The following is a 112,500-nucleotide window of genomic DNA, read 5'->3' as shown; positions in this document are numbered from 1 at the left end:
TTCATGCTCCCAACTTTGTGAGCCGGGCGGCACGGTGGTGCAGTGGTTAGCACTGTCGCCTCACAGTGAGAAGGTCCTGGGTTCGATTCCCACCAAAGGTCCTTTCTGTGTTGAGTTTGCATGTTCTCCCCGTGTCTGCGTGGGGACACGGTTAGATGCAGGTGAATTGGAGAAGCTGAATTGCCCCTAGGTGTGACTGTGTGTGTGAATGTCAGTGTTTGTCTGTCTGCCCTGCAATGGACTGGCGACCTGTCCAGGGTGTTTCCTTGCCTTCGCCCTATGAGCGCTGGGATAGGCTCCAGCACCCCGCGACCCTAGTGAGGATAAGCGGTTTAGAAGATGAATGAACTTTGTGGGGACAGTTTGGAGCGGGCCCCTTCCTGTTCCAACATGACTGTGTCCCAGTGCACAAAGCAAGGTCCATAAAGACATGGAGGAGCGAGTTTGGTGTGAAAGAACTTGACCGGCCTGCAGAGTCCTGACCTCAACCCGACAGAACACCTTTGGGATGAATTAGAGACTGCGAGCCAGGCCTTCTCATCCAACATCAGTGTCTGTCCTCACAAATGCACTTCTGGAAGAATGGTCACAAATTCCCAGAAACACTCTCCTAAACCGTGTGGAAAACCTTCCTAGAAGAGTTGAAGCTGTTGCAGCTGCAAAGGATGGGCCGACATCATATTCAATTAAATGCTATGGTTTAAGAATGGGATGTCACTCACGTTCATATGCATGTGAAGGCAGACGAGCGAATACTTTTGGCAATATAGTGCATAGACATGACATATTTGATTTGGTACCGATGGATTCTTTAGTTTATCTACTTTCAGAGGATGCCAGTATCTTCCTTCTACCTTAAGAACTGAGCCTGTTACAGCCGCTGAAAGATGCAAAGATTTTAAGAATATTTTTGGGGGTGGCCACTCAAATTCATGTGACCTCTGTCCACCCACCAGTGCTGTATGTGTGTTTGTGTGTGTTAATGGTGTTTCTTCTGTGTGTGTGTGTGTGTGTGTGTGTCTGCAGGGCATCAGCGTGGTGGAGCAGGAGCAGCTGGACAACTTGATGATCGAGATGGACGGCACAGAAAACAAATGTGAGTCACGGCGGTGACTCAGCCGCCCGCCGCCCGATACGCCCGGGTTCACCAGCTGGCTCAAACAAAAAAAACAAAAACAACAACAACAACAACAACAAAAAACGGTCACGGTGTCGAGTTAGCTGAAGCCAAACGCCTTTACAGAAGCGGAGCAGCGAGGGTCGTAAATACAGAGACGAGAACGAGAGAGAGAGCGAATAAATCACAGGTTAAAGTGGGTTCTGCCGAGGCCAGAGCCGGCTCCTGTTCTTAATAACTCAATAAATAAAAGTACTGTTTGTTTATTTGAATCTGTCACCCTGCAGACAAATCACCTCCATGGGCCATAAAATACAAGTAAATGACAGTAATGGTGTCAGGAGAAATTCAATCTAAAAAGTCTTGGCCCGGCTCAGAAAAGCCTGCATGAGGCTGAAGTCAGTCGAATATGATCAAGACGTCACATTTGATTTATTTTATTATTATTATTATTATTGTTGCATGTGATACGCTGCAAGAAAAGGCAAATTAAACTACCTGACGTCCTTTTCTGCCAAGCTCCTGTCCAGATTTACTCAAATTTGTAGAGTATAAATAACATTTTTAAGTCGTGGAAAATTCCTTCACATCTTATTTTTTCGGTACGGTCACCTCAAGTGTCATGTACAGTAAATAACAGAAGAAATAACAGGAGAAAGAAATAAAGAAATGAAGAAATGAAGAATTAAGTTGCACAAAAACCAGTTCAAAAACCAGTTAGAAAAGTTTTAGAAGATGAAACCAAAGCTGAATTAAAACTTGTCTAATAGTATCATAGATATATCATTAAATAAATAAATCCTTCAGGTCTCAAAAGCATTTTTAAAAAAGTATTAAAAAGCTATTTTAAGATATAGCTACTATTTTAGCCATTTTAAAAAATTTGATACATTTTCACATTTTTGGATTTATTATTTGTGCCACACAATTTTTGTCATGTATGCACAAAACACTCATTATGTCTTTGAAAAATCCCACTGCTGCCAAAAATACTCAGATTACAATGAAACTAAATAATAACTGAATGTAAAATACCAAACAACACTAAAAATGAACTAAAATTAAATATTAAAAAAGTCAAATAAAATAAATAACTCTCTGCCTCGGGGGAAGAAATCTCACTGAATATTTTTTGTTTATTTTTGAATTTTTTATGATGACTCTGACGGCGGTGCGCCCCCCTCTGGCCCCTGCAGCTCAGTTCGGGGCCAACGCCATCCTGGGAGTGTCTCTGGCCGCCTGCAAGGCCGGCGCGGCGGAGAAAGACGTCCCCCTGTACCGCCACATCGCCGACCTGGCCGGAAACACAGAGCTGGTGCTGCCGGTTCCTGTAAGACTCACACACACACACACCTGACAACACATACTCTAACTACTACACTAAACGTCTGTATTTAACGGTGCACTGGCTCCATGGTTCTCAGACTGAGGTTCTACAGGTGAAATGAAGGAACCTCAGCCTCAACGTTCAGCTAACAGCAGTAAACAAATAAATAACACAAATAAATAACATAGAGGAAGCCATAGACACAACCAGGCATAAACACACCCCGAAAAACAGAGGTGCTAACTGAAGAACCATTTTTGGTTCCACAAAGACCCTTTAAGAAAGAGGTTATAATGGATATGGTGGATATTCCTTGTTTCTTTTGGTTTCTTGCTAATTTTTGTTTTTTTGTCCACCTTTTCCCCCACATGTCTGACAGAAATCAAGTGACTCTGCTCCGGTCTCAGAGGGTGAAATGCTTGTGAAAGGTGTCTAGTAAAAAAAAAAAAGAAAAAAAAAAAAGGTGCAGTAAAGATGAGGTGACAGTTCAATAATCATTCAGCAGTGAGAGCTGAGGATCCCAGGGCTCCACTGTGGCTACTGCTGTTTGTTTCCCATGTCCACACACACACACACACACACACACACACACACACACACACACACACACACACACACTTACATAACTCCTGAATCATCAGCAGAGATGTTTCCCCGCCGCCCGGCCGAGGCTCCCTGTGCCTCCGTCGCCCTGCAGCAGAGCCACAACCAGCCTCAGTCCTCCTCAGTTTGTCTTCCCTTCACAGCAGCCGAAGCAGCGGCAGAGGAAACAAATCAGGATTTTTAATGAAAATATACTGTTGGGGATAATCTGATAATCTTTTTTTTTTCTGCCTGGAAAGAAAAAGAAAGTTTCTGTTGTGAGGAAACTACAGTTAAACTCTGCTTCTCCTCTCAGTATATTCTGGATTACTCTATATGTGAACACACACTGTAATCCATGGTAATCTGTCAGTCCATGATTATTAACTGATAATCTACTTAATCTATAAAATAAAGCTGAAAGCTCAAAGTTCTCCTCCTTTAAAATGAGCGGTAATAATTCTCCCCTCCTCCTCCTCCTCTTCCTCCTCTGCTCTTCCTTTTCTCTTCCTCCTCCTCTTCCTCCTCCTCCTCCTCCTCCTCCTCCTCCTCCTCCTCCTCCTCCTCTCCTCCTCCTCAGGCCTTCAATGTGATAAATGGAGGCTCCCATGCAGGAAACAAACTGGCCATGCAGGAGTTCATGGTTCTCCCTGTTGGAGCCGAGTCTTTCAAGTAAGACATTTGAAATGTTTATTATATTCATTATGGAAAAACATATATATACACTTCTTGAAGATTTTCTTTGAATATCTACAATAAAGCAATAGTCTGTAAAATTAGCCTAATGCCAACTGAGAACAAGTTTATTTGCTGCAATTCTTTAATTTTTAAAAAACACTATTATTATTATCATTATTATATTTTTAAAAAAATGTTTTATTTTTTTTTATATATTTTATGTATTTATTTATTATCACATATATTATATATTTTTTATTTTTTTATTTATTTATTTTTTTGTTGTTATTATTTTATTTTTCCTATCCATCAAGCTATTAAAATATTTTGGACCAATAGTCTTCATTCCCAGTCGGCTGTACCATTCAGACAATAGACTTTATTGTTGTTTTGCCGATTGATTTACTGATTAAAACATCAATTGATTAGTTGACAAGTGAAACTGTTGGTTTCCTTCTGTCTTATCTACCCTCTCTTTCACCTTCCTCTCCTCCCTCCCTCTCCTCCCTCCCTCCCCTCTCCCACCCGGCAGGGAGGCGTTGAGGATAGGATCGGAGCTGTACCACACGCTGAAGGGAGTGATCCAGGAGAAATACGGCCAGGACGCCACCAACGTGGGAGACGAGGGAGGCTTCGCCCCCAACATCCTGGAGAACAGCGAGGGTGAGGAGGAGGAGAAGGAGGAAGAGGAGGAGGAGGACTCATCATTCAGTCTGACACTGAATGTTTCCATATTGCTTTAACAATATAATTAGCCAACAAAACACAGAAACGCTGATTACATGTTGTGGACATTAATGACATGAATTCATTTCCTTCACTGTGATCATGTGACGTGACGGCAACATAAATTAGTCACATAATTTTCCTTTGTTTGTTGAAGTTTTTAAAGCTAATTAGTCAAATTTAAAGGCAGAATTAGTGGCATTTGTCTCCCCCCTGGCTAAGCTAACCACCAGCAGCAAATTTTCTTATCCCAGGATGGTGCAGGATGAATGCCGTCGCCATCCTAGGAAAATGGCATTTCAGCTGTGAAACGAGCTCTGTCCACTTGGCATTTCCTATATTTCCTTTTTTCCATGTCCACGATTTTTGTAGCTTCCTGTTGGATGTGCCGCTGTCAATCTGGCACGGTGCTGTGCTGTGATTGGCTGGGAGCTACACACCCGCTGCCCAAAGGCCGACACCCAGAAAAGTCAGGGGCAGGGTCTCTGCAGACACACACACGCCAACACACACTTCTAGTGGCTCACAAGTCAAGATGGAGAGGGATTCTTTTTATATGAGTCTATTTTTGTTTTTTCATTTTCGTTGTTTCGTTGTTTACTTTTGTTGTTTACCTCGCTCCTTCTCCCGCCTCAGCTCTGGATCTGCTGCAGACGGCCATAGAGAAGGCCGGCTTCACGGAGAAGGTGGTGGTCGGGATGGACGTGGCCGCCTCCGAGTTCCACCGCGATGGAAAGTACGACCTGGACTTCAAATCCCCACCGGATCCGGAGCGGCACATCACCGGAGAGGAGCTGGCCGAGATCTACCAGGGCTTCGTCAACAACTACCCAGGTACGAAGACAAATTCTAGAAACCTAACCTTAACATCACTAGGGGAGACTGGGGTAAGTTGAGCCAAAGGATAAGTTGAGCCACCCCCTGTTGCTAGGAAATGGTAAAAAACATTGATCATTTGACCAAATATTTAGGAGGAAGGCATCATTTCATGGAGTCTGTGAAGGTAAGAACCACATGGGTAAAGTGGTTAGACATTTATTTCCAAAAAAAAACATTTTTTACTCTTTACTTTACGGCTCAACTTAACCCGTTCCTATGCTCAACTTACCCCATAAACGTAACATAAATTTTTTTGGACATGCTATATTATGGAAACAGTTATGTTTACACTCATTCTGTTTGTTTGAAGAGATGCACAACATCCTGAAATATATGCAGATATAGTAGTTAGTGACAAAACTATGATTGCCTTGATGTAGTGATGCTAAATATGAAAAATGGCTCAACTTACCCCACTCTCCCCTACTGCAGTTATGACTAATTACCTTTAAGCTTTAGTGCTACAAGCTGTTATTTTCTCATTTTTTTCTGTAATTCTGGTGAGAAAATGCACAGTTGGCATGGTTTTATTTATGGTAGGCATGTGTGTGATTGTGAATTATTACTGATTTGTACAACTGAATTTTGCTTTGGACATGTTTTGCAAAAGGAAAAATTATTGCTTGATAATGCAGTCAGTCTGTATAGTGTATGTTATTTTAACTTGGATGACTTTAGTGTCTATGTTCTCATCACTAAGTGGGTAAAATGATCCATTTGCCAAATCTGGGTGTATTTCCTGACCAGGTGCAATCACACGTGCCCAACAATAAATGAAAACCTGCACAGATTATGCTCTTGGGTCATGGTGGCACGTGTCTAAGAATGTTTGTATTGAGATGGATGTGTAATGTCTTTTAAAAATGAAGTGTTTATCCGTCCTTCCCAGTGGTGTCCATCGAGGACCCGTTCGACCAGGACGACTGGGAGGCCTGGTCCCGCCTGACGGCCCAGGTGGGGATCCAGGTTGTCGGGGACGACCTGACGGTGACGAACCCCAAGAGGATAGAGAAGGCCGCGGAGGAGCGAGCCTGCAACTGCCTGCTGCTCAAAGTCAACCAGATCGGCTCCGTCACCGAGGCCATCCAGGCGTAAGAGCCGACCCCCCGCTCACTCCGTCCTCTGTTGTGTCAGATTAGGTTGAAAAACTGCCATGACTGTTTCCAGCAGGGTCCCTTGACCTCTGACCTCCAGATGTGTGAATGAAAATGGGCTCTCTGGGCAGCCACGGCTCTCCCCTTTGCAGACACGCCCACCTTCTGCTAATCCCATGCAGTTTGGGCCCCAAAGCCTGCAGTCCACATGTGTTCTTGTGGCCTGTTGTAAAATGGTGTGTGTGTGCAGACTGGGGCCTAAACAGTCTTGGAGCTGCATCAGTTGGCTTTGACTGGAAAGCTGAGACTCTTGTGGATTCAATGAGCCACATTTGATTCCTGTGTGATGATGTTGGCCCCCATAGCAGCCATTTCACTGCAGGCAGAGACTTTTGTCAAACTGGACGTCGCTGGAGAAAATGACCTCTAGTGACCTCTAGGAGAACCACAGCCTCATCAAACTTTACAGACAAACTAGAGGAGGATTCAATGAACAAAATTGCAATAAATCGTAATATCAAATCTTAATACTTGTAGAATCACAGTACAAGCATCATAGATAAACATATCATCCCAGCCCAAGTGGATAAAAGTGCAAAACTTGACTTTCCATTTATTATATGGCCGTACCTAATCAGTGCTTTCATTGTCTATCAGTCAAGTCTGCTTGGAAGTGATCAAGTGATCAGCAGCCAAAAAAACCCCAAAACACAAAGTATTTTACTATTTTTATGATGATCTGCAAAAACTCAAAATCTTACCAAGATTGTCTTATTTCAAGTCAAAATGTCTTATTTCTAGTCAAAAGATCTCATTACACTTAAAATAAGACATGATCACCTCAGAAGTAACTTGTTTTTGAAACAAGTGAAAATTTGCTTGTTTCATTGGCAAAATTTGTTTCTTGTTTCTTGCTAATTTTCACTTTCAAGTGAATTTTCACTTTTTCCACTGGCAAATTTTGCCAATGAAACAAGCAAATTTTAACTTGTTTCAAGCAAATTTTCACTTGAAACAAGAGACAATTGTCTAAAAACAAGTTACTTCTGAGGTGATCATGTCTTATTTTAAGTGTAATGAGATATTTTGACTAGGAATAAGACATTTTTGACTTGAAATAAGTCAAATAATCTTGGTAAGATTTTGCGTTTTTGCAGTGATGAGCAAACACAAGCAGGCAAAAAATGAGCATCTTGAAGCTGTGACTGATTGAATGAAACGACTGATTGAAATCATAATTATTTAATCACTATGTGGCTCACAAGGTGAATGGAGTGACATGTTTCCTGTCACCATCCCGTCTGAAGGAGGAGGAAAATAAAATGTCCGCCCCGGGCCGGCCGGTGACCTTGGCTCGGTCAGCAAGGTCGCCCGTCCCGGCTGAGACGACACAGAGGCCCTATAGGGGGGAGGAGCGGGACAGCTGCCCTCCCGTCAGTCACACAAGTAACTGTGTGTGACAGACATTTAGAAACACACACACACACACAAACACACACACGCTGGCAAGCACCGTCTTGTCAGTCAAATCAGAGGCCACCTGTCAATCATCCCCCCGCCTGCTGGCCGTGTTGACCTTGCGTGTTGGAAACAGGCCGTTATAAAAGAATGAATGAATGAACAGGCGGAAACAAGGCGACGCGGTTTTGAGATGCAGACGAGCTGTCAATCAAACGAATCGACGCCGCCAGCTGGGACTGTCACGCACACCATCTCACGTCTTCATAAATAATCAGTCTTTGCAAACATAAGCGCAGCCTCTCTCTGTGCAAAGACCCGTCCCATCTTGACTCTTCGTGTGTGTGTGTGTGTGTGTGTGTGTGTGTTCATCAATCTTAGACTTAACCGTACGTCACTCAGGTTTCTGCAGCCATCAGTCATGATGCTGTAGGTGGATTAGGGCTCCGGGAGGGAGGCGGTAAGGAAGATTAAACGATGGAAACTGAGCCGATGACAGTAAAAATGATGTATTGTGTCTGTCAACAAAAACCCGACCGGGGCTTATTCATGTCCTAAATCCCCGAATTTGTCCCGAGGCAACGTTATGTGCTTTCACACCAGGCTAATTTTGTCAGATTAGCTACGCTTACAAATAAATCTGAATCAGCTTAATCATCAGGCGCAACAGGAACGCGCTCGGCGGCGCTCCGGAGACGCAGCTTGCAGATCCGTCCGCGAGCGTTTGACTTGCTCAACAACGTCATACCGTAGACACTGAATGGGTAGAAGTGGCGTGGGCCAATCAGAGCGCTTCCAGGTGGCTCACGTTGCCATGGCGACAGCTGTAAACGTCAGCATCAGTTGAATGTAAAGGAAACGATGTGGATTGTGTCATTTGCCGTGTGGATCTGAACACTCAATCATTTCTTTCTATTCCCTCCTCTCTCCCTGTGTGTGTGTGTGTGTGTGTGTGTGTGTGTGTGTGTGTGCAGGTGTAAACTGGCTCAGGCCAACGGCTGGGGTGTGATGGTCAGCCATCGCTCAGGAGAGACGGAGGACACTTTCATCGCCGACCTGGTGGTGGGACTCTGCACTGGACAGGTACACACTCACACACACACACACACACACACACACACACACACACACACACACACACACACACACACACACAGCAGCAGCAGCTCGTATACACACGTACACATGCGTAGGCATTTTATTTGGGGCAAACAGGACGGGTCATTTGCACACACTGTCACAGGCAGTAATGCAGCGCCTGCAGTATCACCCAGTTTTTATGTGTTTATTCCAGACAGGCCTTTTTTTTTTTTTTTTTTTTTTTTTTTTTTTTAATAAATTTCCCAGGATGCACTCTGGCTCAGTTATGTAAAGTCACAAGGGGAAACAAAGGCACCGTGACCACAGGAGGAAACCTGGTTGTATTTTTAGAAACTCCTTGGAGAAACTTGTCAAATTGTTCCCTCTTGCCCTCGCTCTCTGCTCTTTGTTTTACTCTCTCTCTCCCTCCCTCTCTCTCTCTCTCTCTCTCACTCTTTGCCTTCCAGATTAAGACCGGCGCCCCCTGTAGATCTGAGCGGCTGGCCAAGTACAACCAGCTCATGCGGTAAGTGCTGGAGTTATAATCTCTATCTGTCTGCCTTCTCCCTCCCAGTGTCGACTCAAAGGAAGAAAAAACAAAAACGCAGCAAGAAAAAAAGAGTTTATACTACTTTTTTTAAAAAAAATGTTGTCTAAAGAAATCAGTGCAGCAGGAACATGCACAAAAGTAATGTGAACTGAAAAGGTTCTAGTGGAGTGCAAGGCATTTCTTTCTTTTGGACAGTTTTTCTTTTTCTTTTTTTTTTTTACTGGTTTTGATGCAACAAACAATATATATATTTTTTTGTACACACTCATAAACATGATCCTTATTTGCCTTTTCTTGCATTCCTTCAGAGCAAGAGCTTATTAGTACCAACTAGGATCCAAATTCACTAAATCCATGTTCTTCTCCATGTGAGACATTTTCTGTTTCTGCCTCCAAACGTGGCGGCGGCCCCCGGCGCGGCTCCCCCGGCGTCCGCCTCGTCTCGGCGCTCAGGATCAGCGAGCCGACTGACGCGACACATGATCGCACCGCCAATGTCACCCCATGTTTACTGGCCAGTCAGCAGGCCGAGCTCAGCGGCCTAATCCCACAGGGAGCGGGCGCTGGAGGCTGGAGCTGGACAGACTTACCAGGGCTTTAGCCACTGATAAATACTAATCAGCACACACACACACACACACACACACACACACACTGAGGCATGCAGGCACACCAGAAACAAATGACTTATCTGGCTTTTATATTTGAATAGTTAAGTTAGGGCAACACTTACTTTAAAGTACTTAATTTTGAATTTTGTTTTTTTTATTCTGTGTATTCAAAATGACATAAGTAGACAGATAATCCAACAGGAAAGGCAACATTAAAGCAGTAATCTCTGTGTTCCTTTTTTTTTTTTTTCATTCATTCAGAACAAAAAACTCCCGCTCGCATCATTTGCAAAAGGAGAACTTTAATAACAACGTTTCGGTACGTAGACCTTCATCAGGTGATCTTACAAATCAGGTTCCACCATAATCTGACATCATCAGAGCTACATTTAAAGCACCTGGACGGATACAGGCGGCCAATGTCCCAAAAAAATATATAAATAAATAATAATAATAATAATAATAATAATTATAATATTAATAATAATGATAAAGTCTATTTTTAAAAATATTTAAAATAAATAAATTAATTAAAAAATCAAAAAATAAATAAACGAAAAAACAAATAAATAATAATAATAATAATGATAATGATAATGATAATGATAATAATAATAATAATAATGATAGGAATAATAAATGAAGAATTCAGACAGTAAGCTCTGATGATGTCAGATTATGGTGGAACCTGATTTATGGGTGTGGGTTTACCTGCCTATTCAGGATTGTCTCTCTCATTGTTTGGTAAGATAACCTGATGAAGGTCTACGTACCGAAACGTTGTTATTAAAGTTCTCCTTTTGCAAATGATGCGAGCAGCGTGCGGGAGTTTTTTTGTTCTGAATATTGCCGGCCTCCGGTTTTCTCCCACAGGTGTGCAAGAGGCTCACTTAGTGATTTTTTTCATTCATTTAAATTGTTGCCAGGCGCTCATCTCCGTGGTGTTTCCGCACTGCACCTCCCGGACCTCACCTGTCAATCAAACAGTGTGGGCGGGGCTTGGATTACCTGTCGATGGAGTTTAAGTTGCTCTTTTCTTTGTCTCGCTGAGTCATGGTGGCTGTCGATGCTCCTGCTAAACCACCCTGTTCTTCTTCTTCTGTTTATTCTCTGTTATTGTCTGTGGGAGGTGCAGCGTTAAAACATCCAAAATATGCATCAAGAATAAACCAACGTGGATTTCACAGAAAACCTTTTTAAAGCTGCAGCGGGCGACTCTGACAGGTGAACATACAGACCATAATGATGCTGTAAAATCCAGTTTTCTGCACACAGCTCGTTCACGTCCACCCAACGAAACAGACGAGAGTGAGGAGATCTTAAGGCGGCGATTTCTGATTCCTCAGGTCAGAACGTCTCCGCTGGGCGTGAGACGGGCTGTAATTGGATCTTCAGTCTCATTTTGTCAGTTCCTGCCGGCGGAGAGGCGATCATGCTTGAAACCGGATATTATGCGCCGATGCAGCAAATCTTCATCGTCTCCGTAAGTGGAGATGGGACACGCTTCTCTGACAGCACCGCTTAAAGGAATATTCAAACAATTTCGGCAACATTTTCCCAGATCGAGACAAGACGTTCGATACCGTTCTCACCTCTGGACGTCCGGTGGCTCACTTCCTATTGTTAGCATTTTGTGATAGCTTAGCATAAACACTTGAAGTCTATGGGAGTCGTTAGCCTGGCTCCATCAAAATGAAAAAAATAAACCTTACAGAAACTCCAAAGCCTTATTCTTTTTTTTTTAAAGCTCTTTTTTTCAGTTACTGCACAATCAAATCAAAATATCAAGCCAATTGAAAGTGTATGGTGACACTCCTTTTAAAGTGTGAATACACTAAATACTCCAAACCTGGTTAAGTGAGCATGCAGTATGTTTGTGAGGCAGGGCTTTTTAAATATCGCACAACAAGGGTTTGTACTGTAAATGTGTTTTGAAGCAGAAACTGCACTGAACGTGTTTATTAGGCCTCAAGGACACACACACGCTGTGCTTCGGAGAGACATTTTGAGCGTAACACAGCCGTGTGTTTACAAGGACGGCTACTTTTCATCCTGTAGGTCGATAAACTCTCTCTCTCTTTCTCTCTCTCTCTGTTTCTCTGCAGGATCGAGGAGGAGCTGGGCGACCAAGCTCGCTTCGCAGGCCATAACTTCAGAAACCCCAGCGCCCTGTGAGACAGACCGACGGACCCACTCACAGACAGACAGACAGACAGACAGACAGACAGATGAGCGACTAAAACACACACACACGCACACACACACACACACACACAAAGACCGACGGGACAAACGGACCGGCTCAGACGGAGCGATGTACAAAGACGAGACGCCACACAAGCGAAACACACGAGCAAAAAAGACAAAAATAAATTATGCACTGGACTTATAGGTAGGGAGATGATGCTGTATGCACACACATGCACACACTCGCACACTCACACACACACACACACACACACGTATGCAGGTGCAATGCACGCACAAATAGGGGAACAAAATAGCCAATTCAAAAAGATAAAAATACAAGCCAGACATGCACTGTTACTGTAGTTTTAAAGGAGTAGATCATGTACAGCCAGATAGACGGAAAGACTCGCAGAAAAAAAGATTATTATTATAATTACTATTAAAACAAAGAGATATGTAGAGATATTATAGTGTCATGTAGAGTGAAACTGGAAGAGCTTCAAATAAGTAAGTTATGTAGATTTAAAAAAAAAAAAAAAAAAAGAGAAAACAACAAAATACACAAATGTAAAGAGAGAGGAGGTCGCAGCTGGGAAATGAAAAAAAAAAAAGAGAAACCAAACCAACTGTTCAACTTCAGGGACTGACTGACACAGGATCGACGCCGACCGGAAACACACACACACACACACACACACACACACACACACACACGTTGTGTTGCACAGTCTTGCGCTCACTCGCCCCGGACACACAGAAATAACTGCACTCTCTCTCCCCGCCTTCATCCTCCTCTTTTTGTCTCCCGTTTCCTCCTCATCGTGGTTTCTCAGTTTCGAACCCTCCTCCTCCTCCTCTTTCTCCTCCTCCTCCTCGTCTCCTTCCTCCCCGATGTGACTCTGACGATGGTTGCAGATTTTTTGTCCCTGTCCTTCATGCTTGAAGTCCCACCCCTTCCTCTTTGAACCCTGAACCCTGAACCCTGAACCCTGAACCCGACGCCCCTTTGGTTCCTACTGAATGTCCATAGAATAGCTGTGATGAAAAAGAAAAGAAAAAAAAAACAAGAAAAAAAAAAACAGAACGCTTGTCATTGAAAATAATGTGAAAATATGTGAAATAAAAAAGATGGTAATTTACAGTTTCAATCACAACTGAACCGTTTTTGTCATTTCTCTCTCTCTCTGTTTGTGTGTGTGTGTGTGTGTGTGTGTGTTCATTTAGAAAACTGTTATAATCCAACAGGACACAGTCAATAGTAAGTCTGCAGGAATCTCTTAAGTCTACCAAGGGCTTTCGAAGGCTGCCACTGATTCTATTTTCACTCTGAAGCTGCCAACGGCTCGTCTTCCTTGTGCCAATATTTCATTTTTTATGCCAAAAACACAAATATTCAGCGTCTCGTCCTCACGATTTTATTCAGGATCTGGAAGAAACTGCATTGACGCCGTCACAGGGCGGCACGACTCTCCACTGACACACAGAAGGAAGCTGCCGTCTAAGTGTGATTTCACTTCATTGGGTTTTTTTTTTTTTTTTCGGCAGAGCAGCTGACTGACGGCTGAATCTCTCATTAATTAACACCTTCGGCCACACAGGACGAGCTGATCGGGGAAATCAGATGTGCCGTCTGGCTGCAGCAAAACTCTCCCATCCAGTTTTTACAGGATGGAGAGAAACCCTGGGGGTTTCTGGGAGAGAGAGTGAAGGTGAAAAGCCAAAAAATGAGAATCACAAAAATACTTTATTGATCCAGGAGGGGAAATCAGGTCAGCTGCAGCTGCTAAAACTCTCGAGAGAAAGAAAAAAACAACAACATACACTACTCACAAAAAGTTAGGGATATTCGGCTTTCGGGTGAAATTTCAGGATGAACCTAAAATGCATTATAACCTTTACAGGTGAACTTAATGTGACCTTCTGTAAACTTTTGAATGCACATGTCCAACTGTTCAATGTTTCAGTACTTTTTGCACTAGTTGCTGTTCTCTAACAAGGAGTTTAACGGCAAAATTCACATCAGGTGTTTGATGCTCCAGCTCATCGAGGTCGTATCATTAGGGAACGGCTGCTGGAGACTGGGGTACCTCAGATGGAGTGGCCTGCACTTTCTCCAGACCTGAATCCCATAGAAAACCTATGGGATCAGCTGAGTCGCCGTGTAGAGGCTCGGAGCTCTGTACCCCAGAACCTCAATGTCCTGAGGGCCGCCCTTCAAGAAGAGTGGGATGCCATGCCTCAGCAGACAATAAGTCGACTTGTGAACAGCATGAGACGTCGTTGTCAAGCTGTAATTGATGCTCAAGGGCACATGACAAGTTATTGACACTGACATTTTTTGTTGTGGTATATCCACCACTGTTGTTGGCTTTTGTTTCAAGAAATTGTTTGAGATGAGGAAATCACCAGTGTATGCTTCTACTTAAATGGCCTACTGTCATGATATAATATCACTGTAGCGTGAACATTTTACATTTTCCATAAATTTCACCCAAAAGCCAAATATCCCTAACTTTTTGTGAGTAGTGTATATACACCATAAGTGAAATTATACAAAATAGAAAAAGAAATAAGAAATATAAAATATGTGCATTAGGAATTTGTAAAAAGCATATGCGTTGTGTAAAAATGTGCATTAATCTTACTTTGTGCATTAATCCTAATTTGTAAAAAAAAAAAAAAAAAAAAAAAAAAAGTATGTCCATGGTTATGTAAAAATAAAAATGTGCGTTATTCCTACAGTAATGTTACAACAATATATGCAGAAACAAGAAATTGAAAATATGTAAAAACTACACCTACATACACCTCATATACACAGGCGGTTTGCACGGTTTGCTGTCTCTCAATGTCAAGGTAAACTTTATTATTCGCTTGAGAGGAAATTCATGTGGTCAAGTGCATACATAAAACACAACAGAGACAAACATTAAAACAGGATGTGATGATGCCGGACATTCAATAACACTGTTATTAACTAACTAACTAACATGTAGCCGGACAGATAAGTTGTATAAAGGAAAAAAATAAATCAAATTGCATGTCAGTCTATGAGGCACCATTGCAGTCTCTTCTCATAAGTATTGCACTGTCCTTTATTGCGCTCCTCCTCCTGCTAAATATCCCACTATCCCTTCAAATCTCAGTAAAATATAAATAAGTGACCTTGAACTTTGATGTTTTCATCTTTTGCTGTAGTATTCTGCAGCTCGGGCGTCCACTCAGCTCACATTTTGAGAGGAGAGGCTGCTTGCTGAGGATTTGTCCAGCTGCTGTTTGGAGAACCAGATCTCTCTTAACTAACCAATTAGTGCCAATTACTCCACCAGGCGTTTTAATAAAGTGCTGCAACTTGGCCTGAACCCTGGAAGTGCAAAGACTAAATCAATGTCTCGAGCTGTCCACCTGAAATTGAGCAGGAAAGTGCAACTTGTTCATCATCCGGATAATTTGCCTCAACTCTCTTCAGTAATGGGATTGCATATTTCCTACCACTCGCTTTTTGCTTTCCCTCTTTCTAATATTCTGCACGGTGTGTGGAAGTGCAAGTGGAAACCCCAAAAATTCCCTCCATCCGGTTAAAACAGAAGTCCAAAGAAATGGGGGAGCTCTGTTGAAGCTTGCACCAACGAAAAGCTGCCATTACAGCTTCGCTTCTGCTAATTTTTTTTTTTTTTTTCTCATCCTGTAATCCCGGCAAGACCCAGAAATCCCTATCTGCTCCGTACCTCAACCTCAAAAACATTATTCCCTTGTCTAACCATAGCCATGTCAAACCTAGGTGGGAAAAAAAACATTGTGTTTCAGCTAAACTTACCTATAAATGTTGCCATAGTGTACATTTCGTTCTGTGCAGCATTCATGTGCCGTCTGGAAGTGAGGGTCTTGAGCAGGCCAGGAGATAACACAGCAGCAAAGGAGGGCACTGGAGCTGAAGGAGGTACAGTGAAAGGTAGAGGTGATGAGACGTTCCCAAACAGTGTCTCAGTGGAAAGAGGGGAAAACACTGATACGAGCAAAATCAGCTGGAAAGATCTGGGGAGGAAAGGAGGATCAGCTTCCTTGTGAGAGCGTCTGTGATGTCCTCTCGACTCCTGCTGGACTCGAGGCTGCAGGCTGGCCGTCGACCGTGACAAGAGGCTAATATTCCCTTTTTTACAGTTATTTCCAAACTCACACTGCTCTGAGAAGCTGCTCTTGGCGAAGTGTTTGAGCTCCAATACACACAGCTGGCCACAGATGCCAGACAACATGGGTGTAGATTTTCCCAGTTGAGATTGGCTGTGGAGGATTTGCCCCGCGCTACAAAGACTGGGAGTCCGAGGTAAAACCCACCTACGAGCCGTAAAAAAAAACCCTGAGTACCATCTCCAGGATCGTCTTCGAGTATCGACCTGTTTGCCAAAAGGACAGAAACATCCCATCCTGTGTGTTTGAATTATCAAAGTGCACTCAGAATCCACTTTATCAGCTCCACCTGTCCAGTCTAAGGCAGTTCAGGTCAGCAGCTCTGCCATAAATTCTACCTTTTATAATGTTCAGTTTGTGTTGACATTGTGGAGAATGTGTCACTTTAATTCTGTGTTTATTACTGAGGTTGTAGTTTGCAGAGGTCTTGTGCTGCACTACATTATACTGAGAGGTGTTTCCAATATTTTGTCCTCCATATTTATATACAATCAGGGGGACAGAATAGTGGAAACAGCTGTCAATAAAGTGCAGTCCAGTCCAACAGCAGCACTAACTATGAGCTCAATGCCAAACACAGAAGTGAATGAACACCTCTGTTACTGTGACAACAAGAAACCTGAGCATTATAGGCAGCAGGAGAGGAAACTTTATGGCACAACAGCTGGATTGGATTAGATTAGATTATACAGGCGGAGCTGTTAAAGTGGACACTGAGTTTATGTCTCTACATGACCGGCTGGTTTTCCAGAAAACGCAGCAGGAGAGCTCAAGGTTCCTCCACAAAGACAAAGATTTAATTTGAAGGTGAGCAGTGTCAGACAGAAGTTTTGTGATATTTTGTCCTTCAGATGTCCCTTCCAGCTGGACCTGAGCCCCGCTGCCTGCCAGACGAATCCCCTCTGATCGGCCCGCACGCTCCTCTACTCTACATGCAGTTCTCTGTGTGAGCCACAGGGGGGCAGAGTCCCAACAACTAGGGCTGATTTGAAATTGACACACTGAAATGTCACAGCTTTTGCTTTAGACCAGCTTTCTGGAACAAACAGTGATGTTAGACTCTTTGTAGCGGTAAAAATACAGAATATAAGTTATTTTATTTCCTTCAGCTGAGCCTTTTTATCATCTCTTAGTCCCCAAAAGTGTTAACAATCTGTGGCTTTCACTCACTGAATTATTAGTATTATTCAATATTACATTATGCATATTTTGGCTGAGAGTGGAAATGTGAGCGTGGACATTTACAGGACAGATTTACTCACACACACACTTTCTTGGTCTAAAATGAAATCTTCGGTATCCACAAAATGACGACAGACTCGCTGCTTCTTCAACACAGACTAGCATTTTATTGAAGTGATCCTCAACCTCACAAGGTTCCCTGAACAGCCATTCGCTACCACACCTGACTGACAGCCGGTTCAACCAATGGGAGAAAAGAGAGGGGTGTTTGGTCTTCGCCTGAAATTTTACAAACCACAACAGCAGCTTTAATGTGGGAAAAAAAAAAAAAACTTTTCGTGGCTCAATATATAGGATAACTGGAACACATTTTAAAAAATAGATGTGTATAATTTTAAATAATCTGAAACAGTGAAATTAGGATTAGACTGATATACCGGTTTGCCAGGACATTTAGCTGATATTGGCTTTTTTATTAAATATCAGCCAGTCATGCTGTCAGAATAAATAATAATTCACATTTAATTTGTTTATTCAACTGTTTTTTAATAGTTTTCTTTTTTTATCTGCTGATAAATAATTATTCTGGGTTTCAAAGGAGAGTTTTAACGCCTCATGATGGCCTCAGGCTTTTCGTCTCTGACAGGAATAAATTTCTGGGGTAAAAAACACAGAATTCCTGGAATTCCTGGCATGAAATCGGCCAAATTTAAACATACCGAAGACAGTTTGATTATTCTGGCATCAGGCGAGGCCGTATCAGTCGAACCCTAACTGTGTAGTGTTGCATTTACATTCATGAGCGAGTTTCAAGTCTCGGTGAACTCAGAGGAGATCTCATCGTCCGCTGGTCGACACACAGGAGCTACAAGTGCAGTTTTTAATCATTACAGCAAACACTGTTCTTCTTTTTCTTGGTGTTCATAAAGTGTTAGTGAACATCAAGGACTTTTCACAGTAAAAGTCCCCCAAACCTCAAAGCCAACCGAGTAACAACAGCTGGAATATTTCAGCGGACCAGGACTTTTATTGTGAAGGACCCTGGGAATAAGAGTTAGTGCAGGAAGTGAGACAGATTGCATCGGGAATACAACATAACAACACAAGCTGCTGTCAAACACACAACAGCAACAACAACCCGGGCTGACTGATCCCATACTGGGGGGAAAAAAAACACAATAAAAAAAATAAAAAGACAAATATATTAATTATTAGAAATGTCTTTTACCAGTTTTTGGTTTTTTAAAATGGTTTGCGGGGCATTTCTTTGCCACAGTGAGGAAAAAACAAGGGGTGAACATGTGAAAAGTCAGAAATATCTTAAAAGGAAATTGGTCTGCAACCTGTTTCTGTCAAAACCCAATTGCTTTCCTTCCTAAAAATGGCATTAATTAGATAAAATATTATAAACTACTGCACAAAATCCACCATACTGATAGTTTTCAGTGAAGCCTTTTTTAAGGCTTCTAATCAATATTGACAGCAAAATAATAAGGTATTAATAATAACAAGGTCACAGGTTTGAATCCACTGAATCCAAACCAGTATAATTCTACCGTGTCATGTGAAAGATTAATGTGCTAATTTTCTAGAACAACAACACAGAAACAAGTTAGGAGTTGTATTTTCCGCCTCCGCCGTCCCGTCTGGGGAATAAAACCTCCCGCTCGCCGTGGATCAGTCCGCCCGGTTTGTCGCCCTGAGCAGCTGCGTCCTGATTGGTCCAGGCACGGAGCCGCCGGGCGTCTACGCGCGTGCGTTGATGATGTCGACGAACTCGGGCTTCAGGGAGGCTCCGCCCACCAGGAAGCCGTCCACGTCGCCCTGCGCGGCCAGCTCTTTACAGTTGGCTGCTGTGACCGAGCCTGCAGGACGGAGGGGCGGAAATTCATCTGTTATTGATCATTTTATTAATTAACTGATTCATCATTTAGGGAATAAAGTGAAAAAATAACGACAAATGCAATGGCCAATATTCTCAAATTGCTTCGTTAGACATACAAGTAACCAAAAAACCTCAAACAAAACTCAAAATATTGATTTTATTATGATATGAACGGAGAAAAGACAGACAATCTTAGCATTTTAGTGAAGCTGCAATCAGCAAATGATCTGCATTTTTACTTGAGAAATGAGAGAAACAATCAGTTATGATAAGTTCAATCAATTAATTTTCTCTTGATTGACTAATTGCATTACGGTTGCCAGTGACTGACACAAATAATAAATAATGATGTGTCTTTTTCTGCTCAACAAAGGAAACTAGGAGTAAAGTTGCAGTTTGTGTTGTATTTTTTAAAGATCAAACACCAGATTTTACTTTAAAAAAACATTAAGTGCAACTAAAAATTACATACTTTTGAAGGTTTTTTGTCAGGACAGGGGATAATGGAAACATTTTCCTTAGTTTCCAACAATTAAACTTCTTTGGCGTTTGCTGATTACTTGGTCATATTTATTGATCAAGGATCCTATCAACCCCCTGCTGATACAGGATGTCATGGTCATTTTGTGCTGTAGGCAAGTAAAAACTGTACGTACTGCCCCTTTAAAGGTCAAAATCAGGGGTTTTAATGTCGTTTCTCTCTGCTTCACTGCTAACTGAGTTTCTGCTCGGTGACTCTGCACAGTGCGTTTCACCTTCCTGTGCTCAGAGGAACCTGAGGACCCAATCTATTTCCTGCTTTGCTCTGCAGCGAGGAAAAAAAACGCTGAGCGCTGCAACGTCCCCGTTACCTCGAAAGCAACACAGCGATTACGTAACGAGTTTGTCCCTCACTGACCTCCGTAGATGATGCGCAGAGAGTCGGCCACGTCGCCCGAGACGTTGGCTCGCAGCCACGCCCGTAGCTTCTCATGGACCTCCTGCGCCTGCACACACACACACACACACACACACACACACACACACACACACACACGTCCATTTAGAGAAACTGAATAGAGAAGCTGATATTTATTGTTACAGAAATTCAAAGGCAGAATGAGTCGGATTCAACAATAACGAGTCAACAATAATCCTCTCCATCACGACTTGTGAGCCACTAGCAGTGTGTGTGTGTGTGTGTGTGTGTGTGTGTGTCTTCAGAGACCCTGCCCTCTGCCTAGGACTCTTCTGGGCGTCGGCCTTTGGGCAGCGGGTGTGTCGCTCCCAGCCAATCACAGCGCAGCATGATGCTAGATCAATAGCACAACATCAATAGCAGGGAGCTATGAAAATCATAGACGATGACCGCAGGAAAAAAAAAAGGAGGCGAAGTGAAACGGCGAGCGGACAAAGTGAATCTGGGGTTGAGCTTTCACCCGCTGGCGAGCGCTGAGGGAGAGGCGGAGGAGGAGGAGGAGGAAGAGGAGGAGGAGGAGGAGCCTTTACATCCTTTAAAATGTTATTTGGTCATTTTAACAGATTCTTTCACAACCTGCAGGGATTATTAGTACAACCAGAGATTTGGGAAATGTGTGTCATAAGCTGGGTTTCCATCCACCTATTTTTATTCGCATTTTCAGAAATTGTGAAAAATAACTTGGATGGAAACGCCAGAAATTTGAAAAACGGCCGAAAATTCGCAAAAAAGTTTTTACGCTTGGAGGGGGTGGATTTCTCAGCGTATCGATAAAAGAAAATGCGATTTTTTTGCTTCACACTCGCTACACTCACTGCTTCACACTCGCTACATTTTATTATTAGATATTATTAATATTTTTATTAGTCTCTTATTCCTTATTTAGGATGGTTCGGTATGAAGTTAGCGCTGCCAAAATAGTAAGCAGACTTCTCCCAAGAGCCGACAAGTTCAGCAGGAATCTGTCCCTGATCAGCTGTTGAGTGTCAGCTGAGTGTTTGTTGTTGTTCAGTCGACACACAGACGCTATCTGATGACATCATCTCACGGTGCACTCTTCTCCAAACAAAACTAATGGAAACAGGCATAAATTTGCATTTTCTTTTGTGCATTTTGACAAAATTCGCTCAAAAATTTCGATATATTTGGATGGAAACCCACCTATAGTTTGACTACAGTCGCTTTCCAAAAAATTACACAGAAATGCCAAAAAGTAATCTTTAAAATATATCCTTTAATTCTGTGAATCCCATTGGTCTTTCTTGGTAGCCATTTCAAGTTGGTCTTGTTAATTTTTTTTTTTTTTTTTTTTTTTTTTTTTTTTTTTTTTCTTGAGGAAAATGAAACACGTGTTGGGTTCTGGTACAGAAGGGAGGAAATACTACTCAACAGGCCCACAAGTGGCCATGAGGGGGTACTGCATGCAGTGGAAAACCAAAAAAAAAAGTACAGTGGTTTTGCATTTAGTTTTGCATTTTCATTAGTTTTACTTTTATTTCATATTGCCGTTTCATTTTCAGTTTCATCTTAATTTTAATTCGTTTTGAAAGCGGCTTCGCAAGTTTAGTTTAGTTGTCATGTTTTGAAAATGGTTAGTTTTAGTTTAATTTTATTAGTTTTAGTGTTAGTTTTAGTCTGTTTTGAGATTAAAAAAAGTCAGAAAAAGTATTGTGTAACAAAAACTCAACAACAAACAAGTAAACTGACAGATAAAAACTAAATACATTTTGTCGATAATTTTAGTTTATTTGGGTTAGTTTTGTCAACACACATCACAGTTTCAGTTACTGTTTTTTTGTGTAAAGCCTCATTTTTATTTTTATTTCTGTCAACAAAAATGTTTTTTTCACACCTAGATTTTGTTATTTTGTTTATTCTCGTTAACGATAATGACCTTTGTCTGGGTGGTGTCATGCTTCTTTAATTGCAGGTGTCTCACTTCTGAGTGACATTTCAAATTTTATGAGAGACAATAAGGACACAAAACACACACACACACACACACACACACACACACACAGCCAGTGGAGTCAACAACACGCCTGCACAGCGTTCATCAACATCACACACTCCTAATAAAAATTTTTTAAAAAGGGCAGCTGTGTTGGTGCTTACATGACCCAGATTCACTCGACCTCATCTCGTCAGAAACCGGCCGGCGACCCAGTTTGGGCTCTGAGCCACGGGTTGAGAAACCGCTGTGTGTCACTGCTCTCACAGCGAGCGGCGAGCTGGTTTTTAATCAACACGGAAGCAGTAAGCACGGCTGCTGAATCTATTTTCTGCTGGATTTGCGGCCCGCGGCTCTCAGCTTGTTGTGGGCTGCGGTGCAGAAAATACAGCCGACGTCTGACTGGACAAACTGGATCTGCCAGCGGAGCGACTGAAGCCCCAGTTTAACCACCAGCAGAGTCCTGGACTGCAATCCGACAGAATAAAACGGCATAAAATCCAGATGTAAATGCATCTTCAGCACCCAAGCTGCCCGTGGAGGCGGTCAGGAGCCATTCACAGCAAAATGGAAACACATTTTTTCATTTCCAATCTGCATAAAGCGCTCACAAATACTCAAGCTTTGTTTGTTATATTGGCATTTCTATAATGCTGTAACATGATATGGTAACATGAGATTTTCAGGAGCTGAAAATCATAATAAAGCCTTTTGCACCTCCCTCATTTTCACCATTTTCTTTGTATCTTTGGCTGCTTTACTTCCCCTAAGTCATTAGCCTTCTTATGAAGCTACATCTAAAGAGAAAAAAAAAATTGGCTTGTGCTTTTTTTTCATTCAAAACTGATGGACCTGGAAAGCTTTACGTCACACTCGATGTGCCGAAGCAAACACAGCCCAATCAATCCCAAAACACATCATGTTGGCACCAGGAACGGCAAAAATTTGGGATTTCACAGGTTCCCAAAGAAATCTGATCAGAAATCAAAGAATCTAAAAAATCTCCAGGAATATTTTGATGGATTTCTCTTTACAGATACTAAAGTGACTAGTTTGGTCTCTGCCTGTAAATGTAGTTTAAGAAAGGGAGTGTCAAGTGAGTTCAGTTAATCTACAAGAGGCATTTTCCCAACAGGTTCAGAGTAACATGGAAATATGAGGTTCAGCGTTTTGTACCATCAGAAATATTAAATTTCATGCAGAAGAGCTTGACTCAGTTTTACAAAGAGAAATTAAAAGACGGATAAATGAAATTTGATCAAATGTTTATATGGAAATGGGCGTCCGTAAGACCTCGGCTCGTCATTCCTGCAAGAGGAGCCAAGTACTACACGTATAAATGAACATGCTTTTCAGAAAGTCGACATTTTGTATTATAAATCCTTTTTTTGATTTGTTTTATGTAATATTCTAAGATTGAGATACTGAATTTTCAAAATTTAAAAAAAAAAAGGCTTGAAATATTTCACTTTATGTGTAATGAATCTAAAATATATGAACGATCCACTTTTTGAATTAAATTATGGAAAAAAAATATGAACTTTTCCGTGATATTCTAATTTTTTCAAATCAAGAAAGTAAGGGTCCGTTTCAGGGGGTCTTTCAGGACGTGCGGACACTGTGTGTGAAGCATGACGTCGCCCCGCGGGACGGCCAGGTGAGCGTCCTACCTGCTCAGGTGTGGCGGTCTTGCCCGTGCCGATGGCCCACACGGGTTCATAAGCCAGAACCACTTTGCTCCAGTCCTTCACGTTCTCTGTAACACACAACACACACTCCATCACACACTGTTTTCCCAAAAATATGTGTGTGTGTGGGGTGTGTGAAGGCTTCTGCACTTGGACCAGGTGGTACTGAAACTTCATTAACATTTTTACAAGTAAGAGCTGAGTTACAGACATTGTCCAGTCGGCTCATTAGTTCAGTTTGTATTTAAAGGCAGGCCGTTTCGTGGTACAAGGTGATGAATGTGAATTAATATACATGCCTCGTGACTTCAGCACCGCTCTTTTAGCCCTTTACAACCCAAACTACTGCCATGGTTCTCTTGTTTTTGGACTTGTTTGGTTTTCTGCGCGCTCTGTCCCAGTCTTCTTTGTCCTGCCCAGATTTGCTCACCGGCTCTCGGTTTGTGTTCTGTGTTTTCTCCAGGCCCTTCCCCAGGTGGGTCTTGTTTCCTCGTTAGTTTCTGGTGTATTTAAGGCTGCTTTTCAGGTCACTTCTCTGTCTTGCTGTGTTTATTATCCCACTGCTCCTTAGTTTCTTGCATTGGTTGTTAAATAAATTTTCTCCTGCTCCTGCATTTGAGTCCAAACTCCAACCTCCATGTCATAAATAAGGCCATTTTGCTCATTTTTTATGTTTTTTTTTATTATTATTATTATTATTTTTTTGTTCTATGTAATAGAAAAACATTGGACTAAAGCGAGTTAGAGGGAGAGTTAAGCTGGGCTCTGAATTTTAAAATCCTGTTTCTAATTTTTTGTCCTCCCTGTTTATACACAATGAGTGGGACAGAATAGTGGAAACAGCTGTCAGTAAAATACAGTCCAGTCCAACAGCAGCACTAACTATGAACTCAATGCCAAACATAAAAGTGAATGTGACAACAAGAAACCTATTAGTATTATAGGCAGCAGGAGAGGGAACTTTATGCTACAACAGTTGGATTGGATTAGATTAGATTATACAGGTGGAGCTGATAAAGTGGCCTCTGAGTGTGTATTCTTCATTGCAACCTGCCTTCACCTCCTGCATTTGTCTCTACCAGCTCTGCCTCAGAGTTTCCACACGACACATGCCTAGCAGCGTGTCTCCCTTTTTAGTTGTTCCACCTCCTTCCCGTTTTAGCAGGAGAAAATCAAATTACAGCGCAGAACAATGCGGCTCTGTTTGGTTCAGACCCGGTGAGAAACATCCTGAGGGATGAAAGCCCCGCAGGCCTCATTCATGTGGGGCTTTTTAAATGCACCAGTTGTTCTACCGGCCTCACATGTTCACACGGCTCCTGAGTCCAATTTCTTTTCGGAGCTTTTAATAGCTGTTTGGTGTGACTGCAGAGATAACTGACCCATTTGCAACCAAAACGCCTTCGTGCATGTTCCTGAGATCGACTTCGAGAGGAGAGGTGTGTTCGGTGGCTCGGGAAGGAAAAACGAATCAACAAAATCCAAACTCGCTGTGATACTTAACTGCAAACTTAAGTGGATAATGTAAAGTTCAGAATAAAAACCAAATTGAATTTAGCCGGTCACCGGTTCACATGCAGGACTCAAACAGGCTGTGTTTTGTAAGAGAAACATAAAATTACGAGGACAAACCAAAGCAGGAGTGTTCACATCGTTTTTGAATATTTTCTGCACTCAATCTTTTTTTTCCCCCCTCATGTTACTGTATACTGTGTTTTGCATGGTTGTTGTTGTTTGTTGTTTACCTGCGATGACCTGAGTCTGAGCGTACACCACTTCTTCGGTGGTGCCGGCCTCCCTCTCCTCCAGCTTCTCTCCGATGCAGGCGATGACGCCGAGGTCGCTTTCCAGAGCGTGAGCCACCTGGGATCACACACACAACACACACACACACACACACACACACAAGCTGGGCTCACACACATGCACGACTGGAAACAGGCAGCTGTATCTGCACACCTGGGTCTGTTTCACGAAGGGTGAATTAAATAAGCCAGGATATAAGCCAAATCTAGGTTTCGTGAAATAGGCCCCTGATGTGTTAGCGGGTGGGGACGAAAATTAAACACATAATCCAACTCTGCAGGAAATCACTCTTATATTAATGTTAATGTCATATACATGATGTGCCACATGGGCTTATAGAGAAACAGTTTTGAAACAGTGAGCTCTGATTATAAAGCTCAAGTTAAATGTTTTATCCAGCATCAGAATGCATAAATTGGTCGCAATAATGTCATGCTTCAAAAATTCTGTTTTCCTCTTTGTCTTTGAGTTTAGGAGAAATTGTCTTTTGAGAAATTTAAATAGTCTAAATCATGCATCACGTCAGCCGTGTTGTAGTGGGCACTGAGGCTGGAACTCCACTTGGTTTTTAAACTTAAAAAACAGCCCAATCGTAAAATCGAGATTCTTGCTACGTATGTGAGAAAGTTAAAAGTTAGTTGGGGAAAACTCAAAAATTCATATTCGCTCAGGCCTAACTGTGATGCTCTCACTGTAGTTTTGGGGAATAGACTCGGTAATTATTTTCTCCAGCCACCGTCATCAGCTGACCGTTACTGTCTTGTTGCAAACATCTGATTTTCATGGACTGATATCTGGCATCGCAGTTTTTTTCTGAGTGCTTCAACACCAACAGTGATTCTTGCAGCTCTCTCGCTGACACCATCACAGTTTCATCTGATTACTTTGAAGCTATCGGCTACTTTTGCAAAACTCTACACACTGACCTCAAAACCTTACACCAAACCAAAAAAAAAACAAAAAAAAACAAACATTATTTCGCTCTTACAAAAGCAAACAGTTCTTTCAAAACTCTTCAAACTCTTTAAACTTTTTAAACACTTTTTTTTTTTTTTTTTGCAAAACTGTACACACTGGTCTCTACATTGCTACACTGTTTTCCCAATCGCCTTTCCACATTTACATGTTTTTTTTTTTAGTTTTTAAGTAAATAATGAGTTCACTTACAAATCAGAACTTGAGCTTTGGTCAACAAGTGAGGCCAATATTAGATGGAAAACACTGTGAGAGGAGTGAGAGCTAGAGGAGGAGCAAGAGGAGGAGGAGGAGGAGAAGGTTTTTTCTTTTATACTGTCACTGTGCAGTTGGTGCTTATTAAAATGAAGGTATGTTTGTGCTGCATTTGCATTTGATGAATTTTGCAGGAATTGTTTGCTTTTGCAACAGATGCATAACATTTTGCTTGTTTGCTGTGAGGTTTTGCAAAAAAAAAAAAAAAAAAAAAAAAAAAAAAGAAGCCTCTAGCTTCAAAGATAGGGCCTAAGCAATCAGAAAAAAACGGTAATTTCGTGTATTTGCAAAATGAGTCTGTGACGCAGCATCAGCACGAGGAGGCGGCCGCTCACCTTCTGGCCAATGAGCTCGTCACTTTCCCCGAAAACGTGGCGGCGCTCCGAATGTCCCAGGATCACCCAGTCCACCCCGCAGTCCTTTATCATGGCCGGACTGCAGGAAGAAAGCACTTTTTTTTCTTTTTCTGTAACTGAAATTCACTCTGACGTCGTCAGCATCACCTGGATGAGTTCTTATGGTCCAGTTTCAGGATCATGTTCATAATAATAATGTGCAGGTGTGTTCAGTCGGCGGGACGTACCTGATCTCCCCGGTGAAGGCGCCCTTGGCCACCTTGTAGCAGTTCTGGGCCGCGACGCCGATCCTGGGGTCCAGGCTGGAGCGGGCGAAGCCCAGGTAGATGGAGGGAGCACCACACACCACCTCTGACACACACACACACACACACACACACACAGACACACACACAGAGCGACAGAAACATCCTGATGTGCATTTGAAAGTTTCTACAATTTTAATATTAGCCTAATAGCCTAGTAAAGAAAAGTTAAAGTTCTGCTTCAATAATATAATCGTGACACTCAGGGATATAAAAACATGAAATATTAAATTAAATAAAAACAATAATATTAAATCTGTGATTGCATGTTTTCCATCAACAGCAGCCCCACTAATAGCCAGACTCATTTAAAATAAAAAAAAAAAAATTAAAAGCCTCTCTACAAGTCCCAGTATTGATATTACAGGATTACCACAAGATATTAAAAAAACACACACTTCTGAGTGTCTCTCTCTCACACACAAAAATTGGATTACATTATATTCTATACAAGAATATTATAGGAATACTATATCTATTATTGTATTTTTTCAATAGGGAGTGTCACAAACAACTGAATTTACTTAAACATTTTTATTTTATTTTATTTTACTTTTTTTCTCTTTAAAACTCTACTACAGTAAAGGGTTAGGGTTATCATAGGAATATTATATCTCCTGTAATTCTTTTTTTTTTTTTTTTCATTTTTTAAACTTTTTTTTTTTTCCTCTTTAGACTCCAGCAGCACAATTTCACAATACAACAGGATATTAAATACACATAATATTATATAAATATACCAAGCCAATGAACAAAATAATCTTGAAAGGAATACCATAGGAACATTTTATCTCATGTATTTTTTTTAATCATTATTATTATTATTATTATTATTTTTTGCTACGGACAGTTTCTCAAATGGCTAAATGGGTGGTCTATTTATTTATTTATTTATTTATTTATTTTATCAGGGTTCTTTTTTTTTTTACATGTTTTTTTTTTTTTTTTTTTGCTTTTGCTTTTTTTTTTTCTCTTTACACTCTACACCATTACAGTGATACTACAGGATATTAAATAAACACCATAAAGTCACTGATCGGCCTCCTCTGAGTGTCACACACATACAGTTTAAGGTGTCCGGTTGGATACTGTGGATGACATCATATATGACACAGAGGCGCTCCACAGAGACTACACTGTCATGTTTGGCTTGGGACGGTCCCAGAAATGGCCACATTAAACTGTAACTGTATAATAAATGGGCACCGGGAGATGGCTGCTCACATGCAGATTTAATGAGGAGCCGGTCCCGTCATGAGGAGCGTCCTGCGGCCTGAGCGCGGAGCAGGCGGCCTGGAGATCCGCAGGACGCTCCTCATGACTCCGCCAATGTCACCGTGTCACCTGACCTGCCGCATCCAGCTCCGCCTCACGGCCTTACGTTTATTTTATTGATCTATATGATGAATTAAAAAAAAAAAAAAAAAAAAAAAAAAAAAAAAAAACATGGTTATAAGCTGGTGCCGCGGCTTCACCGGGACGGGAGGAGGAAATCGGGTTACCGGTCTGGTCGTGCAGGCTGGCCGTGTTCAGGGTGCTGATCAGCTCGCCCAGACTCTCTTTATTCCCGTTCATCTTCCAGTTTCCTCCCACGAAGAACTTCCTGGACGCCATGGCGGAGTGCTGGTGGAGGAGACGGCGAGGAAGGAGCGGCAGAGGCCCGGCAGGTGATGGAGCGGCTGGAAGGAGCGGCGGACGGACGATCCGCAGCAGGAGTCCCGTCTTTCTGCCGGAGAGTTCAAGTGCTGTGGGAAATCTGGACACTCCGGGGGGGCCGGTCGAAGATGACACCCAGGAAAAGGGGATGGACATCTTATTCAAATGACTGCTATTTTGTCGGGTCTGTTTTCTTTCTTTTTTTTTCTTATCATTTCTTACTTTTTATTTATCATACAATAGTGCATGTTAGGCCAAAAAATCTATGTTGTCATTTATGGTGAATAAAAGAAATCAGGAGCAAAATACGGTTTAATTTTGAGTGTTTGTGCTGATTCAAGCTGCACACCACTGATCATACCCAAACACAGCCTCTGGAACAAAAATAACTTCATTAAAGCATTAATTGCAGACATGATGTGTTTTAATTGGGTTGCTAATTAATTTGCACATTAAAATAGCAGCCACCAAAAAGGAAGTCTCATTTTTTTGGTTATTATTTCTGACCAAAAGGCACTTGTATGCTGCGTGAATGGTGTTTACGACGTGAGTTGTCAGATTTCGCAGCTTGCGCCGAGCTCTTGAAGGCATCATTTTGTTACGACAGCCATAGTAAGTGGAGGACTTCCGGTCGGCTCCTATTATCGTTCATTCAAATCCACAGCAGTGGAATAATGACTACAAAAACTTTATTTAACACACACACACACACACACACACACACACACACACACACACACACATAAAAAAAAACCCTGACATTAATTCTGATAACCATAGAATGCATCACAGTAAATATCATCAAAATGAGACATGCTGTAAGAATAAACCATATAAATGCTACCTGTGTATTTTTCCTTGTTTGTTTGTTTGGGTTTTTATGCTTTAAGGAGTCCCAAAAAATCGTAGTGAGTTGCAGGCGACTCAGTGAAATTAGATACACATAAAGTCAGACTTCAGTACCTCTTAAATGCATTTAATGTTGAAAAAAAAAAAGGATCAAAAAAGCACTTACACAAGCACAAGTGATTTTTTAATATACTTTTATACTCTAATATAGGCCTACTTATATACATTTATTCTTTTTATATTATTATACATTGTATTATTTTGTATTATCATGTTTATCTCTATATAAATATGTTTATGCAGCTTTATCATGATAACTGTCTGGAAGTCAGTTTAGCCCAGGCTCTGCATCACTGCCACCAAACTAATGCACAGTTTTGTTGTGTTATGTTATATTTCCATATTTCTGTCTTTCTGTCTTGGACTCGGGCGGCAGATTGTTTTGAGTTTTGCAGCTGAATCATTTCAGCTTTCAAAATGTCCCTTTGTGACTTCTCCTGCAGTCTAAACTATTCACCAGAGTGGTATGGATAATCTAATCCCTTTTTTTTTTTTTTATCGTTAATGACCCAGTTTTTCAAAATCTGGACTGGGACCTCATAAGAACTGATTTGATGGAGAGAAATCATTAATGATCTACTTTTTTAAGAGAGGAGTTACTTTTATTCTTCACAGACTAAATACAATTTAATCTTTGGACACAACAGCAACATGTGCACTTATGTATTTCCATAACAAACCATTTTAATGATCATTTGTTAATAAAGGGTCGCTCCAGCATTTCTCCTGGTCCGTCCAGGCTGTTGTGATGGCTATGGCAGTGCTGCTGCTTTTCACAGTGAATTCTGAAAATCTTGAGTGTTTTAAATTCATTTCAGTGAGCAGAGACTCAGTAATCCTGTGTTTCTTAAGGGCTCAAACTTTAAATCGTTTGTCAGTCCGCTCTGAATCAGTTCTTCTCGCTTTATCAAAGTTAGTTAATTTTTTGGTATGAAATTTATCCAGATTTTTCTTTTTGAAAAACCCAAACACAGCATTTAATCCTGCTTCAAGGTTGGATTAGATTACAAAATCCACTCCCAGATCTTCAGGATCAGAAACTTTGTTTTGAAAAACCCTCAATTTTCAGATTTGATCACTTTTGAAAACCTGGCAACCCGGATTTTTAGATTCAAGGACTGGAAACCGGCGTGTTTTAGGCAATAACAAGAAATCATCGAGGCCTTTGCTTTAACTCCACCACAGTGTTTCCCTCACACACACACACACACACACACACACACACACACACACACACACACACACACACAGACTCCGCCATGTTGTTAATGCAGAATTCTATTTATTAGAAACATTTTCAAACATTTCATCTTTTTTACAGAGGTACTGCAGAAGTGTAAAAGTACTACAAAATGCAGTTGAAATCTGGGGAGTACGTACAATAAAGTTTGCAGTGTGTTTGTCAGCCTGCTGCCTTTTTTTAATTTTATCCGTTCCCTGAAGACAAGGAGCCAAAGCGGCCGCACCACACAGTCGGTTTAGACGGCGGCGGCCCGACCCCAACGCTTGTCAGGGGGAAACCACTGGATCTGCACAGTGAAACAGGAAGCGCGGCAGCCATTTTGGATCAACGTCTGGTTAGCAGTGACCCAACATTAGCAGCTGTAGACATGATCTGGAAATGCGTGCCCTCCCGCCTCCAAAAAAAAAAAAAGAAAAAGAAAAAGAAAAAGAAAATAAACGGCACTGTACATCAACTCTGCATTACTAACGTGTTATAACTATAAAATACAAATAAATTTACATATCATCTTCCATCTAAGTAAGTGTGGGGTCTTATACAGGTCAAAGTACAATAAAAATAAATTTGTAACTCTACGTATCGGATCATGTTCAGTAGTAATCTGCATTTTCAATATTCACGTTTTCTTCCTTTTATTGTCCAAAATCTAAATGTGTTTCATTGACATTTTTCTCACCTTAGATACAATACGAGCTTACTCTCTCCTCAGTATTCACTTGCAATAATGTGCTATTTTTTTTATTTTATTTTATTTTTTATTTATTTTTTGATGTTAAGTCATTGTAAAAACTCTCATGTACATACAGCGGGATGCATTGTGCACTGTTTCCGTGATGCCATTTTTACAGTACAGTGCGTCCTATGAAGTCCCATTCACAGCCGCTCGTGTTTTTGCATAAAACAAAGGACAGAGAGAGAGAGAGAGAGAGAGGAAGACCCCAGAACCCTCTAACTCCTAACTTCTTTTCTCTCCTCATCTCCTCTCCTATCTCCCTATATCCCCTCCTCCTCCTCTTCCTCTCCTCCTTCTCCTCCTCCTCCTCCTCTTCCTCTCCCTCTCTCAGTGTTTTGGTCCGGCTCAGTTCCACAGCTTCAGGAAACTGTCCCAGGATCCTGTGCAGATGCCCATGCCGTCGCCGGGAACGCCAGTGCAGCTCACCCTGTTGTCATGACCGGACAGCACACCTGAGGAGGAGAGGAGAGGAGGAAAGAAAAGAGGAGAGGAGAGGAGGAGGAGAGGAAGAGGAGAGAGCAAATTAATGAAATAATAAGGTGTGGTGAGACTGGAGAGGATGGGACAGAAGAAAAGATAAAAAGTGTTGGTGTCCGCGATGGTCTCACTGCAGGTGTGGCATTTTTTGATAACAGACAAAGTAATTTTTTTTTTTCAGTATCTCTGTTATGGCCTCCACTCTTTTCATGCAGTTGCTAAAATAGATTGTAAAAAATTAAATGTTTTTCATGCCTGTGACACATTCAACAGATATAGATCATGAAACCCAGTAGGAAGGTTGGTCACTGGTTAAAGCAGCACTGACCAGCTGTCTGTGCTGAATGGCCAAAAGGGGGCGTGTCCTGGGACATAAAAGTTGCCTAAAGGGGCGGGACTTAGCACAAACAGGGCCTCGGCCTCCAATCGCATCATGAAACCTGGTGGGACGCTTGGGGTGGGCCTCTGCCTTGTGTCTTCTCGTTTGCAGTGCTTCTGCTGTCCATGTTGCGTGTTTTAAATACTGCCGTGTTACTCACCGACTTTCTCTCCCTTCAGCGAATCCCAGATGTGGCAGTTGAAGTCGTCATAGCCGGCGAAAATGAGGCGGCCCGACAGGGAAAGAGCCAATGACGTGACGCCAGAGTTCAGGCTGGAGTCCTGGTAGGTGATCACCTCCTGGTCGGAGCGCAGGTCGTACATCTTGCAGGAGCAGTCGTCAGAGCCTGTGATGATCGCATTTCCAGAGTGGAAGAACTGAGGGGGAAAGAGAAGGGAACAGCTGATGTTCCTGTGCCGTTCAGGTGGGATCTGACCCCACCAGCCACCGCCTGCCGAATATCTTCAAAACTCTTTTTCTTGGTGGATAAATCAATGAGGTCACCCATCACCCAGTGACTTGTTAAGACAGTCACTTTAAAACACCTTGGTCATAAGCAACCTTTGCCTGTTGATGAATTTTGTCCCTGCTATCTCACCATACACAGCATCTGTGAGCCAATCAAATCAAATCAAAACTGTAAAACTACTTTTTTCAGTCAGTAATTTCTTTTCAATTGTAAGTTTGTGGCATAAATGGTGAACATCAATTTCAGCTGCTACTTCACGAGATGTCAGAAATTTGACCTCAGACAAATAGAAATGCAACTGAGGCATTATTATTTTCAGCACTGAGATTTGATGATGTTATGTCAAATCACCATGGTGAGTTGGACCGTAAACTTTTGACATGTTTATAAGCTTCAAAATACACTTTAGTTAGACTCTCAGCATCACATGACCTTGAATTCACCAGTTATCTGAGTGGTAAATAGTTAAACGTAAAGTTGTGAACCCCCACAGCCTCTTTGAAACTGCAAGTGTGTGGTCTTTAATTTTTTTGTAATATTTTTTCTCCACTACCTTTGCAGAATAATTATTTACACTCGACTTGGTGTGTTTTATGTGTTGCTTTTCTCATGCATTATGGAAATGAAATCTGGATTATTATTGCAAATGTGCACTGAGATTTTTGACTCCATGTCTATATTTGCCAAGTGAAAATCCACTGGGTGCACATTTGCAAAATACCCTGTGCATATTTGTAATACTGAAGGCCTGATTTTATTTCCACGGTGCTTTAGCCATGTTTTTTTTTTTTTGTTTTTTTTTTTGAGGTTGTATCAGTGTGTGGCCTGTGTGTGTGTGTGTGTGTGTGTGTGTGTGTGTGTGTACACCAGACTGGTCACATAGATCAAACTGATCTTAGTATGATTTGTTTTTGCCAACTTGGGGCATCAGATAGGCGGAGTTTTGTAAATCAGCCTCATACTGGCAAATTCTAATTGTTAATGGTGAGTTAGACTACAAGAGAAGCAACTTTGGCCTTTTTGTGTTTATGATTTAAAAAACAGATTAGCTCTTGTTTGCCAAAAAAAATGGAAAGATCATAACTTTTCCTGCATTTTAGAAGCCAGCCACTAAAAAGGCAGTTTCTTCTGCATATAATGCAATACAAGGGACATTTTCTCTATGCATACCCATGTAAATACGTGTGTGTGTGTGTGTACTCCTCACAGAGATGGCGTTGATGTCGCTGGTGTGTCCTGAGAAGGTCTGCTTGCAGGTTCCCTCTCTCATGTCCCACAGCTTGGCCAGCGAGTCGCAGGCTCCAGAGATGAACATGTTCATGTCAGGGGACAGAGCCAGAGTCATGCAGTCTCCAATGTGGTTGGTGAAGATGACCTTCTGCTTGCCAGTCTCCAGGTCCCACAGACAGCTGAGCAGGGAGGGAGATGATGAGGAGGAGGAGGAGGATGAAGGAGAGGCAGAGAAAGGAAAACAGAGAGAAATGGAGGAGGAGAGGGAAATGGAGACAAGTGAGATAAGCAAGAGGAAGTGGAAGATTGAGGAATGTTAAGTGCCTTGTCATCTGCATAGCTGTTGAGCGAAGGCGAAAACTCGTCTTGTTTGGCTCCTCTACATTGATTTTTCTTCACCTTCAGACCATCAGAGGATTGGAACCAGCAACTTAGCATCAAGAGATAAGCCTCCTGCACTTCAGGACAGTTTTTAGGTGCTCTCTCAGGGCTGGCTACCGAACTTAGATACTTTTCTGGCACCGACCAAACTGCTTCAATACAATCGAGCATCAAAAAATGGACACTCAGTACCAAATCTCAATACCTAACGAGTAAATTTCATCAGTATCAGAGAGCCAATAAGCATGCAGCATACTTGTACCAAGGAAAACCTCATACAAACAATTTTATAACAAGCCTTTTGTGAAATTGGTATCAAAAAACTATTGCTCAGGACCCAGTATCAAAATCATGTGTTGGTACCAAAATTGAAATCGAAATTAAAATTGAAATCAAAATCAAAATCAAAATCAAAATCAAAAATTCCCATCTCTCACTTTACTTGAGTATTTCCATTTGGGGAGACTCTACTGTTCCTGCACTACATTTCAGATGGAAATCTTGTACTTTTTTTGCACTACATATATCTGTTGGCTGAAGCAACTTTGCAGCAGAAGCTTTTCCATGCAAAACATCAAATGTGCTCCATCGTTAGAATGTAAACCAGCCAACAGGACGCAGATCATTAAAATACTTCTTGCAGGTTAATGCATCAATAGTGAAAGGAATCAATTTCCACAACTAACTTCTTATGTTTTTCAGACTATGCTGCATTTTATCGCTAAAAACGCTTTTAGTGGAATATTTTTCCATTAAATCTTTGCTGTTTTTGTTGCGTTTATCAACAGACTCACCAGGTGGTGTCACCGGAGGCAGTGAGGATCTCAGTGTCACTAAGGAAACGGCAGCAAGACAGGTAACCTAGACAGGAGAGAAAACAGAGAGAGACATGCATTGTCAACCATGTGTGATTTTGCATATCCCACCCTTTTTTTTTGGTCTTTTTAGGGAGGCAGAGTGGCGCCGGTGACTGTCCGCCGTACCAGTGTGTGCGTCCAGCTCCCTGACCGTCTTAGGGCTGGCAGCCTTGATGTTGTAGACTGTACACATGTTGTCCAGACCGCCGCTGGCCACCATGTTGCCAGAGGGGGCGTAAGCACAGCTCATCACCCAGGAAGACTTAAGTGGGACGGCAGCCACCTGAAAGTGGAAAATTCACTTTAGACAATTTTTGGACTGAACATGCCAATAGACAGTATTTCCCACTGGTATTGAAAATGTCTTGAAATTTGACCATTTTAAGCCAAAACAACAAGCATTTAGAGACCATCAAGGGCCACTAAAGTGAGAGTAATAAAATTATTTTAGTTTCATTTAAGTGGCCTGCCACATCTCTGGGATACATCACTGCCTCTGAATGAAGAAATAATTTGCAAAACATTATTAAACAATTAGATAAGAAGTTCAGAATAAATAAATTAATTAATTAATTAATTAATTAATATGACTTTGGTTTAGCTTAATTTAAATAAAGTAAAATAAAATAAAAATACAATAAAAAAAAAAAAAATAAAATAAAATAAAATAAAAGGTATTAGAAATAGTGCTGCAGCTACATTATATTGAAGGCTGAACTGGTTAATATCCAGCATTTCATTTTTACAAAAGATCATCATTTACATTAGAGAGAACACCATTAATCCAAATGCCCAGGTCATTGAAAGGAAAAAACAAAATTGGGTTTTTGATCATAAAGTTTGTTACTAATATGGCTCTTAATCTGCTTTGGCACAGTGGGAACAATGTTGCCAGACACTTTAAATATGGATAAAGTCAATAATGATAATAGTACTACTGTCACTACTAATAATAATGGTGATAAATGACTTTCAGGCACTCAGCTTCAATATTATGTCCGTAGTAATTAGTGAACAACAAATAAAAAAATCTGTGATGCCAATTTGAAAGACTTAAATTCTCCTTGTGCCTCTTGTCAGCTCGTCTTATTCCTGAGTCATAATAACGTGTCTGCAGCGTTTTGTGAGCATTTCTGTCGAGGCGGTGGGAACACGATGTTACCTTGTTCCCTGTGAAGGTGTCCCAGATGAGCAGCTTGCCGTCCTGTGATGCGCTGACCATTTGCCTGAGAAAAGGGACAGCAGGAGAAGAATTCTGTCATGTGAAGTCTTCAGCATATTTTAGTTTAACTTTGATGTAACCGCATTGACCTTTTGACATTAAATGACAACTGAGAGTGCAGCATTAAGACAAAAAAATCATAACTTGTCATGTTCCCTAAGCTCATTCTCAATAGCCTAAACTCAGTTACGAAGGAGAGATCTAATCAAGCTAAAAATCTTCCCAAAAAATTAAAATCTATGGTTTTACTAACTCGTTAATGCGAGAAAATAAGTGTAATATCTTGTTTTGCTGTTCCACTTATTAACCCAACCCCTAACCTCGCTGAATACAGGGCTGCTGAGGAAACAGAGGACTTCGTTTAGACGTGAATTAAATTACAGGAAGTGAGGGAATGCTGTAGTAAGAGCTGCAATCATATAACAACATATTTTACCAGGAAATAGATTAACTGATTATTATGGTCACTTTCTGTTGCATGTTGCAGGGAATGTCGCTTATTTGCATCTCCCAAAGAATTCATCTGAGGTAACAGCAGCTGTAGAAATCACAAAAAAACACAAAATAACCACTGCTTGATTTATGAATCAGCGTTCCCACCCCGAATGCTAACATCACAGTCAAATACAGACTTTGGAAATGTAACTGTAATCCTCATACAGTTTTGTTCTCTTATTGAAACTGTGAGATGGGAAGCCTGTGAAAATTAAACTTCAAATGTGGCCCAAATTTGTAGAGTGAAATGCTCTCAAACGTCCAGCTATTAAGTTTTACAGCAACGCCGTGCTCCATATTCACACAGTTTCAGATCCAGTGAAACCACACAACATGACTGTCGGAGTTGTTATTCAGTTTTAGGTGTGCAAACATTTCTTGGAGACAGAAATAATCTCATTGGTTGAGTTAAACCTTAGTGGGTGGAATCAAGAAGCTCTTTTGGTTCAGTGACATTCAACTGACGCTCAGTGGAAAAGACAAGACATAAGAGAGGAGGACACTAACTGAAAAAGATGTAAGAGAGGAGGAAACTAACTGAAAAAACAACAAACAAACAAAACAATAAAGATACCAATTTGTAAGTTAGCCGACTTTTAAATTCAAACTAGCCAGACTAGCCTGACTTTCCAACACCACGGCGATGAACGATGGAATAAAATAATACGTTCATCAGCTAGCTAACCTGTGCTTCTTTGGCTCCGCCCACTGAGATTCAGTTCGACCAATGAGATCATTCCTGGTCTGTAAATGTCAGCGCTGCCGTCCGGCTCACCTGGAGTCAGTTGCCCAGTGCATGGCGTAGATTTTGGCCAGGTGACCCTTGAGTGTCTTTCTATTCTTCAGCTGGACCCGGCCCACCGAGGCCACGCCCCCTGCGGCCCCTGACATGGTGGTGTCAGCCACAGCCTTGCGGGCCGTCTGGTGGTGGTGGGAGGTATTGCATGTCGGACAGAGGCGAGACGAGAGGGACCCAGTTAGCAGGTTAAGGCACAGAAAAGTTTTTATTAGACCGCTGTACGCTGTGGGTGTATCCTCTGCCAGGTTTAACTGAAGCATCTGCAGTGTTGCTTTTAATTACTTTGCTGTACTCTCTTGTCCAGTTCACTCCAAATATCACTGCACAAAAAATGTCGGAGTGAATATTAGAAACATTCATTTATTTTAACACAAAAATTTATGAATATTCATCTTTTTTTTGCTCATTTTAATGTAATTTTCTTCTCTCATCATTATTATTATTATTATTATTATTATCAGTAGTAGTAGTACTACTACTAGTAGTAAATATTTATTAATGTTGCAGTTATTTATTTTATATATTTATTCATTTATTTTGACCAATTTGCAATATCATCCAATATCATCTCCATTACCTCCATGTGTCTGAGAGAAAGTCAAGTGAATTTGCTTTGGTTAAAAGGGTTAAATAATCAAACACAAACCAAACATATTTTTCACATCAGGGTCCTTATAGGGAAAAATCACTTCAAATGGGGGTTTGTAACTTAATCACAGCCAACCCAGGGGTCCAGAATATGAAAAAGTTAAAAAAAAAAAAAAAACAGTTAGGTCGGTGTAAAACTCCACACAGTCTCAGCTCTGGTTTCCTCTGATCTCGTGCTCGCTGACTGAACGTGGAAAATGTCAAAAACTCGGATCTCTTTATTTAAACCTGTGGATTTAATCAGTCTGGAGGAAAGCAGAGCGGGCTGCCTGTGGTGGACTCAGTAGATCCTGATCAGCTGTCTTTTTTCCTGCTTGTGTGATGAATATGTGATGAGGTTTGTTGTTTGTTTGTTTACTTTAAATAAGGATTTTTTTTTTGTAGAGGGAATGGAAACTCAGATTTCAGTTTGCATGTGCACTGAGTGTCTGTGTTATTAGGTACTGATAGTGATGGTGTTAGTGATAGTAGTAACAGTAGTAGTAGCAGTAGTAGTATTGGTAGTATTAGTGGCAATAGTAACAGTAGTAGCAGTAGTAGTAGTAGCAGTAGTATTAGTGGCAGTAGTGGTAATAGCAGTAGTAGTACTATCAGTTGTATTAGTGGCAATAGTAGTAGTAGTAGTAGTATTGGTATTAGCAGCAGAATACGTAATGCTACTTGTTTCTTGTTCGATGGGTTCATTTCACTTGGACTCTTGAGATGCTTCAGATGCAGAATTCAATGGTTTTCAATGGGAAGTCCTTTTTGTATTTTTTTTTGTTTTTGTTTTTTTCAATGCAGGTGCTGCAAAATGCTCACCTCGATTTGTGCTCGGAGGCCGTCGCACTCCTTTTTCAGTTTATCCATTTCAGCTTTCTCAGCTGCCATGGTAACAGTTGCTAGGGGATGTTACTGACAGAAAACAAAACTGTCACTCTGAAAAAACAAAAAGCGAGACAGAAAGAGAGAGAGAGAGAGAGAGAAACAAAGAGGGAAATTTTTTTGATTAGTGATGCTGCAGACAACACAGTCGAAAGCTGAATAATTCATGATGCAAATGTTTCTCGTGTACCACACAGGCTGTCAGGATGGACCACGTGAACCGTCGCCGAGTCAGATTCCCGCACTGGTGTTATCTCTCTAAGTGTCTCTGGTTCTGAAATAAACCCAGTCCCAGTAAAATCCTCTGCTGACCCCTCGGTGCAGCCCGCCTGCCACCGTACAGGCTGTACACGACGCTCATTATCCCAGTGACCCTGATACCTCAAACTGGGCCGCTCTGGCCGTCTGGACAAAAGGCAAACACATACCTGTCGGGTCTTAATCCCTCCCAGCCTCGTAAGACAGTTAGTTCAGTCAGTTACTGGTCTAATTAGTTATGATGTAAGGGGGGAAAAGAAGAGGAGAGATTTAAAAGGGGTAAAAGTGGGATGGAAAGAAGGGAAGATGAGATGTACGAGTTAGGAGAGAAGGAAGGAAGGAAGGGAGAGATTTAAAGAAGGAATTAAGGAACAAACACTACAAGGGAAGCAGAGTATCCTGTGCTACTTATACATCACAGAAAATTACGCAGTTGTAAAACTATTTCTGAACCGCACTCAGGGTCTGTTCAGCTTTAACAATCAACATATAAGGGAAAAGTGAATCAGAATAAAAACAAATTCCCCATTTCAGTTATTGTGAGAATAGAGTTTAGATCCTTGAAGTCAAGGTGTTGCACTGGAGTTTTTCCCCAGGGATAATAACTCACTATGTGGCACTTAGGATGAGATAAATTGTCGTCCATTGTCAGTGTCGTCCATTTTGACATGAACATACTGTGTTGTTTTAGGATTGCTTTCAGATTTTTGAATATATTTAACGATTCCCTCTGATTAATCTTGTGGATCGCCATAAATGAAACTGGCTCTCTGCTCCACTTTTAAAAGCACATTTTGCACATTTGTTTTATATTTTCAGCCAGAAGCAGTGGCTTCAGCAGCAGGATGAGCTCAAGTCCCTCAGTCACCAGCATCTCAGTCAAACCACAGCAACAAGTGACCGGTGAAAGCCACCTGACAAACAAACTCTAAAAATATCTCATGTCCCTTTATAAAATAAGTGCATAATAACCACGTGTTAGTGCTTTTCCTCAGTCTGAAACAAAAACAACTGTCTGATGCCTGTTTTTTTTAAAGACATAACTTTAATTTCCCGAAAAGCCGTGCGTGCAGTAGTGCAGCGTACGTGCCTAATACTCTGTAATAGGATCCTGACGTCTGCCTCATTTAACGCCAATTACCATCATGCACGACTTTTGTCTCCAGCCAGGAGACGGTCTCTGAACCAGGAGATCAGCTTGGCTGCCAGGATGAGCCAGATATGATGCAGAGTGAGCAGGATATCACAATGCTAATGTGAAGCTAATGCTAATGGGAGCAATAAGTTGAGAGAGTTTCATTCCAAAATAAAAAAAAACTCCCCATGTGGAAAAAGGTCACCCTTAATCTTAAAATTAAGTCACACTGTGGCACTTGTTTTTTTTTTTTTTTGGAAAAAGTAAGTAACATGTATGTGCATGATTAGCAAAATGATAACACTTTTTTGTATTTTTGAACAAACGAACAAAGAACCCTCTTTCCCTCGAACAAAGAGTCTTCAATTAGCAGTGGTTATAAAGGTTACAATAATAATACAAGCACATAAATGACATGTCTTAAATATTTTGAATGAGAGCATTTTCTTTTGCCAAGTGTGAAGTAAAACAGTCGGCAGAGAGGCAGAGGTGAGTGCTGAGGCCTTCATACGGGACAGGTAGGAGCTTTGACCTGTGGTGTCGGAGGAGGGTTGGAGGGAGGGAGGGGGGTGCTGCAGGGCTTTAAATCCTAGCAGGAGATCTTAAGGGAAGCTTTACCGGTCAAATCTCCTGTCATCCGATTACCGACTGCTCTTTACCTCGGGATCAGCGGGAGAGGGAGGGAGGGCGAGCGAGGGGATGTGGACGGGTTGTAGTGGCCCATGTTTGGCTGCATGTCGACTCTCTCTCTCTAGTTTCCTGGTCCTCCTTTTCCCATTAGTGTCCGTTAAGTGGTTTCTTGCCCATTTGTGCACAAGTACACATCTGCATGTAGTGCCTCCCTTATAGAAAGCCAATTCCAGAGCTAAAAACACATAAATCACCTGAGAATATGGTTTAAAAAAAAAAGTATTTGCATTGAGAGGAAACAAAAGTTTCTCTTGGATTTGAACGTCAGGTGCTCCAAAATCTGCAGCTGGAACGCTGGCAGCACCTGAGCGGGATGAGGTCGGGCCTTGTATGACAGATCAGGGTGCAGCTTACTGCTGCCACACCTCAGGCACTGACCCGGCAATCCTCTTTCACAGCCTCCCTGCAATCCAGAGATCACCCTCAGAGGGTTTAGGGAATTATTATATTGGATGTAAAGTAACACGGAGCTTCTAAATTATCCTTTTGCATGCAAGATGTGGATGCACAAAGTTGCCTTTCCAACTTCTAAAATAGTTTTCCCACAACTGAAAACTTTAAAACAACTGAGCAGACTGAAACTTGAGGTTGTGCTTCCCCAAAGTACAAAACTTGCACAAACTCTGTGGCTCTGGTTACAGGCCTATTTCATGGTGTGAAGTGGAGGCCATCTGCAGAAAATCGCCATTAACCTATAAGATGTCTGGCTCCTTGGGGTGCACGGGCTCCTTGGGCAAAGTGAAGCAAAAATCCACTTTTCCTTCTGTTAAAAAAAAGTCTCAAGGCGAGTCGGTGCTGTGATTGCGGCGCAGCAGGAACTCTGCAGCTCCTCGTCTCTGGAGCTCAGGCTGAAGGGTCCAAAGGGTCTCCTGCAGAGGAGGAAGCACCTTGGGGAGATTGGAAGTACAGAAGCATGGAAAAAAAAATACTCACCTTTCCACAAGCCTGTGCAGTTCCTCTCCCGGACCCTGCCGCTCTGTATCCCCCTTTCAGGCTGAGGTTTTAGATCCCACAATCCCAAGGTGCAGCGTGCTCGCTGGTTCCTCAGACGCTCTCCCCGGCAGACTGCTAGGAGCTTACTTGTGAAAAACTCTCTCTTTCTCTCTCCCTTCCTTCACAGTGAAGAACAGATGAGGATTGGAGGGGATGAAGGAGATAAGGGATGAAGGGATAAAGCTCAAAGATGGAAATAGAGGAAGGAGAGAGAGAGAAGGGCGAGGGAGACAGAGCGAGAGAGCACGGTGAGAGGAGATGGGTAAACCGATTGGAGGGAGAAAATCAGGTTATGAGGTCAAAAGACAAGAGCGGGTGAAGAAATGAAAGAACAAGATGGGAAGGGAAAGGGAGAGGGGGACAGGTGGAGATGAAATGTGAGAATATGAGTGGACCAAAAAAGATTTTTCGAGCGTTGCAAAGCAGCTACACCTGTTGCACAACTCAGGGAACCTGCCTACTCTGCACAGAGGAGATTAAAAACAAAGAATATATGCACACTCTTTGTTGCAGTAAAATCAATTTTATCTATATTTCGGATACAGTGATGCTCATTCCAACAATCTTTGATCCTATTGAAGAAAAGTTTGTCATCTCTTATTCACAAATAGAACCGATCATTCATTTTTATTAATTGTTTGGCGTTCGGGAAATGCTACAGGTGGAAAGAGGAAAGAGCCCCGGTGTGTAAAGAATATGGATATAATCTGGTAAAGAAGTTTTTTTTTGTTAGAGTGCAGGAGCAGGGAGAGTCTGTGCTGGAGGTTGACATGGGGTGAATTGGTTTGTCAGAGCTAATGAGTTGAGCCCGGTTAATCAGGGTCTAATGGGATATCCGGGGACTCGCAATCTCGTTAAGGAATTAGAGCAGGTCGTGCTGAACGTGCGTCACACCTGACACACAGTGGAGGCTCGTAGGAAAGTGGATCAAGAGTCAAACCAAGAGTTTTGCCACCAAATGAAATGTCATCTGAGAAACATGAGCCCCTACCTGTACAGAATAATTCGTAGCGGAAAATAATAAAGTCCTTCTTTGACAAAATGTTAATACTTTGAAGACTGTTTCAGTGAGATTGAGTGATGCACATCAGTTTGGCAATATCTTTTTTTTTGTAAATAGATATGCAGCAAATTGGAATCAAATTCTCGTTCTCGTTCTCCAAACGCAGAAGGATGGCAGAAGGATGGCAGAAGGAGCAGGAGGAAAGATATGCGAGTGTTTAGATGCTGATAGACGGACCATGCAGGTCCGAGGCGGGGGGGGTGTGGGTTGGGTTGAGCTGAGACAGGAAGCAGAGCAGGTATTGGTGTTTGAGAGGAGATGATCGCCTTTGCGCTGCCCCCTTGATGTAATCTGACTTGTGGCTCTAAGGGAGATTTCTCAGGTCTTTCCTGCTGGGCGGGGTCAAAGATGGAGGCGGGTGGATTTGGAGCGCGGCGTGGCTCTGCATGAGTAATAGTGTGGGGTAATGTGATACTTAATCTCCGTAGGTGAATTTTCTTTTTTTTTTTTTCTTGGCCCAGTCTTCCTCAAGCAGTTCAGAGATCAGCTACAGGAGAAAATAGGAGTTAGCTGTCTTGCTCAAGGACACTTCACCGAGGTGGAGGCTTGCCGAGACCGAGATTTGAACCTGGCAGCTCCAACTGAGGAGAAATCTCCCCGCTCATAATTTTTTTTTTTATATTTTCCATTCTTGGTTTTGATGGTAGGACTTTCTGGAGGCTGACTGATCCAGAGAACAGTTTACATTCTAGCCGTGTTATCGGTTCAGATGGTACTTTTGATCTGCAACCCTGCTGTGAGATGTTACCAGTCGCCAAAGCAAATAAAAATTGTGGCGCACACCTTAGTGGTTCGTCATGAAATGAGATGCACTCAGACATTTTGGATAAAAGCACCAACTAGCTCGTTGTGCAGGCAGTGATGAGGAGTTAAGTCAAGGTTTGTTGCTAGGTTGGTTTGCCAGGGGATTAGTAAAGGTGCCCAGCAAGGATTTTCACTGACAGCAAAGGGCAGGAGGCCAAATTCAATGTCAGCCCAAATCAACACACAATATAATATCATGACAGGCTAACAAATCACATTAAAACAGCTTTGAAAACAGTGGTAAGCTGATATCAAAGCTATTTAAGTTCCAGTTTTGTGAAACGGCACAGGCAGCAGCTGAGGATGATGGCAGATGAAAACTCAGCTTTCATTTGAGCGCTAAAGTCTATTTATCATGGAGCAGTCTCATCAACACCTGTTACATTCAAGATGTTTTCTAGCAGATTATGTAAGGCAGTTGAAACATCCATGTTGACCATGGTTTCACACTGACAAAAAAAAAAAAAAAACATGACCACATTAGACATGTTGGTCACACATCTGCAAAAACTCAAATTTTGCGGGAACACAAAAAACAACTGGTTTTCATTATAAGCATGTGTGTTTTTGCAGTAACATCTGAATATTTAACAGTGTTCAAGACCTCAAATTTATTCAAACAGAACACTGGAAACTTTCAATTCAAGCAATACAAATGAAGACACCAAAGCTGCAGCCGTGTGTTTGTGTCCCCAACGCAGCAACATGTGCATCTCAGGACACCGAAACCAAAAAGGTCAGCAGCCGACATGCCAGCTCTCAAAAAGGGAAATTCAAAGCAGCGGATCAGCTTAATTGTTGCTTGTGGACAGGGCGCCGGTTGGCTGCTTGGCCTGCTTAAGACTTTAAAACACTTGGGGAATTGTTTACCTCTCCACCTGTGCTCAGGTAATGTAGCCAAGTCACTACACTGCCGTGCCAAGTCCAAATCTGTTCCTCATTGGTTCAATATCTCGATAATCCACCAATCGCTCGCATGCATCACGGGTAAACACTGAGATCATCAGTGATGTTTAATGGCCTCTCCCAGCAGGGGGATAAGCCTTATTCCTCCTTTTTGGCAAGTGATGTAACAGGCTTGGTGACATCAGACGATGGCATTGTTGCACGTATTTATCCACCATGGAGGCCTGATAGTTCAGCCAAAAGCCAAACAGACGCAGGCTTGATCCCATGCAACAACTTAGAGGGATCCACCGTCGGCCATGTGCTGTGTTGCAGTGTCATTAATCAAGGAACTGAACCTGATCTTCAGGTTTGATGTTCAGTCTGTGTGTCTTGAAGCTCATCCTGCCTAAAAATGTGCAACCCCATTTTCAGCTGTTGTTGTTCTCTGTATGCACAACTGCTGAGAAATGATGCATCAGTGCCATTTGGTTGTTGGGAATTCAATGTCCAGTCCACTCCTACATGGAATTAATGCCAAAATTTTAAAGTTGATTGAAACTGTTCAGCATAACATGACATATTGTTTTGACTTTGACTTTTTTCTGTGCAAAGACAGTTGAAGTATGAAGCTTTCAACTTGTTTAAGCCTCTAATGGACAAAGTCTTAATGTTTAGGTCATAGCAAATCTGCCAGAGTAAACACTTCTTTGCCTTCTAGAAAGAGGTTGAAGAGCATCCAAACCAAGTCCAGTGTAGGCTGCTCAACAGGTTCTTCCCCTAGTTACACAATCACATGGGACACTTTATTGGAAAATTTTAGCATCAGTCATCACCACAACTGCAAAACTGTCTGTAAGTTATCTGCACTTGACACTTTCAATAACTGGACTGACTATGTGCTGCTTTTAAACCTATTACCACCTTTTCAAAAATCTAATACTACTTTTAAAATTCAATAATGGTGCTCTAGTGTTCTATCAACCTAATTATATGTTGCTCTGGGTTAGAGTGCCTTCTTTTTGTCTAAATTGTAAAGTGTGAATCCTGTCTGCTCCCCCACTGGAGTCCCACAAGGCTCTGTCCTGGGGCCACTTTGGTTTAGCCAATAATTTGCTGTCTTTGTGCCCTGAAGTAGATCTGTATACTGATTACAAGAGGGCAATGAGAGGGGATGAGGGAGGAGTGGCACTGTCTGTGGTGCCGAATTAGCAGACGGATTTGTGATTGTCCCGCCCTGCCGCCAGCTACATGTTGAATCTATAATATTCTCTAACCTTTAAATACCTATAAATACTCAATTCTATACTATATTGGGACCTATGCACTCTACAGAGTATTGTCACCTCCATGAAGTTACAAGTAGCAATGTGTAGTTCCTATAATATTCCTTTAATATCTCCATGATCATCCAGTCATGTCTGTGTTGCACCCCAGACCAAGCAGCCTCGACAACAAAATGTTTTAGGGGAGACATGACCACTGATATAGTTTTTACTGCAGATGTTTGGTGTCATCTGGGAGTGGAGCAGATCATGGTACTGAGGAAATTAACCTGCACTGACCTCACCACGCTCATCCGCTACAGTTACATAACTCAGGGTAAAGTTTAAATCATCAAAACGAGAGAGCTTTTTGAAAAATAAGCATCATTAGAATGCTTAATGCCCACATCCAGTAAAAGAATAGGCAAACTATACAAATTATGCATTGTATTTAGCCTAACAGCAGTTCCGTTAAATCAAAATTATAATCCCAAGAATCAAAAGGATCAAGAATTAGACAGATATAAAAAGACAGCTGTAGTAGGGAGAGAGGGAAGATAACTGGGTAAAACGGAGTTGTAGAATTAGAAATGTCACAGTCATGGTTAAGGCGTCCTGCAACAACATCCTTTGGGAGGTGTGCATGGGTGTGTGTGTGTGTGTTGTTTGGTGGTGTAAGAGGAGAGGGTTGCTCCCATTTGGTCATCCCCCCTGTTATAAAAAATAACAAATCACCTACTGCTGATGGCACATAAATGTATGTGCAGGGTAATAAAAAAAAAAAAAAAACTGCCTCCAAGCCACTCCTTGGGCACCGCCAAAACATAATTCTGTGCTTGTTATGCCATAATAAAATGACAGAAGATACTGTTTCTGTTTCTATTTCTGTTTTTGTTGGATCTCTGCTCTAACTGGCAAGGTCACCTGCTGTAATGATACTGTAATATTTCTCTAAGCTTTTTGCTGTTGCTGTTCTCAGTCAGTAAAGTCATAAATGACTCAATGCCTATTTAAATCTGATTAACACAAATATGACATTTGATAACTGAAAAGAGATTGTTCGGTGGCTAAATCTTCCCATACTTATGGAAAAACTGCAAACTTCCTTTAAACCATTAATTGTGTGCAGTAAAGACGGTCATAATCCAATTGACAATTGACATAAATGTTACCTTGTGTTAATATAACTTTTTTACTTGTCTGTAAATAATTATGGCAGTATTTGGTTTTATTAGCATTGCTTGGCAGTTTTTTTCCCCCAGTGTAAGCCATTTACAAACTGGTACCCATTTCTGATTTACTGCCATTGTTATAAAAATAAACCAATAATAGTGAATGCATGTGTTTTGAGTTTTGACTGTTATTAGATTAAATGATTAGCCTTTAGTTTTCTTTTTTTTTAAAACTGAAAATAGTAATAGTTTAACGTTGCATTACATTGCAATGGGAAGTTAGTGTACTGAGAGTTGCTTTTTCCCTCTCTCTCTCTCTCTGTGTGTGTGTCTCTGTGTGTAAGTCCTGGCCTGTAATCCTGCCTAATGAACTGTGACAGAAAAGGGCTAGCTGACTTCCTGATAACTCCCCGCGGTAACGAGCTCAGCGGGGCCTCCGGGAACCAGCAGCACACAAACCCCTGCCACCTTTGACTTCTTCATTCAGGGCCATTCTTAGCCCATTTAGAGAGGGGAGGGGTCACCTGACAGGAAGAGGACGATATGATTGGCTGAGTGTAAGTCTAGTGTCCCAGATCAGGAAATGAGAAATGTGCTGGGTGAAAACTTGAAAAGCAACACCTGATTTTGGGGTAAAAATTGGTCATTTTAAAAAGTGCGGAGAATACAGACACCAAACTTTTCCACGTGTCCCCGGTAGATCATGACCTTTTTGGACAAGCTCTGAATCAGAGGAATGATCTTGACATGCTAATGCAAACCATCACTCAACATAGTGATTTCTCAAGCATTAGCACAGATCTTATTATAACTCAGAAAATGAAAAAGTGCTAACAAGGAGCTTAGTATCATTCACATAGTGTTTATTGAAGTGTTAACATGGAGCCTGCCATTCAATATTCTGTCGGCTGTGTCCCAAATGTAATAAATAAATAAATACACAAACAAATAAAATGAACTAGTATCCTATACATCATATCTTGTCAGGGTCCAGAAATTTGGGTAAAATCACTTTCCATCGCAGGAGTTTCCTCATGATGTTAAGTTTTGACCCTGGGATGGAGCATATTCATAATTTTGGGTGCTGCTTTAAGTTGGTTAAGAGAACTAATGAAACAAATGATGATAATATATGTATTATTACAGTTTTATGATGAGTCTTAATAGAGCGGTCATTTTTGACCAGGAACACAAAGATGTTGAACATGAAATTTTCACAACATGAGGGTTAAAAGTAAATAAATGAATAAATAAAAAACCTATCCATTCATTTTCAAAAACAAAAAACAAAACAGATAAACAAACAAAAACTTTAGGGCCTGTTTGCACTTATATAAAATCTACAGATTTTTTTATATCACTTTTTTTTTTTTTTTATCCCATCACCAAAAATGTATGTTTCTCAAGTAAACCTACAGCAATTAAGGGCTCATGTAGAGTAAATAAAAAACCTACATTAACTGCTTTTGTTGTAACTAGTCACTGCAGACACTCAGCATGTCCTGCAGGCCCTCTGGACGCTTGTCTTTATCGCCATCTGCTGGTCAAAGCTTTAACGAGGCCAAGGCAGGAGGGTTATGCCAGAGCCGATTACCCATGAGACCACAGGGTCAGCCCTGATTATCACCTGGACCCTGGCGGTCCACACCGAGACGTGCCACTTTGTCCTACATGCTCACTGGCTGTACTCCTGCAGCAAATTATCTTAGGACAATAGGCTTAATTAGCAAATGTCCGGTCTGACAAACGCTCATTACTCGAATCCACAAACGCATGAAGCAACTCCAGTCATGTTTGTGCTCATCTTAGAGAGGTTTTCACACACACACACACACACACACACACACACACACACACACACACACACACACACTGGCAAAACAGACATGGGAGCAGTTAAACAGAAGAAACATGAGGAAAGCAGCAGCAACATATAGAAAATTATAGAACAATAATATAAGCAGCTGATTGCATTGATGCAAATGCAAGAGGGTAACAGGATTTTACTAAAACTGATGATTAGAATTATTTTCATTCATCTTGAGCAGAAATCGGCCATAATTTACCTAACCTATATAAAAAAAAGTCTTCATCCTTTATTCAGACAAGAAGGAAAGGAGAGTTGGAGAGCTCCAATGCAATTCATGCCGGGAAACATGCTAATACATTTTCATTAATATGATGAGCTCAGTGAATTTTTGTTTTTTTCAATTCTTCAAGTTTTTTTCAGTTCTTTTAATCTGAAGAAGATGCTAAAGAAGCAAAAAAACTTGGTTTCCTGTCAAGTTCTTGGTTTTGTCTCTTGCACAATGCACTCTTTTAGCTGCCAAAGGCTTAATCTGGCTTAGATAATAATAATAATGAATCTTATTTTTGCTTTGTTGCTATGCATTAATGAGACAACAAGAAATAAACAAGGCTCAGCCGCAGGATTGTTAGGAGTAAACAAAATACAAATACAAAATAATAAAAAAAAAAAATGCTTTGCTTTGTCGAGTGGGATCACATCAAGACAGGACACGTTCACTTACAGAAATTATCTTTATTTTTTTATTCTCTTATTTACAAAACTCACAGAACACATTTCTGTATAATTTCACATCTTTGATTCATGTGTGGACAATAAAGACTCAATCAACCAAACAAACAAACAGCAAACAAAGACAGCCTGATGAACACCTTAAATCACTGATATGTATAAGTGCATTATAGGAAATACAAAGCATCTGTTTTTCTGCAGTGGTTTCTTCACTAAAACATTAAATCATATTATACATATTCATACATCCATCGAATGAATGCAGTGACTTTCATTTGATGCGCAGTGGAAAGAGACCGGACGGCGTGCAGCGAGCTAAAGAGAGCTGCAAAAGTGACATCGTCCCTGTTTGATGAGAAGTTTAATTTTAATTTCACGTGTTAAGAAAAAATGAATGAAACTGATCCCTGATGCACAAGATGTGGCTTAAAGCACAGAGACACTGCAGCAAAGCCATAACACACCTTTCGTCTGTGTGAGCACCATCATCCTCGACCAAGGCTTTCACAGAGGAGAAATAAAAGTCACCTGACTGTAGGAATGATAAGGCATCTTGTGATTGTTCTGGACAATAATAATAATAATAAAAAAAAGCTCCTCTCATGTGTGGAGAGGAGCAGGAGTGCGGCAGCTGGTTGATCAGTTCAGCAGGTCGGACTGAAGCTGCAGAGACGCTGGGTCGAGCGCTCTCGCAGCGTGCAGGCGGTGAAATCTGCTTTTCATTTGGAGCACGCCGACCTCTCTGACTCTCGGTTTTTACGAGCAAAGTGAGAAAAGCAGCAGCTCCCCTGCCGGCGTGTTAACAGCTGACAAACTTCCCACCGCCTCACCGTCCTTCCTCCTGGTGTTACTGAGCTGCTGCTGCGGCGGTGGCGGTGGTGTTGGCGGCGGCGGTTCCTATCTCCTTCTCGCAGATGAAGGGCCAGTACATGGTGCAGGGGGCGTCGTACCAGCTCTTCACCGCCACGCGCTCCAGTTTGCGGGTTTTGACGATGTAGCCGCAGTCCTCGTCGATGTGGTTGTTGGGCTCGCCCTCCTCCCAGAAACTACAGAGAGAGAGAGAGAGAGAGAGGAAACATGTCTGATGACGACTTCTCAGGGTCACACTTAACTTTAAAGGATGACAACAGGAGCAAAGCATCTGAATTAATTGGGAGTGAATAAGAACTTGTTCAGACTGCCAGCTCATATCCAGATTGTATTGATTTTAGAAAGTCTGGACTGCAAAAAAAACAAAAAAACAAAAAAAAAAAAAAACATTTTGAAAATTTCAAATGCGATTCCATTTGGATTTCTACAGAACAAATAAACTGGTATGGAGGGCTTCTGGACATTTCTCCTGCTTCTGTGTTTGAGAGCCGCATCATCAGCGTATATGTAGTTGCTGACGCCTGTGTCGTTACCATGACAACACATGCAGATAGATTGGTGATGTCTGGGCACAAAAATCTGATCTGATCACTTGTAAATATCTTAAAGATCTGATTTGAGAAAAAAAAAATCCGGCTTGCCTGCAGTCTGAACAAAACCAAAATGCAAAAATAGCCAAAAGGTGTTAAAGGTGTCTTTAAGTGAATAAGATGCTGAATGATGATGTATCCTTCCAATGTCATCATCACCATCATCATCATCATCATCATCATCATCATCATCACAGAGCAACTGGTCATGTGGTCAAGTCTTGTTAAATGATCACATTTCTTCTAATTGAATAAAAAAAAAGTATCCACCTCATGGAGCAAGGGCCAAAATACGGCCCATGCATGATTTTTTTTTTTTTTTTTTCTGTTTCCATCAAGCATTTTTTATTTGATTAGGCTAAATGTGCATAAAAAGAGGTTGATGAAAACATTAGTGTTCTGTTATTATTTTTTCTTTCACCTCTTTAGAGTCTAAATCCATCAGGTGTCAGTCACAAGCTCTCGTTGTTTTCAAAAATACATTAAAATCAGCTCACAACCTGCTGCCTTGACCAATATTATACATCATTTTAACATCGTTATTGAACATTTAGATATTTATGATGCTCTAAACAGTGGGCTGTGTTTTAGTCCAGTAATTTTAGGCCAAAATTGGGGTCAACCTAGGACAAATTGCAAGAGAAGCAAACTCAACTGGTTTTGTATCCTCAGTTTGTCCTGAGTGAGGGAAAAAAAGTCCCAAGGAATCCCATTGGTGGAAAGTTTTGAAAATCACCTATTTATGACCACACATTACCAAAAAACATAACACACAAAACAAACAATTAACACACAGGGGAAAGGGTTCAAAATTTATTTTCAGATATCACTATAAAAATTCACAAGTTGATTACACACACAAAGACAAGAAAAAAAGTCAATTACAAGTTCTTTGAATTATTCTGTTTACACATGCATATCACACATTATCTGATTTGATATGCGCTAATAAGGAATATAAAGAATAAATGCCAGAAGAGACATTTAAACAATGAATTAAAAGGTTGCTATATATATAGTAACCTTGAATTAAAAGGTTACTATGTAACAGTGAATTAAAAGGTTACTATATATATATAGTAACCTTTTAATTCACTGTTTAAATATCTGTTCTGGCATTTATTCCTGATATTCCTTATTAGCGCATATCAAATCAGATAATGTGTGATATGCATGTGTAAACAGAATAATTCAAAGAACTTGTAATTGACTTTTTTTCTTGTCTTTGTGTGTGTAATCAACTTATGAATTTTTATAGTGATATCTGAAAATAAAATTTTGAACCCTTTCCCCTGTGTGATAAAAACAGTGTTTTTTGGTAATATATGGTCATAAATAGGTGATTTTCAAAACTTTCCACCAATGGGATTCCTTGGGACTTTTTTTTCCCCTCACTCAGGACAAACTGAGGATACAAAACCAGTTGAGTTTGCTTCTCTTGCAATTTGTCCTAGGGTTTTTCATAAAATGACTGGACTATTTGTAAGTCTGTCTTTTTTGCAAATCAGCGTCACTTTATTACTCCACAAGTCCAAAAAATACGCGACCGGGACACCAGGAGCTCACGTGCACGGCAGCAGGACGGCAGACTGACGTGCACGCTGACGCACAAAAAGACAGATTGTGCAGTTTTGTGCTGCCAGGCGACACAAATACGTTGCTCTCTCTCTCTCTTTCTCTCTCTCTCTCTCTCTTTCTCTCTCCCTCCCTCTCTCCAGTTTCTAATTACCAAAGACAGAAGTGAGTGCAGCTTTCATCTTCCACCGCCAAGACCTCTCGGCTGAAAGCAGCACCTCATTAGAGACGCATTCGCTCTGCTCACTTGCACACAGCAGACTGCAGAAACACTACAGAGCAGAGTGCAGCGGTGCAGAGGAGCAATACAGCACGAGAAGGTGTTACTGAGTACGATGACGATGATGCATGGAGGAAGATCTGGCCCTCAGGGAACAGTGACACACAGAAACACTGAAAAACTCTGGATCAGTTTGTGGCGTTAAATCTTGGTCAGATACAACAGTGGCTTTTTGTCAACAATGAACTGCCTTTGAAATATTGATTCAGCCAAATTCCCCCTGACCAATGCAAAAATATATAAATATAGGGGGAGAAAAATCCTGTATATAAAGTTAGAACCCAGCTCCATCAGTGTGTGAAACAACAACCTGATACTGAGATTTTGTTGTTTCAGTTTTCGCTTCTTTCTCTCTCTTTCTCATCTCATGTTCCCCTAGAGGTCCGTCCATTTGATAGCCACTGAGATACAAAAGATATGACTATTGTGTTAAAATATCTTTATTTAACGATGCAGCGCCCATGAGATTAAACATCACTCATTTCAGAACAGGCCTGCCCAGGAAAGCTGCATCAACACGAGCAGAACAACCCGCAGACAGGAAACACAGGTATTTCGGATGAGGCCAGATATCAGCCTGAAGGAAACCCTGCGTCTGAGCGCCACTGCAGCTTCAGCGCAGAAATAGGACTGTCTTGATGTCCAAACACAGAAAAAAACTAAAAAAAAAAAAAAAAAAAAAGTCAACAGGAAAAGAAGAGTGGAAAGAACGGGGAGGAAAAGGGGAAAAACCGAGGCCAAAGAAAACAAACCGCAGGTTGGTCATCGACACAAATATTTTGAAAAAAGGGGAAGAGAAACCTTATGATTATTAGAAATTCTGTTGAGTTGGCACAAACAGAGAAGTATAACAAAAACAAAAAAAAAAAAAAAAAAAAGAGAACACGACAGAGTTCTGTGTCCTGAGTTAAAAACTGCAGCGATTCAGCAAATCCAATTCCTGGAGCAGCAGGAACCGAGCAGAGCTGCGGGCGCAGACGATCAGGAACACAGAAACCACTTCACTGTCCATGTTCCACGGCGCTGGTACACACACACACACACACACACACACACACACACACACACACACACACATCAGAGGTCAGAGGTCGGGGTCAGCAGCCCTGCAGCAGATGAACTGCAGTCAAACACTTTCACTCAGATGTTTTTTTTTTTTCTGCTCCGAGGCTGAATATCTGTTTCACTCTCTGAACCCTGAAGGAAACGTTTGGTTATGAGTGTAAACCTGCTCGGTGTGAGTGAACATGCTGGCCAGCTGCAAAACCTCTGGCAAATAAAGTAAAAAAAAAAAAAAAATCAACAAACTGAACTACCACCACACAGTTGCTGTGGTGACGTCACATCCTCAAAAATGGATTAAACCCAAAGGAAATGTGGCAAACAATATGCAAGAATCTGAATCCATCCATTGATTGTCTATGCTGCCTTATTCTAATCAGGGTCATGAGGGTGTTATATCCCAGCATGCAATGGGGATGATTTAGATTCTCCTGAAACCACTCTTGATTGTTTTCTAAATGCCAAGATGTGTATTTCAAGTACACTGTGTAAATCAGACAGCTCCAGAGTGGCTGTGAGGTTTATTTTTTCGCTGTGACGGAGCCAGGCTAACGACTCTCATAGACTTCAAGTCTTTATGCTAAGCTAACATGAAGCGCTAACCGAACCACTGGACGCACAGAGGTAAAAATGGTGTCCAACATCTTGTCCCAGTCTGTGAAAGTCAATCAAAGAGCATCACCTCGACTCCTGCTCGGCTGAAAACACTTGCTCCCATTTTCTCTGCGCTGACTACCAGGGCAAGTCAAAACCCGCCGTGGTGTTTTTCCGGTGAGGTCAGTCAGTTCAGAGACAGGATATTATATGGATTATTTAAACTACATACAAAAGCAGAGGAGAAGATCATGGTTTAGAAAAGAAGACATACAGACTGTGTCAGAGTGTGTGTGAGAAAAAGAGATGGAAGGTGTGTATTAGTGAGAGACATTCACAGAGAGAGAGAGAGAGAGACAGGCAGAGAGTGATAAAACAGAAAAGAGAGAGAGAGAGATGCAGCCTGAAATCCAGCTGATGTGGTTCAACATAAAAAAAAAAAAAAAAAAAAAAAACATCAAAATCACTTTTCTCCCTGGATTATAGTTTTAAAAATAAAAAAAATGATTGCTGTAACGTCTCTGGGTGTGGTGTTTTTCCTGCGTGCCTCTACAACATGTAGCTTTAAGACAGCCAATCACCAGCAGTGTTAGATCTTATTGGATATAGAAGTACGCTGCAAGCTCATTGGCACTTGGTATTGACTCATTAGGTCATTTGGTACCATGGCATCTTTTGATACTCAGTAATATCAAAGCCTTGTACTTGCACTTGTTGCAACATGAGCAGGAGAATCAGCTAAATCCCTGGATCTAAAAATCCATTCAACAATTCATTCAAAGGGGAAAAAAAACAACAAAAAAACAGAAGCTGGCCAAACTGGAAGGGAACGCCCGCTACCACACCCTCTATATCCAACAACTCTGCAAAATATCCATTTAGTGGTGAGTTTTAAATCCTATTTTTGTCAAAACAGGTGAAATCTGACACCAGTTTGATGTTATAATACACACACCAGAGGAGGAATCTGTCTAATTCTGTCTTCTTTAAATAAACTGACACTTGGTTACTGAAAGTTCCTGGAAAACAAGTGGCTTTATCTCACCCTGCTGACAAGAGAAATGCTTTTTAACGCTGAATTTTGGTCTAAATAACTTTTTAAGGTGAACGTTTTTCATGCATTTTGTCTGAACTGTGTTAGAAAACCAGGCCTGAAGCGACTGAGGGGAACCTACCCTCCGACCAGCGGCGTGCCGTCCACCCACTTCCACTCGTCCTCCGTGTGCTCGTCACTGATCCCAAACCAGTAGGCGTTCCAGTGGCCTCTGGGGAGCAGCTCCCACAGAAACGTCTGACAGGAAACACACACACACACATACACACGAGGCACAGTCAAGTTCATGTCGTGATATGGATATGATGACCAAGCACTAACAATAATAATAATAATAGTATCCTAAATAATAAAACAGCTGCAACAGTCTGATAAGTTCAAGAATTTGCATCCAAAATCCCAGATGATACTGGGTCTTATATCAGGATATTGATATTTTATTTTATCAATCGCCCAGCCCTACAGGAACACTGGCCGGGGTCCTTGGGCTAATTAAGAAGCTTATTATGCAACAACATCAGCCTCCCGGACTTTATTACCAAACCTGTGTGTTGAATTTATCTCTCACTTCAGTTTGCATTAATAAATTGTTTCACTAATATGATTAAAAAAAGACTCTTTTTTTCTGCCTGCTGGTGTTACAAAGTGAAGAAATCCTCTCCAGTTTACATTGTGATCACAGACGAGAGCCAAAACACGACAAATGTTTAGATTTGGTCCACACAAATATGCGGCGCGGCTGGGAAGCTCTTGTGTAATGTGTCCCCCCCCCTCCTTCCACCTCGTAATAACGTGCAGATAAATTCTGTTTATTTCCGAGACACAGATCTTTCTCACAGCAGCTGCGTCTTGCCGGAGTGTAGGCACTTCTCAAAATGTTTTCATGCAGCTGACACCGTGATCCATTTCTCAGCTCAGTGATTCGTATTGTCACATTTGCGCACTGCAATATATTGAATTTCGATAGATCATGATCCCAAATAGCCGTGCTCCAGCTGAAAGGGAAGTTCATTTTGTATTTTGGTCTGTATTTTGACTTTTCATCCAGAGTGTGCTGTCACTATTCTCTCTGGTTTGTGGTTTATTTGTTGTGTATATTTGCTCCTGCACTGCCCAGCTTCTCTAAATCTTTTTTTAAAGATTATTTTTGGGGAATTTCTGCCTCTAAATCTGTGAACTATTATCATTCTTTAACTTCACTGCATTTTGATGCTTGGCCAAAATGCATCACAGATGTTCCAGTAAAAAAAAAAAAAAAAAAAAAATCCTTTCATTTTTCATTATGCAACAAATCGTTCAGTTCTTTGTTTTTTAGAGTTTACTTTACGGCTGTCATGGTCAATATTAACATTTCATCATCATCATCATCATCTTCTTTATTTACACAGGGAAGGTCAGTTGAGAGCATATGCCTTAAATGTGCAAAGAATCTAAAAGCAGGAAAAACAACAAAAACAATGGAATACATGATCAAAAAGAGAAATATAAGCAATATGAAGTCATAAAAAAATAAATACACACTAAAACAAAGACACTGAATAAAAACCAAACTATAAACCATGAAAAACTGAACAAACCGAGCTCGAATGCAAACCTGCCAATTTAACGTGAAAGACACGAGAGTTTGCTTTTAGTGTTTTCATGATTTTTTTTCCCTCCGACTTTAAGAAGCTGTTATGTTTTATGTTTGGAAGATACTGGGATAAAGACTGACGCAGTGATTTATCTTGTCTCAGAGCAGCCGGCCCAAATCTTTCAGGAAACTTTCAGGAAAAAGAACATCCTACCTGCTCCTCGGCGCTGTGGATGATGGCCAGGTGGCCTCCTTTGCTCTGGCAGAAGGTCTGGCTCTCCATCCAGTCTCTGGAGACTCTGGAGATGAAATAGCAGCTGCTGTTGAAGAGGTGCCAGTCGTCTGGGCAGACGATAGGTGGCGCTGTCGTTGTTGTTGTCGTTGTTGTCGCTGCTGTTCGTGGCTTGATCACCTCAGGAGCTGATGAGAGAGAGATGAAGTATATTGTAACTAAAATAGGACTAAACTAAAATAATTCATTAGTGTCTTTTATGGTGTTATGAAAAAATTATAATGGAGTTATCATGAAATGTTTAATGACAAAAATCAAATCCCTCCCAAAAGGAGATCAGAAAAAACAAGGGCACATTATTTGAAAATTACAGTTCATCACATGTCATTTTTCCATGTTGGTCATGAACATCAATTTGTTTATTAACATGATTAGCAGATCTTGTTAGTACCACTATTGTACCAGCACTGGTTGGTTGGCTGATTAAAGTTAGTTAAAAGTTTGTTATGGCGTTGATTGGGGAACAGCTGTAGAGCATAAATGGAAGTCGATTAGTTTGTTCCGCCGCCATCCTAGGAAAGGAAAACACGTGTCCTCGCAATTCTCTAGTTAATTAAATTGAATTAATTGCACATCTACCAATTCTAAAATGACATAAAAGCAGAACATTTTTCCATTCCCTATTGCTGTATATTCACCGTGCATTTTAAGAGAATGTGTCTTGCTTTAGTGTCATATTGCAACGCCCACTAACTATCTTTAAACAAACAAACAAACAAACAAACAAACAAACAAACAAACAAAACCTCAGCTGCTACTTCTGACTCATGAATTATGCTCACATCAACCTCCAACTCATAATTACAACTAATGTCTCGACTATCAGGATATTCATTTTGGCCGTATTTTGGCCCACACACTCATACAGTAACAGTATGGTATGTCCATGTGCTCCACACTCACACTCACACACACACACACACACACACACTCACACACACACACTCAGACAGGCCTGTACCTGTGGTGGCGGGCTTGGCGTTGAGTTTGGCGAGCAGCTCGTCTCTCTCCCGCTGCAGCTCGACCTTCTCCTGCTGCAGTTTGCTGAGCGCGGCGGTCAGCGCCGTGATGTTCGCCACGTCCTGCCTCTGCCTCTGGACCTGAGGGTCCGTCCCCGCCGAGCTCTGCTCGCCGCCTCCCGCTGCCGTCTTCTTATCTGGACACACACAGGGGGGACTCAGTAACTGTGTGTAAACTTTATTATCCACCACAGACAAACTGTGTGGGCGAGGACACAGGAAATGTGGCGTCACACAATTAGGACGAGGGCTGTCACAACACCAGAATTTTGGTGGGAAAAATCCTCGATTCTCGATACCTCAGAGAAAACCATTTGCCACGTCCTTCAGTATAAATTTGTGTAATATAATAGTCACAAACAATGATCAGGTTGGATGTGTTTCCACCCTTTGTCTCCATTTGCTCACTGGCTTTCCGTCGTCTGTGTCCCTGTCTCCATCTTCCTCCATACTTCCATACTTTAGTTAGTTTACAGGTCAGGAGGAGCAGGAGGAGAATGGTCTTGCCATCTTTGTTGTTTGTGTGTGTTGCTGCGCTGTGTGTGTGCAGTTACCAAGTCGGTACTACAGATGCTGTATAAAAACTAGTGCTGCTCGGTTTCTTGAAATTTGGCATCGACGTGGTACCGGGGGTATCGGTTCTTGTGGCATTCCTAATCAGGGCAAAACGGCTGATTGACTTTTGTTTTTAAATGGATGTTCATTATTTCACCACTAATGACAATAGCTAGCTTTGGTTAGCTAATTAAGCATAGCCTCATGCTATGTTCATATCAGGGCTTTCTAGAGTTGACTCAGTGTCAGCATTTTAATATGATGACCTGCTGCCTTATTGGCTCCCTTATTGGTAAGGTTAGGGTTAGGCATAAGTTTGTTATGGTCAATTAGTTTGTTCCATCGCCATCCTAAGAAAGGAAAACTAGTGTTCTCGCAAGTCTCTGGTTAATTAATCCAATTAATTAATTAATCACGTTCCCATTCATTCACTCTTCTTCTATTCCCTTTCTTACTTTGTATTTATTTGGACTTATTGTATATTGTTGTATATTGTACACAGGTTGTATATTGTATATAGGAGTGTTATATATACTTTCTATTTTATTTTTATTTTATTTTTATCTATTTTATTCTTATCTATTTTTTACTTGCACAGTGCTGGAGTTGTTGCAGTTGCATTTCACTGCTGCTGTACCCGTACATCATGCATGTGACGAATAAAAATCTTGAATCTTGAATCTACCAGTTCTAAAAGGCATAATATCCCCACTGCATTTTTAAGAGAACATGTCTTATGTTATTGTCAAATTGCAATGCCAAGTTAACGTCTTGAAAAAACAAGACTTGGATGATTTGACTTGTTGACTTTCAGGGGGCAGCTCTAGCTCGTATCGTCTGGTATTTATAACAAGTGCCATCTTCTGACTAATAAACTGTTTTCACATCAACATCCAACTCAAAATGACAAGGAAAGTCAAATCTTTCTGAAAGAGGAAAGATATGAAAATGACATGCGGAGACAAATCTGCCTCGTCAAGCTATTCACTTTCACTGAGAAAGTTACTCTTTCCTGTTATTCTGCACGCTACAATCACAAAATACAAAAATTCTGCATCCCTGCTTCGTGCATTAAGTCACTTTATATATTCAGAGCATCAAAGTGTTGTGCCATCGTCACGGCTCTGGAGAGTGTTTTTATCCAGCTCCACAATTTTTTTGCGTTTACACCTGTAACATCACCCGCTGAGCTGCACATCAGCTTGCATTAGCGGAGCGCTCAGTCAGATGTGTGTGTGTGTGTGTGTGTGTGTGTGTGTGTGTGTGTGTGTGAACGCCGCTGCACGACGCCGTGTGAGAACAAAAAAGTACAAGCTGTACTATTGTCAGAGAGCTCTGCTGCCAGCAGGCTGAGGAAAAGCAGAACCTGTTTGTCAGCCTCCTGAGACCTCCCGAGTGTGTGGCTGATTCAACGTATGGAGCCAACACACACACACACACACACACACACACACACACACATGCTGACAGCACACACACACGTGCTGTACAGATTTCTAAACCAAAGTACAGATTTACACATATCCCTTTTTTTTTTAGCTGGGGCTTGTATGGGGGGCTTTGCACTAGCACATACACACACACACACACACACACACACACACACACACACACAGACACACACAAACACACACACTTTCTTTGCTCAACACATCTGTCCCCTGTTGATTCAGAGTGTGTTGCAACACTCAAATCAGTGGATCCTCTTTTTCCAGCAGGCTGAGATTCTTCATCAGGCAATTAGAGACTCGATCCACATCCCTTTTCCCTTTTCGTGCACTGACGAAGAAACTCGTGTCTTAATTTAGCTCATAGTTTCCTCGGCTTCAGCCTCCCGGCACGCTCAAATGTCAAAAAGGCAATCATCGCAATCCAATCCCAATCAAAACACTGGAGGGAATTTGCTTGGAGAGTGAGCATGAGATATTTTAATACGCTGTTTAAGGACGGGAAGTGGCACGCCTCAGCAGGGACTAGTTTCTGGAGAGGAGGTGGTTACCAAGTGGCAAACTACGCACGTACATTGTTTAATTGTCACTGACTCCAGTTTGGAAAGAGCTTGAGAAAAGCCTGAAGTGCACCTTTGATTTAAAAGAACCTCTGAATTTAGAAAAAGAAAAAAAAAATCTTGGGTTTTGATTTACTCGGAAAAAATGAACCCGTCTGATTTGTATTTCTTTAACTTATTAAGGTGTGACGGCCATGAAACAGGTGACAAAGTTATGGAAACAGCCAAAATTCACAAAAAAACAAAATTCATGGCTACCAACAAGAGAACAAACTGTTAAAATTAGCAAAAACATAAAAAAAAAAAATAGAATAAGATTTACGGCAAAGACAGACTCGACAGAACGTTGTTTGTCATGTTTGTTTTGTTTTGTTGGATCTGTGTTGTGTGTGTGTATGTACATACATGTGTGTACATGTGTATGTGGGTATGTATGTATGTATATGTATATATTTTTATATATATATATATATATTGTTCTGTATGAATTTAACCTGCATAAAAAGTATAAAACTGCTCTGAAATATGCAGTTGTATGGAAGATGATGAAAGAAACATTTCAACAAAGTAATGATAAAAAATGGCAAAAATGAATTGATTGAATTGTTCCATCAGCAGTGAAAGAAATACTGCAGCTGGAGCACTGATAGGAGTTTTAATTTGATTTGGATTTTAATTTTATTGGTTTGAAAAAGTCAAAAAAAGATGAAAGAGTAAAGGAAACGTGCAGGAGAGGCTGGAACACCGAGCCGCCTTCCAGAACAGAACAGAATAGACATTAAAATAGAACAGACAACAGAACAGATGTGGGACAGATGTGTCACTCACTGTGTGCGGCGACGGCGATGATGGAGATGAGCAGGACGGCGCAGAGCGCGGCCAGGCAGATGGTGGCCAGGCGGTAGAGGCCCGGGCCGCTCGGCCGCACCGACAGCTTGACCTGGAGACGCTGCGCGGGACGAGAGGACACACACACACACACCGATCAGAACCCCGCCGTGCAGAAAACACACCTGCACCTGTTCCTGGGACAAGCACGACGTCCGTACACACACCGCTCCCAGTGGGGGCTCGGTACTGGTTCTTACTGGTTCAGTCTCTGGATCCAGTATCTGAGTTTTGAGCATCAGCTGATGCAGAGCACTGATCTGATACCAGAGCTCTTTTTTTCCTGATTATTATTATTCGTATTATTGCTGATGTTTCTATTACATGAGGCTGCAGTAAACCACACAAAACTTTTTATTAAAACAGCAAAAATACACAAAAATGCATTCAATTTAGATTCATTTGAAGTGTAGGAGTGCAACTTGCCATGGCAAACTTGAGCAAATCAAGTGCACAGCAAAACAATGACTATAAATAAGTTTTTTTTTTTACATGGATGTATTTATCATTTACTGTTTACAGTGTCAAAAACAACGACAAAGTCTCTTCAAATGTCTTCCTGAGTCTGACCAGCAGCCACAAAAACTCAAAGTATTAATTTCATAAAGATACAAATGGAGAAAAGACAGACAATCCTCGCACCTCAGTGATGTTTGGGATTCTAAAGCAACTAAACTAAACTAATTCATTGATGATTGGAATTATAATCTATTAACTTTCTGGCAACCAGCTAACTAAGTGACCCGCAGCTTCAGGGCCTCTCAGCTGCTGCACCAACACAGGAAACACGCAGTTCCTGCTGAATAATGGGATTAATATTCCTCTTTTACACGCTGTGTGAGTGTGAGTCACTTATCTGTTTCAGGTTTTGTTCCCACTGACATCTGGAAGAGTTTACAGGCACAAGCTGCTTAAAGGTCACAAAACAAAGCGAGGGGTGCAGAAAAAAAATCTCTCTCTCTATCTGTCTATCTGTACATAAAAACTTCACAGCAACTCTGAGGATGTGTATTCCAAATCTACATGACCCACTGTGGAAATAAAACAGAGTTGCTGTGAGGTTTATTGTGTCACTTTGACAGAGCCAGGCTAACCATTCCCATAGATTTCAAGTCTTTATGCTAAGCTAACATGAAATGCTACCCATGGGAATCAAACCACTTGACGTACAGAGGTATCCGACATCTTGTCCCAGTCTGGGAAAGTCGGGAAAAGGGTTTTGTGCCCAAAAATGTTGGAGTGATGAAATAATATAATATCTAACGGCCTGTGCCTGCCACATGCTAACACCTTTTGAGGATTGACTCCGAGTGTTTACTTCAACAAAACATGTTTGTGTCTGTTAAAATGGATGGATGTTGGCCTCGACTTGCCCTGAGATGTCCCTGTTAAATGCTGTTGTATTCACAGGCTGTAATTAGTTTGAACACGCAAGACCAGACGAGCAAATCAGACGAGTCGGAGCGGCATTTTGTGTTCATGGCTACACGCTGCAATCATCCAACACAGCCCGGATGGCAGCGCGGAGCCGCTTTTACGTGCGATCGTGGTTTTACACAGCAGCAAAGCAGGCTGGGAAAGTCACATTTCCCTTTTTGCAGGCGTTCACTGATTCCACTGATTGTAGTTATTAGCTCCCAGCGGGGCGGGTGTGTTTTCACGCCCGTTACCTGTCAGCGGGAGCTCTCCAAAGGTTAGAGACAGGCTTCCATGTAATTTGGTGAGCACGCTGGCTTTGGGCAAAGGAATAAGTGACTGTTACTCTGGTGGCAATCTGTCTCTGGGATTTCCACCATTAAATCAGACAATTATCACGTTTACGGCATAACTTGGAAATTAATGAAGACAGATGGCTGGCTCTAAACCCCAAAGGTGTGTTAGGTGCAGAGTTAAAAAAATAAATTTAACAGGCTGAAGTTTTGGTTTGGAAAGGCAGGAATAACCTCGCTGGTCGAGTTAAAGGTGTAGTCCGCAAAAAAACTGCCTGGCACTGATTTAAGTGAGGGCTGTTTGGACTCAACAGACAAGAGAGAGCATGTAATTTATCAGTGAGTGTGGCATGATGGAAACCATACAATCACATGCTTAGTCCATGTTTTTGGTTGATATCCTCATTTCAATCCATGCAACACTGTCTCCTAAAAAAAACACATTTCCATCCAATTAAACTGCATTCTCAATGACGTTTGAGAGAAATGTGTTTTGCTGCGGATTATGTTTGTTTGTAAAGTGTCACAAATACGTTTCTAGTCATCATATCTTGTAAATCATGTGAGGCGGCATGAGTCAGGATGGAGAGTGGGTCTTAAGCTCATGTTAACGTAACGTTTGTTTGCATTTGTAATACGTCTGAGCTTTACAGAAGGTCAGTCAGTTGTCAGATAGCTGTGATTTTCATAATCTGCATAAATTACTCAACAGCCTCGTGTTAACAAATGTGGTCTTTACTAAGCTGAATCCAAACTGTGGTTGTTTACTTTTGGAAAAATCACTGCAGGCCTAATTGAGCTTATTAATCACTGCATAACCCACTGTACAGGAACCCTGCTCAAATGGAAGTTACAGAAATATAACAAGGCTAAAGGGTCCCAATAAGGATACTAGGCAAATAAACCCCAGTGGGCGGAGCCACAGAACCACAGCTTGTGTTGGTAATATTGTGCTGCGTTCCACTGGAAAGCTGCGAGTCAGTTTCTCTGAGCTGTGATGTAAATCCGTTGAAGCGTTGAGAAAAAAATCAGTAAAATGTTGCAACACTGTCAAATGTCATAAGAATACAAAAAACTACAGAGTCGGACTAGGTCAACCTTTTGATTCTGCGTCAGAGTTTTGAGATCACTGGCCGCTCTGTTGCACTTTCCCACCCCCTTGGAGGTTGTTTTTCCTGACGTCTGAGTGCCATGAAATGCATCACGAGGCTGAAGCTCAGGGAACAGACGAGGGAAGAGATGTCGAGGCTAAAATTATGACGCCAAACACGATGTGACTGCTGACCTTCCAGCATCATAAATGCCACGCACACTCAGAAAATAAAGCACATAATTGTACCTTTCAGGGTACAACAGCTTGTCAGTGGAGCTGTTGTAACCCTGATCCTGGGTATTTATTTGTCCCACTGTGGTTTTTAGGTGGTTTCTTATAGTGACCAGCCTTGTTACTATATTACACCTACAACCTTGACTGGATAAGTGTATTTCCTATTTTTCATATCCACAAAATCTACAAAACTTACTTCATGCCAAGGCTACTAAACCACAGCCTACAAGTTAAGATCTACCTTTAGATTAATTCATATTTCACCTGATTTATTGATTTATTTAGGTAATTATTAACAGATTTATTTATTCATTTGTTTATTAATTCATTTTATCTGGCCTAACAAATGTTGTCTCCGCTGAAAAAATATCATATGTAGGTTCATATTATTAGCTTTGGGGACAAAAAGGACAAAAAGGACTCGTCCTGTATTTCTGACAGTAAAAGCAGCATTGGGCTGAGACTCAGTAGAAAAAGATGAGGTACAAGATGTTGAAGTTAAGATTTTTTTTTTTTTTTTAACACAGCTACTCTTCCTGCCATTCAGGTTTCGTCATTTGCTAACCAATTTTGTTTCTTTGGCTCCGCCCACTTAGGCTCACCTCCACCAATGAGCAGCTCTTCCTCTAGTTTGTAAGAACTAAAACCACAGTTTGTTTCTGAACTGTGCAGAAAAATAAACATTAAACCTGCACTGCTGCTGCTGCTGCTGTGTGGTTCACCTGCAGTTTGACCTGAACCTGTGAAAAATAATAATAATAAAAAAATTCTCTCTAAGAAATCAGTAAAGCATCATTTAAAGTCTGAATTCCCTCACAGGACCCTGAGTTCAGTAGGAAAACTGTGAGCCCCAGTCACTGCAGCTGTCAGTAGAAACTTCCTCTAAACTGTATTTGCACACATATAACAGCCAGATAATGCATAATAAAATAACCCATAAGGCTGTGTGTTAATTTAACGAGCATCACAGAGGCTCAGTCAGCTGTTGGATAGCTGTCACTTTAATAATCTGCATAAACTGCCAAACAGCCTAGGTTTATAACCAGGGGTGGAATTAATTAATTACATACACTCATATTACTCTAGTTAAGTGGCTTTTTGTGTACTTTGTGTATGAAATACTTTATTGATCCCTGAGGGGAAACTGGGTCAGTTGCAGTTGCTTGAATTCCCCAAAAAATAATTAAATTACAAAAAAAGTATGTGTGTTATGTGTAAAGTTGTATCAAAAGTATGAGCATTATGTGCAAAATATTACAATAATAAACACAGAAATAAGAAATTGAGCATATGTAAAATCATCAGTCTCCCATTGAATGCTCTCCTGTTTCACAATAAAAGTTCAGTTAGCAAAGACTGAGTGTGTGTGTGTGTGTGTGTGTGTGTGTGTGTGTGTGTGTGTGTGTGTGTGTGTGTGTGTGTGAGTGAGTGTGGGTGGGGTAAAGGGTCTAGTTTGAACGTTGCACTCTTGTCCTTTTAGAATTACAAAAAGATCTTAGTTGCTTCTAAAAAGTAACTTTTACTCTGAAAAGCTGCATTTCATATAAATTACTTTTTACTTTTACTTGAGCGTATTTTTTACAGGAGTACTTTTAATTCTACTTCAGCAGAATATCATCTAACACAACACTTCTTCTACTTGACTACTGATCTTTCCACCACTTTTTTTCCCCCATAACAAATATTTCCCTCACTCACCTGAACCCACCTGTTTACCAACCTCGTGCTATTTAGGAAAAATCACTGCAGGCCTAATTGAGCTAATGAACCTGTGCATGCTGTACAGGAATGTTATTAAAATGGACATTGTAGAAATAAAACAACAAAGTTAAAGGGTCCCAGTGAGGATATTAGGCTGCAGAGATAATGATGCCAATAGAGATAAACATAAGCCAGACTGTTTGAGTGCATAAATGAACATTAATTGTTATTTCTCGTCGGGACGGCTAGAATAAACTCATTATCTGGTGTGTTTTTAATTGGCCGTCCAGGTGCTGCAGCTGCATTACAGTCAGTGATGTTTCTTACCGCTGTGTCCCACATCTGCTCTGCGGCTCAGCTCGTCGAAATAAACCTCGTCGTCTATCAGTTTGGAGTAAGAGCCCTCGCAGTCCGCACCGCCCGACATTTTAGTTTTAAAAAATTAAATGAAAAAGTAAAAAAAATAACTTTGTCTTTCAGCTGCGGCACGGTGAGTTCAGTCTGCACGCCGCCCCGTCCCATCCCCACGTTTTTATACCCCTCCCGTGTCTGTGGCCCGGGGCAGCCCGACACGGTGGCAGTGCGACTTCCGCTCACCGCTTTCAAAATAAAAGACACACCAATGAACGCGTTCCATCGTTTTTCATCATGGAGTTAAATTCCACTTTTCCATGATTTACACATGAAAATTTCAATACCGCACCACTGCAACTCTAACAGATTGTATGACACTGGAAATTTGTTTTGTTTGACATCCATAATAACAACAACAATAACAATAACAATAACAACAACAACAACAATAATAATAATAATAATAATAAACTTGTTGCTAACCAGTTGAATAGAAGATTTATTTCCCCCCGAATTACTGCCGTACAAATTATTTGTTTTCAAGTTTACAAAACTTGTGATTTTAGCATCATTACTTAAAATTGCAACCCAGCATCATTTCTGGTTATGAATAATCAGGTCATGCACATAAAGTAAATAGCATACATGACTATACTTTTTGAATAAAATCAACACTTCTGAATACCAAAGAAGTACACATGTAGGCTACAGAATAATGCTGTATTCATGTAAAAGGTAGCAAAGTTAGTTACTTCAACAATTAACACAACCCCAATTTTCACTTAAGTGTCTATAATGATGTATATGTGAGAGAAACTGCTAATAAATAGGTTATATAATTGCTCAGTGGGACCAAACACATACAAACATGCACATCTCACCGGTCTATCCTACCCATTCCAAAATAACTAAGGAAAGAAAGAAAAAAAGAAAAACCCACAGTCCTCCCTTCCTCCTGTGTACTGGTTTTCAACTTAAAATAAACTTAAATGTTGTTTCTTTCATCGGGAAATACAATGAACAATAAGAAAGTGCCTTTCTAGAAACATATTTAGGATACAGCTATACATGATCATATTTTAGTTGTGTGAATAAGTGACAGAAATGCATCTTGTTCCAAATATGTGTGTCTTGAGTGATAATCTTGGTTCAGTCCCATATTTCTACATTATGTGTCAAAGTGAAGTTCTTATGCCAGCAATGCTTTAATTTTAATAATTTTAATAAATTGATTGTAGAGGAGCGTTGTATTTTGAACCATATATTTAGACTATTTGCACATTATGGTGTCAAAAGAGGCTGATGAAGTAGCCTAAAGAGTTCGTTTTGGTAACTGTCATGCTCTTATTTTGAAGGCAGAGCTGCGGGGTTTCCGGTATGGTCCTGATTGACTGTCGTTAATTGACGCGCCGCGGTGACTCATCCGATGTCAGTATGAACCCAAAGACTCGTTTCGGTAAAAAGTGGCGACGTCCCGGATCCCTGACCACTTTACGGTAACAGGGATGAAAAACAGCTTCCCGTTTGTGTGTGTGTGTGTCTGTGTGTGTGTATAAGTCACTTTATCAATCTATCTCTAATCAAAGCTGAGATTAAAAAGAAAAGTTCACTTCCAGTTTGATTCCACTGATGACTTTATTTGAATCATGCCTGTATTATCTTTTATTTTATTGTATTTGTCTGTGCTTCACAGTGTGGGGTTAGTTGAGGGGCTGCAGGAAATTTGATTACCTGATCAGAAAAAAATGATCTGTTCAAAATATAATGAACTTTAATTTTTTACCGAGGTCTCTCTCAGCCGCCCTGGAGGACCAAACATCACTGGTGTGAACTTTGTAGAGTGTGTTGTGTAGGCTACTGAACAGTTCATTTTTTTTTTTTTTCTAAACTACGAATAATAATGTCATTGTTCAAAAATAGCCTACTACAATAAATGAAAACACTAATCATATGTGGTCGTGGTAACACTCATCTAGATGGTTAAAGTGGCTTCTGGCTTTTAAAATGTGTGCAGCAGACTAAACAGTGTTTGGTGTCACGTGGTGATGCTCGGCTCCTCTGGGACCGACAGCAGCCAAACATCAGTGTAATGCCCCTTTAATAAGACACATGTGCAGCAGCTGCCTGGTGTTAGACTGCAGATGCACATCGTTATTCGCATTAATATGAATCCCAGTTCATGCGGTTCTGGGCGAGGCCACACCCACAAGGGCTGCGACTGGCTGGAAATTAATTGCATCTATCTATCTATCTATCTATCTATCTATCTATCTGTCTATCTGTCTGTCTGTCTGTCTGTCTGTCTGTCAACTAGAACTGATACAATTAACCGATTAGTCGACTATTATTATGATAATGTATAATCGTTCTCGTCATTAATTCAGAAAAAAATACCAAACATTCTCCGGTTAAAGCTCACAAATGTTGACATTAATTTGCTTTTCTTGGTTTCTTATCATTATAAATAACACTTTCACGTTTTTACGGCTGCTGATCAGACTAAAGAAGGTATTTTAAAACATTAGAGAAACTTGCAATGGGGTTTTCTCCTAATTTTTGACAAAATAAACAATCGGCTAATCGAACAAGTAATCATTAATCGTTGCTGAAAATAATCACCAGCTGCAGCCCTCAACACAAAAGTGATTCAGACTGTGGTCATTTGATGAGGGTTTTTGTTTGTTTGTTTGTTTGTTTGTTTGTTTTTTACATTTTGCTGTTGCCAAAATCTCCTCTTATATGTGTGCATATGGGCAAAAGAGGCGAATAAATATAAAAAGTTGAATAAACATCAGTCAAATGTCTGCATTATTACAGCATGTCGCACCACAGGTCACACTAAACAACAGTCATGCCTGTTTACCATCAGTTCTTACAGAGTGATTCTTCTTCCTCTTATTATAATTATTGTTAGTATTGTTTTAGTTGTTTTTATAATCATAATTATTCTTGTTGTTTTTATTATAGGTATTATATTTGCGGATTAATACTTTAATGCTTTTTTAAGTCCCTGAATTATTTTAAAATTTCTCTCACGGTGTATTCTTCCTATTATCCACTAGGTGTCAGCAGTGTTTCGTTTTTGTTTTTTTGTTTTTTGTTTTGTAATTAATAAGCGGATTCGGTGGTCTTTAATAGGTTGTTATGGAGACATCTCTGCATTTTTTTTTTTTTTTTTTTTTGTTATCACACTCTCTGTCCAAATTGTATTTCCATGAATTATTTATGCGCAGGCCTTTGTATTGGTGGAAATGAGAACCTTGACACAGTTCACCCTGTATTTATCATGCTCATGTTAATCTGCGACGTACAAAATTTGTGAATGATGGATATGGAGAATGTTGTTTCAGACTGACCTCTGACCTCCGGCCGGAATGTGAGTCACACACTAACAACTGAGCTGCAGCCGTTGTTGCCGTGGGTGTTTGTATGAGTGTGTGTTTGTTTGCATGCATGCACAGTGATGTGTGTGTGTGTGTGTGTGTGTGTGTGTGTGTGTGTGTGTGTGTGTGTGTGTGTGTGTGCGTGCGTGCGTGCGTGCGTGCGTGTGTGTGTGCATGAGGTAGTACAGGAGGAAGACGGGTGTATGCTGGGGAGGAAATGTATGCTTGTGTAAGAGACCGTGCGTGTGTATGAGTGTGTAAGAGAGAGACAGAGAGAGAGAGAGAGAGAGAGAGAGAGAGAGAGAGAGAGAGGTGTGTGTGTGTGTGTGTGTGTGTGTGTGTGTGTGTGTGTGTGTGTGTGTGTGTGTGTGTGTGTGTGTGTGTGTGTGTGCGCTCACCTTGCCTGCCTGGGTGTGTCTTGCTAAAAGCAGGTAGTGGCGCATTTCTCTCTCTGTCGCCACACTGGAAGACTTGAACCGTCCGGGATGGATCAACTAAACATGAAGTGTCTTCTAATTCTCCTCTCCATTATCGGTAAAATCCAATATTTAATTACTTTTTGCTTTCATTTTGTTTCACAGCTTGAACATGGATATTGTGCAAAGTTTTGGGGGCGTTTTTGCTCCGTTTCATCACTTATTCACGGAAAATGACTCCTCTGGGTTTTCTGATGGGCGTTTATCTAACGTGAAAATGTAAAAGTTCAAGTGTCAAATTAAATGTATATTCTATGGGAAATATAACATCGTCTATAATATAACATCGGGCTTCAAGTGTGGTAGGCTATTTTGTTTTTTGTATTTTTTTTTTTTTTTTTAAATATATATATTCTATAATATTCGTACAGTTCTGCAGAATGGTTTATGATAGGATCACTGTAGTTTTTGTCGGAGCAGTCTCCTCTGCGCTCTCTCACCAGGTGTGAGGCGAGATGAAAACCAGTTTCTGCCAAGAGTGCATTTGACTTTTCCACTCGTACTTGACCGCGGCAGATGAACTTAACGCGGTGATTGTTGCTTTCAGGATGCGGTGTGGCGCAGGACATCTTGCCAGCGGGTCCTCTGGACGCAGTTTTGGGGAAAAATGTAACTTTCAACACCCTGGCGAAGCCCACTGACCAGTACTCGACCGTTACCTGGGCTGTCAGCGACGGGACAAACCTGCATAACATCGTAAGTTTTAGCAAAGATGTTGTGAATGTGGTGGATGCTTACAAAGGAAGAGTGACGGTGAACCAGACCACCGGCTCCTTGACTCTGGGACCCCTTCTGGCCACCGACAGCGGGGATTATTCCATCACTTGGATGACTCCTGCCGTCAAATCCAGGCTTGGGGAGATCAAGCTCCGGGTTCTGGGTGAGTACTTTTTGTTTTTGTCATTACAGCAGAGAGATATAAAAGTTACCATGCTCCGTTCAAAGAATGTAGCCTAAATTACTTGCCACTGCTAGTTAATTTAACGCATTCCTGGTGGAAAATTGTCACAAAAAACTGGGATTTTATTGAAGTAAGGGCTGTTTGTGTAGTTTATATGTATGCCGAATTGAAGAGTGGCTGAAAAGCAATCGGGGAATATATTTTTCACTTCCATAACTGTTACGATACGCAACACAACATTAAATTGCTGTATTTTTGAACGGAGTTTGGTCAGGGGAGGTTGAGGTTGCGGACATAGGCACACCTGTTTATCGATATCAATGCGCCCACTGTAAATCAGAGCCCACAGCGCTGCGGTGTGTCACCTAGCAACCGCTGTGTTTGGCGGAAGAATATGAGTTAAAGATACTATATAATATTTACATGTTTTGTGATATAGGCTGTGTTATTCCTCCACCTTTTAGCCTTTAAAATCACATTTTGAGACTTGCTTGATTTACATGATGGAGATGACCTTTTAAAATTTGGGTTCAACATTTCAGTTAAAGTGTTTCATCGATTATAGTGCAAGGAAGGAAGTTTATATCTGTCTAACTGGATTAAAGCAGAACTGCTGAAGTTTAGGAGCTGGGGGGAAGGCAGAAAGTCACCTTTACCTACAATTGATAGTTCACTAGTATGCTAAAGTTATAGAAATCAGTTTTAGATGGGCAAAATTCAAAACTTGAACTCTTGCGTAATGCTCTTTAGGGTGTGGCTCTTCTGCTGTAGGCTGCTTGTACAGTGCTAGTGCTGTGTGTGTGTGTATGTGTGTGTGCAAAAGCTGCAGGAGTCAGCTAGTGCTCTATGCAATGTGGTGATGTCACTGGCTTAAAAGAGTGCCAGGTTTTTCTGCAGCTCTTACAGTGCTGTTAGTTTTTGTGCGACCTTAGGGCAGCTTTACAAAAACATAAAACTTCATTTCAGCTTCACATGAGCCTGCAGTACAGTAAATATTACTGTTGGCAAGCAGTGCCAGACACCACTGGTGCCAAAATAATGCCGAAAAGCTGGTGTACATGGGTATATCCAAGGGTTAAACTCACACACACGCACATACACACCTGCACTCAACTCAGTGAAGTAAGTGACACGTCTCACACTTTTAATTAAAAAATGCACGCCCGGTTGCATGCCTTGAGTCTTGATTTTTTTGGGACATTAATAAGATGTAGGCAATATGAAGTGCAATGTTATTTTAAAGAAAACATCATCCAAATGAAGCATGTACTGCTGCTGCCAGAGGAGGAATGCCATGATAATCACATGATTCCCTGTTGGCGTGCGAGTGGCAGCCTGTTGTGGCAGCTCCAGTGTCTCTTCATGGTGTTTAACTGCTTTTCATTTTAAGTTTTGATACTTTTTAATACTTTTTCACCTTCCTCGGACATCAAACGGTGGATACAAGTCAGTGGTAGAAAGGTTGTATTTATTTTTGTTCGTTGTTGGAACACTTCTACCGGCTCGAGGCGGTGTGTGCACCGGTAGAAAACAAAACAAAACAAAAAAAAAAAACAGCCTGAAAGGGAGAGGAAATATGAACCTGCAAGCCAGATGAGCTATTGGTGTTGATGAGCAGTCAGTTTGGGGAATGCAGCATCGTGTTTTTCACTGAGACGCGTCCACAGACTCAAGCGTGACTGTCAATGGGCTTCCAAACCCTTTTCACAGTCTTAAAGGTTCAGTTCACCCAAAAGAGAAAACAAGAGATATTTTCCCATGTAGTCCTTGTGTAATAATATCCATCCAGACAGCTTCTGTGTGATTTGTTGAGGTTTCCAAGCTGTTTCCTTCAACCTCAATTCATTGTTTTGTGGCGTTGAAACCATCAACAATGTAGAAATTAAAAAAAAAAAAAAAAAAAAAAACAATGACACAGACACCCTACATAATAATCTACGGCCCGCAGAAGCAAAGCCTTTCATTGGGAAATATTTCATGTAGAAGAACACCAGACAAGTGTATTTATTTGCCTTTAATTTGCACTAGTTGGGGGAAACGTCACCAAATCACCAAATCACACAGACATTATCTGGATGGATTGCACTTCAAGTCATTTTTTTTCTTTTTAAGTATTTGGGGTGAACTGCTCCTTTAACATAAAAAACACAAAGGAAGAGCATTGCATTTTTTTTTTTTTTTTTTTGGACATCATGTAGATCTAAGTCACCAAGACCAGTAATATTAGCCTTTGTTGGTTCACAGCACTGCGTCATGTAGATATATTTACATAGACAGACAGTGACGCCATTGATGCGATTTGAAAACTCGGATGCTTCCTGGATCTCAGTGTTGAGAGCCGGCTCGTTGCACGCCGCACCGCATCACCACCAAGATCCTTTAACCGCCGCAGCACATCCGACCTCAGATTAGATAAACCACAGACCGACTGCTGGTTAGCTCTGCGTGATGTCACCGCCTCAGATAAGATGTGGTCAGATGCTGATATCGTGTGATGTCTTCTTTAACCTTCATTTATGTGGTGAAGGTCGTCTGAGAGTCTTTTTCCGGAAAAACTCCCCCGAGTCTCATGCATGCTGTTAGATTCATTTCCATAGAGGCGGCGCCCGGGAATACCTCACCTGAGGCAGTTACTCTGAGCCTAAAACTGTCTTTGTCGCTTTTATTTATTTGTGGCGCTCACTGCACCTCAGCGTCTCTCCTCATTCCTCCATCCGCCTCTGAAGCGACCGTTTGTTCTTTCATTCACTCTCTCACCCATTCATCTCGCCCTCCTCTCTCTCTCTCTCTCTCGCTCCTGGCCTCAGTTTGACACTTTTTACACCACAAAGCAAATAAGCTCACTGTCCTCCTCTGCTTCTTTGCTTCTCGCTCTGCTGGTTTCCACTCCTGCATTGTTCCCACACACCTGACGTTGCTTCATCTTCAAATAAACAACACCTACATTGAGAGATGGAGCTGAGGGATTATGGGAACTCGTCCAGCAGGTCTGGTCGCCTGTAATTTCTCCGCTGGCTCCATTCATCTCATTCAAATGTTGGACTGAGACGGCAGTTACGAGCCGGTGAAGAGAAACCAGCCTCAGGCCAGAAGATCATACAAATGTGTGCGTTTAGTCATGCCTCCGTTCACTGTACACCGCCTCGATTGCTGCTGCAGGATTTGATCAATAAAATTTAAAGGGCATTTAACATCACATTTCATTAAGACTTTAATCTTAAAGGAGAACTCCACCCTAAAACTATTTTGCATATTGCATGTATAGCAACCCACGACATATCTTGTTTCTCTGTATATTTGAATGTGGAGTTCGATAACAGGATGTTTCGGCCGTTTAAAACAATCGACGATAAATGCCAAAGAGCAAGGGCTTCTTTCTAGAGCCGCCGTTTTGCAGCGCGGCAACAAGACAGGCTGGGTTTTGAGTCGGCGACGACTTCTGGGAAATTACTAATTCAAGTAGAAGTCAGGTTGACGGAAAGTGGATAGAGCAACAACAATAATTTACAACACTTCATCACAAAATATTGCTGGAATTGATTGAACATCCCAGACTGATGATTTAAGGCTGGGCCATATTGATATTATCATAATCATCATATCATAATATTTAGACTGAATACCTCGATATTGATAATGTGATAATATTAAAAGAGGCAATACGTTTTTGAAACTTAGTAATGATCACTCAAGGTGGAACTGGTGAGCAGGTAAAGGCAAAATCTGTTCGTTTTACTAATCCACAGGCAATAAGGCAATAAGATTAGAAAATTGTGTCGCTTTTGCCATTATCCAGCCTTTAAGACCAGGAAAAAGTCACATTTAAATTATTTCACAATATAACAACAACCAAAATCCCAGATGATATCTAATCCCCTATAGTGACACTGACAGTGCACAGTGCATCTCCCAGAGTTATAACACTGCAGAGGATCTGACGCTGGGGTGTTATTGCGATTGCTCTGGACTGTAAAAAAGCCGCTTGACGTACGATGCTAATGGCCTCCTCTTCACCCTCTGCAGAGCCGGTGTCCGATGTGGTGATTGCGTCTGACATGCCTGAGGCGGTGGAGCACAACAGCACCGTTAAGCTGACCTGCTCGGCCAAGGGCTCCTTCCTCAAGTTCACCTGGACCAACGACACCACGCCCATCACGGGCGACGGCAAGCGGATAACCCTGGCCTCGGTGGGTTTTTACTTAAACTGGATTGGATTACTGCTGAAATACTCGGTCAATTTGTCATTTAATTGGTCAACAGACAATTATAGTATATATGTTTAATTTTGATAAGTTGTTATAGTTTAATAGTTTATAGTTTAAAGTGATAGTCATTTATGAAGACCAAAAAATGTCCAAAATTCAGAAAAGAAAATGTCAGTCTGTCTGATTTCTGCCTCATTAAGATCATTAACGTTGTCTTCCTTTTCTCTCTTAAGTTAATTGGAAAAAATAATTGATTAATTTATTGAGGATGAAAATGATAATAATAATAATATTTGGAGCCATAGATTGGACTGGACTGGATTTAATGTGATTAGAGTGGGTTGTTGTTCAATCAATCAATCAATGTCTGTTTTCATTCATTGGTTCTTTTTTTTAAACGCTTCACTCATTCATTCATTCATTCAGTTATTCTGTAATTCATCTCTTCGCTCATTCGTTTTCTGAATTCATTTGTTCATTATTCGTGTCATATATTCGTTCAACTAAACTGCAGGAGGACAATTTGAGCACTCTGACCATCGCCAATGTGTTGAGGTCAGAGCTGGACGGTCCCATCTACTGCACCGCCGCCAACAAACTGGAGACCGAGAAGAGCGCCCCCTTCAACCTCACTGTCTACTGTGAGTACTGCACCTCGACTGCCGTACACGATCTAAAGTGAAAATCTGCGACTTGTTAGCATGAGCAGCAACAGTCAAAGAGCGCCACCTACAGACGCTCACTCTCCATCAATAGAAAGTCCAAGTCCAGCTTGCACCTGTTAAACAATATGTTACTGGAATGACTCTCGTATGTTTTGTTTTTTGAATCCTCTTCTAGTTTGTTTGTGTAAAGTTTGATCAGGCTGTGATTCTCCTAGAGGTCACTAGAGGTCATTTTCTCCAGCGACGTCCAGTTGGACAAAAGTCTCTGCCTGCAGTGAAATGGCTGCTATGGGGGCCAACATCATCACACAGGAATCAAATGTGGCTCATTGAATCCACAAGAGTCTCAGCTTTCCAGTCAAAGCCAACTGATGCAGCTCCAAGACTGTTTAGGCCCCAGTCTGCACACACACACCATTTTACAACAGGCCACAAGAACACATGTGGACTGCAGGCTTTGGGGCCCAAACTGCATGGGATTAGCAGGAGGTGGGCGTGTCTGCAAAGGGGAGAGCCGTGGCTGCCCAGAGAACCCATTTTCATTCACACATCTGGAGGTCAGAGGTCAATGGATCCTGCAGATTTTCCCTCGCCAACATTTTGCCAAACCCACCCCTGCTTTCTATCTTACTGTCCATCTACCTGTAACCTAACCTGCTTTGAGTTATTGTCTGCTGAGGAACATTTTTAATTAATCCATCATGTGGATGGTTAGGCAGTCACTTGTTCATTCAGTAGCAGCCAGTCGAACCACTAAGAGTTGCATTGTTGAAGTCGCACGTCACTTTATGAGCTCCACACCTGCTGGAGAACAAACGGAGCTCAAACTGAACGAGCGACAAATGCATTTTTTATTTTATTTTTTGTCAAGCCTCCATGTAACTGCAGTAGCAACGTTTTTCTTAGTTCAAGTTGCACGGCCGTTTATGTTCCTTAAAAAAAAAAAAAAAAAAAAAAAGCCCGGATGTACAAACAGTTTTCATTCCTGGAGAGCTTTTTTTTTTTTGGTTTGTCATGTGGATCATGGCAGCGACTGCAGGTTCGACTGCAGGCTTTGTGCTCGGCGAGCCGCTCCCTCCCAGTTTCTCCGCTCCTGCCTGCGCGGCGGTGTGTACACAGCGGCCTGCGGCTCCACTCCTTTGTATGACTAACCCAACAGGTAGCGAAACCGCCAGCTCACCTCGGCTTCACCTCACACAGTTTTGTTGTTATTAATCATCAACTTGAACTCTCCGGTTCACACTGGAGAGCTCGAATCCCTCAGACTGTATAAAGTCAGGATGAGATAAGCTTTTTTTTTTTTGCTCTCTTTGCGCCACATTACGCAACATTTACATTTGACACACACACGGTTGCTTATATCCAGTCGTGTCGTGTACAATGAGAGGAACAGGAGAATGTGCTCAAAGTCACAGTGGAACAGCTTTTGCACCACATTTCGCTCCTGTAAGTCTGAAGAACTGGTTGCAACAGGATGTTGAGTCAGGACGCATCATTCAAACATTTAAAACCAGTGAGAGGACAGTTAGGCTGAGACAGACAGGTTTATTGGATGGGAGGAGCAGAGGGGCGGGATTATACCAAAACAAAACAAAAAAAAAAATCAATGATGTTGGACCGGTAAAGCATGAGGTAATCACAAAAATATATGGCATTTTGATATAAAATACAAGAAAATAAAACACATTGTGCATGTTTTGGGGTTTTATTGTTAAATAGGTGAATATTATAACAGAGGAAATAAGCCAACAAGCCGGAAAAATCATTTTTATTTGATTGCAGTTGCCGAAATTTCAGGGAAGTGTAACCTGCAGTCTGTATTTACTTTGAAATTAAGTGATTTGATGGAGAGACTCAGTATACAGAGTCATAATGTGAGGGTTTCTCAGTCTTGAAAAATTTGAGTTAGGGCTAATATCACATCATTAATACCATCATAAAAAAAAAAAATAAAAAAAAATTGACGCTCACTGCATTGAGTTGTGTGGTAAAATAAAGTGTGCTAAATGGAGTTTCAAATAATATTACTCACTTTCTGTATCTCATTTTGTGAGATTTGCTGTCGGTATTTACAGTTGTACATTACAGTTGCTCAGCAGCATACAATACATGACAGTATCGATCAGCCCTGTTTAGATATAGACCAAATCGGTATGTTTAAGAAGTTTTGGTAACTTTTATATTTTACATTTTTGTTTGCAGCTGCTCATTTCATGTATCAGTAATGCGACTGTTTCACATATTTTTTTATATTTGCTGCCTCTGAGTGGTCGTCCTGCCCATATTTTCATTTTTTCTCCCTCCAATCTCAGTGGGTATTTTATCAGCAATCATTGTGGAATTTACAAAAATGTAAAATGTGCAGTTGAGGCTGGTTGGAGGCCAGCTGGCATGAAAACGCAGGAGTGATTAGATTTTTATCTCAGTGCCACCCAGCTTGACGGAAGCGGCTGGGCGCGGCTCGGCTCGGGGTGAAGTTTGCCTCCGAGAGATTTCAGGTTCTCTCAGGGAAAGAGGTTAAGGTTAGAGTCAGGATTAGAGACGGGCTTTCTGTCAAAAACACACGGCCACATGTGAAATCCAACATGTGAATTCAAAACACATGCAAATGAATTGAATTGTGCACTGCATCATGCTAGAAAATTATTAAAAGTATTTTAAAAGTAAATTAAAAGTATTTGCTGTTTTTCCCAGATTTTGACTCTTGCCTGGGTGGAAAAGCGTCTGAAACAGCATTTAGAGCTGGCAGCCTCATTTCTGGCGGTAAATTGTCATGGAAATTATGATGCAAAAATTTGCAAAAGGCCCTAAAACTGGACTCTCTGCCACCATAAAGATTATTTAAAAGCCTTATTTCTAATCTTGTTTTATTTCACTGCAACTGCTTTTGCTCTTACTGTAGTTTAAAATGTCATTACCATTGTATTGATTCATTTTCATTTTTCGATTGAATCTATTTTTATCTCATTGTGCCTTTAAATGAACTGACTAACAAACATTACTGAACCCTCTAATGCATGAACAAAATCAACAACAACCACAGACCTTACAACACTCAGACTCTGTCACTACCTTTAAATCCCGCCTTAAAACTCACCTCTTCAGACAAGCCTATGCACTTTAATCTTGGGACTGGAATGACATTACTGTTGCACCCTACTGTTGTTTTATGTATTGCACTTTGTTTTTCATTGATTATTATGTTTTATTGATTGTTTTTATTGTCCTTTTGTACGGTGACCTTGAGTGTCCTGAAAGGCGCCTTTAAATAAAATGTATTATTATTATTATTATCATACAAGTAAAGCAGTATTTCTGTCAGATGAGTCTTGAAGGCTGATGAATGACGTCAGTGATGATTTATATGGTTTATTTGGTGGTGATCCCACGCTGAATCTCCCTGTGCTGCTGATCCACAGACGGTCCAGAAAACGTTGAGGCCGTTCGCGTGGCTCAGGTGCTCAGGAGCGGCTCCAACATCACCCTGTCCTGCTCGGCCGTGTCCAGCCCGGCCGCCACCTTCATGTGGTACCACAACGGGGCGATTACGGAGCACACCAAGCCGCAGCTCACGATGACCGACCTCAAACAAGACCAGGGCGGGAACTACTCCTGCCAGGCCCACAACAGCAAGACGCTGCGCACCGTCTCCTCCAACGTCATCAGCTTCTCCGTGCAGGGTGAGCAGCCGGGCCGAGTTTTTTTATCGTGACCTCAGTCGGGGGTGTAACCATGTGCCACTTTCACAGCTCAGTGTGTACTTCAGTTTTAAGGCCATGGTTTGGTTTGAGGTTCTGTCTTTGTAATTTATACGTAAACCCTCAGTTCAACACAAACTGCTACATGGGGCTTTCATGTTACTGAGAAAACTGCAACAGAAAACCAGCAGCTATCGCCCAGCGGATGAAGGATAACCCACGTTTTGATGAATATAACATAACAATACAAATAAGAAATGGAGGGGCAGTCAGTGCATCGTGAGTACATTTATTTTAACACTGCGGTCGTAACGTTTCAGGAAGTCAGTGGTTTCAGTTTTTTCTGTTGAGCTGCTTCTTCTGCGTGGTTTTAAAAAAAATTCATTCAAAATTTTCAAGCATATTCTCTAAGTATAGGTCTGTATCACATTTGAAATCATGTTATTATTATCTAAAACTACATATTTTAATTCTATCTTAATATCAGAATCAGAAATATTTTATTGATTGAGCCTATTATTAATTAAACTCGAATGAAACTCGTTTTTTTTTTTTTTTTTTTTTCATTTTACTAGCTCAACTAATAATCTAAAATAATCCAGTTATGTAACAATGGTTCACAATTGGCCTGAAACCCATAATTCACAGGCACAAAAAAAAAAAAAAATCATACTGAGATCAGGTTCCTCGTCGACATGCCCTACAGGTGTGAGACCGCCGAATGGACACACACGCTAGTCATATTCCCTCATGACACACACACACACACACACACACACACACACACACAGATGTAACTGATCATAAACCCTATGCTGACCCACAGCGAACGTGTTTATTACAGTTTTTGTGCATTCCTGTCCTCTTGGTGTTTAAACATTGCGCAAGGCGGCAAAAACAGCTCTGCAAAACGTGTGCTATTACTGCCGGGGAATTTTGGGGCTGGGGTGTGTGTGTGTGTGTGTGTGTGTGTGTGTGTGGGTGGGTGGGTGGGTGTTTTGTTGTTTTCAAGGCTGCCATTTCGTGTGAATCCAAAACCTGCTGGGCTGGAGGATGGTCTTTCAATTTGCCCTCAAGTCCCAGGAAACTTTTTTCTCTCTCTGTACGATAGGGGAGAAATAAACAGAAAGCGAGGGGGGGAGGGGAGTGTGAGGCCGAGATGGGATTTTACACACACACACCCACACCCACACACACACACATGTATATACAGCAATATCTACTCAGGTATAAATGAATCACGTGAAAATAATGTTTGTCGTCAGCGTAGACCGAAGAGAGTTTGATGTAAATTACCGTTAACATCATCGCTGTAACCTATAACTGCACGGCTGGGCCATATGGACAAAATCAAATATCACACTGTTTTCGACCAAATACCTCCATATTGATATTGTGAGAATGGCTATTGCTGCTTTTACAAAATATTTACATAATCAGATTTTTCGATAAATACTTACATGATGAGACTTTTGCCAAATAGGCATTTTGATAAATGCTCATGTGATAACTAAGTTGGTGAAGGCAATTAATAAGAGTCAGGAAAGCTCATAAAATCACTTTACTTTACTGTAACTGCCATAAGATATTATGATATTCAAAATCTCATATCATGATATCGATATATTGTTATGTTTCCCAGCTGTAGCCGACTGAAAACGCAGAAGCTGTTGGTATAAAGAGACGTCATTACATCAAATTCACACTTTTGTCAAACCTTTACAACGCTGAAGTCATGAATTTTCAGTTTTTGACAGCTGGCTAGATAGATAGATAGATCTTTATTGTCATTGCACAATCATATATGGTATAATAATGCAATGAAATTAGGCTAGATAGATAGATAGATCTTTATTGTCATTGCACAATCATATATGGTATAATAATGCAATGAAATTAGGGCTCGCTAATTGAACCAGCCAACTCCTGTACTTCCTTTTAGCCCGATACTAGCCGGAAAAATAAATAAAATAAAATAAAATCAAAAAGCGTGTTGGTTTTGGAGATTACCGTTAACGCTGAACCACATTTGCAGCCTTTGTTTGCGACAAAGCTGTTTTTGAGCGGAGGGAACCCGTGGCTGAAATAACTTCCACGTCAAAGAATGTGGAATGAGAACCACGTAGACTGAACCGTTCAATTTTGCCCTCATTCCTCTCGTTTGTCGGCTGAGTCTAAACAGTCCTCGCTGTAATCGTCCCCCGGCAATTTGGATTATCGAAGCTGTAAACTGAAGCCGATTTTGATGATATCCTGTAATCTTTTCAAATTTATTTTTTAGAAATCTGACTTGATATGTGTTTTATATCTTTTATTTAAACTGCAAATTACATTTCACGATATCAATTTTAAAGGAATATACTAATGTTGTGGGGAAAATGCCCTTTTTCCAACTTCCCCAGACCGAGACCAGATGTTGGACACCATTCTCACCTCTGTACGTCCAGTGGTTAATGGGTAGCATTTTGTGTTAGCTTAGCATAAAGACTTGAAGTCTATAGGAGTCGTTAGCCTCGCTCTGTCAAATTGGAAAAAATAAACCTTACAGCAACTCTGAAGCCGTCTGATTTACACAGTGGATCATGTGCAGCAGATTGATTTTCAAATCCACATGATATATATTGTTTTTTTCCACTGGACACTACTAGGACACTACTAGGCTAATGACTCCTATAGATTTCAAGTCTTTATGCTAAGCTAACAGGAAATGCTCCCCATAGGAACTGAACCACTGGACGCACAGAAGTGGAAATGGTGCCAAACATCTGGTCTCAGTCTGGGAAAGTGGGAAAAAGGGGATCTCGCCCAAAAGTTGGACTGTTCCTTCAAGTCCGCGGTAAAAAAGACAGTAAACGACAGAATCCCAGCTCCGCTCTGAGCGTGTAAACACACTCACTGACTCATGCTGACTGCCTGGAAAACCAAATAACCGGCCCGGCTGCTCGTCTTCCCCCTTATGAACCCGCGAGCCAGACGCCGCTGCGCCGCCTCCGAGTGGAAAGTGGTTTCTCGCCGGGTTAGGGTTTGCCTCTGGGTTTTGTGACAGCGCTCGCAGGAACACACAGCTTCTGTTGTCTTCCTCATGTTGTTTTTTTTTTTTTTTTTTTTTCCTCGCCCTTTCAGTGAGCTGTTTTGTCAGCCCTCACCTGCACCGACTTGCACTTATCCTCTGTTTTTTTGTCCATGTGATTATTAAAGAATGTGAAGGTTGCACATACTGAGGCTGAAATCTCATGCTCACTGCAACCAGGAAACACTGCACAAGTCATTTTGCATTTTTTTTTTTTTTTTACTTTTCTTTCCTTTAGCTCTAATTTGCTGAATTAAAAAGGCCAGTTTGGAGCAGTGGGTGTTTCTCTTTTTCTTTTCTAACCTCTAAGAATGGAGTTCCTGATTAAATATTGTGCTTTTTTCTGCCATTTACCGCTGCTGATGTCAGACATCGCCGTGCTGACTGTTCATTAAACCTGTGTCGGACCATCTGTTTGCTCTCTGCCTCTTCAAACAAGTTTCACCTCTCTCTCTCTCTCTCTCTCTCTCTCTCTCTCTGTCTCTTTACATTCCTCCCTCACTCTCTCATCACATTTTCCATTTATCTCTGCCCTCTCTCTCTCTCTCCTTCACTTTATGATCCTCCCTCTCTCTCATCAGCATTTTTTTTTTTAAAAAATCTCTCGTTCTTTCTTCTCTTTTTGGATTCTGTTAGCATTTTTATTGTCCAAGTTTATGAATAACAATGTAAAAAAAAAAGTCCAATATGATTAAAATAAACAATTTTCCCCCCTCCTGCGTGATGTTTACAGAGGCCGTCTCGGGCGTGGAGATCACTGGTCCCACCGCGGACCTCATCGCCGGCAACCACACGGCCAACCTCAGTTGCCAGGCAACGGCGGGCACGGTGACGAGCCGGGTCTGGCTGAAGGACGGCAAGCCCCTGTCTCCCAGCAACCGGGTGGTGATCTCCGAGGACAAGAGCTCCGTGATGATCAAGACGGTGGAGAAGGAGGACAGCGGGGAGTACAAGTGTGAGCTCGGCAACGCCGTCAACACCGACTCCGCCTCCTACAAGATGGTGGTCAACTGTGAGTGCACGAGCTGGATTTGATTGGCTGTAGGCTTCGGCAGGTGATCGCGAGGCGGCGGTGGTCGAGTGAAGCCGAGATGCCGTTGTTTTATGGCTGCAGAATCACATCAGATAGAAAAGACCTGCATGTCTTGTGCGTCATTTTAGACACATTTCCCTGGAGTTCAGCAGCTCATGTTTGGGATCTTTGGAAACCTCAGGATCTCTGCTAGAATTAAAAAAAAATGTGCTGTCAGTTTAAACAAAGCAGTGTGCAAGTGTAATGACAAACCCTCTGATGGGACCAGCAGGATCAAAGAGTGTTTTAATATCATCAAGCTCTTTATACTCCTTTTGACACTACTGTACATCCAAAAGTGCATAAAATTGACCTTAAATTCATACAAACAGGACATTTGAGCCCTATCAATAAAATTCAATAAAAAAAAAAAAATATATATATATATATCTCTATATCTATCTCTATATCTATATATATCTCTATATCTATCTCCCTCTCTCTCTCTCTCTCTCTCTCTCTATATATATATATATATATACATAGATATATAGATATATAGATATAGATAGATATAGAGATAGATATAGAGATATAGATATAGATATATAGATATATAGATATATAGATATATATATATATATCAATTTTACCTAAATGCCGGACTGCAAATACAGTTCCTCAGTGTCAAATAGCAGTGATGGTAAGAGGAATTACATCCCTGTAGTAGCTATAATGAATTCTCCATTTAAGCATGCACATATTAGTATGTGTGTGCATGTATGTGTACAGCACATTTATTGTACAAGAGTAGACACAACCACAACAACCTAAACCAGACACCTGGCCAGTGTAAGCAGTAATGGCATGAGAGAGAGGAACAGCGATGTATGAAATAAAGTAGTGAGTGAAAATTAAGCAAAAAATACATTTGTGAATATAAATGTATTATATAATATTGTTTATTGATCATTTTCTGTGTTTGTCCAGACGGTCCTGAAAAAGCAACGCTGACGGGTGCTGATGAGCTGGAGGTGAAGGACCAAATATCGCTCAAATGCAGCGTCGACTCCATGCCCGCCCCCACCTACGTCTGGAAGCTGAACGGCACCGCGATCCCAGGCTCGTCGTCCGAGCTCACCATCGAGCACGCCACCTACAAGATGTCGGGGACGTACACCTGCGAGACCCGCAACGCCATCACCGGCAAGACCGCCACGGCCACCCACAGCCTGTCAGTCAAAGGTCAGAGCCAAGTCCAGAATCCCCTTTTTCCGACCTCCCCAGACGTTAGATCCCATTTTCACTTCTGTACGTCCACAGGTTCGGTTCCTGTGTGTAACATTTCAGGTTAATTTAGACATAAAGACTTGAACTCTGTGGGAGTCAAGCAGAATCAGTCTGTGTTTGCAGGCATTTTACATAAGAAGAAGTGAAAAAAATAAGTTACTTGTTTAGAAAAGGCGACAGTTTTCTGTAAATTTTCAAAAACTGCGAAATATACTTCCCTACTGAGTTATTTAAAAAAGTCCTGTCGGCTCCACAAACAGCCTGTCAGTTGGTCTCGGTCCAGTCTCTGATGCTTGTATGAATGACGGACACAATCTGCATTCAGCGGTGCAATTTGTAAATGTAGCTCAGTGGGTTCCTGTCGGATCTAAAAAAAAAGAAAAAAGGAGAACAAATTGCACAAAAAAGGTCCTTGATTACTGTCATTGGAGTAATCCTCCATCCTTCCTGCTGTGACATGTTGCCTCTCACTGAACTCGTTTTTAAGCCCTGACCAAACCCGGCTGATCGTGGGCGTTCACGGGGTGGACGCCGAGGCTCGTGCACGTGCGGTTTTATAAATTGAATATTTTTTGGATTTTTTTTTTCTGTTTTGTGCTTAAATAATACTTTAGTGTGGATTCCACGCACAGTTTTATTAACTTTAATTACGGTTACGCAGAGTCACACCTTGAAGCCGCTGCACAACTGCAGTCCTCTGCTGCTGCCGATGGGGCAACACCTCTGTGGCAATGTGCGGTTAGGGAGCTTACAACTGCTGTGTGTGTGTGTGTGTGTGTGTGTGTGTGTGTGTGTGTGTGTGTGTGTGTGTGTGTGTGTAGGGCTTATTTCCCCAAAACTTTCATTCACAAACCTCATTCTTTCACCTGCCATCGCCACAAACGCACTCAAATCTGTAATCACCTTTGACCCAGTATATGATTTTTCATGAATTAAAATGTACAATAAGAGTCAGATTTCGCTTTCCTGTGTTAATCTGAGCCATTTTTTCTTTGGGTTAATCTGGCTCCCATTTTCACATGTCATCTTGGAGTGGCGTTCGCGTGTCGCTGAGGCTTTTTTCCCAGAGCGGCTTCCAGCAGTTAAATGAGGTTAAGTTCCTGCATCAACCACAAGTCATTTCTGCGAAGGGCAGAGTCGCACAGATGAAATCAAACTCCTTTGTTTGTCGCGTCGAAGTAACTCGACTGGTTTGGGATTTAGCAGCCGTCACGCCAGCTGCTGTTTGTCAGCCCATTTTGCTGTTCTCTTTACTATTCATAATGCAATCTAATGCCATCTCAAATGTTTCCGTTTTGTGAGCATAAGACTTAAAATAACTTTAAATCTTGATAAAAGCCTGTAGTTTTATTTTCACCTCAGGAATCGTTTCCTCAGTCAAGTTGTTGCACATTTTCCTTTAAAGATATTTTTCCATTAATTAATTCTTCAGTTTATCCATCCAGATAGTGATAGTTTCTGTGTGATTTGGTGGGGTTTCCACTCTGTCTCCCTTCACCCTGTTACATTGGAGCTGGCTGAGTTTTCAACCGAGGAACTCAAAAATTTACATGTGGAAAAAAAACTCAACAGCTCTTTCCAAAAACAATCAGTACGTTTACATGCACACTAATTTTCCACCGTTGTTGTGAATATGACAGTATTCCTAATTTGATATGATATGGGTCCTTTCCCAAATTTTCCAATTTCCAATTCCATTTTCCAGTTAAGACATGTAGGATATGCCAGATATTATTTGGGTTTTGGAAGCATTTATCTGGTCATTTATTCAGATGAACTCTGACTGTGCATCTCAATGGGGGTTTTTACAGCAGTTTGTGACACTTGGCTGCCTGTTTACTGTCAGCTCTGTGCAGGTCCTGTGGAGACGGTAACCCTAGACTTGCAAAACCCTCACAAATCGATGTTTGAGCTCTCATGAGTGGGTTAGGTTTAAGGTTAGGGTTAAGGCAGAGAATACGAGAGTTTCACAAATCTAGGGTTACCATCTAGACATTTAAATAACCCAACGAGCCAGCAGTTTGCAAGGCTGTGGTAGAGATGCATTCCCAAAAAGAAAAACACAGATTTCTGGTTGGAAAGAGGAACACACCTACTTTTCAACATTATGGAAGACTTAGGCATCAGCTGGTTGTGGATGTGCGTAAATATGGCAACGCCGCCGTTTTCAATGTGGTGGTTGAACATATGAATGAGGGAGGCTGTGTTCACACGGTCGAACAAGCTGGAGTCTGCATGGCTGCATGTAAACGGGAATATTAGTGAAATATTAATTTCATTAGCCATGTAAACAGCTTAGTGGGAATATTGTCTTTTTACAGAGTAAGGGCAAAAAGCAGAATGGTTTGTACATGTAAACATAGCCACTGACACAGATACCAGTCATAATCCACAGCCCTCATGGGCAAAGAGTCTCACTGGGGACTATTTATCTGCCGAAGGACACACACCGTATCTATCCACCTGTAATCCGTACCGGTTTGGGGCGGACAGATGCAGCCTGTAGTCGGCACGCAGAAACGAAATGGATGGATCGATTGAATGAAGGAGATGTGTGAAAATAACTTTGGTTGCTTTAACACGAGTAAGGATTACAGTAAATCATGTTGTTGTTGTTGTTGTTGTTGTTGTTGTGGTGCAGAGGAGGGAGCGCTGGACGAACTATCAGGCGGAGCCATCGCTGGAATCGTCATCGGCGTTCTGGTGGGCCTCGGAGCCATCATCGCCGGCGTCCTCTACTGCAGACGGAAACAGACGTAAGTCCACCGACGCCTTTTAAATCTGACATTTCCTCACTTTTCATCTGTCGTTCCTCATAAACGAGACCCAGAGCTGATTTTTAGAAAGTTAAGGTGTTCAAACGCACACATCCAAATGCAGACATGAGCGTCGGGTCGATGGAAGAGGCCTGAAATAACAAAAGTAACGTCTGCAGAGTGAAGTTTAAGCTCTCATTCAAGCTTAAGACTGGTGTCATAAAAAGAGAAGACGGGAGAAGAGCGTCATTTACAGTTATTTCACGCCGTATGTTGCAAGATTTATTCGTCATTTCCTGAGTTATTGTTGCTCAAAGTCACATCTGGAAGTTTTCTTAAGTCGTCTGAAAGGGAGACAAGGAGCAGCGATTTCACAGGAGATTAGTCCAAATTAGTCACAAAGAAGACAAAAAAAAAAAAAAAAAGGAAATCAAAAACATTTCATCGCTATATATTCATGCTGATTGGTCCTGTAATGCTTTGGTTGACCAGATGGTTTCATGAGTCAGAGGGAAAAAAAAAATAAATATGCAAGCTTAGGGTTTTATGTCAAGAAGCTCAAACGCTCATGAACACAAATCTCCCTTTTCTTTTCTGTTCTCCTCTCGTTTTCCATTCCTCTTCAATGGAAACACTCACCAGCTTACTCTGGCTTCAGGCAAGATACAGGATGAATATATCTGCATTGTCTGATCACATCTACTTCAATCTGTGTGTGTGTGTGTGTGTGTGTGTGTGTGTGTGTGTGTGTGTGTGTTTCTGTACTGTACATGGCAGTGTGTGTGTGTCTTCCTGAGAATCATGGCAGCCTCTTCCCGGCCTTCGATGAAATTCTGTTCATTCCTGTCATAGCCCGGCGTCTTGCAACATGTTAGACAAATCTGCACACACACACACACACACACACACACACAGGTACACACCCTGCGAGGCCGCCGCACCCTGAAACAGGAAGCAGTATCACACTGACACCAAAACCCGCAGCACTTTCTCTGCCGTGGAGAGGAAAAGCCTCCGATACAGCAGAGAGGTTCCTGGATCTGTCAGACTTTAAACTCACCGTGAAATGACTTGGCGTTTCTCTCACCTGCTGCAAAAAGAGTGGATCTGACTCTGTGACCTCGTGCTGCACCAGCAGGTTCTCTCCCCCAAAAACCGATATCCTCTTGTTTTACATTTTTAATGACGGCTCTTCCCGCCCCGACATCCTTTCATAACAGGAAATACATAAAATCAAGGAAGCAAGATCACCGTTTAATGGGCTCTTTAAGGAGGCAGAGAGCAAGTCTCATCTTTTCAGTGTTCAAATTTTGTTTTTTTCTTCAAACATGGTAGAGAAATAAATTTGTTTATAGTGGAATGAGATAATTCTTCTTGTTTCCAGTGCTAATTAAGTTGTTTTTAGTGGGATTAGCTCATCCCACTGTCAGAAACATGCAGCAGCACATCAGATTAGAGTGAAATGAAAGAGAAAGTGAGCAGAGAGTGCTGGTGGAGGCCTAAATCTCAAACTGGATTATCAAATCTTTGGTTCTTAGAAGGCAACAACACACACACACACACACACACCGCTTGCTTTGCTCTCTCTCATGTGGAGCGAGGAATCAAAGTCCCAGAAGAGCCGATTCCAAAGAAGAAAAAAGTCAATTCCCGCACACTTTTTCACCTCGGCGTTGATTTATTAGACGATCTTTCTCTGGACTCCTAAGTCTTGAATTGACTTTTTTCTTTTGATTTGGGTTTTCTGGATTCCACAGAAACCCAACAGGGGAAGTTAAGTCACTGACAGACAGCGCGTGACGAGCTCCAACACTCCCGACTGCGGCAGTTTGAGCGGAGCTGGGAGGCTGCGGCGAACGGTGACAGGCGCCCTCGTTAAAATAGTTTGTCGGGCGGCGGCGCGGCGGCTCGCCCGGTAGAGCGCGAGTCCAGCCCACACGTCATCCCCCTCTCTCTCGCCTTTCCTCTTCTTCTGTACTGTCACCACCAAATAAAGCAGAAATGACATCAAAAAGAAAAGAAAAGCTGACACTGCAGCTGGAGCAGGAAGTTAGAAACCCGTCAAGTTTCCCTTGAAAATGAATGGAAGAGATGCAGGACGCCACTTCCCTGTCAAGCAGTCGTCATCACGCTCTGCACATAACCCATCCCCGAGGCCTTTGTCTGTGCCCGGGGAGGAAAACAATTCAAACCTGGCTTTCAAAACGTGTTTTCACAATTTAGATTATCGTTTAAGCCCTCATCCTCACCCAGTAAAAGTGATGAACAGGTCCAAGGCGGCAGAAATGTAAGTCTTTCTTTCTGTGCCTCAATATTTCAGATTCATGAACGAGGCAGCATTCAACTCCCAAAGACTGATGTCATTTAAACAGGGTATCCGCGGGGTCTTGAAAAGTATTAAAAGGTGATAAATCAGTTTTGGGAAAATTAAGACCCTTAAAAAGTATTAAAAAGTCTTATCACGACTTTATAAAAAGTCTTAAATTTTGAAAGTATTTTTTCTGAATTAGCTGTCTGAGAGTTTGAGTCCCAAAAACATCGTTAAAAGTGTGTGAATTTATTCATTTTTATTAAAAAAACAAAGATGAACAGGTACATAAAAAACTTGGCTATTGTGGGTGTGTTTGTAAATTGTCTCTGAGAGCGCCAGAGCGAGCGGGCGGGTGGGCGGGTGGAAATTCAGAAGCACAAAGTACGCTCTGTTGTATCATAGTGGTCTATAGTCTTTATCACAAACTAAAACTGTTAAGTTAAAAATATCACTGATGTTAATGGTTACAGCTTGAAGTGGCGGTGAGGTATTAAAAAATATTGAGAAGGTCTTGAAAAAGTCTTAAAAAGGTATTAAAATTAACTTCAAGATTCCTGCATATACCCTGTTAAAGCTGAAAAATATTTAATAAAAAAAATATTTACAGCATATAAGAATATGGCACTGAAACCATTAGTTGATGAATCGGTTAGTGTGTCGATGGAAATTCAAAGGTTTTCATTTTGTAATTGTTTGGTCATTTATCAAGTAGAAACACCAAACGTTTGTTGAGCTTCACTAAGATGCCCAGATTGTCTTCTTTTCATGCGTTCATATCTTTAAAAAACTTAATACTTTGGGGGGTTTTTTTTGGCTCTTGATGAGACGAAGGAAGACATTTGAAGGCATCACGTCGGGCTCTGAGTTTGTCATTATTTTGACTCTTTATTCTCTTAATCAGTTAAATCAGTCGTCCATTAATCAGCAAAGAAAATGAGCAGCCATAGAAGAATCTATCCGTCTTATCGGCTGCAGATTCAACATATTTGCCCCCCAGAAATTTCTGATGTCGGCTGAAAAATCGATGCACCGAAACTTCAAAGTAAAATCCAAACCGTCACAGAGCGGCCGGGCTGGTAAACAGGAGCGAGGTGTGTGTGCAGTTTACTGACCTCACCGTGCAGGAATTCTTGGTATTGGAGTCTGAAAGTCTCAAAGTCACTGTCATTTTGAGGCAAATAGTTCGCAAAAAGCAGAAGGTGGATGTCACCTGCCTCCGAGCTGCTGTTATGCCGGATGGCAGCGCGGTCACGTGACGCGCCGGAGGTCGCCAGGTGTCAAACGCAGCTCCTTCACAGCAACAGCCCCCGGGGCTCGCGTCTGATTGGCTCGTCGGTCTGTCTGTCCCCCGCTCGTCCTCGTCGTCGTCATCGCCGCTGTCAGACAGATGTCAACACCGCTGACAGGAGGGGTTTGTTCAGTGGCAGCGCCTGTGTTTACGGTCCATTCAGACCGGATGAGATCTATACATGTTGACTGATGTCTCTCTCTGTGTGTGTGTGTGTGTGTGTGTGTGTGTGTGTGTGTGTGTGAGAAAGGGTTGAGTGTTTTACATGAAGGTTTGAGTTTAGTTTTTATGCTTCAGTCTCAATAAATTGGAAAAAGAAAAACGGTTTAGGCTCAAAAACCTGAATGCTGGAAGAGGAGATTTCTGCAGACTGCATGGTTTTAATTTATCATCTGACAAAACATAATCCAGCCTGAATCAAAGCAGTGGAGCAAAGAAAGAGAGGGAATTAAGGAAATAGCTGAGGAGAGAGAGAGAGAGAGAGAAGAGGAAGATTTTAAAAAAAGGGGGAGAAGAAGAAGAAGAGAAACTCAAAAATGCAAATCAAAATAAGTCGGATCTGACTTCAGTCCAGGCAGAACGTTGTTTTCTTGTGATAACTTGCCAGTATGTCAAACACACACACACACACACACACACACACACACACACACACACACACAGAGTAAAGTTTGGTCCAGTAGCGTTGAGGATGGCATCAGAGTGTTGAAAGCGGAGATGAAGACAGGCGGGACAGAGAGTGATTGTTTGTGTTGGTGTTTTTTGAAAACGGGGTTGAATCTGCCTGCATGCTGCGAAGTTGGGATTATTTTTACTCAGGCAGATTATTTTGAAGGCACTGCTGCTGTCTTAGATCAACAAAACAGACACAGAGGAAGATAACAGTTTGTATTCAGGATTCAAGCTTATGCAAAAAAAAAAAAAAAAAGGAGGCACCTGCGGTTAGCCTTGAAAATTCATTCAATTCATCCTTTAATGACTGAGGCTGATTTACATCGAGAAACCTGAGAACAAAAAATGGATCAAGAAAAATGCAAAAGGAAAAGGAAAGTAAATCGAACATGATACAGAACAATTCCAAACATCATCAACACGGTGATATATCATTTCTGCAAAGTCTCTGATGAGAAAATCTAATTTCAAGGGGCTTTGCTGTCGGTTCCGGCTGAAAACTGACTGTTCCAGATTAAAATTAAACATGTAGACATTTAGATTTAAAACTACTCCGTCCTGTGTGATTACTGGATTTAAAGGTCAGTGCAGAAGGTAAAGAAGGGTCAAAAGTAAAGTGGTGTAAAGAAATAGAGTGATATACTCGGTTTTTAACTCTTTTCAACAAAAGAAAATTGAGGTAAGAGAATGTTGAAAGCACATAATACAGCACTTTTCCCTTCTCACGCTGCTACTGCATACACACACACACACACACACACACACACACATATAAAGCCAGGTGAGCAACAGTTATAGCCAAGTTCTCCCACACACTCTTTCATCACTACTTTTTGCTCTCATCTTAATCTTAATCTTCCTCTGGTCTCAGAGAAATGAACCCAAACGGCGGCAAAGAGTCATCACATTTCAAGCTTCGTTTTAGGGAATCATACTTTTTCACCTTTATTCCGTTCAGCATGATATCGCATCAGTGAGCAGACGCTAAAAATTATTTAACATCGTAATACAGGGGAAAAGGAAGTTTTGTAATGTTGAAACTCTTATAAAACCAGAGTTCAGAAGGTTCATCCTCAGCACTACAAGCCTCACCTCAAACGTGTACTTTCTCCTAGAGGTGGGCGACATAACTTGCAGTAGTAATAATATAATAAGATGATATGAAAAAAATAATAATAATAACAATAAGTATAGTTTATGGCATTTAAATCTAGTTAATTGTCCTAATTTTAGTGTTTCTACTCAGTTTTACTCTCTGCTCATGTTGCTTGATGCATTTCAAATCCACATGATCCACTGTGTAAATAAGACAGCTCTCGATTGATTGATTTTTTCACCGTGAAGGAGCCAGGCTAACGACTCCCATAGACTTTAAGTCTTTATGCTAAGCTAAGAGGAAATGCTACCCATAGGAGCTGAATCTCTGGATGCACGGAGGTGAAAATGGTATCGAACGTCTTGTCTCAGTCTGGGAAAGTCGGGAAAGGGGATTTTGCCCAACATGTTGGAATATTCCTTTAACCCTCAAACCCAGAAGTCAGGATCAGTCAAAATGACCTCGCTACGCAAAACACATCCTCAAGCCCAACGTCTTAAACTGACTGTGGTTCTCACAAGGATAGAAGCACAGTACACACACACACACACACACACCTGTTTGCATGGAGGCATGGGAGAGCGACGGGGACGGATGCGTTCAGAAATCAAAATAAAGATCTGGCCGTGTGATACGCGACGCCCCTATGAGCCCAGGATGGGAAAAAGGATTAAGAGCCAGTCGAGCAGGTGCAGAGCGACGCCTTCGCCAACCTGCACGCGAAACTCGACGCATCACAGAGTGTTCTCCAGCCCGCTTTCCTCACACCGCCGGGACCTGGCCGCCGTACAGCACGCTCACACCGGCTCCCTGATGCCGACGCTCGCTCGCTCGCTCGGTCCGAGTCCAACGCACTGGCTCGCCCCGCTTCATGTCTGCAGTGGATTTAACAGATAACATCAGTCCTTCGTCTGCGTGTAACAAAACCACTCAGCCACACAAGTGAAGCTGATTTATAGGAGACAGACAACAATCTGGGACCGACATAGAAGAAACACGGTTTGCATTTCAAAAACAGATAATAATAAAAATAAAAAAACATTATTGAGGGCTGCGTTTCTCATCTAAAACATGTGCAGTCCAGCCTGCACTCCTAAAGCCTTTTGAAAATATGTTCCCTGTAAGTAATTTGGTCAAACTGAAAAAAAAAAAAAAAGTTCCCTCAATGTTCCCTCAAGTTTCTCAAATCATCTGCAAAAAAAAAAAAAAAAAAAATACATTTAGGGAACATTTTGTGAGTTAAACAAAATACACCAAGGAATTTTTTTAGTTTGAAAAAACATATATATTTAGGTAACACGAGGCCCTGATTATGATTTTTTGTTAATATAACAGAGATGTGGACTGGATTGTTTGTTGGTTTTTCTTTTGAGGGAACATGGGGCTGTTTTCAGTTTGATGAAAAAAAAACAAAAAACATTGAGGGAACACAGGATCTTGGGAACCTGCAGTCGCTGCCGTCGCTCGTGGCTCAGTTTCAGACTGAGGATGCCTTCGCACGTGCAGCTCGTTTTTGCTAAAATGATATAATCGTTGCTTTTGTGCCTTGGTTTCGTTTTTGGTTCCCATGGCAACATTCAGACGGCGGTCCAAAGCTGGAAACGAACGCCGTGCGCGAGCAAACTGTTCCGTCATTGGTCAGAAATCTTACCGGAAGGATTCAGGGCTCCAGAGTTTTCCCAGAGAAATTTTTGTAACTACATCAACATACTTTAGCTCTCTCTCTCTGTGTGTGTGTGTGTGTGTGTGTGGTGGTGGTGGTGGTGGTGGCGGCTGCAACACAGTCACCTACAAATTACTTCCCCATCCAAATAAACTGCATGCTCAATTACATTTAGGAAATGTATCGTGTCTCGGATTATGCTTCTCAAATACGTTTCTGTTCAACAAATCGAATTAAATACAAATAAAATTAAAGTGCATTCTCGGTTTCGTTCTCAGGGTTTTTATGTGGGAACGAGCCGATCGAGCCAGGTGTGAAAGCAGCCTGAAACAGACTAATGTACCTGACTCGCCTTCCACGGTCCTGCATGTGTGTGTGTGTGTGTGTGTGTGTGTGTGTGTGTTTGTCTGAGGTCTCCTCCAGCGAGGACGTGCTGCCCTCTGGCTGCTTTTGTCCCCCCGCCCTTCCCTCCCCTCCTCCTCCTCCTCTTCCTCCTGTACATGGCTCATGGCTTTGTCACTCAGGATGAAGCCTCGGCTACAAGGCTTGCGGGTTTCGGTATTTTGCAAACACGGTCCGACTGCATTCCTGCGCTCACGAACTCGGTCACACGAGCCCCGCTCACCACCGCCTGTCACTCACACTCACAAGATTACATGTCTCTGTGTGTGTCTGTATGTGTGTGTGAGGCAGTGTGGCTACAGTGTCAGAATGGACTCAAGTGTTTGTGTCAGATAGAACTAATAAGCCATCCCCAAAATAAAAGTATAAAATGCATTTTGGGATGCAAACAGAGCAAAACACAAGGAAACAAGGCAACGAGGCTTGACTTACTCACTGAAATGCTCACAGAGTAAAACAATCTTGAATCATCTTACAGGGAATAAAAGGCATGAAAAGGTATTACACAATCGTTTTAAAAAAAAAAAAGAGAATGAAAGCTATAAAATCAGGGCTACGAGGCACAAAAGAAACAATGGCACTCACAGAGTATGAAGTAAGAGAATAAGCAGATATGAATGCAGATTGATGAGGGGAGATAAGAGATGATAACTCATAGACAGAGCCAAACATAAACATGTTGAGCCTGGATTTAAAACAGAACAAAGCACAATAAGCTCCATAGATACAGAGGGAAGAAATGAGGAAAGATAAGGTACACAGCCTGTAAAATAACTTGCAATATAACAACATATAACAAATACTTCTACTACTAATAGTAATATTAATAATAATAAATATGTAATAATAGTATAATATTCGTAAAATAAATGTTAACCTTAATACTGTCAATGAGATGAAGCCAGCAAGTTACATTAAAGGTTTAATATCATGTATCTGTGCAATGACCAATTAACTCCTTCACAGATAACGAACAAGCAGAGGAGAAAATAACCAATTACATTTACACACGTTACTGTTATTAAGTAGCCTTTTGTGTACTTTTTGTGTACTAAAGTCAGTAATTTTACTTTTGTCCTTCACTGCATTTTAAATCAGATCCGTCACAGAGAACAAATGACTATCACAATAAAAGCTCAGTCAGCAAAGATGAGTTCTGCTTTTTCTCATTTGCCAATATTCACAAGAAAAAGCTGCACGATGAAAAACCGCTTTGAGGACCGTTTGGACTCAACTGGCAAAAATGTAGATTCATATTTGTCAGCTGAGTCTACAGGGTCCTCACTTCAGTTTTTTTGCGTAACGCCCCTTTAAAAGCATGCAGTGTGCAGCGTGTTCTCTCCTCCTTTTCTAACTGCATGGAAAAGATCCCAGCTAACACAGTTACTGTTTGGAAAAAGGAGCTCAGTCACTTTTACTGCCAGGACATTTGAAATGAGACACTTTGGACTTTTACTGCAGGAGATTTTTACTGCACTACTTCTACTTCTACTGCAGTCACATACCAGCAGAGGAACAGTACTTCTACTTCTACTGCAGTCACATACCAGCAGAGGAACAGTACTTCTACTGCAGTCACATACCAGCAGAGGAACAGTACTTCTACTTCTACTGCAGTCACATACCAGCAGAGGAACAGTACTTCTACTTGTACTCGAGTAGAAGTATCATACAGTAAAAGTAAGGGCTGTGGAAAAGGAATGGATCGCCCCAATTTCCCCTCGGGGATCAATAAAATATTTCAGACTCTGACTCTAATGACATTAAAGATAAGATTCCACTAACAATAATAATGACAATCTACATTTTAATCATTCATCTCTCTGTTAAGTCGCTCTTATGCAGAGAGACTTGCGGGTGTCTTCTGCAGTTTCCAACCCCCCAGCTTCTTCCTCTTTTGTGCAGCACCTTGAGAAAACAAGACGACTGGGCGTGGCAGCCCTGCAGGGGAAGGGGGATGGGATAGTTTGGGGGGGGTTGGGGTTGAATGAAACCCCCCCTCTCCTCCCTCCCGTCTATCACCTGGAGTACAGGCAAGAGCGGAGTCATGAAACAATCCTGTATAAACTGCTGCCCTCGTCGATGCAGTTTGATCTTCAGCGTCTCACACACACAGGAAAAAAAAAGAAAAAAACACAACACAAATGCAAACAAAGTGTTTTAATCACGGCTCGTGCTCTGCCCTGTAATTTGCTCGTTGTGGTCGCGGCCCTCTGCAGGCACATTGTAACCTGACAAATGAGTTTTGCACTCCAGAGGCGATGGATTCGTGTGGAATCGCTAAAAGCGAGCGACAAACGTGTGCATACAGAGAGAGAGAGAGAGAGAGAGAGAGAGAGAGAGAGAGAGACGGGTAAAGAGGGCGAGGCCGGGCCGGAGCGCAGTAATATGGCAGGAATGTCACTGTCATGTCTGCACTCGTCTTCCCGCCGCTCACGTTTGTGTCGCCGCTCCGCTCTTCTCCAGCCTCATCCCGCCATTTCTCACACCTCTGTTTTATTCATTTCTGTCGGTGATTTGTCCACAGCCGCCTCCATTTTCTCTCTCCTCCTTTTTCTTTCCTTCATTCCCGCGTTTTCTCTTCCCATCCAGCACACCTATCAACAGGTGATAATAATGATAACAGCTTTATTTGTGTCGTCTGCTTCATTTTGCAGGCAGAATGTGCTGTTGTCAGTTACTTTGGATCAAAGAGTCTCAGTGCAATGTGACGTACAGCACTGCCTTTCAAAATAAAGTGACGACAACACTCAACGGGGTCAATAAGAGAGGGCAAAGGAAAGCAAGAAAAAAAAAAGCAAAGTCTCCTACTCAGATGATTCCTTTCAAGATTCCATATTTAAGAATAAATTCTAAGGAAATTACCACAAAATTATGATTTGGTGGAAGCAAGAAAATTACATCTGTGCCCACATCTCCCCAAAAAAGACCAGAATTAAACCAAAACATTAGTTTAAAAAAAAAAAAAAAAAAATTGTCTTGAACAACTGCTGGCAGTTTTTGTGAGGTTTTTTTAGTCATCTGTAAAAAAAAAAAAAATCACCTTTTCACACTGACTCTGACCTTTGACCTCTTTACTATTTACTATTTAATGTTTGTTATGGTTAATGAACATTAATAATGTCATTATATGTCATTAGTTAAGAGATATTTTTTAGTTCCTCTTTTTCTTTCCTGCTCATGTTGGATGTTTGAAAGCTTCTCTCATGCCGGTTGCTGCTCTTATCTTTAAGAAAAAAAAAAACAAAAAAAAAAAACACACATGATGGTATCTGCAGGAAGTGTCAAAGAAGAGGAAGCCATTTTTAAACGTGTTTTGTTTATTTTATAATGCCTGACTTCTTCAGTGTATTTCTCCATGTGCACGGTTTGTTTCATAAAGTGTAAAAAACAAAGTGAGTGAAGAAGACTGCAGCCAGCAAAGGAAAACTGAAAGTAAAACATGTACATACAAGAACTTTCAAGGAAACGAAACACAACAATTAGGGTTAACTGTGAAAATGCTGTTCTGATTGTATTTATAATTTTGATAATAATACCTTTTATCAATCTGTCTGAGTGTGTCAGCTCTGCATCCCTGACTTTATACCCATTTTCTTGTAAAAATTTAAAACATATAGATGTAGTATCTGACACTGGTGGTCAGAGACATTTTTTCCACCAACAGTTTAAAGGGACATGCCACCATGTTGCAGGGAAAAATGAGCGTTTTTGCTTCTTTCCACCCACCAAAATCAAGAAAATGTCTCATTTCTGTGCAATGGCAGTGAGTTGAAATCACAGCATGAAGGAAGCAAATAGATGTTGTGACCTCTCCTCTTTCTAAACTCACTTTAAACCCAAAACTTTCCCCGTCAGGCTTCTGTTCAGATGCATCTGAGGATTATTTTGCCTCCCTGTGCGTAAAGAAACAACTCATTTCACAACACTTGAGCTCGACTCTCAGTTTTGTGCAGACGGTAAATATAAATCAAGACGTGTGATGATGCGCACTCTGCAGAGATTTGGGTCGAAGGTCAAACTCGCCGGTGAATACCAAAAGGAAGCACGTCAGTGTCCGATGTGGGTGTGATGGAGTGAAGTCATGCTGGAAGTGGATGAATCAGGTCCTCATGACGCTCGCTCCACCAAAAACCTGCACCACAGCATACATGCATTTGATTTCCAGAATATTATAGATCTGTTTTAAAATGCTCAAAATCATTCTCTATCATCTTCTTACCAAACAAGAACTCAAAATCCACTGTATGTTGAAGATAAATTCATAAATTAGTTATAAATGATGTAATGTAACATCAGTTTACTATCAGTTGCTGTTTTTGAAGTGGTGGATGTGAATGTTTGTGCATTTATTTGTATTAGATCTTGTTTTGTTCTTTGTGTTCGGTGCACCATGAGAGTACTAATGGCGCCTTCTCTGGTGATAATCAGAGATTGTGGCAGTCAGTAGGAAAACATGATTTATCATATATCATTTATCGTCTCTTGAGGCGCCTTGGTTCTCCCAGACGAGGTCGGCCCTGTTATCCTAATCGCTGTTTTCTGCTCTGTGTTTCGTTGCAGGATCGAGTCTCCATACTAAAGAAGTTACTGCACACTGCCGGTAAGCCTCTCCTCGATAACCTCTCTGTGAAAAATGGTGTTTGTGTCCGCGGCTCTGTGCTGAAAATCGATAATATCAAGTATTGTCACAAAAGTCACCCTGAATGAGAGAGCTGGTGATAACGGCCACCTTAAATAGGAACTCAATAAATGAAAAGTATTTTCAGCCGTTATCCGGTTCATGAATCTGTTCCATGGTCTGTTTTAAAGTCTTTCCTGCTGCACAGAAGTAAATAATACTAATAAACTTTATTCATAGAGCCCCTTTCATACAAGAAATGCTGCTCAAACAGAAAGCGATGAGCAGACAGTCAGTCTTTGAACAAACAGCCGCAAATGTTGAGTTAAACACACAAACTGAGTCGCTGGATTGTAAAGTCGGGATCGAGTTTCACTCCAAGGAGCCGCTTCCTCTCCCCTCCTCGGTGTTTGGTGTTATCTGTGTGCTCTGTGTCGTCCAGGCAGGCGACAGCGCAGCTTTATCACCTCTGTTGAAACAGTAGCTGCCAAGGCTGTCGCCGTTTGGTCGAGCAAACACAGCCTCGCACGTCTGTGTGTGTGAGTGTGTGTGTATACATTTGTACCTATGCGTCCCTGTGGGTATATATATATATATACGTATACACACACAAACACACGTCACCTTGCGAGTCCTCAGGCTTTCAGATGAGAGTGCTGAGTTTACACAGTCGGCCTGACGCGCCTGTGCCTCACCCTTTAGGTTTCTCCTGAAAGGTGCCTCATGGAGCTTTTTAACCCCAATAAATCAGCAAATTCCTCTTTAATTTTGACATATTGCTGTAATTACCATCAGAGAGCAGCATGCCAGTCTCCATCCAGTTTGTCAGCACGTGGGATTACAGAGGAAATCTGCTGTCATAAAACAGGAAGAGGGCGAGTGGATAAAGTCTGCAGACCCAGCACCAGCTAACTCCTGCAGAACTGCGCACCACAGGATCTTTTTTTTTTTTTTTTTTTGCTTTGGACGCTACTTTATGTGCTTTAACTGCCTTGGACTGAAGCCTCAATTTTTTCATTTTTTTCCTGCCCCACTGTGTTGGATCCTCACCGCTGCCTGCTCTCTCTATATATCCCATAATGTCCTCATTTTGGCAAACAGCGTCGATTTGACGTTGGACGTTGTCCTCTGTCCAGACAGCGAGCAGAGCCCTGATGTCCTCGTTTGACCAGGACTGCCGCTTGTTCTCCATTTTTCTTTCCTCTGTTATTTTTCTGTTATTTTTTTTCTTATTTTTTGACATCTGGACTGATCAGCTGCACTGTCTGCCACCTCATGGGCCTTAGCTCCGCCTCAGAGCTCGGCTGGTGGCCCTCAGCAGCTGCAAACTGGCCCCGGCAGCCCCACCGAGGAGCCAGCAGAGACCGGACGTGACAGTGGAACCAAACCTGGCCTTGGGAAGCACCGGCAGGCCTGCGTTTGGTTCCTGGAAGCCTCTGGCAGATGGTGGAGGCAGTGAGAGGACAGTGGAACAATCTCTTACAGCACGTTGAGCCACATGTTGAGCTGCAGGGCTGATGGGAAATGTAGTTTTACTGTGGAGAAACGCCACTGAAAGGCTGATTTTGTTTATGATAATTTCATCAAAGTTTCACAATTAAAGCGCCAATAATCCAAACTGCAGACGTACGATTTAAGAAAGACTCGACTTTTAAAACATAATCGTAAGTTTTGAGTCCACATGCTTCTCGTAGTTGGACCGGCCGATAAATTACATTCTTCGTCTCAGTTTTGCAGTGGATCAGTGTTGCATCACTGCACACTGATACGCTGATGTTCAAAAATTCAAACATTTTCTGTCCACAGATACAAAAATAAGTTCCTTGGAAACTGACTGGGGCTGGTATGTAGCGCCGTGAGTCATACATGACTGGAGTTTCTGTGGGACGAGCCCTGTTCCAATACATGATATTTAATTTGACTCGTATGACTAATCATCATATGATGGCCTTACAAACCACCGTTTTTTTCCACATGAATTTATTTGAAATTGCATGCAAAGTTTTGACGCTGTGAGATAAGACTAAGTGTGAAAATGACTTTTCTCCTGACGTGTTTATTCAGAAACTCACATCAGATTGGGTTTCCGGTGTGACTAATACACGCTGGTATGTTTTTTTGCTGGTATGATGTTGGTGCATGATATTGACATGACACTCACCGGCATGTCAGTGTCATTTCTGTGTGTCGTCGGCATGAACACACACACACACACACAAACACCGTGCTGCACTTCCTGTTTGGTTACACAGGAATGCTCTGATGCTCTGGAGCTGCTGACTTGGACGTGACTGTGCGGTTTCAGTTTGTCGCCTTCAGGTGTTTACAGGTGAAACTGCTGGACGAGAGTTTCTTTAGGGAAGGTTTTTTTTTTTTTTTTTTTTTTTTTTTTTTTTCACCTACAGCAAAACAAATATTAGTGACTTAAAGAGCCGACCTGACTGCACTCTCTGAAACTGGAACAGGCTCGAGGCGACTGTTTGCACATAGTTTCTGTATCAGTCAAGGTTAATTTAGCACATTGCGCACATTGAAATTCGATGTGATTTATAGAATAACAATAATAATAATAATAAAACTTTATTGGTTTAGCACCTTTCATACAAGAATTGCAGCTCAAAGTGCTTCACAATAAAAAAAGAACATTTGAAAACACATTAAATAAAACATTAGAAAGAATAAAACAGCACAGGGTGGAATTAAAAAAGGAAAAGGCTATGGGAGAGTAAAAAAAAAAAATAAGATGCTAAAAAATACAGAAAACAGTGGAGAGAAATCATGAAATAGTTGAAAAAGCTGATTTAAAAACAGTGAAAATGAGATAAAGTTTCAGTTTGTGGGACTGGCCCTCTCAGATTTAATGTCGATATGAAATATTCCAGCTTCTGTGTGACTGGATGATTTCTGTATGAGTCTAAAATGATGCACAAGACATGTGGACCTTTTCTGTTTGATGTGATTCTGCAGCCATAAAAGGTCATTTGAATATTTCCCTCAGTATCAGTGAAGTATCGATGAAGATGTGTTTTCTAACTTTAAAGATACTTGAAGGAAATTGTAAAGGGGGAAAACAGTAACATCCTCTCTCTCTCTCTCCTCGTCCCTCAGGAGATCCCAGCCCAAACATGCAGCCATTTTGTTTCCCATGATCCACCTGTACCGCTGGGAGGACCAGTCAGCTTAAGCCGGTTTGCCATGAAGCCCCGCCCACCCCTCCTCCTCCTCACCTCACCGGCCGATGTGGACTCGAGGGCTGACCTCCCGGCGTGGAAACGAAAACGACGTTGAGACTCTTTCTAACAGGATCCGTGTGCGACTCGACACCCGGACTGGAATCTCCACTGTTGTTTTCACCGTTTTTTGTTTTTTTTTTTTGTTTTTTTTTTTTGGTTTTATTGTTACTATGGACCCCAGCTTCCCCCGTTTTCCTCCTCATCACAGTAAACTGTCCCCGAACCGCCACAGGATGGTCACTGTCACCTCCCCTCCTCCTCCTCCTCCGTCACCTTTCGTCTCCCTCGGGAAACTGACCCGGCGGCGTGGACTCGGAGCGCTGGAGACGCTTCCTGATGTTTCCTGGCCGGAGCTGACGGACTAACGGTCCCGATGACTGATTCCCTTTATCCAGCAGGAAACCTGAGGAGGATTTATTGGGTGCACGGACCCCCCCCCCCCTCGCCTCCCACCACCTCCCCCGCCATCTCCCAAAACCTCCCACCTCCCCCGCCCCTCCACATGGGAATACCAAGGGACGTCACACCTGAGCGATCACAGGCCGAGGCCACACACGGAGCCGGACAGGAACATGCAGGCGTGCAGACCCGGGTTACACACTGTCTGCAAGTACATTGTCTGGTTTGTTTTACTTTACCGCAGGTGCCAGGTGGGTGGAGTTTGGGGGGGGGGGACTTCAGTTGCAGGGAAGTTTTTGAAATGATCTGGAGTGTGCTTGATCCAAAGTGCCTCATGTGTGACGTCTGAGTGCAGAAACGCCGTCTGCAGCTCAGCGTGCACGTCCATGACAATCAGTGGTCGCATTTTATGAATCTCCATTTAATTTTAACCACCTGGTACTCTTACTTAGGTAGAAACAGGCTTTCGAGAGGCAGATGTTCCACCAAAGTCATTACACAACATCAGAACAATAAGAATTTCTCCTCCGTTTTCATTCCCGTCCCGTGGCTTCTTCTTCTCCTCCTCGTTCCATCACAGTGTTTGAGGAGGAAGGTGCGTTCGTTTATTGTTTGATCCCTTTTCTTTCGGATTCACAAAGCGACCTGCTTCAAAAACAAGAGCGGCCTCGCCTCCGGCTGCGTCCAAACTTGAGGTCGACTCCAGGAGCTCAGAGTTCAGCTCCATCTCAGCTCTGTCATTTCTGTATGAACCTCTGTCTTTGGCAGCAAAAGAAAAGATTTCGTGTCAAAAAAATAAGTTGAATTGGCAGTTTAATTGCTTCCTTAGTCTGAGCAGCAGCCAAAAAAAACTCAAAGTGTTAATTTATAATGACCTGAACGGAGGAAAGAGAGACATCCAAGCATGTGTGTGGCTGGAATCAGTGAATGATCGACGTTTTTACTGATTTACTGATTAAATGACGAGATTATTTTCATTCTAAAAATTATAATGTTGATCAGATAATAATGGTGTGATAGTTTCAGCGCTGTTTGACAGTTTGCAGCCAAACTCCGCTCACCCGGGACCTCCAGCAGGTTAAAACGAGCGCCAGGATTTATTTGAAAATACAACTCTCCTGTTTTTTTTTTTTTTTTTTTTTTTTCTCTCCCGTGTGACTTCACTTCCCGGTCGCGCTGCAGGATCGCTCCTCCTCGGCCGTGTGAGAGCACAGATAAATCTCCAGGCGACAAGACTCGACACGCCGGGAGAAGTCTGAGAGCTGCAGGGGCGAAAAAAAAGAAAGACAGAGAGAAAGACAGAAAGAAAGAGGGCGGGAAGGTTTTGTGCTCAGTGACATTCTTTGGGTTTTGGAGGGAAAGTTTGCGAGCTCCAGGGCGGTGCTACTGACTTTTATAAGTGTCGATTTAATGTGTTTGTTCTTGTCCCCCCCCCCCGATTGGACAGACGCTCTTTCAAACTAAATTATAGTTTCTGCCGGTGACACGGAAAAAAAAAAAAAACAGGCGATGATTCGAGATGTAAAATGAAAAGAAACCACCAAACCTTTTGTATTCTTTGAAGTTTTGCCTTTAGAGGGAGCAGATTTTCTTTTTTCTTTTTTTTTTCTTTTTTTTTGTGGAAACCTCAGATGATGATTTATCTTGTGCTTTAAGCTGGCTGATGTGTGTTTTTTTTTTCTGATTTTTTTTTTTTTTTTTTTTTTTTTTTTGGCTGTACGTGATCCTAGACTCCACCATGCACTGATCTCCAGTGAGAAAAGTATTTATTGTTTGGAAAAAAAAAATAAAATAACTGGAGCTGAAGATCATAGCTTGTCTGTAGATCACACACGCACACACACACACACACACACATACACACATAAACACATCAGCTTTTTTTTTTTTTACTCTTATTCTTATTCAATCTGTGCATTTTCACCTCAAACGTGAAGACGCTCACATTGAACTTCGAATCTTAAAAACGAATCGTCATTTTGAACCAGTTTCTATGTGTGTTTCCATTTTGGGCACAAACACATGTTTATTAATAACTGCTGAAAAAAAAAAAAGCTAAATATGTGTGTTATCTTGAACTTGACGCATTAAAATGACGCATCGTTTGTAAGGTTGCAGCCTGGATGAAACTCTGCCCTCACTGTAAATAACATGGCTCCTCTGTGTAAACACTGTAACTAAACACTGGAGGTTTTTTTTTTTTTTTTTTTGTGACATTTTTGGAATTATATGTGGGTTTTTTTTCCTTCCTTATCATGAATATTATGTTCAGAAATGCATTTGTTTTTTTTATTTTGTTCTCCTCCTCAGGATGTTTACAGAAAGGCCCGACCTCTGAAAATTCCTGTAAACTCTTTTCATGTTTGATTCCACAGCTTTTAAAAGCCATAATAATGTAAGGTGTTCACACTGGAATTTTTTTTTTTTTTTTTTGGTTTTATTTATTTGTTTTCCACTGTAAGTGATACTGAGATTTTATTTTTATTTTTTTTTTTTTTTATTTTTTTTTTTAGGTTTTTTTTTTTGTTTGTTGTTTGTTTTTGTTTTTTTTTTTAAGTTTTTTGTTTTCTTTTTTTTAAAGATAAATTTAAAAAATCTTTTCTGTGTATCTGCAAAGCATCCAATCACTAAAGACACAGAGAGGAATCCAACAGTGTGTGTGTCTGTTTTTTTTTTTCCTTACATACCTCTGTGTGTGTGTGTGTGTGTGTGTGTGTGTGTGTGTGTGTGTGTGTGTGTGTGTGTACACTGTGCTATAGCCCGGGGGCTTTCTCTCCCTCCTCCCCCCGCCACGCCCCTGTCTCCTTTACTCTAGAGAGAAAACACACACACACACAAGCAACACACACACACACACACACATTTTAAATGCCGTTTTGTATCTATTAACTTAATCTTTTTTTTTTTTATTTCTCAAAGGTTCAATTTGGTTTAAGGACATTTAAGAATACAGAAAGCACCTTAAACACACACACACACACACACACACACTGCTGTGGTTTGAATATTCCCACAAGTCTATGTGTTAGCAGCTGTAGGCTCCACTACATCGACTCGTTGTAGCCATAACTTCTGAGAGTGTGTGTATGTGCATGTGTGTGTGTGTGTGTGTGTGTGTGAGGCCACAGATCCATATCACACACACACAGAGATAGATAGTGTAACCTCTGCCAGGCTGGTACACTCTATTCCTGTGGGTCAGGTTAACCTCCTGATAATCCTTTTCTTCAAAACAGCCTGGAGAAAAACAGAGCGCGCACACATACACGCACACGCACACACACACACACACACACACACATGCAGTATCAAAGAAACAGAACATGCCATCCTCCATCGCTTTGAGCTCATTTTGTGGTTCAAAATAAAAAAGTGAAGACTCCATTTTCAGAACAATTATATGGCCAATTATAGAAACGGGTTTGTGTTTTTCAGAGTATTATCAGCAGGATCCAGTCCAGTGAAAGAGTCGCTCTTCTGCCAGATAATCAGCACCTGGATTTGTTTTCATTTTGTGCGTTCAGTCTGTTTATTAGAGCAGATGTTAGGTTTTTCAAATGAAACAGGAGGAGGAATCCCGCACACTGAATAACTTGCATAAAGTATTTATTGATGTGACGTTTCAGTCCTCAGACCTTCCTCAGACAAATGCTGAACGGTGGCAAGGAGCCATCTTTAAATAGGGAGGAGCTGTCTTTTACAAGTGATACACAATAATATCAAATTATAGAAAGCACAAAACAAACTAATACAGATGCCAGATATGTGAAAACATTAAATAGGTACAAATGGATACAAGTAACGAACATAATTCGAGGATTAAATACTGAACATGGGTGGGAGCTCCCCGACATGGGGAGTGGCTCTCTTACGCGCACCCTCCACTCACCTAGGAGTGGAGGAAGCTACACGTCATACAAATATTCAAGACACTTCAAAGCAATCAAATCCACTAGACACATGAAGATGCAAATGCAAATCCCACAGGCACGCATAAACCAGTATCGACAAGTGGGACATTAGACAATAAAGTAAATAAATCGCCGATCTGTGCACGGCGTCCCAGGAATTGACTTTTTACTACGAGGTTTTTCAAATGAAACAGGAATATAAAGAGTCCAAGCTCGAAGAACAAGCCGGTGGTGTTCACAGCAATGTGACGTGGTTTAACCCTAACCCTGACCCTAACCCTAAAGGTTTAACCCTAACCCTAACCCTAGGAGGATAAACGAGACGTCTTTGGGACCGTCTTGGTGCCTAAACCCAGTCGTCTGACACTGATGCTGGTGCTGAGGCGGCGTGGCGAGGCGGCGTGGCGAGGCGGCGGCTTGTGACAGTAGGTAAGTACGTTTTTGTTTTCCACGTGTCCTGACTTCAGAACCTGAACCTGACGTGCCACATGGTTCGTTTCACACAACCATCTGAGAAATCACTGTTAGAAACTGTCTGGAAAAAGGTAGGAACTTTCCAAAAGGAAAAAAAAAATCTTATGAGGTGATTGGATGAACCATCCGTCCATCACGGCTCACTTCAACCAATCAGATCAACGAACGAACAAGGAGAGGAGAGTTACTGAAGGAAGAGCACATCGCTGAGCTGTGGATGATCAGTCAGGTGATTTTGCTGCTGTGTTTGAGTTGATGAATGGAAACATCACCGAGCACGTTTACATGCACATCGTATTCCTGTATTATTCAGGAATATCCTCAATAATCTGGTTGCACACGTGTCATGTAAACACACCGAACCGGATTAAGGTCATATTCCGGTTGGAGGATATTCTGAATCAGACCCCTGGCATGTGCCTATTCTAACCATAATACTGTGCCGTGTAAACACCTCAGTCGGAAAATGTCCTGTACCGGGATATTCAGTCACGTCTGCGCATGCTCGATTGGCAAGGGATCCTGGGGCGTCTTTGTTGCTATGGTTACTGCAAGCGGGGAGAACGACATGGCGAACAGCAGCAAGAGCCAGGAGACTGCAGTCTGCCTTCAGCTGATCAAAGACTTCAATATCATCACTTCTTCTTCTTCTTCTTCTTCTGTATTTGCGGCAGACCAGACGCCTGTAGGTGCATTGCTGCCCCCCGCAGGTTGAGTGTCGCATTACATAAGTGCGTGGAATACACCAAAACACGGGAACATGCCAAGGAACATGTAAATGGATTATTCCAGTTGCTGCAGCGCCTATAAACACCTTATTCTGAATATTACCTTAACCAGAATATTGACCCAAATCAGAATATGGTGTGCAGGTAAACGTACTCGTTGTTTGGACTGGATATGGACAAAGACGTTACACCTGTGCCAAGGTGAGCATCTTTTCACCCGTTCTTCCCTCAGTGGCCGATTTACGCAGATCGTTTGTTTGATTGGACGTCACTACACACTGATGCTATAGCAGCGTCTGCGCTAACCTCGTTAAGCTCGTTAACCTCGTTAACCTCATTAACCTCATTAACCTCATTAAGCTCGTTAACCCCGCCCGTCGCTGCCAGTCGGACGCTGATTGGTCCGAGTCGCTGTGGTTTAGAGTTTGGTGACTGTGATCTCATGAATCGAGCTCATCATGAATGTGCGGACAGCTGCCGGGGCGACTCCAAACCAGCATCAACACGTACCGTCAGTGAGGACTTCAGGTAGATGGAAATGATCAAGTTAGCTCGCCTTGAAATTATTATCTGTGAAATTATTGATGTTTGTCTGACGGTGAACATTAGTGTGTATTTGTGGGACGTGGCCGCTCTGTATATCTGTCATCTGTGTTTCAAAACAACAATAATTCAGTTTTCAAGACGCATTTAATGAAAGAAAGAATCAAAACTGTGCAGTGAATAAGGAGAAAATTTTCTGTTTTATATATGTTTGGCACAATTTCTAAATTATGTGCTTCTAAAATGCAAAGTTTGTGAAAAATGTTGCTCCCCTCATCTCTTTGGACTGGTTGGGTTAATGTTTCTCCAAAATGACAAAACGTAGTGTCAGTGTGTGTCAGGGCAGGTGAGAGCCGCGGCCCCTCGCTGCTCTCACCTGTCGCAGGCCCGTCAGCCTCTCAGGTGAAAAAGGGGTTTCCAGGCCTCGTGGCGCTGGAACCTGAGCCGTGCAACTGGAGCTGCGGCCTCGGGGCGGCGTTCCTCGTGTTTTGGGTCGGGGAGCGCGCGAGGAGCTCGTGTTGAGAAGAAAGACGAGTTAAAGAGTTTAATCAAAGTAACTCCTCACCTTCCTTCAGCTCTGCTTCTTCTCAGATCTTTATCAACAAAAGCAACTTCACTTTGAATTTCAGTCTTCAAGCGCCTGTGTCTTTTCATCATCCGGATGAAAGAGCGAGTGGAAGCAAACACACGGCACTTCCAGATCACTGACGGCTTTTTTTTTTCTTTTTTTTTTATCAGCAACTCAAAGTGTCCTTTTGAAATCCAGAGCGTTAACCTGGAGAGCCGCAGTTCAGCAACGCCCACAGGCGCTCTCACTGCACATTCATCTGTGTAACGACAACATCGATAATAATCTTATTTTTTTTTTATGTTGCTCGTCCAAACCGGGTTTACAAGGCCGGCTCCACAGAAATAAAGACGAGCAAAGGATTGAAGTGAAGCCACAGAGGAAACAACAGGAGGATCAGAACGGAGAGAGAAGTCAGATAAAGAGCCGCCGCTCGGCTTGACTTTGATAAAAAACATCTTTATCATGGTTTTGACATGGAAACGTACTCATACTGTGAAGCCATCACCAGCGATGACTTCTAATGGATTAAAATGACTCTTGAGGAAAAAAAAAAAAAAAGCCTATCTGGTTAATGGAAAGCCTGCAGGTTTATTTATTTATATTAGTTATTTATTTATTTATATTAGGGTTCCTATCAGTTATTACTGCAGAAACATCAATTCTTCCTGGGGTCC

General features: G+C 41.5%; 5 protein-coding genes across 6 annotated transcripts in view; 2 read left to right on the top strand and 3 right to left on the bottom strand.

Annotated features, from left to right (window-relative positions):
* LOC115368298 (gamma-enolase) overlaps nucleotides 1–13,371 on the top strand; it is a 34,532-nt gene extending 21,161 nt beyond the window's left edge. The window contains exons 5-13 of the mRNA XM_030064361.1: nucleotides 1,027–1,096; nucleotides 2,314–2,447; nucleotides 3,607–3,698; nucleotides 4,237–4,367; nucleotides 5,067–5,264; nucleotides 6,199–6,400; nucleotides 8,836–8,944; nucleotides 9,409–9,467; nucleotides 12,208–13,371. Of these exons, the coding sequence (XP_029920221.1) occupies nucleotides 1,027–1,096; nucleotides 2,314–2,447; nucleotides 3,607–3,698; nucleotides 4,237–4,367; nucleotides 5,067–5,264; nucleotides 6,199–6,400; nucleotides 8,836–8,944; nucleotides 9,409–9,467; nucleotides 12,208–12,277 (1,065 nt within the window). The 3' untranslated portion in view covers nucleotides 12,278–13,371. The remainder of the gene's footprint in view (nucleotides 1–1,026; nucleotides 1,097–2,313; nucleotides 2,448–3,606; nucleotides 3,699–4,236; nucleotides 4,368–5,066; nucleotides 5,265–6,198; nucleotides 6,401–8,835; nucleotides 8,945–9,408; nucleotides 9,468–12,207) is intronic.
* A 5,891-nt stretch (nucleotides 13,372–19,262) lies between these two features.
* tpi1a (triosephosphate isomerase 1a) lies at nucleotides 19,263–29,587 on the bottom strand. Its single transcript, XM_030064370.1, has 7 exons — nucleotides 29,344–29,587; nucleotides 27,764–27,887; nucleotides 27,516–27,615; nucleotides 25,890–26,007; nucleotides 24,127–24,212; nucleotides 20,446–20,533; nucleotides 19,263–19,527 (listed from the first exon to the last, which is right to left on the bottom strand). The coding sequence occupies exons 1-7, from the start codon at nucleotides 29,453–29,455 to the stop codon at nucleotides 19,409–19,411; spliced, it is 747 nt and encodes a 248-aa protein (XP_029920230.1). The 5' UTR covers nucleotides 29,456–29,587; the 3' UTR covers nucleotides 19,263–19,408.
* Nucleotides 29,588–31,666: 2,079 nt separating this feature from the next.
* Nucleotides 31,667–43,490, bottom strand: gnb3b (guanine nucleotide binding protein (G protein), beta polypeptide 3b). Its single transcript, XM_030064362.1, has 9 exons — nucleotides 43,220–43,490; nucleotides 40,141–40,257; nucleotides 38,668–38,813; nucleotides 37,338–37,401; nucleotides 36,302–36,458; nucleotides 36,113–36,179; nucleotides 34,915–35,116; nucleotides 33,399–33,615; nucleotides 31,667–32,834 (listed from the first exon to the last, which is right to left on the bottom strand). The coding sequence occupies exons 2-9, from the start codon at nucleotides 40,207–40,209 to the stop codon at nucleotides 32,728–32,730; spliced, it is 1,029 nt and encodes a 342-aa protein (XP_029920222.1). The 5' UTR covers nucleotides 40,210–40,257; nucleotides 43,220–43,490; the 3' UTR covers nucleotides 31,667–32,727.
* A 4,106-nt stretch (nucleotides 43,491–47,596) lies between these two features.
* On the bottom strand, nucleotides 47,597–68,599 carry LOC115368301 (C-type lectin domain family 4 member M-like). 2 transcript variants are annotated; one of them, XR_003929005.1, is made up of 7 exons: nucleotides 68,432–68,599; nucleotides 63,308–63,428; nucleotides 59,859–60,053; nucleotides 58,820–59,025; nucleotides 57,154–57,269; nucleotides 51,069–52,053; nucleotides 47,597–47,613 (listed from the first exon to the last, which is right to left on the bottom strand). XR_003929005.1 is itself a non-coding variant. In XM_030064364.1 (6 exons), exons 1-6 carry the CDS (start codon nucleotides 68,444–68,446, stop codon nucleotides 51,855–51,857), a joined length of 852 nt encoding a protein of 283 aa, XP_029920224.1. In that variant the 5' UTR covers nucleotides 68,447–68,599; the 3' UTR covers nucleotides 50,991–51,854. The 2 variants fall into 2 exon arrangements, 1 of the variants encoding a protein (XP_029920224.1); XM_030064364.1 differs by lacking the exon at nucleotides 47,597–47,613 and having other exon boundaries at nucleotides 50,991–52,053.
* A 3,717-nt stretch (nucleotides 68,600–72,316) lies between these two features.
* Nucleotides 72,317–108,043, top strand: LOC115368295 (carcinoembryonic antigen-related cell adhesion molecule 5). Its single transcript, XM_030064355.1, has 10 exons — nucleotides 72,317–72,375; nucleotides 72,865–73,197; nucleotides 77,242–77,405; nucleotides 77,938–78,064; nucleotides 81,508–81,768; nucleotides 85,590–85,868; nucleotides 86,859–87,113; nucleotides 89,800–89,914; nucleotides 101,910–101,949; nucleotides 105,076–108,043. Exons 1-9 carry the CDS (start codon nucleotides 72,327–72,329, stop codon nucleotides 101,926–101,928), a joined length of 1,602 nt encoding a protein of 533 aa, XP_029920215.1. The 5' UTR covers nucleotides 72,317–72,326; the 3' UTR covers nucleotides 101,929–101,949; nucleotides 105,076–108,043.
* The last annotated feature ends 4,457 nt before the right edge of the window (nucleotides 108,044–112,500 follow it).

Source organism: Myripristis murdjan, chromosome 11 (genome assembly GCF_902150065.1).
Source record: "Myripristis murdjan chromosome 11, fMyrMur1.1, whole genome shotgun sequence".
Classification (NCBI taxonomy): Eukaryota; Metazoa; Chordata; class Actinopteri; order Holocentriformes; family Holocentridae; genus Myripristis; species Myripristis murdjan.
The sequence above is the reverse complement of the archived record's forward strand: the minus strand, read 5'-3'. Positions and strand labels throughout refer to the sequence as shown.

Coding starts and splice junctions, on each gene's coding strand:
- gnb3b (XM_030064362.1), bottom strand. CDS start 40,209: ATGGCAGCTGAGAAAGCTGAAATGGATAAACTGAAAAAGGAGTGCGAC. Junction 36,180..36,301: donor GGAGCTGGACGCACACACTG/GTACGGCGGACA, acceptor TCTCCTGTCTAG/GTTACCTGTCTTGCTGCCGT. Junction 35,117..36,112: donor GCCTCCGGTGACACCACCTG/GTGAGTCTGTTG, acceptor CTCCCTGCTCAG/CTGTCTGTGGGACCTGGAGA.
- LOC115368301 (XM_030064364.1), bottom strand. Junction 59,026..59,858: donor CGCCAAGCCCGCCACCACAG/GTACAGGCCTGT, acceptor CTCTCTCATCAG/CTCCTGAGGTGATCAAGCCA. Junction 52,054..57,153: donor GGCACGCCGCTGGTCGGAGG/GTAGGTTCCCCT, acceptor CTCTCTCTGTAG/TTTCTGGGAGGAGGGCGAGC.
- tpi1a (XM_030064370.1), bottom strand. CDS start 29,455: ATGGCGTCCAGGAAGTTCTTCGTGGGAGGAAACTGGAAGATGAACGGG. Junction 27,616..27,763: donor GCCTTCACCGGGGAGATCAG/GTACGTCCCGCC, acceptor TTCTTCCTGCAG/TCCGGCCATGATAAAGGACT. Junction 24,213..25,889: donor TCAGACTCAGGTCATCGCAG/GTAAACAACAAA, acceptor TGTGTGTTACAG/AGAACGTGAAGGACTGGAGC.
- LOC115368295 (XM_030064355.1), top strand. CDS start 72,327: ATGGATCAACTAAACATGAAGTGTCTTCTAATTCTCCTCTCCATTATC. Junction 85,869..86,858: donor CTACAAGATGGTGGTCAACT/GTGAGTGCACGA, acceptor GTGTTTGTCCAG/ACGGTCCTGAAAAAGCAACG. Junction 87,114..89,799: donor CCACAGCCTGTCAGTCAAAG/GTCAGAGCCAAG, acceptor GTTGTGGTGCAG/AGGAGGGAGCGCTGGACGAA.